This window comes from Anoplopoma fimbria, chromosome 22, assembly GCF_027596085.1.
Source record: "Anoplopoma fimbria isolate UVic2021 breed Golden Eagle Sablefish chromosome 22, Afim_UVic_2022, whole genome shotgun sequence".
Taxonomy (NCBI): Eukaryota; Metazoa; Chordata; class Actinopteri; order Perciformes; family Anoplopomatidae; genus Anoplopoma; species Anoplopoma fimbria.
The window spans coordinates 5,476,322-5,620,500 of NC_072470.1; the positions used below are offsets into that span (position 1 = coordinate 5,476,322).

Here is a 144,179-nt window from a genome sequence, read left to right on the forward strand (position 1 = left end):
CTGCCACCACCATGTTTCACTGTTGGGATTGTATTGGGCAGGTGATGAGCAGTGCCTGGTTTTCTCCACACATACCGCTTAGAATTAACGCCAAAAAGTTCAATCTTGGTCTCATCAGACCAGAGAATCTTATTTCTCATAGTTTGGGAGTCCTCCATGTGTTTTTTGGCAAACTCTATGCGGGCTTTCATATGTCTTGCACTGTGGAGAGGCTTCCGTCGGGCCACTCTGCCATAAAGCCCCGACTGGTGGAGGGCTGCAGTGATAGTTGACTTTGTGGAACTTTCTCCCATCTCCCTACTGCATCTCTGGAGCTCAGCCACAGTGATCTTTGGGTTCTTCTTTACCTCTCTCACCAAGGCTCTTCTCCCACGATTGCTCAGTTTGGCTGGACGGCCAGGTCTAGGAAGAGTTCTGGTCATCCCATACTTCTTCCATTTAAGGATTATGGAGGCCACTGTGCTCTTAGGAACCTTGAGTGCTGCAGAAATTCTTTTGTAACCTTGGCCAGATCTGTGCCTTGCCACAATTCTGTCTCTGAGCTCCTTGGGCAGTTCCTTCGACCTCATGATTCTGTTCTGACATGCACTGTGAGCTGTAAGGTCTTATATAGACAGGTGTGTGCCTTTCCTAATCAAGTCCAATCAGTTTAATTAAACACAGCTGGACTCCAATGAAGGAGTAGAACCATCTCAAGGAGGATCAGAAGAAATGGACAGCATGTGAGTTAAATATGAGTGTCCCAGCAAAGGGTCTGAATACTTATGACCATGTGATATTTCAGTTTTTCTTTTTTAATAAATTTGCAAAAATTTCTGTCAAGATGGGTTGCTGAGTGTACATTAATGCGAAAAAAAATGAACTTTTTCGATTTCAGCAAATGGCTGCAATGAAACAAAGAGTGAAAAATGTAAAGGGGTCTGAATACTTTTCGTACCCACTGTACTATGACTTTTTTCAACTTCTTGACATGCTATGCTATGTCAAAAAGCATAGCATAGCACATACTATGACTTTATTGACAAACTATATTTTGACTTTTTTCACTTTTTTTCACATACTATATATACTATGACTTTTTTCAATTTTTTTCCCACATACTATACTATGACTTTTTTCCACATGACTTTCCCACTTTTTTAGACATACTATACTATGACTATTTTGTCAGATTTTTTTCCACATACTATACTGACTTTTTTCCACATGACTTTCCCACTTATTTCGACATACTATACTATGACTATTTTCACTTTTCTTCGACATACTTACATACATACATTTTTTTTGACATACTATAACTTTTAAATAACTTATTTTTATGACATATTGTGATTTTTTTATAAGTAACTATAACTTTTACAACTTTTTTCAGGACTACTACTACAACACTAACAAGAACTACTACTAGAACAATAATTATAATTTGACTGCTACCACTTCAACAACTACCAAAACTAATAATAATAATATACTTGATAATTACCAAATGTTTGTTCCAGGCGTTCCCATTCTCTTCTCTAGAATGAAGTTAAAAGTACATGACATAATGAAGAGATTCAACTGTAAGACAAGATTCCTTAAATATGACATAGTATCTTAATGGCCTCATTTTCCCCAGATTTGTTGCCTCAAGTTTTGAGTATTTGTACAACAAATGTGTCTTTATAATACAATTTCAAGGAATTAATTAAAAAACTCTAATCTATAAAACAGGGTCAAAATTCAACTAATTGTATGTGGCATTATTTTTATGGGTAAATCAAAAGTGTGCCAAGATGTTTTTCTTCCATTTCACAGTATTGGTCACCTTGATTACCTAATTACCGTAGGGCTAATGTATGATGTAAAGTCTAAGGCCACTATGTACATCGACACAGGGAGTAATACCTCTGAGATCCAATTATAGCTTCTCAACCACCAGCAAAACAAGTAGCGATTAATGTCTGAGAGGCTCCTCATTAGAGCTCACCTCCTTTAAGATGACTCTTTAAAGAGACACCTCTAAACCACCGAGGCACCAGGCCAATCTGAGGTGTTAAAAAAACAAATGGTAGATGTGAAAACAGGTAAACAAGTAAACAAGTCACTGTTCATGTCTCAAAAAGTTTTGAGTTCTGTGTTTGACATGACCTTTTGATCCCAGATGTGGTAGAACATGGTGGTTTGATGGTCCTGTGCCTTCAAAGAGATGTAGAGCTCGGCCCTCCGTGACATCATGATGGATGATGAAGCCGAGTTTGGCTCCTTCTGTGGCCTCTCATCTGGACATCATGTGAGGGGGTCTAGATGTTAAAAAGAAGTTATTCAACATATTTAAAAAAGCAATGCATAGGAGTTCAACAAGAATATTTACTAAGGGTTATCACAAGTACATGTGGAAGTCTTTGCACTCTTGAAACACAGATTTTCAGGAAATTGTGTCAGGTGGGCATAAACCTAAAAGCTTGTTTAAGGGAACAATTTGTGAAGCGTTTCAAGACTTTCACAGTTTTTAGATAGCAATTAGTGCTGCTTTATAATACATTTAAAAAATACATAATATCTCACTTTTTATTCAATATGGGACCTTTAATTGACAACTAGGACCAAGTAGCTAGTAATAAAGGGTTCTGTTGAATTCTCAGTAACTTATTTTGGTCAGGATGTCGCTGGTAAAACTTTATAAAGTTGGTCTTATCTGAAAGTGGTAGATGGACACACAATGTGTGAGGGGAAAAAACTAAAGATAAGTGTGAAAAGATAAAGTAGAGAGGGGGTTAATGACGTTAAAGCTTACGATGAGGGACAGAAGTTGCATCATTTCTTTGACTGGAAAAGTGGGAGGGAGATTAGGAGGATAAATGTACGTCTGGTAGAGACTTTATCCATTTCCCTCCTCCCTGATGGACATCACCGAGGGTCCTCTGCTCTGCTTCCCCAACCTCAACTCCTCCTGCAGGCGGCTGCCTAAACCCCGCTCTGAGACTGCTCTGCTCTACACCCTGCTGGCCTCCGTCTCTCTGCTCACCGTGACCCTCAACCTGCTCGTCATCATCTCCATCTCCCACTTCCGGCAGCTCCACACCCGGACCAACTCCCTGCTCCTGTCTCTGGCCGTGTCCGACCTGGTGGTGGGGCTGCTGGTGATGCCTGTCGAAGGCCTGCGCTACATGGAGACGTGCTGGCTGCTGGGAGAGCTGATGTGTGCTCTGACTCCTTATGTTTCTTACTGTCTGCTCTCTGCCTCCGTGGGCAACATGGTGCTCATATCCATAGACCGTTATGTGGCCATCTGTGACCCAATGCTCTACGCCTCTAAGATCACCCTGAGCAGAGTTAAAACATCAATCTGTTTATGTTGGGCCTGTTCTCTTCTCTACAACGGTTGTATTCTGAGGGGACACTTAGGGCAGCCGGACAGGTTCAGCTCCTGCCGTGGGGAGTGTGTGGTGGTCATCAGCCACATCGCAGGAGTTGTTGACCTCTTTGTCACATTTGTTGGGCCCTGTACTGTCATGGTTGTTCTCTATATGAGGGTGTTTGTTGTTGCCATTTCCCACATGCGTGTCATTGGGTTGCAGACTGCTGCTGTGACTGTTAGGTTAGCTCCAACCGCTAAAAGATCAGAGACGAAGGCAGCCAGGACTCTTGGGATTGTGATAGCTGTGTTTCTAATGTGCTTCTGCCCGTATTACTATCCCTCTATAGCAGGCGAGGAAACCTCAAACAGCTTGTCATACTTTGCAGTGTTGTCTTGGATCATGCTGTTGAACTCCTGTTTCAACCCTCTGATTTATGCTCTGTTCTACCCCTGGTTTAGAAAAGCTATCAAACTCATCATCACACTGAAAATACTGCATCCTCACTCCAAGGAGAACAGGATCCTGTAGACTAAATATATCTGTGTTTAGTGACATTTCAGTTTTAATGAAGCATCCTGTCTGCATCACCTGTATATGTGTGTTTCAGCTGCAGACATTCATCTTCTGTGACACACTGCACCACTCTGCTCATCCACAGGTGGCGTGATTAAGGTTAACCTTACATCTGACAATAACAGTTTAAAAACACATAACCAAACCAATACAAAAGGCAATGTTCCTTCTAAAAAATAATGTTTAATTTTAATTTGACATCTAGCAGTTAGATTAGTTTGTTTATTTGTCCCAACCAGCCAAAGTAACTAACTAAGCAATGGACGCTGCAACACGTGTTTTTCCAATATCTTTATTGAGACATTTGTTCAAACATATAAAACACAGACACATACAAACACAAATGTAATGGCCTTTAAGCCCTTGACTGACGTGATAACTCACATGTAACGTTGGCCTGAGTCTCAGTCTCTCTGGTTCCTTCATTGCTTTTTATTAAGCAGGTTCACAAACAGTCGAAAAGCGTGGAAGTCACCTCTCAGGTGTCTGTCGGCCATCTTTGATACGTCATCGGGTCACATGGTGAACCTGAGCTTTATGGCGTCTTCCATTAAGGGGGGGTCATTCATTGCAACAACATGGGAAATAATCATAAAGTGTGACATCATTAACAGGATTTGTAATGATGTAATGTAATTTTTAATACTGTTACTGACTTCTCCACAGTTAGAAATGAACATACAGCTGAAAACCATTGTAAACAATATCCATTTATTTAGATATTCCAGAAATATTCTGATATACTTTATTCTAGCTTTGCACAAAGAAGACATAGTTTGACAGACACATAACATTTAAAGGGAACTCAAGTCAAGTCTTCGTACTGCTTTAAAGACTTAAAACCTTGAAATGTGTGGTACAGTGTGTTTTTATGGATTTGAGATAGATATGTTTTACATTGTGCAAACATTTAAAACAGATTCTTAGGTTGATATGAATACAGAGGACAAGACAAGAACTCATAACAGAAACATTTTACTCACTGCATTTCCTTTGTGGTAACGTCAAACATTTTGGGTCTTAAATAAGGTAGAAACAGGGGAGTAATGTGTGCTTTTATTAAGAATACACTTTGAATATTTGTTGAATAAACTGCATTAAGACACCTCCATAGAGGCTGCAATATTTCCACTCTATCCCCACTGCATAAGAAAATCTCTATGTACCCGAATGACAATATTTTCACACAAAAGAAAGCATGTTAAATACGGCACTGACATATAACAGAGAGAAGCAGCCAATAACAACACACTGTGCGTTTATGTGACTTATGGCACATATTAATCCTGTATTATGTGATTTAACATCATCATTCTTACTATTGATGAAAGGGATAAAGCAGTAAAATATGTTTTACATACAAAAATGTGTTTAAAATAAATATATTGAGATATTATTGGATATCGAGATCTTTTTGCCACAACATGTCCACAAACTATGTGATCTCTGTAAAAGTGGACATTTAGGAGGTACGAGGTTTTTTTTAGCAGACACAATAAACGCGGTTAAACAGACAGTCGTGTTAATATTTCTCTGTTAAGGCATGGAATAAGCAACGATGTAACAGCTGTCCACTGCATCACGGTTGCAATATAAGAAGTCTCGCTGCCTCGCTTTGATGAGCGTAAGACAGCAACACAGACACAAGAAAACAAACATGACCAGCTCTGAAACATCAGGATACGTTTTTTAAACGTGTTTTTACAGAATTTATATTTTAAGCTGATAAAATACCGTCTTTGGTCACAAATAAAATCTTCTGCTGAGACACTGAGCAGCACATTACACACTGTAGAAACAGAGTTATTGGGGCATATGTTTGACATTATGATTAGAATGAGAGCTGAAACAACAGGACTTTTCTCAATTACCAGGACAGTGAAGAAACATTTCTAATTTCTTCCATATTATCACATACAATGTTTAAAATACATATACTGTATTGTATAATTACTATATATCACTTGCTTCATTTAATATAAAGGCCCTCATTTCACCCCCCGCTTTAGAATGGCTCTTATAGATATACTGTCTATACAAGTTCTGCATTGCCTTCCTTTATAGCCTTTGTAACACTTTGTACAAGATACAACGTCTCCTTTTTTCAATTTGATATAGATCTCCGCAATATAGACATTCAAATCTGCAGCATAACAAGTATTCATTTGTTAAATATCGATTCTTTGACATTTCTGATCTTTTATAATTCATCTAAAATTGAATTTAAAAAAATTAACCTTTTATCTCAGGATAGGTCGACTTAAAAATAAAGCATGATTTCACGTTGCTATGATGAAGGAGACAAGCAGTAAGGTAGATTGCTGCTAGAATATACATTCAACCCTCAGGGTATGTAGCCATAAGAACAGACAAAGGACGATGATGTTGATATTCAACACTTTAAAGATTAAATAAGAGCCCCACAGAGAGAGGAGGGAATGGGAATGTTTTTGTAAATGGGAACACTTTTGTCAAAACTAAACAACTGAGGAGACAGCAGTTTAGTTTCAGGGGAAAAACAAAAATGTCTTTCACGATTCGGGGCTACAGACGAGATAGAAAACAAGTCGGTGGCTTATAGACACACTTGAGGCCGGGGCTCAGTGTGGAAACAGAAGAAGCCTCACTTCTCTGTACATTCTTTTCCTTTCAAACTACGTATTTTTCAATCAATCAGTCAATAAAATCACACTTTACTTTTTGTTTGTGAAATGTTTGCAGCACAGCCTCCCTGTTATCCGTACCCTGCAGGTATTTGTATGGCATTTGGCTACAGATAGAAAAACACAGTACGCCTGTCAGCCCTCTCAAACGTGGGACTCGTCCAGGTCCAGGTCGACGGGGGAGAGGGGCAGGGGCCGCCGACGGGGCGACCGGCGGGGTGAGGGATGGGACAGCAGCGGGGTGAGGAGGGGGTTCTCTGTGCCTTCATCCTCGCTGAGCTGCAGCAGGGTGTCGCTGCGTGGCAGGAGGGCAGTCGTGTCCGCGTCCCCGGGGCTCTCTCTGATCCTGGGCGGGGCTGGCGGTGGTGGAGGCAGGAGGGGCGCCGACGGCAGAGGCGGAGCGGGCGGTGGGCCGGGGGCCGGCGCCGTGCCGAGCACCGGGAGCGGCGGAGGGAGAGGAGAGGAGGTGCGGGACAAAGGGAGAGGGGAGCATGTACGGGTGAGGGTCAGCGGGGAGCAGGTTCGGGATGGGGGTGTTGGGGTGGAGGGGCGGGAGATGGAGGGGGAGGGGAGAGGCTGCTGCGGAGGCCCCACTGCTCTCGCTTCTCCTTGCTGCTTATGATGTTAGGAACCTGGAGAGAGAACACTTTGTTCCTGTAACAAGGTCTTAAATTTAAGTGGACTTTGGATTTAACACATTTGGAAATAAAAAGTACCTGCAGTAAAGATAATAAAACATTTATAATAATTATGATCCTAGCTTTTCACAAAAAGTATTCCTCATCCAAACAATTATTTATTTAATTATGGTCTTTTATATTTTTTTATATTGACCTCTTCAGGTCTCCATATGAGGACAACAGTTGCAATAAACGTATGGATGAATGGTTTTCAGCAGGTAATGAGAATTTGCCAAGATGGATGTTTCAACATCCACCCCGGCTCCAGTCTTCTCTCTGCTGGTCCTACCTGTGTCTTAGCAGGACTGTGCAGGTCGGCAGTCACCGTGGACGAGGAGACAGAGGGCACTTCCAGTGTCGGGGACTTTGAAAAGGCAGGACTGGCCTTCCTGCCCTCAGCTGGAGGGTCCGTAGTGCCGGGAGTCGGGGGTTTGCTGGCCCCCGGCTGGCCTTGATTCTCTGTAAAGGTCACTGACCTCTTTTGGTCTCCATGCGCTGTGGGAACACATGCATGCGCACGTTGTCAAAACAAGAGACAGCAGCGCCAGCTAGCGACTCGCTAACACATCAGCACCACCAAAAAAAGAGTGGAGGCAGGGATGGAACAGGAAGGGGAGGCAGGGACTGGGAGGGGATGCAAGACAGACATGCAGAGCGCCCTATCGGGTGAGGTTGCAGATAAAAAAAGGGGCGGGCCGTTGCAGGGTGGAGAAGAAGGGTTAAGGGTTGTGTCTCACCTTCACAGTCCAATAAAGTTTCTTTATTTCGAAACATAAGGCATGAGACAGAACAGAGTGAGAAGAGTCAGTCTGGGGACAGTTGGTACAACAAACAGCATTGGAACAAAGACGGAGGTCGTGGATGGGGAGGATGGGCCAGTTCAAGTCAGCACACAGACATTAAACATCACATTTTAATGGGATGATTCTGTTTTAACACTATTCAACAGTCTAGATTTGGCTTGTTGTGTGTTGATCTGAAGTGCAGGGAAAGTCTGGCTTTTAGTTTTTCAGTGACTCACTCATTATCTTCAAAGATTCTACGACAAACATATCCTACCATTCAGTCAGCAGCACTAACACACACACACACACACACACACACACACACACACACACACACACACACACACACACACACACACACACACACACACACACACACACACACAGGCACATGTGCTGTTACCCAGAGGTTTGTTCTTGGGCTGGATGCTCCTGCGGGTTGTGGAAAGCCTCGCTCCAGATCGACCTCGTGGTTCATTCTTTGGAATGGACAGCAGGGGGCGACGCAGCTGCAGGATGAGACTTTAGAATTAGAATCTTTCAGAGTTCAGGCAATATGACAAATGTTTTTTTTTTTTTAAAATGTGCTTCATACAATAAGTATACATTTATGCACTTGTCTATTCGTTGATAAAGCAAGGACAATGACAAGTTAACCAAAATCAAAACTCTTATTTATTCAATTTATTAATGATAACTTGTTTCCTTAGAAGAGCAATTTATGAGATGTTTCCCCCCACTATGTATAAAACTGCACCAGTTTCATGTAACATCTTGATTCGATCTGTACTTACATATCATATATATTCCAGTTATTTAGATTTTACATTTTTCATTAGAACACAATGAGGGATATTTCGATTTTTTAACTCAATATTTTATTGCTGTTTCAGTTGGAGGTGTAGTGCTTTCCTATAAAGTGCTAAATCATATTTCAATCAATCATATATCCAGTTTCCCCCTACCCCTTTTTTGAATAAAAATCACTTCTTCAGCACTGCCCATGTATTTTGCATAATTTCATTAAAAATGAGGGATAAAGTTAATTTCCACACCTGTCTGAGGCCTCTTTTTCTTCCTAAAGGAGGCTGGATCAGAAGGTTCTGCTGGCCCGGTTCACTCTGCACACTGGCAACCCTACAATCACACACACACACACACACACACACACACACATGTACAAAAGACACAGAAATGCATCAACATGAAGAGACCAAAAAAGCCACGCAATCCCGAGCTGGGCTCGTTTACTAACCACATCTTTGACCACTATAAGATGTTACTGCTATTCTATCTATTCACGCACTACACCACACACACAATAAGTTACAAGACACCCAATCACAGTGCAGATAATAACTATGCTGCAATGATTCATACACTGAAAACACAACAAGGGGTAGTAGGGGCTGGAGTAGCAACGCTCATACTTTAAAAAAGATTCCCCCCTTTCTTAAAGTGTGACACTGTTAAATCAAATTGTAATAGGGCTCGATCAGATTTGAAGTTCTCAAAAGCATTATTGGACAAAAGTGGACAAAGAAAACAAAAGTGTCCTTATGTAATGGTTGCCACCCCAGTTCCCTCTTGCCCCTACAGATTGGTATCCAGAGAAGGACGCCCAATTTGATCAGTGCGAAGCCTGATAGACACGTAAACAGTATGAAACACCATGGCACCAATGGGAGAGAGGCTGACTTTAGTGATGGCACATCAACTGTAGAGACCCACAGCTAGAAGAGGTGAAACAGAGGCAGAGCTCCCTGGACCCGGGGCTGAGGGGGCCCTCTATAGTTGCTTTTTTTAGGGGGGTAACTGCCTGGTTAAGATAGCGCAGCAGATGAGCTGAGAAGATGAGGGTCAGTGTGGAGCTCAAGAGGAAGGGGAGGGGGGGGGACAGAGACAAGGCACACTGGACCCACACAGACAGAGATAGAGACAGGTAAGTGGTGGGTGAGGGGAGGTGTGGTGGGCCGAGGCGATTTGATTGGATGTGGATGAGTGATCAACGGCGAGGCGGCCAATAGAGGGGGCCGTCCCGAGGCGGTGCCCCTCCCACTGGCGGACAGATGCAAGAACGCACCAATGGGACAGACACAGAGAGAGGGCCACTGTACCTAGAGAGGTTACCCTCCTGCAGAAGGCCCTGGGACTCATCTAGCACATTGGGTTCACTGTAAAAAGGGAGGGCGGAGGGGAAGAGGGGGAGTTTAGGGAGTGTAGTTCGAGATCCGTTACCACCCGAGTCCCTGAGCCCAGACAGCGGGGTGGGAAGCCAGAGCTCTGAGAACAACAGTCTTACCAAGATAGTCTTAGTTCTGAGATTGTTGAACAAAAACATTGTAGATCAACAGAGATATACACAGAAAAATGGCTGAGGTTGTGGGATATGACTGGTTGATTGATTTCAAAATATTAATTCTAAATAATACATAAATAGGCCAAGATCTGAATTGTACATAAGTGTTTGTTGAAGGCAATTGTGAAAGCATAAATTAGTTAATTTGAACCTAACAGAGTGTTGGATCTTTTATTTTTTATACACTATGCTTGCTTTTATAACCAAACTAAAACTGGAACTAAAACTTCATTCAGTTGTGATCATACCCAAAACTCTTCCCGTCTTTTAACAGAAACTACACTACAAAAGTTAAACATTGTGCTTGTTTGTACTTGTGTGTTTCAGTGTGTATTGGTGTGCGTGTACCTGTGGCTGGGCAGCATGGTGGTGCGGGGGACCTCGGGCTGCGAGGCCGCTGAGCCGGTGGCGTGGCTGGAGAAACGGCGCTGTGCTATCATCCGAGGTAAAAAGGCTTCGTGCTCGCTCACCACGCTGGGAATACTCATGGAGTCGTCTGGAGGGAGAAGGGTGGATGCGGTGAGTTCAGTTCAAATTTCTACGAACGTCATGTGAAAGAAATGAGAATGTTTTCTGACTCTCTTCATCGTCCTCGTCCGTGCGGCTGAGCGTGTCCTGGGAGGGTTGGCGCGACGGTTGGCTGTCCTGCTCCCAAACTGTGCCGGTGCCCGTGTTGGAGCGCGACATCGTGGCCAAACTGAGGCGATATGCTGACGTAGAGGTGCCCACGGTGCTGATGGACGTCTTGCCCTGGTAAGCTGTTGGGTGGGGGCAGGTCGAACACAAGTTAAGATATAAAAATATATGTACAGATTTCCACAACTTTTAAAATTCAACAAATGGCAGTTTTTGCTTCAGTGTCTGACCGGAGCCGCTGTGCACAGCCTCCTTGAGGATCTTGAGTTCATTGTTGAACTCTGCAAACAGGGAGCTCTTGCAGAGAGGTCGCGGGATGAATCGTCGCTCCAGCTGGTCAGCGATGTGGTGACGTGCTGTAATCTCCTCCTGGGAGTCGGCAGGCTGCGTCAACAACTAGGTGAACATGAGCATGCGTGGACCAGTGAGGAAGACGAAGAGGCAAATTGTACAAAAGTGCATGCACAGTCAAAGTGAATGAACAAATAAACTGAAAGGAGTTCACTGGTTCTTTACCTTGCACTGTATGAAGGGTCTCAGCAGGACAAAGATAGGAATACGGGTGCGGACGATGAAGTCAATGAAGTCCCAGAAGGCCAAGCCGCCCACTTTTCTCAGAGCCATCTCTTTCACCTGCAGGCTTAGCCGGTACCATTGGTTTCCCAACGAGCGCTCAAAGCAAACCAACACCACCTTCAGAGCTGACAGAGGGACGGAAGGAGGGAAGAGGATGAGAAGGGACCAAAACAAGCTATAAAATGCCGTCACTTTTCATTCATACCCAGATACGCAGCCTGGCTGGTGGACTCTGCTAATCCCTCTCTGCGCAGATCCTTCCCCGTGTCGCCCGGGGTGGAGCAGTGAGCCGGGGAAGCGTCCAGCATGAAGTTCTTGGTGCGGGAGGTGGAGATGATTCGGGGAGGCAGGAGGATATTGATGACCGTCTGGAGGAGCAGGAAGATCTCGGGCTGCTCCAGGTGGGGGCTATCTGCAAGGGGGAAACAGACGGACATTAGATTCAAGACATTTGTACAATTTGATTTATGTGTAGTTATGTTGTCAACACTGAGTTGCATACCAAAGAGCTGTCCCATACAACAAATAAGGCCTGTGAGCTTTTACCTTTGCTTCCAGAGCCCACAGTGAGCACAAAGGGAATGAGCAGGTTGAGCAGCATCCCCTCTCGCCTCTCCTGATTGGTGAAAGGTGAGATCACATGGCTGAGAGGAAAGTCCTCCTTCAAGGCCTAGGATGGAAAACAAAAAATGATAAAAAAATGGACAATTAGTGCTGCTGATGAATGGATGTCCAATGAAGAGCCAGATAGGTTAAACGGACGGCTACCTGGATCTGCAGGGCAACCAGTCGCACCACTGCTGTGCTGAAGGGCAGCGGAGGGGAGAGGTAGGGGCTGAGGTGGAGGAGAGGAAGCCCATCTGCCACGCTGGAGGGACCGACCACACCCATCACCTGACAACGCACACCAAGGTATTGCAAAAACTCCAACCGTTATACTGAATGATTTGTGCAGGTATTGGTCGCCTGTGTGTTTCCATACCAGGTTGACACAGACGTTGATCAACGAGCGAAGGTGTGGCAGGAAGGAGATGATTGGCTGTCGCTGCAGTGTCAGGCAGATCCCCTCGATCAGGTTGCTGGCTGCCTCCCACTCCACCTGTCTCCTGGAGAACACCCACCCATACAACACCACCCCGCACCCAAATAGAAGCAAATTTTTCATGAATTTAAAAATACAGTAAAGTTAAAATGCCACATACGTGTCACGTTGCATGAATTCAAGAGGTTCTCTTCTTTTGCTATGAATGTGGCATGATATTAAATGTAAAAGCAGAGAAAAAGAACTTTAACATAAAACACTTACCACTCTGTTCACATTTCCCTCCATATATCATCACCTTAATGACTGTGGTAAAGACCATACTGACAACAAATAGTGCAAAGCTCACAAACATAGCCAGCTGAACACTGCAGCAACAGATCCTGGTGTGAAGCACACATCTGTGACCAGCGGTCCCTCTGAGCCAGCGGCGCTCAGGCTCATTTCATGGAAGAGGACGCAGGTGTGCAGGTGTTTCTTTGATTTTGATAAAAATGAGGCTGTATTTGTGGTAAACTTTTATGTATTGTAACTCACCTTCTGTATTCTACAAAATATTACAGCATTAAAAATATAAAAAGTTTGTATTGAGAAGCAGCTATAGACCTGTGGAATACCCATTTAGTCTGATAGCCTTTCTTACTTTTAGTGAATCTTATTGAATAGGATCATTTATTACATTTTTAGTTGATTTGTTTAAATGTAAATTTTATTTCCATTGTTTGAATAAAAATAAATGGGTTTTTTTCTTTGCAATTTGAGTTGCTTTTATGTATGTAATATGCAATACAAATATTTATTTTTACTATTATTATTAATGGTTCAATATTACACTAGATTGGATATTATTGTAAGGAACATGTTGCATCAGTGCCATTTCAATCAATCAATATTTCATCTTTGACAAAATTTATTTTTAATTACTGTTTTTTATTGCTTATTTGCTTATTTATAATACTTGTTTTTTTTACTATGTCTTTTGTTTGCACTTTACTCTACGCTGCTGTAAGTCCTGTAAACTTCCCCGCTGCGGGACTAATAAAGGATTATCTTATCTCATCTTATCTTATCTTGTTGCTATACATTGCAACAATGACATTTGGTAAAGCAAGCATTAAAAGAACGTAAGTATGTAGTATGACTTTCAACATCTCTGAATGAGTGATAATGTAAAATGATATTGTTGTTTATTTATGTGTTACATACCACCTAGAACAATGATCCTAATTATTTCCACATGGTGAGGTAGACAGATTAAAACGAAACAACATCTGCATGCAGACAAACAGTCACATCTGCCACTGTTTTTCTGAAATTCAAATCTGCATCATCTTTCATGACATAAGGCTGGACTCTGGCTTAGAGGGGACACTTCCTGTTGTCCATTCCTGGTACACACTTACTCAGGCACCCAGTAATGCATTTAACTCCTCTCGCGCACGCACGCCCACAAGATCACACGCCACAGCAGCACTTACGGTACAGCAACCACGAAGGCAGCGTTACAGAGGACAGTGCCAAGAAGCCGTCTATCTACTGTACACACCACGGCACCGGCACAGCACGATACATCCACAGGGAGACAGAGATAGAAGAGGGATTGTATTCAACAGACCTGGTGCATAATGCCTGTGGGCGAGCGCACCTGAGCGTAGGCATCTTGTGTATTTTGTTGAACATGCGGTCCAGCCTCTTGAGGATCAGGATGAGGGCGGGGCGGACGGCCTCGGACGACCAGTCGGTGATGGGCAGCATCTCCATGATGTAGCGCCGCAGCCCTCGGCTCTCCATGGTCAGGGTGTCGTAGGGCGCCAGCTTCAGCAGGGCGTGGGCGATCTCCGCCAGCCTGGGAAAAAGGAACACACAGATACACTTCAGTGTTACCTAATTGGACTATAGTCCAAACAACAACAGAATAAATAACCTTTTGTCAGATATATCCAAGAATCTGTAAAATTAGATCTAATAAAATGCTTTAAAGGTTGAGAGTACCAGAAGCACCATTCCTACATTTGTTATTCAATTCTACTGTTGCTATTTTGACTCACTACGTTTGAAAATGTTACTTAATCCAGTAAAATTGCATTAAGGAAAAGGAATATAAAACAATTCTTATGTAGTACTATTCTATTCACACATCAGGACCTGTTTCATTGTAAAATCTTCATTAATGAGTCACACTTCTTCCCTCAATTGACCAACTTGAAGGAGAAGAACAATCAACTTACAAACTTTTATCAAGAAATCTAGAGTAATTTGCGAGTAAACCTCATCACCTCATGTGGGACTTGATGTCCAGCAGCTCCAGGGCCGTGACCCTCGGCTCACCGGCGACGTTCTGCAGGATTTTTAGTCGCGGCCCGCAATGTTTGTAAAACTCGGTGCAGATGTTTAACAGCGACTCGCGGGGCCGGCGGAACTCCTCCCTGGCGTTGCGCTCATCCAGCTCCTCCCTCGGCATGCCCTGGCCCTCCTCCAACAGGTGGAGGTTGTCTCTGGACACATGCATACAAACGGGACATTAGTCTTGTCTGTCTGACTCTAGAACTGCACTCTAGCCATCTATCCTGGGACTGTCACAAGGTGAGTTATTCAAAGTTATAGTCCTGACCTGGTGTTGACCCCTCCTGACATGGCGTGGTTAGCTGTAGTGCCTCCTTTATGGCCCTGATCACAGCGGGACATCTGGGGGGCTGTCATGGGCCTGTGGGAAAAGTTATGTGGATTGTAAGCAGATAAAAGGACATCAGATCCTTATGCACAAATAAAACAGACTTGTTTTGTTGATTCCTGGGGGAGAGTCAGACCTTGTGAGGGTCTCTGAGCTGTAGAGGAGGGCCTGCAGGGATGTGGCCAGAGCAGCGATGGCTGCAATCTCATCCCTGGCAGCCGAGGCCGACTCCATTGTAATCGTGTTGCTCTTCAGCTTCTGGAGGTGGCAGGGGACCAACGCCTCCAGCACCATCAGCATCTGGAGACTGGAGAGATGCATGCAGACCATTAGAGGACAAAAAAACCAACTGCTATGGAAAAGAAGGAGATGCAAGAAGAGAGGATGAATCATTGACGCCTCTTCGATATGTTTCCATACCTCCTGAAGGATTCAGGGGCGTAGGCTACCACGGTGACACACAGCTTGATGGCCTCGCTGATGGAAAAGGCCAAGTCCTCATTACCATAACAAAAATCTGCAACAAAAAAGTACAGCTCTCTATTTGTTTATGTTTGTATAAACTCAAACACAAATACAAAAAGGTATTAGCAGGAGTTTTCCAGAAATGATGAAGGATTCATTTAAATAAATGTGACAGTTTACCGAGAGAGCGTAGAGGTTTTTCAGCTTTAACAAGCTCCAGCGCATCCAGGGCGTCCCGGGTCTCACCCTCCAGAGAGACCAGCAGGTCAAACAGACACTGAGCTGACACTCCTTTAGAAAGACCAGTACTAGTGCTGGTCTGGAATCGCATATGAAGAAAGAGACATTAAAAAAACAAAAGCTATGTGTGTATTAACTATCCCATTGATTTGAATATGTGTGTACACTCAGCAGTCTTACGGTGAATTCCAGCAGCGGAGCCACACTGGCAAACAGCTGCATGATGAAGGGTTTGCGGTGGAGGATGTAGAACTGCCGGCAGCAGAACTCGATGCCCTGCCTCAGTAAAGGGTCGCTCTCATAGTCAGCATAGACCTGTCATAACAATACAGAGAGGACACATTGTAAGGAAGGTATGATAAAATGGTGTGAAATGAGGCCAGTTGAAGGAATGTAATTGCATTTTTTTTTTGTTGTTTTGTTTGCTTTTGGGTGTGCAATCTCTTTTTCTTTTTTTAATCAATATCAATTTCTGCAGGACACTTGTATCCGTACCTGCAGCATGGTTGGCAGGATCCACTGGTAACCGCTCAGGGAGAAAAGGTGGTTGAAGTGAACGGCAGTGTTGATGGCGGTGGCTGTGTACTGCCTGAGGAGGGCGCTGTCCTCCGGGTGCAGCAGCAGAGCCCCGTTGAAGACGTTGAGGAACAGCATCATCTCGTCGCCCCACGGGTACTCACTGGGCATGCCCAGAAACATTTCCTCCAGCAGCTTGATCCAGAGCACTTTGTGGAGGGTGTCCAACCCGAACAGCTCCTTACCTGGGAGAGGTGGGGAGGAGGAGATGGTGGCAAGTATATAAACTGGAATGATTTTTATTCAAATACAGTGTGAATCGGTCTCACCTTGTGGCTCATTGACCAGCGAGAACTCTGCGTCGATGGCGGTGCGTGGGAAGGATGGCAGGCGGAGGAGGTCTTCCTGCAGCAGGGACACGTGGGATTGCTTGTGCACAGCTGGCATGTTTTGTGTGAGGGAGATGAGGAAGAGGACCCGACCAACTTCCTCTAGTTTACGGGAAAACACCTAGAAGAAGAACAGAGATGGAAAAGGAAAAAAGTAGACACTTAATACACCATGTTTTTACCCTGTTACCATTCTGTTGACTATTTCTTTACGGTGTCTTAAGTGTCAAATTTTAAATCTTCCATACCTGTTTCTGGATTAGCTCCTGTCCTTTCTCAGGCAGCATGTGGACCAGGTTGAGCTGTGGAGAGACTGATCTCCGGAATGGGTAGATGTCTCTTACATATGTCTGGAGGAGGTAAACAGCAATATTGTATTGGAACGTACACAGAAAATGTTCAAATATTGCCTCAAAAAAACAAGTCCGCCAAGTTCCTCCTTTGTGTATCAAGAATGACCTTGGTTCTCATAGTAATATACATCTTCTCTGACCTAATGTATCTACAGTACCTTGCTATAATGGATGAGGTTCCATCGTTTGTCCATGAGGAAGTAGTGTGCAGATCTGGCCTCGGGAATGTTGAAGAATTCCAGGCACTCCTGTTTTGAGGGGAGAAAATAGTTTTTACAATAAAAAGCTTATAAATTACAATGCATAGCTAAACATCAAACTAGTGCTTACACATACAGGGCTAATTTTTGTGAAGAACAAATTATTCTACTTTTGAAACTTTAAGTACATTTAGCTGAAAATGTAGCTGTTTTTTTACATTGCTGCACTGCTACTTTAACTTAAGGGTACCTTACCTTGAGTAGGGCTTCAAACTGGGTGTCTTCATGGACTGGAAGCTGTGTTGGAATATCACATTCGTTCTGCCCGTGCACCACCAGTGTTTTGGTTCCTGCATCCACAATGCACGAGAAACCATTCAAATATACTGACATGTTATTGACGTCATCCTGTTTAAATCAAATTTGAAGGTTCTTTAGGTCATCAGTCTCAGCTAAGTCTCCATTGTAAATGAGACCTGGAGTCTTAATGGGATGTAAAATGAATCAAAGTATCAATAGGTTCACCTGGCATGGAGGCAGTGACCAGCAGCTTGACCTCACACTGCTCCTTCTTCATGGTCTGCTTGAGGTCCTTGAAGAAGAGCCCCTCCACATAGCCGACCACCTCCCACAGGAAGGTCAACGTGGCCGAGATGGCGTCCATTCCCCACTCACACGGAGTCCGCACAAAATACATGATCAGTCCCACCTAGCAGGGGGAGATTCAATTTGGAGAATTGATGATTAACTGAGAGTTTATAGAGTTTTGTGACACCGGCAGACCCGCCCCAGCCCCACGGAGATGCGGAGACCCGCCCGGATGTACCCCGTGCCCAGGGTACCCCCCATAAAAAAAAACAAAGAAAAGGTAAGGTATTATCTGTTGCTTCACCAGGTAGTTGAAGAGGATGTGAGAGGTCTGGGCCGGCAGATCTCCAATGTTGAGCAGGAGCTTCCTCAGCATGTACATCAGCTCATCCTGACATGACAAAGGATACAAGTCATGTCACATTTCACCTTTCCCATTTTAAGCCTTTAGCTTGTGCACTTATCCCTATTGACATACAGTAACTGGCCCTTTCAGGTTCTGATGTATCATATCTGAGGCTTTGTTTCTTCTTTAGATGTTCACCTACCTGTCTATTGCTCACTGTTAGTTTTTCCAGAAAGTGGCGGAGAACCAGGGCCGGATCTTCAATCAGGCAGTTCCACAGGATTTGTTGGGCAACAGCACTCACTGAAGAAACAGCAAAGGGAATATTTGGTGACCATGAACAGTAATATTTTTGGGAGATGAGTACCGCACTTTCTCTCCATTTTCTATTTCAACATCAGATCTAAAGACAATGACACCTACCAGCCACACCATCCTCTCGGACCTCCCCATCCTCCATCAGGTGCACTATCGGTAGGACTGCAGCACAGATGCATGCTGGGAAGACGGCTTGGGGTGGCTGTAACATGTGGTGGGTAGGAGTGTGTTCTGTTGTGTTCTCTTCATCTGGTAAAGAAAAGAACCAAAAAAAAACATCTCAGTGGGAAGAGAAGTTTTCTTTTATTATTAACGAGCAAACAATAACGGTTTTATAAAAGTTCTTAGGGATTTCTTTTGTTTTCATACCTTCAGCACTGGCCAATGAGCGGACGGACCACACAGAGCCGCGACGGAAGGAGTAGTTCCTGTGGGAGTTACTGGAGGTGCAGGATGGACTGACAGACAGACGGCGTGATGCCAGGTTCACCACTTCTTCTGCTGGCGGGATCAACGCCCGACATGACCGGAACAGATACAGGAGGAATAACATGCTATAAGGGCACAGCAGCCTACCAATACCCATCAAACTTTTGTATTTCTTTGTTATATATGCTTGTGTCACTGGTGGCCCCACCTTCTTCCTCCTGCTCAGGCGGGGGGCTGCACGTGGGCTCGTAGCAGGCCTCCTGAGCCACGGGGATGGCCGTGATGATGCTGGCCTCACGCCCCAGACGCCGCTTCTCCTCCTCCTGCTGCAGGTTCTTCAGGATGTGCTCGGCTCGCTGGTGGGAGCGCGACACCGCCCGGGCTGAGAAGGATTTCTGAAAAAAGGGTGGCATGGAGGGTGGCGTTGGATCAACACGGCACAGAGGTAGAACAGCGGGTGCAGACATACGGAAGGTTCAGAATGAGGGAGTGCACAAATAAATACAAATTTTGACAGTTTAACTCTTTCAGGAACGTGTGTGCACAGCTATTCTAGGCTCACTGTTACATCTGAGGAGCATTTGGTAATGTAAAATGACCGGACAACACATTAATACAGTAACTCTCCTCCAGCACATTGATCTCATGCTCTAATGCTATCCCGAGCATCATGAAGAACACTGTTGAATATTGAATAGAGGATTTCAATCACGCAAATTGTGACACAAATAAATGTATTCAGACTAGAATTTGGAGAATTTACTGTATCTTGTGTACATCTTGTGTACAGTAAATGCCTCACAGCATTCGCACGAGTGCTCGTACACATACATATCCAAATAGGCTGAACGCATGATATGGAAAACATACACAGCAAAGTCATTCTCATCCAATGACCATGCATCAACAGCACGACACACACAAAATGTCTGAATGTCTGATGCATGCTGTTATTTTCTTTTCTTACAATCAGAGCAAGAGCTAGAAAACGTTTTGAGTGTGGTGTGTATCACTGATCAAGATGCAACTATCTGAAATGACCTATGAAACTGCCCCCGCTTCTGATCCATGATGAAATCCTACAGCTCCCAATGGGCTAAACACACTCAATGGAGAAAATTTTTCCCTTTCTGTCAGTAATGATCTGAGGTAACAAGATGCATCAGCACAAACATCCGGACAGAAATACCAACTTACTATGGCATGGACTGACTGAATTAATGTAGAGTACTAAAAACAAAGACAGTCGATAGATAAATTATAGAACAGGTGCTCGCAGGTCGTCATCAAAATCTATAAACATATTTTGATATCCATGCTTTTTAACAAAAAAACACAAGAAAGTAAAAAAGGAAACACCAAGAAATCTGTTTTTCTACTTTAAATGGCCTTCAACATGTATTACATATATTGTTCTTGAACTAGCAGATTTCTTGGTGCAGTTGTTCACATTACACTTGCAGCAATAACAAATGTATTAAAGCGGTCTAAAGTGCATTGTAGCTGCTTTTGGTACGTTGTCGGGATAAGCAGGACTCAATCCATAAAAACTGACTTTACAGGCTATGGGATTTTAAGGGTCAGTTCACCTAAATTGTGAAAAGAAAAAAACATTTCTCACTTACTCTTAGTTGTATCTAACCAGCTGATAGTTTTGATTTAGTTTGACAACTTTTTGCGATATCCGTCTGTGATATGTTTGCCTCCACCCCAATACAATGGAGCTGGTTTGAATCTAATTAGTGTTGTACACAGAATTTAAATCAGTTTAAAAGTCCACAGTCATGCAAATGGCTATGTGAAGGCTGATGAGAAAGTAATTTGTTTTTCAGGGATTTGACCATAAAACGAAGTATAAATTGAACCATCATGTGGTCAAACTTTTTAACTATGCAATAGTTGAGGAGACATTTTATTTAAAATTGCAAATGTCAACCTTATGGTTTCAATAGAGCAAAAAGTCAGTAGGGTTCATCTTCTGGAAACCATGGATGTCTGTACAAAAATTGCACAGCAATTGATTAAATCCATAAAAACAAAAACGGATAATTTGGATATCTCAAAATCTGGACAAATCAAATTAAAGAAATCTGCATGGCTAGATGGCACTATAGGGAAGTGAGAAAACGTGTTTTGGGTGAACAGACCCTTTATTTACATTGAATATAAAGCAACGTAACTAGGTCAGTTTGTTTGTGATGTCACATTCACAGGTGCATTTCAAAATCAGTATGATTTACCTCAAACGAATCCACTACATATTAAATGTGATTAACACTACTACTGCCAAAGAAAACATTTTTAACGCAATTTCTCTGTAAATAAATGCATATCAGACAACCCACTTGATCAAGGGCTCAGACTTACAGACTGGTCTTCATTGATCGGGTCCTGGACGCTGCCTGTGTTCTGGGGCACCCAGGGAGGGTCAAATATGGGGACACAGGGCATGCCCAGTATAGGAGATGGCAGAGTGAAGTTGATGCTGGGTGGAGGGATCTGAAACAGATAAATATAGTACAAATTAGGTCAAAGTAGCTTAGTCTTTTGAGACGGTTTGTTCTAAATTAATTATTTAGCCCTTTATCAGCAAAACTGTGCTAGCATTGAGATTAAAAAACAATTATTGACCTTTCTGGACAACCTTTTGAAGTGGACAAATATCACTTTGGGGGATGAATATCAACAAGACACCATTATCATGTGTACCTTAAAGATCTGCTGGGCTCCTTCCTCCATGCGAGGCCACACCTGGTAGCGAAAACGCCACAGTGTGTAAAACTTCAGGACGGAGTTGATGCGCTGGCAGGCCTCCTGGTGCTGGAACTCCGCCATCATCATTTCGGTCACCGCGTCGGGGACCTTTACCGCACACAGGAGGAACATGGCAGCTGGAGGGGATTCAGAGAGGGTGGAGGGGGGAGGAATGAGGAGAGGAATGAATTAAAAAAAAAGGGAGTGAAGAGGTCAAGAGAGAGGACAAGAAAAAGAGGTAGAGACGGAAAGGGCAGGAAAGAGGAAAGGAAAAAAAAGGTTGAAGCCAAAGGAAAGGAGGTCAAAGAAAGGTGGAAAGGGGATGAAGAGAGGTACATTATTAAAGAGAACAAAGCTGACCTAAACCTAATGAAATGAAGTACTTCATGTATGCTTTCACAATCTAAAATCATGAACATTAATACACTTAATACACAACAGATCACTGATTCCCAGCCTGATGGCCGACTCACCAGCAGCAGCTGCCATATGTTCATCCACACTGAGCAAGAGCTCCCAGGCTGCAGGCTGGATGTCTCCATACATGTCGTCGGTCAGGATGTGAGCTGCCTTGATCAGCAGTGAGAGAGGAGCTGGTGACAGGCTCATCACCTGAGAATCACAAACCAATAACAAAGAACATCTGATTAACAGCAGTTTGGTTATAGATAGTGTATTTGGTAATATTCTTGTCATTTCGTCTTCTGAATAAGTAAAAAAATAGTTCACCTGGTTGCGGATGTATTTGAGCATGCCGGTATCCTTCTTCCCCTCTGTGTTGGGGTCATTGGGTCTTCTCTTCATAGACGGGGTCCTCAGGCAAGACTTGTCTGAACACTGAAGGCCCAGAAATGTTCATTAACCATCACAGAACAGAAATTTAAAAACAGGACAGGCAGTTTGTAAAACCTACCTCTTTACTCTTCTTGGCACGTGCCCCAATAAAACCAGAGGAGGCGCTGTCCTCTCTCAGGCTGTCCACCGTCTCACCGTACACAAGCTTGATGGCGCGGACCAGACGGGCACAGGAGCGGCTGTGGTGCTGGTAGCAGCGTGGGTGGCAGAAGTCTACATGGGTACAGATGAAACTCTGCTGGTTGCACAGCAGGATCATGATCTGTGCCATGAGAGAAGAGAGGAGAGGAGAGGGGAGGAGAGGGGAAGTCAGTGTGTATGTAGGAAGGAACACACCATATGCACTCATGCACATATTAAAGGACCATACATGGAGCCAGGACATGTTGCTATGGTAGTTGTCCTCTGCTCCTCCAGAGCCCTGACCCTCTGGTTCTATGCTGGGTTCACTGGTGCTGAAGGGACTGCCTGCAACAGGAAACAAGCACATGAACATTTTTAAAATCATACAATTGTATCTCTTATAGGATAGCAATATAAATATTTAAATTACAAATGGCAAAGGTGAATGAAACTAAAGATTAATGTCATCCAGACTTGTTTTGTCCGTGTCTCACCTATGTCAGTTACAGTATCCCTGCTGTGTGTTTGTGATAGCAGCCCTTCATCGTTCTCTGACTCGGAGTCCTGACGGGGCATCTTGGTGCTCTTGAGGCTCCCGGCCCGGCGTATGGAGGACAGAGAGCCACCTTTCTTAATGCGGAAACTGCGAGCCCCTTTGATCTGAAGCAGCCGGGAGCCTCCGATGCGAATCTTTCGTATTGGTGCTGGAGGTGAGGGAAGTGGGGCGAGATTATCTAAATTATTTTCGATGGTAAGCAGACAGAGCATTAATAAACCCGAATGGCCTAGTCTGTACGACACCTGATCTCACCTTGAACTTCCTGTTGCTTCTTGTCATCACAGGTGGTGTCAGACTTCAGCGTATGGCTGCTGCTGTTGAGCGAATCGTGTCCGTCCTCGTCGTCAAGGATGCCTGCAAAGCTGATCTTCCTCTCGTAGCGCTGGCGGCCGAGATCCGGGTCCAGGCGCAGGCGGCAGCTGTCCAGATCCTACAGACAACGTGTGAGCAGGAATGACACATTTTCTTTTAATGTAAGGTGCATGTTTATGAATAAAAACACATTTATTCCAGATATAATTACCAAACTTTCATCAAATCTCTAGATGCCATGATACAATAATCTGTCTTGTTTTTTGTAATGATTATCAAAGAGAAAATGCACACATTGAAATGCATATAGTTATGATTTGACTACTGACCACCAGTGGTTCGGTGCGTGGGCGTGGTAAGCAGGGAAAGGTCTCTCGCAGGAAAGTGGTGATTTCCAACAACAGCTGGCAGGCAGCCATCTTCAGAGCAAAGGGGCAGCCACATTTCGTAGGATTGACTGTGTCTTAAAAATAAAACGATGTGGTTAGAACATTGAAATGTTTGTTAGTAAAAAAAAAATTAACTCAAAGTCCAGCTTTCTACTGTGACACCACAATAAGTTAAGTAAGAATGATTTTGATGATATTTTACTGTAATTCTTCAAAAAATGTATATTTTATTAAACCAACAATCCACCAAAGATGTGCTGTTAAGGCATTAAACTCTCCTCTGACTCACTGTCATCCAAATAGTCCTCTTCCTCGTCTTCTTTTCTCATCCTCCGTTTGGTCTCTTCGTCAAAAATGTAACCCAGGATGTTTGCAGGGCTCTCGCTGTCAGAGTGACAGAGTTCACTGAGCCTTGTGCCGATTGCCTGAGTGGTTAAACAACAGGGAAAAACTCACATAAACATATTCATATTATGAATTCATACCCTGGATAACTGACGCCAGAAATCTTGAACTCACGTCTCCCCACTGGCAGAAATGTTTGGCAGCGTTCCACTGGAGCTTCTGGTTTCTTTTGTTGCCCACAATAGGTGAACGACCTCTGGAGAGCCCTCTCTTGGTAATGTTTACGTGGTGGCCCTTCATCCACTCCGGCCAGTTGCCACGGTTACAGCGGTGCACGAATCGGGCACATTCGAGGAAGAGGGAGGCTCGGGCCACGACTGGAGCTTCCTAGAATAACCAGAATGTAAATAAGAGATGTTAATGTCAGCGGTTACAAAATAGAAGTGAATACGTGTGTTCTTGAACATACCAGGTCCAGAGCAGCAGCAAGGATGGAGGCGTCAGGTATGGTTCCCGGCTCGCAGCAGTTCAGCAGGAACTGGAAGCGTTTCATGCCCTGCCGAATGGCGCCCAGATTCACCACATTCTTGTTCTTCATGGCCTCCTGACTGGCTGCTAGACGCTCTTGAAAACCGTGTGGTCCTGAAGAAAAGTAAGAAGGAAAGAGAAGACGAAAGGGGAGAAGAGGAGAGGAGAGGAAAAGAGAGGAGAATAGAATAGAATAGAGTATAATAGAACAAAGTGAAGAGATTTTATTTTTTATTTTTAGAAAAAGCATATTTGGATGCAATGGTTTGTAAAGACTGCACTGAAGATTATATTTAGACATTGCATGAAGCAACATCACCATCCAGGACATTTGACAAAAAGCACTGAAGAGCCACCAACAAATGAAGCTGAGTGAGAAATGGACACACAGCCATCGGCGGTGGTTACACTTGGATTTGATTTTAACGTCATCTCAGAGACACAAAAACAATTACATAGAGAGTAATGGGAAAAAAGACCCTCTTCAGGTCTCTTGTATAATAGGTTTTCCATTAAGGGATCTAATAAATCACGCTGAAATGACAAGTGTAACCAAAGCCGTACAGAGGAAAGCTCTCTGTGGACCATTCTATTTGATCACTTCACTGAAACTCAGGCATTGGAAAATACCACCAGACATCACCACAGAAGAGACGGATAGAGCACTGACAGCGTCATGCTTGACACAGTAGCACAGAGATACGCTCGACACTAGAAAGATGGTTTCATAGATATAAGAGTTGATCCCACACCTCGGTTCCTCTCTTTCCACCAGTGAGTGAAAGAAAGAGGGAGGGGGTCATTGTTGAAGAGAACAGGACGTGCATAGTTGGAAAGAAGGGGATGTAAAGTCGGTGATATAACACATTTGTGCCAATCAGTCTGAAAAACAAGGTGTATTTTTACAAACTAGACACTGATGGGTTGAAAGTACAACATTTAGGCCAACAGAGTGTAGCAGGCAGCCGTCCGGCCGAGCTGACATGGAGAATGGCGGAGGGAGGAACTGGCAGAAGAGAAAAAGACCACGACTTGTGAGGAAAGACACGACACCACACGGACAAACAGAGGCAGGGACACGAAGAGAGAGAGAGAGAGAGAGAAATAGACAAAGGACGATGGGGCGTGGGTGGGCAAGGGGCACCCCGGGGTGGGGGAGGTCTACCATCTTTCTCTTCTGTGTGGTGAAGCTTGGATGGATTCCTCCTGCCAGACCTCCATTTACCGAGCCGCTTGAAGAAATTCTCCTCCTCGTCCCTGGCGAACTCCGGCCCCACCGCGCCCCCTTCAGTCAGCTTCACCGCGCTGGTGAACTTCACCTAAGACACATAAACACACCTGATATTGGATCTGTACATTTGTTTCTTTCATATCAGTTATCTTCAAATAACTCTTCAGTTTTAGTCTATGTTATTTCATCTTTCAAAATAAAAGTCTAAATGCTGTTTTAGAGCCTTTTCCATTTCATTTCTTTATTTATGTAGACACATTTAGTCAAATGTAAATGGATAATGTGTCTGAATAATAATGTAATCAGCCATAAATATATCCATTATTAACCCATATTTATTATTTTTATCTAATAATATTTAGGTTTTTTTTACATAATAATGCTAACTTATGGGTGTGCCTGATTCCGACAGCGGCTACCCACTATGTTACCCCCACTGACCTTTGAACTCTGACGTATGAAGGAGAGTCGATCCACTGAGCTGATGTCCAGCAGGTCCTCAACACCGTCCGTCAGTCCAGAAAGAGAGGAACGCTTCAGCCAGTTGCCTGGAGACACGTGAATTAAAAAGAAAGAAAATGTACAAGAACAAATTACACTGCAGAATAAAGGAATGTATAACGTATTGCACACACTGGGTTATGAAGGCTAGTACACATGCACACACACACACACACACACACACACACAAAGGGTTGAAGAAGAGTAGAGGAAGAAAAGGGTCGAGCATTCCCTGATCGTTATTTTACAGTCACATAGATTCACAGACTGAGGGTTCATTCAAAAATTATACAAAAACTTTTTATTAGACAATTTAAAAATAAGACCCTGGTCCAGTGGTATTTGCAAATACACAATAAGACTCATTATGAAAAACCAATGTAACACATTAATCTACAATTTCAATATGTGAATTAAAGGTTACAAAACTAACACTAACTACACTAGTTACTGCAACTCTGCTGAGCCCATTCAGGTTAATATTTACATATCTGAATGCTTTAATTTGTGATAATTGCTTGTTAGTAATTTTGTAGCTTTAGCTGAGTCTCACCTGGTAGCCTTCACTTGGTATAACACTAGTTTCTTGCTATAGGTTATCTGTGCAGTTGGCTCTAACAGTGTTTGAATTAATAGAGCAGCATATTGCAGAGAAAAGTCTGTACCCTACATCCATCTGATACAATTTGCAAATGCAGTTTGACCCGGGCCTTTAACATTCTACACATTGGGAGAGATGACCAACACAAACAGACATGAAACAAATACTGTATGAAGATGGTTCCACATCCACATACGTAAGACAGAGAGAGTGAGTGGTAGGCGAACTGTCCCACGGCATGCTAAGGCACAAAAAGGAACAACAAACAGACCAAAGAGATGAAGTGAATCGGCCTCACGGCAGGTAATGTTCCAATGTTTGACATACAAAACACAGCATGTTAGAGTGAAATTCAAGGTGACTCCTGGGACAGCAAATGCGATGAGGTATGGTCATGGGAATACACACGTTTAGTAGAGCTGAGTGATTTGGAAGCTTTGTTTGCCACTGTCGATATGGTTAGCATGCACAATGCAAATAAGAAAAGTATGCTGTCTTTGACTAAATCCGCACACTCTTTGACATGAAGTGTTTTATGTTGTTTTTCAAGTGGGCTTGTATTCACATCACTTCTTAGGTGGGGACTTTATTTATTTATTTAAGGCTTATGTTGCATTAAGTGGAAAAATTTGAGGGGGATTAAAAGATTTAATAGATAAAAAGAGTGTTTATTTAAAAGTGTTTATTTAGATTCTACACTATGACATTTCTAAATTTCCCAAAAATCTATTAGACATAATCCTGGTCTTCAACATGATAAATGCTCTTACCTATTGGCAGCTTCAGTTTCTTGCGAAGTGAAATGCGACGCGACCTGGAACGAGAGCGCCGGTCGGTGGTGGTGCCAGAGTGCGCCGTGGTGCACTCCGAGGTGTCCTGCTCTGATTGGCTGCTGGTGTCACTGGCGGCACTCTGCGACTTAAACATCTTCCTCCAAAAGTCCTTCCTGCCCAGCAGAGCACCCGGGATCTGCTCTTCACTGGAGGTACAAGGAGGAAGCAAAGGAAGGTCGGATTTAAATGTTTACACGAGGATTAAAAACTTCAGCTTACACAAATTTGTATATCTTTTAGTGTACATACAACATTTAACACTGTGACCTGTTGTTTTTTTTTTTTGAAGGGGGGAGGGGGGGAGGAGAGAGAAGCAACAGGAAGAGTTTGAAATGTTTTTCCTTTTTTGAGCAGAGAAATGGCAGCTGGGCTCGACATAGATGGTGCTATATGGAGATGCTGTGAGGTGGACACTCACTGTTCGGGTGTCTGGGGGGGTCTACTGGAGATGTAGCTGCGACACTCATCTGCAGCACTGGACACCTGACCCTTCTCCCCGGACACACCCGCCTCTGACCTGCGCACACACACACATACCCCGACACACAGACAGAGCACTCAGGCCACCTGGTTCAGACGCCGAGTGAACTCTCCTGATGCAGGAAACCCTCCTCATGTGATTTTCCATGGAACGTTTTTCATTCAGTGAAATTAGGTTTATTAATTCCAATTATTTTGTTTGAAAAGAGGTTTCCATTTTAGATGTTTGGCAAGCTGAGCTAACTTATTGTGTTTTCCAAATACTTTACTCATCCCTGTGGGTGCAAATCATCGACTACACGAAAAACCTAAAACTAAAAGGAAAGAAAACTATATAACAGGTTGACTGATCATCCATATTAAAAATTTAATTAGTTCGACATTTAAATATTAAATCCATGACATCTCCATTTTATCTATTCTTAGTACCAGATTATATGCTTTATTTCTTTCCAGAATGTTTCCTCCGTAATTAATACTCATTTATGGACCTATGCCACTAATATGCAAACCCTCCATGCACATATGCCCAAGTGCACTTATTTATTTTTCTATGCCATTTTATAATCTAACTCAATTCAAACCATTTATTTCTTCATTTTTTTGAATACTGTAGGTTATTACTTAAATTCCTAAAAATGAATGTAAAGGTAAGTTCCATTTCTAAAAGCTGAAATTAGATACGGCACAGGAAGATTCTTAACACCTGTCATGCAGGTCTTTTGGGGAGGAAACCAGAGCTCCTGGAAGAAACTCAGGATAAACATGCAAACTTCCGATATAAGGCTCCAGCCAGGGGGGAAACCATGCTGCCAATTGCAAATCATGTAAATCTTGCAATCATGTTTGGCTCTGAACTATAATGTGGTTTCTTAAACTGGCTCCTCACTTTCTACAGGGTGCAAGGTGCTTTAATGCTGTCATGTGACTTCCATTTCTAGTTTGGTGGTCACACGATGAGGCATAAATATAGGAGGGGCCTCCTGGCAGGGCTGCCTCTTGGCCACCAGCCACATCATTTTGAAGATAACATCAAATCAGTCACTCAAGCAAGAAAAACAGATGCAGACAGGACAGAAAAAAAAAATAAAGAAAATAAAAACAGCCAGCAGGGATGAGAAGCGTAGCTCTGATTTTGACATAAAAGGAGATAGTAAGACCTCACGCAACCAATCGCTGTGATTGGATGAGAAATATTATGTTACCACTATAAGGGGAGGGGCGTTTAAGGTCTATGCTCAAGGACACTTCAACATTAATCAGCAAATGATCAGTAAAAGACATTTTTTGTTGCTTTAACTTAAAAATATGATGTCATTGAGACCATTTCTGGCCGCTGATTGGCCAGTACCTCCTGAGTCCGGGCTGTTTGGTCTCTTCCTTCTCTTCAGGTTTCTTGGTGGTGGCGACCTTCTCGGCGCTGTCAAGGAGCGCGCTCAGTGCCACCCTGCGGAATACATTTCCATGGGCCTCCTTAATGAACTGCACCAGCTGGCGGATGTCACAGTACAGACCCTGGGAAGGAAGAGGGTGGCAAACAAGTGAGAGAAAGAGAGGGATGTGCGAGTGGAATGGAGTGTGAACGACAAGGCATGTCAGAGCAAGAAAATTGACTGGTAGGACCTAGAATCAGGCTGATACTGTACTGTACTGTGCAGTCAGCATCAAACAATGTGCATGTTTACATATGCATATATGCATAAATGGCTGATGTACTGTATATGAGGGCGCTCAAGTTTTTTAAGACAACAGCTCCAGCTTGTGAGTGGGTGGCCTCTGATCCTGTGCCATAATCAAGCCTGCCTTGAAAAGTGTGTCATCTTCCGCCAACGTGCAGCAGCCATGCCAGCCTCGAGGCTTTCTAGGCAACACGAGTGGTCATGGTACCTCAGTACTCTTACAAAAAAAAAAAAAAAAAAAAAAAAAAAAACTTAGACAAATACGAAGACAGGGTTATTATCAACCAACTATTGAATATAATACAGGTCATTGATTGCTGCACTATAACCGCTCTGAAATTGTTCATTTAGAGTTTTCGTCTCCTCTTCCTTGTGTTTGAAATGTTTTTTTGCTGTACAGAATGAGCTTGCCTTTGCCTTCAATACAAAAATAAAAGTCTGAGAAGAAACACTCTAAGACACTCTGCAGACATCATGTGAGACAAAAAAGGCAAGTTATCATTAGTCTGTGAAACAAGTAGAAGGTGCTAGCATCCGTTGGAGCACAAGTATTAAGTAGGTTGTCTGCCCAAGTCCCGATATTATAGGGATCAGTTGATGCCTTTTTCAATTAATATATTCTTCCTGTATTTGTAAAAAAAGAGCAGAAAACTCTAGTTAGTGTCTTTATTCACACAGTGAGATTAAGTACCTCTCATGTCCAATTCATCATGTATGACAAGACATTAACAAAGGCGGCATAAGTGATTGTTCGTCTTTAGGCTCAGTACAAAATGAGCCATTAATAATTCAACTACAGCATCCTGCCAAAGGAAATATACGAGTTTGTGAATCTAGCGGGAGTACAACTGATATGTGAAGCACGGCCTGCATCGAGGTAGAGCCACAGAGGCTGCTGAAATGAAAACACAGAGAGAGCCAGATGGACAGATGATTTTTCGCACACCGCTCACCAGGTTCTCGGGGCTATGCAGCTCGTGTGTGGTCGAGGCGCAGCGGGTGATGAGAGACTTGAACATGCAGCCCACCACCACCGCCTCCATATTCTGGGCCACGGACTTGTTGTCCCCCGTGGTGAAGTTGTTCCCGAAGCCTGCCTTGTCTGGAAGCAAGAGGGAGGCGGGAGAGACCACGGATCACACACAGGGGGTGGTTTAGTCAGCGCGGGGACAACATTATTGACGGCTGACCAACTTGAGTATAAAACAGTGAGCCAGTACAAGAGGGAGGGAAAGGGGGGGCAAAGGAAAAGGGTCCATTAAGCATATGGGGGAGAAGCAAACTGAAAAGGATTCTGGGTAGGGGATAAGGGATACATGCAAGTGACTAAGGCCTGCTCTACAAACATGTATATATATAAAAACGAGTATGGGGCTTATTCTCTTGGTCCAGTTAAACTAGCTATGCATATATATATATATATAAGCTCTATAAATACCAGATTTATTCATACAAATTTTGTTGCAGGCGAGTTTTGTCACTTTCGGAGAGAGTGAGGGGTGCAGCAATGGAAGCGGTGCCTAGGGAAGGGTCTGATCAGGTGAATATATTCATCTTATTGCTATTATTATTGACTGTTATTGATTATTGATCATGGGTATCTACCGATGTTTCTTTTTTTCGCCCTCCTGGACCTCTCACCTGCACTGCCGTACTCTGCAAGAGAAAAGAGGCGGGGCACAAGTTGATTGACATCAGGCCAGCACAGACATGTATGCGGCGTCAGAAAGGACGTGGCACCCCACCTCTGGGAGGTGAACCTCGAGACGCACACACACAGATTGCCACTCGCAAAAATAAAATAAAAAACACACACCAAAGAACTTAACAAGGTACTCTTTTCTCTTTGAGAATTAAAACACTCATCGGTTCAGTAACTTGCCAATTGCACGGTATTTTTTTTATGCTATGGTTGTGCTGATTGTATTTACCGTGTTCAAAACTGAATTGGCATGTACAATGTGTCTCAATGCTCAGCAATAAAGCCACTGATTGAGCAGAGATGTAATGGGCAAAGCTTTGGATTGGCAAGTGTACAGAATGGATGAGTGAGTAAGGAAGGTAGGATTCAGCTCAAGTGGATGAAGTAAAAGAGGGGAGATGGAAGCAGGAGGACGAGGACGTAAGGGACGAGCAGAGACAAGTGGAAGGAGGAAGGGAAAAAACAGATACATAAACAGTGATAGCGCTGGAATGCAAAGTCGAAGTGCAGGGTGAGACAGCGGCACTACTAATTCAGCTTTGTCGACCACATTGGAACGGGACTACTAACTTTTTTATTTTATACTACTATGTAATGTTGCACCCACACTAAATATTTGAATGCGATATAGATTTGAATGGTTGTGAAATATTTGTATAATAAACATAACTGAGTTTGCTTGAGCGTAAACATCTGCACACGATTAGTAATTTAACTACTTTGAAAATGGATTATTGGGAATGTTGACAGCTTAGCAGGTATTTGATAATGACATAAGTGATAATAAGCAAATGTTTGCATGCTAACACAGTATACTAATATGATGAATGTGCTCAAATTATACCTTTTAAACATGTAAGCATGGTCACTGTGCATGTCAGCATTCTGACTTTTGCATTTGTCCTAACAGAGCTGCTAGCATGGCCGTAGACTCTAAAATAATCACCACCATATTAATCCGTAATAGAATACTGACTTCTTTCAGCATCAACCTAACCTGAATCATATCGGTATTCAAAACCAATGTCGGTCAATCCCCGATGCACCTACATTTGCCATCAGCGCATATGCATATTTTTGTGTGTCAGGATCTGCATCTGGTCCCACTCACACACACCACCATACTTACTGTCAGTGATGGGCTCCATGCAGAAGCCCAGCAGTGCATGCAGGAAGTCCACAATGTTATTGAGAGAGTCTTTGTTGACGTACTCGTGCATTGTCTGTCGAAACTGCACCTTGTCCAGCTTGTAAAGGCTGGTCAGGCAGTTCTGGGCCTGAAAGGAAAGAATTGGAAAAGGATGTATTCAGGAATTCAGGAATAAAGTTTCCTTGTTTGCAGGATGTGCTATTTTCAGCATTTTTTAAAATTGATTCACATGAAAGGTATCAGCTGTCTAGACAGATTTGTATTTCTCCAATACGACTTAATATAATAACAAACATATTGATCTGCATCGAAATAGAACGGCAGCTGCTTCTCACTGAAGTTTGAACCCATCGCCCTTGCAGCATTCATATTGGTTTCATTAATCTTTTATCGCACCAAACGAGCAATACGGTTACTCCCAGTAGAAAATGAATACATGTCGGCCAGTCACAAATTGTGCTGATTTGTGGAAACTGCACAGAGGCACCAAAGAGGTTCAGCAAAGCAAGAGAAAAATGTCTGACCTGCATCCTGAGGCGATCCCCAGACAGTCCGCGATGTCCTTCGCCACAGCCGTAGGCACAGCCCAGAGACTTGACTATCTTTATCAGCATGGTCAGAGCCAGGCGGTGGGTGCTGAAGCCGGAGCCCTCTTCCTGTTTTCATGATGAAGGAGTGAAGAACACAAACATGAACCCTTTTATGTAAATATATTTAGGTGTTTAAGTTTATAACCTCTGTGACACACTTCCAAAAACACAGCTGGAACACACCTTTTTATCATTATCCTTGTTATTCTTCACATCATCTTTGCTCCCTTGCCCACTCCCTCCACCACTTCCCCCTCCTCCCCCTCCTCCTCCTCCTCCTCCACCACCACCACCACCACCATCGCCCCCTCCGCCTGCTCCTGCCCCGGGGACTGCCCCGCCACCCTGGGCGCCTCCACCGAGGCCCTGACCGGCCGTGTCTTTGGCCCGAGCCTCCTGGTTCTCCTTGTTGTCGGGCTTGGACAGCTTCTTGCCCATGCCGGGCACCACGCCCAGCTGCAGCAGGCAGTCGATGATGTTGAGAGCCACGTCGCAGATCCTGGAACTGATGTCGTGGCTGAGGACGGCATAGAGAGCCCGCAAGACAGCCTGAAATACAAGAAGGAATTGCTTGTTTTGTCCAACCAATGGTGCAAAACCGTAAGACAGATAACTATAAATTGGATCAGCAATGTGTTAATGTGCTAAATAAATCAGCAAACTTGACATTTTCTACAATTTGCAGGACCACTGGTGTCATTGTTGGTTAGTAGAGCAACAGAAGGTCAATACCCACCATCATATGTATTTGCCCACAGGGATCATTTACCGTAGGTTTCATTTAATGACCGAACACTCACAGTGAGGTCCAGCATGCCGTTCTTCAGCACAAAGTTATTGGTCCCCTCGATGTTCTCCCCTTCCTCCAGACAGGAGTAGTTGATGCAGGAGTCGGTGAAGCTGCGCGGCAGGTTGGCGCAGGCCAGAGGCTCCACGGGGATCTCAGGGACAGTGACAGGGTTACAGAGTTTCTTCATGTGCTCCGTGAAGAAGTCGGCGTAGCCAACGTTGAAGGAGGCCACCGTGGTGTTGAACGCAGCCATAGTAATGGTGGAGATCTGAGATCGAACTGTTGGCACCGAAAGCAGGCAGTGAGAGGATGGAACAACTGGATAAATGTTGTGATGAGGGAAGCAACAGCGACAGTGGGTGGGATAACTCATGGTTATTGCTCTATTTTGTCTATTTTCAACATAAACTCTCAAACTCTCAAATTCTCTTTTATAAATATTACGCAGAGAAATGAACCCTATAGAGTAAATCATGTCAGAATCAACTCTCTTCTATGAATAATATCTTTCTTTCTCAGTAAACCTAATAGCCAACTTGTGATGCAGTGTGGAGGAGAGCCTGAAGCCTGAACAGGACTGTTATTTGTATGTAAATTAGCATTGTGACAGGAATAATGCTGTTATATAATCCTGTCCTATTTCTGCACTGCAAGTCTCAGTGGAGCCGAGCGGATCGTCTGGCATTCATTGTAGCTGATGGACAGTAATATGATTGTAGTGTTCATCAAACAGCACTTTGTTGTTTGTGGTTATATTTTCAGTGTATGGTTGATAGCACTTAGCTCAAACATTTAGATTTTTCCGTTTTCGACTTCACCTACCACTACCACATGAGAGCATTAAAGCTGTGTGAATAACATCCTCAATTTTCTTTTCAATGTGTTGGATATTTGTAGTTGTATTTTGAAATCTGGCTTTATCTTGCCTTAACATCTATTCCCCTAACCGCAGCTCTTCTCCTTACCCTCTTTGACGGTGTTGTCGCTGTGGCTGTTGGAGTGGTCGGGCATGTCTCTGAGAAGTGAGTGGTGGGAATGGGAGTGTTTGGCGCTCAGGCTGTCGGCGTCTGCAGCTGTGTCTGTGCTCCCCCTCCGCGTGAATTTGCCTAGGAGAGTGACACAGATACGGATGGATTTATCAAGTTGAATCTGACACACATATAGATACAAAAACACACTTAAATAATTAGCCGCTGACTGTTGCAGAAGTCCCCCTTCGTGCATTTTTCCTGCATCTACTGAGTATTTTTTAGAAAATGTCATCCTGGGAATGGAGCTAATTTGAAGCAGCAGCTAAGCCAAGTAGACATATAACAGTATGGTGACAGTATGGGGTTCATGGAAAGGAGCCTTTTAAAAGTCACTAACTCTGAATAGTGTCTTTGTGCCTTGAGCAAATTTTAATCACATTTCTTAAAGAAGAGAGCTAATAAGACATACATAATGTTAATGAACTGCCCTAATTCACTGGCTGACAGCCGGATCCAGACACAATCCTCTGACTCACCAACTGGGAGCTTAGGGAAGAGGAAGCACGACTGCAAACTGGTGACATGCAATCTATTCTGATTATGAGCAGCACCCTGCCTACCCATGATGGTGGCCTGCCAGCCCCCGCGGTCCAGAGCCCGCCGGTCGTCACCGAGGCCAGAGAAGCTTCCAAAGGAGAAGGTGCTGCGTGTTGGCGAGACGTCCAGGTGGTCCTCGTGGAGCAGGAAAGGAACGCCCATTCGCCGCTGACGCTTCTTCCCCGTATGATGGAAGGGGATGGAGCCCTTCCTCTCACGGTCCTCACGCCGGTTCTTAAACTAAAACAGAAAAGGAGGACAAGGGCTTCCCAGTGAGAACCACAATCCTCTCAGTTCTGCAAAATGATGGAAATCTTTAGTTATTTTTTTGTCCACATCTGAACAGCTCACTCTGACCTTCTTGAAAATATTCATGCCCAGGTCGGCGGAGAGGTCAGGGATGGCCTGTCGACGGAGGCTGGTCAGAGAAACCTTCGTAAACGTCTCTGTGCTCAGAGATTTTCCCTCTTCATTGCATTTTAGACTCATGTCCTGCAAAACACAGCAGAGCATACAGATGACGTCATGGTCAGTGCAGCATGGACATCTGAAGGACTAAATTGCATCGTTAAAAGTTCTCATTTACACCACAAACATACAGTTACAAAAAGATAACTATGTTAATATTTAAATTAAGACCTCTTCCATGAAATCGTCCCTTGTCCTCCTGCCGTTACCTGAGTCTTGTGGGTGTTGACCAGTGAGGGTGTTGCAGCCACCATGGAGCTGCTGCGTGGACGTGGCAGAGGCGTGACCAAAGGTTCGGGGGTGCGTTCAGGTCTCTCCTCCAGGATCTGCCTCAGGCGCTGCAGGTAGAACATCAGGGCCCAGTGCACGCCCTCCTCCGTCCAGTGTGGCTGCAGCAGGCAGCGCAGCACCGCCACGTCAAAGTAAGTGGCGTAACGCGCCCGTTGGGCCAGGGAGGTCGGCAGGCCGCCGGGGGCTGATGTCCTTAAAGAAGAGGGAAGACACAAGTTTGTTTCTACTGGTCACGAGACAGTTTGAATCATCAGCACTACTCCGATAACAAACGTAGCCCACAGCTAAGTCAATGAGTTCGTGTGACACTTTGCCTTTACCGAAAGCATGATGGGAAATGAAGTGCCAAACATATTCATCCCAGATGTGTATTGAAAAAAATGAAAAACACTGGGGGAAGATTATTACTTCTTTTATTGTATGAAATGATTAATGTATTTCACATTACGCTAACTAACTGCCTAATCAATGGTCAAATTAGGGATCATACAAAAAAACCCAGTTCTGAGCGCCTTGCATTCATTTTTAGCTTTACCAGTAATGTCACACAACTAACTACATACACAATAATTATTCTATGTCATGGCCTTTCCTTTTTTATTAGCCTGTCATCAACTCCTGCCACACTGATTCATTAATAATTCATCAAAGCAGGATGGTAAACAAGGGCAGAGCCCCCCTCTAGCTTCAACGGGAGAGCATCGTGGAGAGAGGCAGCCTAAGCATACGTGAGTCCACTATAAATAAGCCGGAATGAAGGTCAGGGGTTGGTGAGCTGCAGAGCGTCTAGAGCGCCGCACATTGTGGAGAAACATATTGATATACCATGAGAGGAGGGGAGAGCGACAGAGGAGGGCATTTAATCTTTGCCGTTGTAATAAATGGAGCAGGAAGAGAGGGTCGATATCTACATGAATCACTTTGAGACAGCAGAGGGAGGCTGTATCATGTTACACTGTCTAGCCGACACGCACACTGCCAACTGCTGTTGTGTCAGGTCGCCAAGGAGACCGAGTGACGACAGCCACCTCAGGCCCTCTGAGAGGCAGCAGGCCCAGCCCCCGACTCCATGCGGTGGGAGAGATGCAGCAGCCGGGGGGTTGCTATGGAAACTGCCTCAGCATCAGCAGTGCTCTCGGAGAGGAGAGTGATGCGGCGTCGGATGAGTAAGCTGCATTAATCACAGGACCAGGAATTATTTTATCTGGGCAGTACGGCGCAGAGGTGTGTGAACAAGAGGGTGAGATAAGAATATAAACTCTGACATCGCCTCTGAGCTGAGAGGGGAGGGTATTCTCATTAGATCCTTGGATTGAAATCTGCTGATGTGCGCCAACTGCACCACCCCACCCCTTCGTGGAGCCATACAGCAGGACTCCAACAACTTGAAAGCGTGAAATAAATTCCTACTTACAGTCAAATCCCCTTAAATGTCTAAATTCTCTCTAAATGTGCATCTAATTTACATTCAACTCACATTCCTCCCCAACCTTGCTCTCGTCCTATGCGGCGTTTCACATGCAGCAGCTTAAAATTCCCACCACCGACACTTAGTGAAAGCAATTAATCGTTCATTGTTGAGTGTGTGCTGCGAAAACAATAGGGATAAATCTCCCCCTTCCTGCATTACCATGTGACTGCTCAAAACCCCTTTGGTGTTTGAGTGTATGAGGATATAACTAGCTTGGGGGAGGGGTGTTAGGGCTTATTTTGATTTGCAGTCAGTTGCTGGCTGTCAGAGTGATCATAAGAAGCATTGGAGTGACTTATTTGGTTGTCAGAATGAATTGAGCATTGGATGGCTTATCAACCTCTCCTCTTTTTTTCTCCCACATCACCCTCTCAGCCTACTGTTTGGGTGAGTCAGGATGATGACAGAGCAGAAAACACCCACATAGGATGTGCAAAATGTTTGAAGTGTTTATCTAAAGACTCTCTGCATAGAATAATTGGTGTTTTCTGGTCACACAGTGGATCATATTCATTCCATTACGCCGAAATACAATTCAGCAATCATGAAACGCAAACACTGGATGTAGCTATTAAATGTCTGAATAATTATTATTTGTAGAATTTCTTTATTTCTTTATTTGTAAATTGGCTAATCGGTTGTTTTGGTCCAAGTTGTTTTTATGCTTTTTCACACTGACTGTCTTATTTCCAAGAAACTAATGAGCACATTTCTGGTAAACAAAAGATTTGAAGTGGTGCTTCTGTGTGATTCTTTGTGGAGAAACTCAGTTCTACAGATCTTTCGATTAAATTACCTAAATAGTTAGCGCACAAAATTGCATGAGTCATTACATTACATTACATTACAGTCATTTAGCAGACGCTTTTATCCAAAGCGACTTACAGGAAGTGTATTCAACATAGGTATTCAAGAGAACTACTAGTCACCAGAAGTCATAAGTGCATCTCCTTTCTTAAACAAGCATCTTAAAGCATAAACCAGAGCAAAAGTATAGTGCAGAGGCAAATTACTACGAAAACAATAATTGCAACAGACTAATACGAATACAATAAGTGCTACAAACTACTACGAATAGGATAAGTGCAGTAAACGAATACGAATTCAATAAGTCAGTCAATGAGTCAGCTAAGCATGTTGAGAACAGGCCAGCTTTTGCAAAACAAAATAGTTTGTGAAACAAAATAAGAACCTCATTATAGTGAGTTACCGTTTCCTGGTCAAACCTGACTCATCTGAGCCAAAGTGAGCACAGATTGAGCCTTAGTCTGGCAGTGGAGACCGAACAATGCCAGACTGGCCGTGTACAGATCAAATGAAGCCAGGCCATGTCATGCCAGGCCAGAGACACCGCCAGCATAAGACAAGTAGCACATTACTTCAGCATAATTACCCTGGTTGTGGGGACAAATGTCAGATGGGTGCGCTAATGCTCAAGAAAGACAAGGCTCTGTGTGTGTGTGTGGACTGAGGAGACAGTGCTGCTTAGAGCAACACTTTACACAGGGGAAGGAGGAGCTATTCATATACGCTAGCTCTCACTAGCTAGTGGAGCGAGCTGTGCTGTGCCGTGTGTGCGACAGACGCCGCCGCAGGGCTAAATGTTTTGCCATCAACAGGATGATGGCACCAGCTCCGTGTCAGCGTGGGTCACTGCACCGCTTCAACACACAACTGGCTTCTCGGGTACAGCATGTACATTATTCATCTATGAAAGCTTTTGTGACAGCAGTGTTGGCCATTTAATCAAATATTGATCATTATGAATCGACACTAATGATTAAGGTGGTTCCCCTGCATGATCATGTTGCATGAGCCACCACAATGTGTCTCATATGTGTGTACATTAATAACACACATTTTGGGTGCAGCTTATTCAAACTGTGTGAAGAAGAATCAGGTCTCGCCCTCTTTTGTGCGAACTGCAAGCGCTTATTGTCAAACAGCCACAGAGCCACCAAAGCAAAACCACAATTTCATTGGGTTTAATGCAAGTGTGTTAAAATCAAAATATATATCCAGATATATTTTATGCATTACTGTCTCTGTACTATTTGGGAGTTATGTACTTTTAAATAAGGTTCATTGTCTTGTGTAGCTCTGTAACAATTTGTTCGTCTTCCTAGAATGATGAAGCATTTTTCGCTACTGTTGCTCTTGCTGAGGTTTATTCCATGTATGCATCTATCTGAGGTTAGATGTTGTCCTATTCTCCACGATTGTAAAGTCCAAGTCCAATACAAACTTGTGATTTTGGACTGTTAGGATTTGTTTTTAAACTGTACAGTTTATAATTACAGTTTGCCAAAACCCCCAAAAAGACAAGCTTTATTAAAAGCCTTTTTAAGTTTTCTCTTATTGTTCCAATCACAGAAAAACTGACATCTCTACCTCCTCCTGCTTAACAGAAAGCCTGAATGGGCATTGAACATAAGTCGTGATAAAAAAATCAATACCGCACATATGACCAAGTGCTACCTGTCTCACTGCTTCTTGAGGTTAAATTGATTAACGGTGCTCACTTTTTCTTGGAAGGGCCTTTCACCGGTGGGGGTTGGTGGGAGGGGCCACCTTTCTCGACCGAGTTACCACGACGACAGCTCCGCTCTCCAGCCGCGGGGGAGGAGGAATCTGATTGGCCGGCTTCGCAAACCACCTGGAAGCCCTGTGGGTGAGAGGCAGAGATGGACGGATACTGCAGATGGGTGGATAAACAGGAAGGACGGACTAACTGATAATTAAAGGCTCTGAGGTTGGAAGGAGGTTTCTGTCATGACCCTGGATAGCCACGCTAATGCTCCCGGATGGCTGGTGCTAATGAACATTAGCAGCCAGCCTCTGGGGGCTGTTGAAAGGGGGAAGGGAAGAAACCTCAGACTCCTTCCTGAACACATTCAATCAACATGAGACTCCGAATCAGACAAGATCTGAGCTTTAAACGCTCACTCACCATGGGACCCGGGTTGCCAGATCCACAGGGGCTGCACTGGTTGTTGACTGGGGAGTTCCTCTTTGCTGTTGAGAGACAGGCGAAGCAGATTACACGTCTTAATTATGAGCAGACAACATAGATTAACTCTTACAAGGGATCTTTATGGCCGTGAGTAAGGATTCTTTCTCCACCTGTCACAATGTTTCTGACTGGTTTGATGAGTGCAGTAAAGGCGGGGATGTCAGGCTGGCGGTGCTCCCACATTGGCTGCCATATTACCAGACCGCTCGCCAATCGAAAGGTCAGGTCCGACTCCTTTAAAAAAAAAAAAAAAGTGACACATTTAGATTCTCATTTATGGAGGAGGCAGTTTTTGCACATTAAGCCCTTCTTCATCCAATCATCGTCCAATAAATGTAAGAGGAAACTTGTAAATGTTACAAGTTTTATGACTCTTGTTGGATGGTTTCAAATTGCACTGCTATTATGATATGACCACTGACATAAGTGACAAGGTCATAATTGATTGTTCAGTTGGGAAACACAGTGCAATCCCAAGAGTATTGTTACCCAACCCCTTGTATCAGTTTGTACACAGATCAATAGCCAGAGGGTGACACTGAGTATGTGTGTGTTGGAGGGTTTGATAGGCTGTACACATTTGTATCACCAGGCACAGACCTTTATCCGATGAATAAGCGGAGCATACAGGAACACAAACAGCTCCACTGTGGCCATGCTCTTGTGGAACAGCTTGGTACGAGCATGCTCGTCCTCCTCCAGCAGGGAGCCGCTGTGCTGGGGGCCGGACCCCCCCAAGGCAGAGCCGGAGCACGAGCCGGGAGCCCCTGGGGACGATCCCTGGTTGCCCACCGGCTGGAGGAAAGCGCTGCTGCTGCTGCCCCCCGACCAGCCGTGGCTCAGGCTGGGCTCGTGGTTGCACTCCTGGGCAGCGTCCAGCAGCATCCAGTGCAGCGTGTGGAGCAGCTTGGTCTCGGCTACGCCCAGCTTGTCCTGGTGGCCTGTGGGAGGTCAGAGGTCAGGGGTGAGGAATCGAATGGGCAGCATGAAGGTCTATTGTTTGTGTGGTTGAGTTTTAGTGCATATGGTACTTTATGACTTCTGGTGATTTTGTAGACCCTTTTATTGTCACAATGCATTGTCATATTTTTAGCTGACATTGTGAAGGCTTATAGCCATGATCCAACAGATATAACACAGAGCGACAGACAATTGATGGATAGCGGGAGTCATTTTCAAGCAAATATCAAAAACATTACCTAGTTCAAGCTTTCTAAATGTGAGGTTTTTATGCTTTTCTTTGTCTTCTTTGCTTGTAAACTGGATATGTTTTCGTTTTAGACTGTCTGAAAACACAATATGAAGACATCAACCTGGGCCTTTTCATTGAAGAAGTCATCTTCAAATATTTTTTTCACATCATCAATGCTCTTGTCTATTTTTTTATCTGCTCTATACATTTTGATGCTTTAAATATTTTAATGTCTGTGTATTTTGTTGCTTTCATCTGGGTAAAAAACATGTTACTTATGTTCGTCTTTGATTCTGATAATCCAGACCCGTGATGTACTGTAAGTCAGGCTGTTCTGTCACGGCCCTGCGGCTGAAAGAACATCAGTTTTGTGTTTTGGTGAAAGAGGATAACCTGGATAAGGCTGTCACCTCAATACCGAAAGCGCTGCTCATGTGTGTGTTGCGTGTCCTCACCCAGCCTGTTCCTGTTCGACAGCAGGATGGAGGTGCAGTGGAGTACATGAGGCAGGGCTGCCTGGACGAGCTCCCAGCGGGAGATGCTCTGGATGGCCTCTGACAGGGCCGGCGACAGCCCGTGGAGCTTATTCTCCACCAGCACCCGCTCAAAGGACTGGGGAGGCCGCCAGAGAAAAGGAGAGAAAGAGACATCAGCCAGGAACTAAAGCCTCTTTCTTTGACTATCTAAATGCCCCATATGGCCCCAAGCAAGGCAATGCCCGTGGGAAAGACAGTGGCAGCTCTGTTTAGATCCAAAGGGATCTGGAGAAGCGTCATTATGGATATGAGTTTGTAAAGGTCTGGCTTCTGGGTAATAGGAGGAAGCAAGTGGAAAAACCAATTTGCTAAATGTAAAATCAAGAGCCCACTTGATTTGCAGGTGCATTAAGGTAAAACAAACAAAAAAAGGATTACTGGGAAGGGAGTGATTCAATTTACCACACCAGGCACATTGCATTGTGAAATAACTTACCACACAAGACGCTTCATACTGCTTTCCCAACTTCGGACGCAGAAACGCACTGAGAAACACAAACACCATTGTAAAAATGACAAATGTAGGTCACATCAATAAATCTCAAATGTCTCAATTGAATTTTTTTCGAAACAAAATATATATATATGTCACGTGACATTTTTGAACAAACAGGAGCAGTGCTTTGACAGCAGCTTATCCACAGACCACTTGTTTTTCTCTGGCCCACTTTCTACATTTTTCTCTTTACAGGTGTGAAATCATGCAATCTGCACCCTCCTCTATTCACAGTTAACACCTTTAAAAAAAACCTCAACATTCAAATGAAAGCAGTGAACTGACACACTCATGGGGTTGAATTATATTGGGAAGCTTAACAGGATAGGCTTTTTTTTTTCTATGTGTTATGACACGGCTGCTGTCAAATCCTTGATCCTCCTTGATTCTCGGCAATGGCAAACACCTGTTATCAATTTTCCCTCTGAAGCACACACACACACACACACACACACACACACACACACACACACACACACACACACACACACAACCTGGTTTGCCTCCATAGGAAGGTCTGGATGGGGAACGGTATTCCTTTCCCGCACTCCGGCTCGCTCTCATCCAGGCTTTTCCTCTTCACCATTTTGGCCGGACCGTGTGCGACCACCGGGACACACACACACACACACACACGCACACACACACACACACACACACACACACACAGCTGCTGGCTCTGCCCAGGTGACCGGCGAGCTCAACTCACGACATGATTGGGTTCTTCCTGCGTAAAATGGCTGCAAGTGTCGGTCTGTCTGTGGCAATAGAGAGAGAGAGAGAGAGAGAGTCAGAGAGAGAGAGAGAGAGACATAGACAGAGAGTGAGAGAGAGAGAGAGAGGTGGGTGGGTGGGTGTAGAAGGAGAGCGCTCTGATTTCAGCACCTCCCTTTGCTGGACAGCGACAGTTAATCGGCGTGCTAATTTATCTGCGGCGGCGGCGCTTAAAGACGCAGTTTGTGTGTGTGTGTGTGTGTGTGTGTGTGTGTGTGTGTGTGTGTGTGTGTGTGTGTGTGTGTGTGTGTGTGCTGCGCCAGATGTTTTTTCTCCTTAAACACCCCCCCTCCCCAAAATCATCATTATATTATAGGAAATGACACACGCCTTTGACTAAAAGCTTCCACATCATGGTCCTTAAATTGATTATCAACAGGTGCGTTAATGACACTTTAAAAGACAATTAATGCGACACTTCAAGTGTAAAAGGAGCAAAAGCACATTTTTTTCTTTAAAACAAAGTAAATTATCATTATACAGGAATGGCTCGTTATAATATGTATATATATTCTTATGTATATATAAGGCATTTGAGCTACTTTAGGGTTACATCACTGGGTAGTCTGATTTATAGTAGCCTATAGTAGCAAGTTTATCATATATGTGAAATCTTTTTCTAATATCTAACAATAACAGTAAGAAGAAGTGTAGTGGAGTAGAATTACAGTAGCATAAAAGAAAATAACGTTTTACTCAAGTAAATTAAAAGTAACGCAACTTAGTTCAGCACAAAAGGTTAACTAAACTCTCCTACCGGTTCCTCTGGACCCCACTGACATCTTGTTCCCTTAATTAAAGTACAAACACCGTGTAAAAGAAAGGCTAAGTCCAGGCTTAGTTTAAGGCCTATGTGCGGTCAAATATGCTACATTGTAGCCACTCGTAACGTGAAAGTCGTAAAGCGTGACACGAGGGGGCGCTGTTGCACGTAACTTCCAAAAATAAAATAAAAAAAACATAAAACACAACTATTACATCAGGTTCCCCCTAGTTATCGCAATAGTGCAGAAGTATGCAAAAATATTTCTGCTAATAAAAATAAATCAAAATGTTTGCCCCGCCCCCCTCCTACTTATGTACACAAAAACATAATTTTCAGCATAATAAAAGCCATGAATCAAAATACATATTTTAACATTTTACACCCCCACCGTGCACACCAATACAGTACCAGTCAAAAGTTTGGACACACCTTCTCATTTAATGTTTTTTCTTTATTTTATTTTTATTTTTTTCTACATTGTAGATTAATATTGAAGACATCCAAACTATGTGGAATTATGTGGTAAACAAACAAATGCTCAACAAACCAGAATATGTTTTATATTTTAAGATTCTTCAAAGTAGTTGAATGAGAAGGTGTGTCCAAACTTTTGACTGGTTACTGTATATCTGCTTTTCTCTCTGCTGGATTAAAACATGCATTCTAGAGAAAAATTGATCATAATAATAGTTTTGGAGAATTAATACAAAAACTAGACCATATCTGTTTTTATTTTCTTTATTTCTGTTGTCATCATCCTGTAGGAGCATTTGTCATCAGTACGTCTCAAACATCGGAAAGAGTGCACACATCTACATGGTCTTTTTAAATACACTTACACAGGCAAAGAGGGGCTGGGGAGGAGGGAAGCAAGAGTATAGGGAGCACAGAAAAACACTGGAGGGGTAACCGACACCGGGGGGAGGAGGAAAAGGGGGGCAGAGGAGTTTCACAATGGTTAGCAGAGAATATGCTAGAACAGTTTTGTTTTTTATTCTTTTTTTTTTTTATGATCATTTCTAACAGCTGCAAGTTGGGGGTTACTCCCATTATTCATTTCTCCTCCGTTTTCGGCTTTCATTTCCTGTGAAGTTACTGGATCAATCGCACAATAAGGGCAAGGTAGCTGCTCTTTTAATGGAATGTTTTCATATAAAGCTTCATTTTTTCTACTTTTTTAACACTCTTTTCCCATTCAAATACAGTGTACAACCCAGTCTCTGCAAAGAAAGATCACAGGAGCATGGGGGGCTGTTTCCAGATCTGAGGATCTGACCGTTAAGTATAGACACTAGAATGCATCCTGGCCGTGTACGCTCACACTGAAAGGTTTAAATTACTCCAAATAGATCTAATTTATTCATCATGTATTTGCCATGCCAGCATAACAGCATTGTTGTAGCCTAATAAAATCACAGAGCTTATGTAAAATCAAACAAAAAGAGCAGCCCATTGGTTTGCAAAAAAAAAGAAAAAAGAATCTATTGGAAAGCTTAGCCTTTTAGCGTTTGACTCGACATAACTGCAGTGGTTATCCACATTTAAGTGCTAATAAGCCAGTGCAGCCGCAGGGAACATACAAAACTGGAACAACTTCGACTACAGTGACATATATAAAAAGAAAACATAATAAGAGATTTTTCTCTAACAGTTCAGCACATTTCAGGAAATCATGAGATTTAAAAACCAACCAACCAACGAACAAAAATGTCACATCTTAGCAGACATGCTCTTCAGCCATTCTTCTGCAGGTTCAGTTACAAGCCATGTTTCTGGAAGTTAAGCCTCTCACACAGTTTTATCTTTAAGACTAGCGTCTAGTATCAAGTAGCTATTTTCTTGCATTCAGTACCATTTTAATTCTGAACAAACATTATGCAACAGTTCACCTTACATTTATCCCCGTATGAGTGGAATGTGATGCTTTTCACGCTTAAAATCACTGTACAATCTTAAAACCGTCAATGCCTTCTTAGACAAACACATCCACTCAAACCTTAGCCTTCGGTCTATCTAGAACAAAACAGAAAAGTCCATATTTGAGTGATAGGGAACAAACGAAAAACAAATAAAGAGTGACGGAGTGTGTACCCTTTAAGGGTGTGAATGAAAAATAATCCTTGAGTTTTTTTTAAAATCCCACTGGAAGGGGTCGGAAGGGTGCTTGATGGACGAGACAGTCGATCAGCTACAACTGTAGAACCTGTGGGGTCAAGTGGGGGGGGGTCATGTTGCAGTGAAGGACCATGGGAAAACACTGGATGCTTATGAGTGAAAGAGATCGATGGGGAGAGGAGTGATTGTGTGGATTCTGGAGGTTATCCTAGGCGGAGGCAGCCCGCTCATAAGCCCTGCTTGGCCAGGGCAGCGGTGACATCCTGGGCCAGCGTGGAGAGCTGGGGCGAATCCAGGATGTTGATGCTGCCGGAGGAGGACATGCGAGGGGAAGTGCCCCCCGTCTCGATCCCGGCGGTGTGCGTGACGACGATTTCCGCGCCGTGATCCACCCGAGCTTTGGCCGTTTCCCGGAAGGACAGCTTGTGGCTCTCGATCTGGCGGGGGGGCAGGAAAAAAAAACCAAAACATGTCATGTGTCTTTTCTCTTCTTTATTTCTGCAGAAACCATATTTAGTGTGCTTCTTTTTTATTACCATAACATTCCCCCCTCCAGGAGTGTGGCTGGTGTTGCCCAGAGAGCCGACCTTGGGAGCGGCCTTGTCTTTAAAGTCCAGCTTCACGTTCTCGATGCGCACATTTCCTCCCCCTGGGAACAGGACAGAAGGAGAAGAAAAAGTGTCAAACCCACAGGGCATCACTCGCCCTCCAGGCTTCTCCTGAGCAACACTGAGCAAAGAATCTAAGTGTGCACGCTGGAGTGCACGGGAAGGACACAGTGCTTCACAAAATCTTTGGTTTTAAACACCCTTTCAGATGTCTTACGGGTCAAATTGCCATCTTTGAAGTACCAAATGATTTCTTTGTATCCTTGTCAAAGTGATATTATTGCATATTGTACATGTTTCCCTAATCAAAGCTAAATAAGTGCTGTACCTGGTCTGTGACGGATGTTGGACATGGAGTTACATTTGGCGGTGATGTGGCTCATGTCGACCTTCTTGGTCTGGATTTGGACCTGTGTACGGCATCAGCAAAAAGCACAAGTTAACATATCTTTACCTGAAAAAGTGCTTTGGAGGGATGGGAGCTACAGGTAACTGACATAAAAGGCAGTGAGGAGAAAGCTGATGTATATTTTGTGAAAAATAAATGTATGATTAAGTCAATCAAGAGACACAGTGATGCCGATGTCGCTTCCCTGGAGAGAGGTTAACATGAAAGTGAGCAGCGCAGACATCAAACACAACACAGGCACTGTGTGACGCTACAGGGAGCAGGTGCTTCAATTAAACTTTATTGTCCAATTAGTGCAAACACTGCTAAAAAGATACAGAGACAACCCTGCGTGCTTTAAAGGGGTGTTTACATTACGTATTCTGTGTGTAGCAGATATTTTTGGTGCAAATGCTCATAGAAAATGACACTCAGAGGCACAAAACGTAGTTGAAAACAACCATAAATCACCAAAACGTTCATGCCTAAATGTATATGTTGAATGTGTGTGTTTCTTTTTGCAGAGGCACTCACATTTCCGCCGCCTGCTGCGTGCTGGATTTTGTCCAGGGAGCCACATTTAGCCTGAACGTGGCTAAAGTCCAGTTTAACACTTGGAATCATGACCTGGGAATGACAAAGCGACCTTTTTCTTATAAAAACAGCAAACACTGAGGGCATAACTGGAATTGGGGGGGGGAGCTTAAAAACACACACCCGCCCCCTTTTGCTGCTCACAATAATCCTGTAAAAGTGTCCCAATTTTAAATCCACGACCTATCAACCTGCCGGCAGTCACTTCAGCGCTGGGGAATTTGAGTGTCAGCTGATGTAAAGCACCAAAAACAAACCGAAGCCTTTTTTTCTTTTATGGATGGAGTTTCGTTTTTATGCAGGGATAAAGATATTTTTTTTTAGAGAGCATGAAGCTGCACTTTCAGCGATGTAATCCATCAAGTGCTGAACTTGTCCCTGCTGTGAATAGAGGTCTTACAGCATATCTGAAACAGTTTGAATCCCAAGTGCAAAATCCACTATACTACACAAGTACTGAGGGCAAGAAATGGCACCAAATACAATCAAAAATACCACTTGGGAAGTTTGGAACTTTACTTCTTGGTCGACAAAGAAGTAACATGGATGTATGTCACTTTCAATATAAACCCCTCTTGATTGAAGCACACAAACATATGGGTAGACAGATGCACACATAAAAAGCAGCAGAGAGTGCTACATTAGCAGCAGCTGAAAAAGAGGAAGAAAGAGAAGAGCAAAAAGAGAAAGAAAAAGAGAAAGGCGTACATACATTGCCTCCTTTGGGCGAGTGCTTCAGATTATCCTTGGAGCCGCACTTTGACTGAACACGACTGAAGTCCAGCGTCTTGTGTGAAATTTTAACCTAAAACAAAATCCAATTCAGAAAAAAGAAAAAAACACTATATGTGCCTCATTTCGATCAGTGTGGGATGAGTGGTCCTTGTGCCTTCACATGCACTTACATTACTCGTGTTAAAAAACTGAGCTCTGAGAATAGAAGTGATTTTATTCCCATTCAGGAGGTAGAAATATTGTCATTGGCCAGTTAAACCTAAGAGCTAAAAAAAGACTGATGCTAAATGAAAAATGCAAAAGGTAACATCATAAAGCCTAAACCTACAAACTAAAAACAAACAAATAAATAAACAGGCATACTGATATATATATATATATATATATATATATATATTAACCAAAGCTCCTTTGTGGTTCAATACAACCAATGACAGTATTTCTGCTTTGTGCACCATTCTGTGTTGTGTGTAATATAAAAATAATTAAAAAAAAAAGGCCTACTCTGTTATTCAAGGAGCCAAAGGTGAACATAGGGAGAGGGGGAAAATAAAGGAGAAAGAGGTTCAGGAAAAACTAAAAGAGAGAGACGCCGACAGCAAACCTCTGTCTCCGGTCGACACCGACCTGACCTGGATTCTCTTGACAGCTCTTCCTTTAACACACGCACATTTACACATATCTAACACACACACACACACACACACACACACACACACACACACACACACACACACACACACTATTCCTTCCATCTATTTCTGTTTGTTTCCTGCACTTCCTGATCCCTCCGACAGCTGTTGCAGCACAGACGGCTGCAAGGTCGACCAAGGACAACGCACCTGCACTAAAGCCATGACGACCTCGTCAAACTAAGGACATGTGTATTTAAAAATCTATAATACTGGAGCTGAAGTAATTAGTCGATTTATAGATAAGCTATTTTGATGATGGATGATCTTTAATGTTCCAGGCTCTGAAATGAGCATATTTTGTTTTCTTTATAAAAGCAATACGAGTTAACTTGATGGTGACGGGCATTTTACGGAAAACTTAATAAATAATAAACAGATGTTTCCATACCGAAAATATCATTAAAAACCATTTGTGTTTGCCCTACAATATGCATTATGCAACAGCTTTGTTTAATTATTTATATCTCCGTGTTAAGGTAGCGGACAAAAATCATCCAAAATGATAAAAATATTACCAAAACACGGAGGCGAAAGTCTCATTTTCACACATAACAGCCTCTAACGTGCAAATGCACTGTTTTATTTTGAAAAGGGTCATTTAATGTCAAAATGAAATGACATTTTAATCGCATTAAATCACTATAAATATGTATTTTTTTATTATTATTTATTTTATTTATGTTTTTTTCTTATCTATTTAAAAAAAAGTCAAACATCATCTCTTTGGTCTGACATGATTGGTGAGATACCAGTATATCACACTCCATCAAGGCTGCTCTGCTGCTCATCCCAGCCTCATTAAAAATGTCTCCCCGAAGAGGAAAGAAGAAGTGGCTTCTTCCTCCATACATCACTGGGGTTAATGAAAAGTCTCACCTCTGCAGTTCTCCGGGAACCTTGAGAAGAGGTCGCCTTATCTGTTGCCTTGGTTATGGGGACCTATTAGTCGACCACACATCTGTTACACATGTGTGAGCTTGCACTTCTTATCATTTTTATCCAGGGTATTAAATTATTATTATTATTACAGGAAAAGAACATTAAATGTAATACGTAATAATATTCTAAGGTGACATTATTCAGTGGTGATGCAAGGGAACTTCAACTTCTCCTCTATATACATATTTTTATCCTGTTTATTTCAATAGAATCAGAAGTCAAACTCTTTTTCCGAAATCTAGCAGGAGACTGTTGTGAAGAAGAAGAAGAAGTGATGCGAGGTGATATTTTCATTCTGTCCTTGATGCAACTTCTCAATAAGTAATTCCTTCCGCTTGCAATTATTAATACCGAGAGCCGGAGGGAAAATCCTCCACAGCGATGACGGAGGCAGATCCCCGGGGCAAATGATTCTGCAGGTTGACTGCTCCTCAGAGGCAGTAATGGGAATATTCTTAAGAGAATATAGCTGTTTAAAAAAAAATCTGCTCCTCAGACTAACGGCTCAAGCTGACTGGCGTCCTTCTTCAGTGAGGAGACATTTGAGAGAGGTGAGGGGGAGGAGGAAGACAAAGGGAGAGACGGCTGAGGAGGCCGGAGGCAGCTGGTGACGGAGAGGACGGCAGACAGGGAGAGGACAGACAGAGGAAGTGACGGCAGGGGTTTAGAGGCAGTGAGTGAGAGTGGAGATGTGAAGAGAGATATTTCACCACATTTCTACAACTCAGACAGAGACAGAGAAGGAGAGGGTTGTTACAAATGTCCCTATACTCTGATAATAGACACTTTGCAGTGGATTCACAAGTTAAACATCCAGCATCTTATCACCTAAGATTAAGTAAAATTAAATTAAATTTCTAATAATAAGTAAAAGTTTGATTAAATAATTCATTTTGCTTTGTTTTTAATGTCCATATTTTATGTCTAAGTCTTTTTACGTGTATTATTCTTTTCTTATAATAGCCCAGTAATTTTAACAGTATGTTTGAATAGAAGTATATGATATTCATGTTGCATAGCTACATTGAACACAGGTGTAAATATTCTTGTAATATATATAAACTCCAAATTAATAACCCATACTATTAGAAGAGACATGTAATAAAAATAAAATGAAATCTTGCTTGATTTGCAGTAAATAATCTGTTTCTATTTGGATATGTACAATCTAACTTTGTCCTTTACTGCCCCCATGTGGCAGAAACATGTAAATGCATTGCATTTGAAAGTCTGAATGACTTCATTACTCATAAATCATGAACTTTGATGTCAGATTAATACATATCTCTGTAAATCTATATCTCTCTACCTGCTGTTTATAGACTATTTTTACTATAGATTAATGAATCTGTCTCTTTCTATGTGCTGTAAAGATGTTCGGTTTAAAATCTTTACAGAGTGCAGATTTGACACATTGGACCTTAACACGGCCGGTTACCTGTCCGCCTTTCGGCTGGTGCTTGAGGTTGGAGGTGGAGCCGATCTTGGACTTTACATTCTTCAGGTCAGGCAGGGGCTGATTGAGAACCTTCAGCTGCCTTTGGGCGGAGGAGGGCGACTTGGGCGGGGTTCGGATCACCGCCACCTTCTTCTCCTGGAGGACGCTGAAGGACTTTGGCGTGTGGCTGCCGGGCGTGCGAGAGCCGGGGGTGCGGCAGGAGTAGGTGGGGGGTGTGCCGGGCGTGACGGCGGTGGAGCCGGGGGTGGAGGCCCCGCTGCGCACTGATCGGGAACGTGCAGAATCTGTACCTTGAGGGAAGAAGAGATATGTCTGGATTACAATGATGAAGAGGAGAAAGAGGGATGGGGGAGAGATATGAAATGGGCAGAAACACTTTGGACTAAGAGAAAAAGGGAGGAAGAAAGACAATGGAGCAACAGGTGGATTTGGGTGTATGATCCTTCATCTGGTTCTCATGGAACTGGCAGCACTGCCCTGCTGTTGGTGCCAAATTTGCTCAGTTTCCACAAAACAAACAACCCAGGTCAAACAAGAATGTTTGACAAGGAAGTTGTGAAAGCACACAAAGGCCACTGAATTAATTAAATGGCGGTGGCTTGTTGCCATAAGAACAAGAAGTAGCAACCTGTTGTTATGGATCCCACCTGTTCCACTGATAAAGTTACTGCAGGGTTTACAAAGCCACATTTAGCACATCAAAAAAAAATATTGACTCAAGACAAATTTGGAAATGAAGGTCTTTTAGCTGTAAATGTGCAGAAAATAAAATGTTTGAGATATTGCAAATCAGGCCCGCTTTGCATACTGCAACCCTGTTATGTATTAAGTGTGGAATGCAAATGTAAGGAGATTTAAATAATAATTAATTTTAGGACTTTATGAAAACTGCAGACACCTTTCAGAATAAGTGTGACCAAGATGAATGAATGAATGAATGAATGCTTAGACAATGGGTGCTGCTCGCTTCTATACATAATATAACCACTCATTTTGGAGTCTAAAAAAATACAAAACCACAATAAAACAGCTTTACACTAATAACCAGGAGTCACATGTCAATAAGGAGGGTGTGATGGGTCTAACAGGAGCTACTAGGTGGTCTACCTGCCATACCAAGGGCTCTTCCAGACCTGCTGTCCCCTCTGGACTGGATCGCTTTTGGGAGGGGAGCGGAAAAAAGGACAAGCAGGTGAAAAGGGGAAGAGTAAACAAGGAGGGGAAGGGAAACATGGGGAAGATAAGAGCAGGGACGGAAGTGCAACGTGGTTGGAGTTAGAATTAAATAAAGTAATTCAAAATAAAGGGGTCGAGGAAAGTCACAATATTAGTGCAAGAGGTTAAAAAGGCAAATCTGCTGTGTAAGAGATGAGTTAATTTGGGAGGCAAACATGCTGGAAGGGTCTGTTTTGAACATGTGTGTGTGGTGTGTGTGTGTGTGTGTGTGTGTGTGTGTGTGTGTGTGTGTGTGTGTGTGTGTGTGTGTGTGTGTGTGTGTGTGTGTCTTCTTACAGGTTGGCCTGGAGGGGGTGTTGTCTTCCTGTTCAGCAGCAGGGATGTGGCGTGTCAGAGATTTGGCCGGCCTGGGCAGAGACGACCTCTTCTCTGGGCTGCGGTACGCTCTCTCCTGAACGAACACACACACACACACACACACACACACACACACACACACTGAAGAGTCAAAAACCGAGCTCACTCATTGGTTAACGCTACCTACCGATCCCTGTTTTCATTTTACCTTCTCCGCCCGTTTTTTTGGCAGAGTTGACGAATGGGAGCATGCAGAGGAGGGGCGGGCCTCATTGAGCTCCGCCCGCACCAGAGGGCTCAGTTTAAGGCTACAGGCAGAGTTGGGCCGGGGGGGCAGGATATCGGCTCCCCGGCGCTGAGCTGCCATCTTTAACAGAACGGCCCTCGTGGGGCTCTGGACCGAAGCCACAGAGAGGCAGGAAAGCATGCAGGATGTGAGGCAGAGGTGAAAAGCAGATGGAGAGATGAAGAAGTGAGATTGGGATGAAGTGGAGATGAAATGTACGTATTTATGGTTTACAAGGACAGACACACTACATGCAAGTGGACTGTATGTCTATCATTCAGAACACTGACAGCAAAACAATTTGCACAGCACAAAAGAAAAACCTTGAATGATGTTTATACAAAAGATGTGACACATAATGAAACAGAAAAATGTTTTTTTTTGCAAGAGTGTTTAGAGGTGAAAAATGAAAGACGAAGTTCAAGATATTTTCAAGAGCCCTTGTACTGCACATTATATGCGTTGGTAAAAAATAGTAAAACATGCCCATGACTGTCTGCCTACTCTCATTTGATTTCTATACTCACAGGTTTTCTCTGCCGAGACTGGCACAAGGACAGAGGCAGGCATGCAAGACAAAATGAACGTGCACATAGAGAGAAATAACAAAGACATGCAGACATTTAAACAAGAAAAAAGGAAGAAAACATACAGTTTATCATGCAAACAACAACGCCGATTACACAGAGTTATGTTGTGAAATATACTGAGAGACAGACCCGACACGACTTATATTGCAACAATATTGAACTGATGTGTGTGAGAGATAATGAACAAAGAACCGCTGGGAATAACCTCATCCCATTAACTGTTAGCAGTGTGTGTGTACTGCATGGGGCTTGTATTTTCTCCTATATGCTTTCAGATGATATATCCACTAATGCATTCATATTTACATAACAAAAGAGCAAAATAGTAATAACCATTCATAATTAATACGATGCATTTAAAATGCTTGTGTGTAATGATAGTGTTGATAGTACTCACAGTGGTCCTCTCCCTGGACTGGTGGGCCACACTGAGGGGCTGATGGCTTTCCATACCTGCAAATAAAGAGTTCATCTTTAATGATCAATGTAAAACCAACAAGGTAGGCAAATTTCAGAATGTGAATTTTCACACACAACACACACACACACACACATCCATAAATGTACTCTGAATACAGTAGAAGCGTAAATGTCGGAAAAAACATTTTAGTCACTCTCCATTCAGAGACCTTTTTTCACAGCAGCTGACCAAACACACAACCTCCGACATGCAGCCGCTTCCCAGCAAACATATACAAGTGTCAATTAACTTTGAGAAAAAAAGAATGAAACCAGAGCTGCTATGATCAATCATTAAATACCAATCACAAATAACAGCAGCATCAGTGAGCAGAAATCAACATGAAAATGAGGCCAAGCAGGAGTAAAAACTGCTTTTTTTTGACAAAATGAGAACAAAACAAAACAAAGACAAAGCAGTTGAGCTGATTTAAAAAAAAAGACCGCAGCACATGATGTTTGCCAGCTACATTGCACCTGCGTGATTCTTCAGACAGCCATCAATAGAGAGAGAGTAAAGTCAATAAAACACCTGTCATTGTACGTTTGTAGCAACAATTTAAACCCTGAATGGTTCCAGCTTTGACTCAGAGAATAGAGAAATCATAATTTGTCAGGTCTAGTGAAAAGCTAGTAATTCTTGTTTCTGTTATTTATTTATTTTACATACATGTTCCTATGAAGCCAGTATATCTACATTAGAATGTGTTTACACTCTCTCTATCCACGGCACTGATTCCCGGTGAAGACTGTTCACCTGAGGCCTTGCGTCTAGCAGAGCCGTGAAGCAGAGCGGGCCTAGGGTGTCTGGCTGCCGCTCTGGCTACACTCTTTCGAGATGGAGAACGACTTTGGAGGGCTGACACCTTTATCTGGTCAGCCCTCCTCGCGGATACTAGCAAAGAGGAGAGACAGGATTATACCAACATGCAAACCTCGGTTAAAAGTACTGCAGAGAGGCTGAAACTGTGCTTAACATCAATATACACAACTATTGAATTTGCACAAAAAGTGTAAATACAAAAAAGGTACAGCATTTGTTCTTGAATACAGAATTCGGAACCTTTTTTCTTCTTTATCTCCTCTCTTGGTGGATGGTGGCTGGGTATTTTGCGGGACCCTTTACTCTCAGTGGGGCCAGGGTGGCCCCTTCCTCTGCCAGGGGCCCGTTTAGCGGGTCTGTCCACCACAGGTGTACTGGTAGGACTCTGGACCTGAGGAAGGGCTTCGATTTGCTCGGTCATGATACTTTTGTCATCATCTGCAGTGGAGAGGGATTAAAAGAGGACTATTTCTCCACATTGCTAGCTAGCTGGGAGCTAGCTTAGCACAGAAGACACATTTAGATTTGCTAGCAAACAAGCTTCATGGTGTAAGCTAGTTTTCAGTATTAATAAAATACATTAAGTGTCTTAAACATTTATTTAACATGTGACTCATTTTTTGGATTTTACAAACTCGGGGTACCTTGTGAGTCCATCCAGCCACTGTCTGTATCTAGGATGGAGACGTCCATGGTGGTTTCATCGTTCGCTGGCTGACTGGTCTGGCCGAGCACAGCGGACGTCTCTTCCACCTCCTGACCAATCTCGACGTCTTTCTCCTCCTCACCCACCTCACTCTTCTTTTCCTCATCCTCCGTTGTTTTCATCTCTTTCTTTTCGCCAACCCCATCAGAACCAACGTCTTCCACTTGCTCCTCCACTGTTGTTTGGTCTGTCTTTAACCCCTCGCCCTCCTCTTTCGTCCCTTCCTCCATACTTTTATGTGCGTCTTCTCCTTCTTTATCCTCCCCTGTCCAATCGTCTTTGCCACATTCATCCGGGTGCAGTGGTAGATCATGTTCAGAGCATGGAGACAAGTGTGAACTGTCTGTTGCCGGGTCCCCTTCACTGTTTTGCACACTGTGACTCCAGTCTTCTGTGCCAGACTTTGGATCATCATCCACCATCCGATCGCCAACCGTCAGCCTCACCTTGATTAGACTCTCAGGCACTTCAGCTCCGTCCATTACCTCTTGAGGCTCTTCAGCAATCTCTATATCATCCTCTTCATCTGCTTCCTCTACTTGTGCTTGAGGTATAATGATGATTGGGGAGGATATTTGTGGTTTTGGTGCGCCTTTAGCCACCTCATGGATTTGATCATCTTTCTCATCTAATGGCTTTTCAGTGCTTAAATCCTGACCAGCTTTTGAGATATCCTGCCTTTCTATTCCTTCTAATGTTGTAGGAGTTCCACATTCACTTCGAATCTTCTTGTCATCTTTTTCTGTGGTCTCCCCTAAACACTGAGATGATGCTGAAGGTATGTTTGCCATTTCTGGTTCATCCCTTCTTTCTTCTGATTCCTCCTGCTCAGATTTCTGCATTTCTTCGTCCAACTCTGTCTGTTTATCATCAATCCTCTCAGACTCTGGTTCGTCCTCTGCTTTGACCTCTGGTTGGACACCTTTCGCTTCCTTCTCTCCAGTGACTTGCGTTTCTGAGGGTGTATCATCTGGGGTTTTGGGGGTGGTTGGAGTTGGGGGAACCTTGCTTCCAGTTTCAATCGGAGTGAAAGTAAAGGAGCGGTCTGGTGGGATGGGAGAAGCCTCTCTGGAGGGGTCCTTTTCAATGTCTACCTCAGGAATTGCTTGTATCTTTATGTCACCAGGCAGGCCAGTCTCCAAACGAAACTCATTCAGTCTGTCTTTTGAGGGAGTCGATGGGATTCTTAAGCGATCAGCTTTTACTCCACTTGTCACGGCCTTCTCAAGAATCAGGGTACTCTTTACTGGTGCATCTTTCTTTTCTGACACAGTTTTTGGAGAAATCTCAGGGATAATCCCTTTACAATCTTCTTGTTGAGTTCCTTTCTGAACGCCTTCAACTTCTGTGGCCCCGAGCTCCTCCTCAACTTCACTTTCCATTGAAGGGAAGTGCTGGTGCGGAGAGTCTCCAGGACTGGGTACATCGGCAGGAGAAGGCATGGGTCCCGAGTACTCATTGAAGACACAGTAGCCCAGTTCCTCCAGCTGGGTCTCCCCTCCTACAACTCTTGAGGTTTGATCGACCAAATCAAGCTTGGCCAAAGAACTCCCCACTAGAGCCGATACATTAGCGGGCACGGACTTTCTCCTCATGTGGTCAAGCTTCCTCCTCTCTAATGACGGCTGAGGTAGGTCTCCAGCCAGGTCCAACATTTCAGAGAGACTACCTGAATGTTCAAGACATTTGTGCTTGTCAGAAGGTAAAGGTGGGTCTGGCTTTGTTGGGGTCTCTTGAGGTGATTCAGGGTCAGTTGGGGTAATGGAGACGGCTGGAGGAAACTGGTGTTGGCTCTCCACAGATGGTGTTGAAGGGTAAACCTCGGATTCATCAAAGCTGCCACTGATCGGACACAAGGTCCTTAGATTCTCTCCCTTCCCCATCTGTCCTGTTGAAGACCCAACAGTGATGTTTAGGGAGAGGCTTCTTTGTTCCAGTGACATCTTACCAGGAGATATTTTGGCTTTCCTCTCCTCCTGTTCACCGAGCTGCTGCACAATGCTTTTAGTGTCCTCACTTAGCTTTTCCTCGGCTGCTGTGCTGAGTTCGTAATAGCTTTGGGTTTGTGAGGTTGTCTCAAAGTAGGTTTTTGCTCCGGACTCGTGTAAAATATCTGATGTCTCTTTCAACTCTGTGCCAGGTTCTGGACTTGACCCGACTGCTTCTTGCCTTTGGTCCCCTTTTTGAATGTCAGTCACCGGCAACTCAATGTCATTGCCACTATCTTGGCCCTCCTTATTTATCCCCTCATCCTTCTCTTGTTTGTCCTTGCTTTCATTCATAGGGGCTCCTGATTCGCTTGGTAAGATAACTCCCTCTTTGTCGTCCTCCGGAAGATTTGATAACTCTTCTGTCAGTAGAGATTGTTTTGCTTCTTTTTCTTTGGACTCTACAAGCAGGTTGCTCTCAGCAGCCTCTTCTATTACTTCCTTTTTCTCTTGGTCACCGAGCTCAACTGAGGAGACGTCAGAGAGCTCTTTCTCTTTCACAGGGGAAGGTGGAGGTTCAACCGAGGAGACGTCAGAGAGCTCTTTCTCTTTCACAGGGGAAGGTGGGGGTTCAACCGAGGAGACGTCAGAGAGCTCTTTCTCTTTCACAGGGGAAGGTGGAGGTTCAACCGAGGAGACGTCAGAGAGCTCTTTCTCTTTCACAGGGGAAGGTGGAGGTTCAACCGAGGAGACGTCAGAGAGCTCTTTCTCTTTCACAGGGGAAGGTGGAGGTTCAACCGAGGAGACGTCAGAGAGCTCTTTCTCTTTCACAGGGGAAGGTGGAGGTTCAACCGAGGAGACGTCAGAGAGCTCTTTCTCTTTCACAGGGGAAGGTGGAGGTTCAACCGAGGAGACGTCAGAGAGCTCTTTCTCTTTCACAGGGGAAGGTGGAGGTTCAACCGAGGAGACGTCAGAGAGCTCTTTCTCTTTCACAGGGGAAGGTGGAGGTTCAACCGAGGAGACGTCAGAGAGCTCTTTCTCTTTCACAGGGGAAGGTGGAGGTTCAACCGAGGAGACGTCAGAGAGCTCTTTCTCTTTCACAGGGGAAGGTGGAGGTTCAACCGAGGAGACGTCAGAGAGCTCTTTCTCTTTCACAGGGGAAGGTGGAGGTTCAACCGAGGAGACGTCAGAGAGCTCTTTCTCTTTCACAGGGGAAGGTGGAGGTTCAACCGAGGAGACGTCAGAGAGCTCTTTCTCTTTCACAGGGGAAGGTGGAGGTTCAACCGAGGAGACGTCAGAGAGCTCTTTCTCTTTCACAGGGGAAGGTGGAGGTTCAACCGAGGAGACGTCAGAGAGCTCTTTCTCTTTCACAGGGGAAGGTGGAGGTTCAACCGAGGAGACGTCAGAGAGCTCTTTCTCTTTCACAGGGGAAGGTGGAGGTTCAACTGAGGCGAGCTCTGCACCTTCAGGTGTTGCTCTTTCAACAGCCGACTGTGTCTCTTGTAGCGACGCCGCTTGAGGTTCATCTCCTTTCATGGCAGACTCACAAGATTCCTTACTGATACATTCTTCTGGCTGGGCTGTGAGTTTGAAGGATACTGTACAACTTTGTGCAAAGTCCTACAAGCTAAAAGCTTTGCTTGAAGCATCCACAAAAGCTAGCCAATACAGTCAAGCCCAGGCCTTCTGCACATAGATAGAGTAGCTCTCCATCAAGCAAAACACACAGCACAGTGTATTTTGCAGCAGGCCACAACAGCACAGAGGGAGTCACAGCACCTAAGACAGCGTGCAGAACTGGAATGAAGGAATGAGTTGCATGATGTTAGATGGCAAGAAATAAATCTACACAAACATATTGAGTTCCTATTGCAATACACAAGGATTGACAAAAAATGGTCAACCTGATGATAATGATTTTGTCTTTATACTGCTTGGAAGTACATTTATTAAGGGTGTGTTCTTAATTCAATTAAACTTAGAGATAATAAGGATGGTGGTACATGTCCAATGAGGGTGTTATGTTATGCTCAAAGTGTTCTAATTAACAATAGGAAAACAGAATTATCCTTTGCCTTGGGATGAAATGAAAACAACATTGAAACTCAAAGAAAGTAATATACAATAGACTTCAAATACATTCAAGACCGATTCATGAAGCTCCCATACAGGTGGGTGTACTCAGAAACACCTTCTTGCACACAATATTCCAGCAAAACCCACATAGAAATATACAGACAACTAGTACTAGCCACACTTGACAGCATTGACAGTGATATTTGCATTTGCAATGTAGCTGGCAATAGAAAAGTGCAGGACTGATCAACAACAATATGGTTGATCAGGTGCTCTAATGTCACTCCAATGAAAAGCAAATGGTTATGTTTTGCATGAAAAAGCACAAAATCAAAATGCTAGGTCACATCATTTTGCACATGGCAACTTCAGATACTGAAGCAGAAGCTTAAGGATTTAAGAGCAACAAAGCTGCAGGAAGGTTGGCGGCAAAGCCTGAGTCGCATCACAAGTTATAAATCAAGACTGGAAAATCTTGAGTACCCGTTAACAGAGCACAAGAGGATCATGCAACTGAGGTAAGAGGTCAAAGACATTCACTCCAATAGAGTTGCTCACACACAAAGTACACTCACTCAAACTGTAGGCACGCGAACAAAACCCGATACAAACCACACACACCTTTTTGTGACGGGCTGTGTTCACCCTGATGACTCCCTCCATTGAGGACCTCAGGTGTCTGGGCTTGCTGGCAGCCCAAAGCCTGGGGCTCTGTTAAATAATCTGTCTGCTCTAAGGGCAAATCTCCAGGCTGCTTACATGCCACTTCCTCCTGGTAACTGTGGGGCTCCTCTGGAGCCTCCTCCTCCTCCTCATCATCATCCTGCTGCTGACTGACAACTTCTACTTTATCTTCTTTGAGCAGGGGAGGGGGACACATAGATGAGACATGGAGGACAACAAAGATGGGGTTACATGGGTTACTTTCAGCTCTGATGGAGACGCATGGGATGCAATTAACACACCTTCTATCTTAGTCTTGATATATTTATATTTAACATGAATTTTGAAAATATACTCTTCAGAGTTTGCACATTTGGCTTAGAAATAATAGTTGTAACATCTTATTACAGTTGTGAATAACAGATTTTTTTTTGCAGAATATATTTCATTTTATAGAAAAAAATCTTTAAAAGTATGAGAAAAATATTCTTAGGGTGCTTTCACAAGCCATAATCTGTTTGGCTTCTCCGAATCCTAGTGATATTCATACTTATGGTTCGTCACCAGAGTTTGTTTAAAAGAGATTGAATGTTTGCTTGTGAAAGCGCCCTTATAATTAGTTCTGTTAGTTAATGAATAATTGGCATTAGTCATAAAAATTAACTATAGTGGGACTGCGCTTTTGTGATTGCATGCCACATGCAAGAAGGAAGTGATCAGAAGGCAGACTGTGCTGTTTTCTGTGTGTAAAGAGCTGAAAGCCGATCTGTGATTTACTCTGTGAGAAAATCAACAGACACAACGGGCAACAGAGGAGATGTTTTGAGGAGAAAGCAGACTAGTGAGATGAAGGGCTCCAGTGGCAGGTTATGAACTACAGCGTAAAGGGAGGAAGGATGCTTGTGTTGTCGAGTCCTAGCACGGGGGCCAATAAGATACTGGCTTATGTTAGAAAACTAATATCAAACTAATATTGGTTAAACGGACCAAAGTGTGAAGAGGACAGGACAGCGTGGCACATGCTGCAGACTTCTAAAAAGTGATCTAAGCATCAGCTGACATGCAAGGCGACAGAGGACCCTGATATTAAAGGGGCCAGAAGAAAGAGGAGGAGTTTTTTTCTAAATCATGCCAGTGGCTGCAACGAGAACTTGAAATCCTGGAGGTGTTAGCTGTCTTCTTTTTAGATTAGTTTTTTTAACCACTCTCACAACCGTTCACACTCTCACCCTGAGTGGTCTGAGTGGTTATAAGTGTGAGTGGGTGTACCTTGTGCCACGGGCCCAATCTGCTCAGCGGATGGAGAGGGGGGAGGGGAGGGAGGCAAATTGGCTGAGTCATCCACTGTGAAGGGAGAGAGAGAGAAAGAGAGAGAGAGAGAGAGAGAGAGAGAGAGAGAGAGAGAGAGAGACAGACAGACAGACGACACCGGGAAGACAAGACATGGATGGGAGGAAGGAAATGAAAAACTAATAACTCTGCCGACCTTATCGCTGTGGGTGGCCTCCCTTTGAGTTTGGAACAATGCTTGGTGGTGTGTGTGTGTGTGTGTGTGTGTGTTGATGTGTGTGTGTGTGTGTGTGTGTGTGTGTGTGTGTGTGTGTGTGTGTGTTTGATGAATCTCATGTTCCTCTATGATCTGATCAGTGGCCAGTCGGGCCGTGCAGACAGATGCATCTCGAGCACCAACTTACCTCAAGTAATGTATATTGGCAAAAAACAAATCAGATAATGTGTCAGATCGATAATCAGATTCAACAATAAAATATCAAAAGACATTGACAAACTTTCTACATTTACTATACAAAAAGAGGAAATGATTTGTCCCCCCAGACGTACACATGCACAAGGACATGGCATGCTACAGCAGCTCGTTCATGTTCAGTCCTCATTTAAATGTGGAACACGTGCCTCTTTTTGTGGATTGACTGCTGAACCAATCCCATTTACCCCGGCCCATCTGGCAGTATGTGAAGGCGGTCTAATCAATGTTATCGACCCGGTGCTGTAGTCACATGCTTGCACACACACACACACACACACACACACACACATACTCAAAAACCCACCGTGTGTGCGTTCCTACCTGTCGCTCCAGGATGTGCGGCTGCCCCACCGTGGTATCCGTTCTCCCTGTAGGCAGAGCTGTAGGCGGAGTAGCCATTCTCGCCGTTCTCCTGGCCGTTTGAGGCCCAGTGCTCGTCTGGCTGCCGACCGTCTGCCATGCCTGCCTGCTGGGACGCCGGGGAGGGGACAGGTCACCTGCTGGAGCAAGTGATGGGGAGATGGAGAGAGAGAGAGAGAGAGAGAGGGGGAGGATAGAATAAGAGAGGAGTCAAAAATTGTGTGGTACAGGATTTATACTGCATGGTGAAGTTAACAGATCAGCCACCAGAGGGAGTGAGGTACCACACTGTTAGCACGCCGGCTGCTCTTTGTCTCAGCATCCACGTGCTGAGACAGAAACGAAGGAATGACAAAATAGCTGTTCCTACTCTATTCTATTCTATTTCATTTTTATTTTATTTTACTTTAACAGCGGATGTGACTCCCAAAGCCTTCCTAAAAGGGGGCTTCCAAATGTCCGTTTCTATTAACAGGTGGAGCATGACACCATCACCTGCGTGTGCTTTCGATTTGATTCATGCTAGACACTACACACACACACACACACACACACACACACACACACACACACACACACACACACACACACACACACACACACACACACACACACACACACACACACACACACACGCGCGTTTAACAGGTGAGCTTCATTCCAAAACACACAAAAAAAACACCATCTTAAATAAAATGCAACAAAGACACAGATGTAAAAGGTGCACTGCAGCAGGAAGCTCATGAAATGGTCGGGGAGAAAAAAAAAAAAAAAAAAAAAGCATGTGAACACACCCTTCATATAGCCTCATCCACAGTAAGGAGGCTGTTACCATGGCAACCAGAACAGGTCTTGCAGGGGGTCCGGCAGATGGGTTTGACAGGGTTGCCCCTTTCAGACAAAGTAGTGCTTCACACACACACACACACACACACACACACACACACACACACACACACACACACACACACACACACACACACACACACACACACACACAGACCACGGCAGACCACGTTAGCTCCCACTGCCTTTAATACAGTGCCCTTTAATTCCCACTAATTATTATAACAAAAAGGTTTGGCCCCTATCACGTATGCACTGCTAAAGTATCCACACTCAAATGCAGCATGTTCCCTAATAAAAGCACCCTTTATTCCCTTAAGAGGAAACACATAATGTTGCTTTTTAAATAAGATTAGCAGGGGGCCCTCCCTTGCCCGGCAGCTTCGCTAAATTGCATCATTATCCTCAGCTGCAGCTAATTCCATCATAACAAATCATCACTGAGAATCCTTTCTTCCTCCTCCCTTCATCTAATGTCTCATGTCCTTTTCTTTCTCTCTGACCAAGTCCATTAGCTGCTTTTTGTCTTGGCTTGAGCTCTATTCTTTTTTTCTATTCCCTTCTTTTTCATACCACTTCCGTCTCGGTCTACATTTTTCTTTCTTTAATCCTGAATCTCTTTCTGTCTTCGTCTCCTCCCAAAACCTCATGCATTTCCAGTTTTCTGGTAGCACTGATTCATTTGCAAACATGTTTGTCAAAATTGGTTCCCTGTTTCCATGTCTTTATGCTAAGCTAAGCTAAGCTAACCAGCTGGCATGCTACATATTTAGCAGGCAGAGAGTGGTATCAATCTTCTCATGGCAAGAAAGCCTATTTTTCAAAACACTATTCTTTGAAAATTGAGAGAAATTGAAGATCTCATTGAGGTTTCCCACCATGCTGAGAAAATAAATAATTTATCTTCGATTCTTTGTGAGAGACATCACACATTCTTGGCAGCTTCAGTCCTAAAATAAGAGTTAAACTTTGTGAAAATAGTGTCTCCTGCTCTCATTGGTCTCCATCCCTCTTCCCTCCTCTCCTCTCCTCTCCTTCCCTGCAGCGCTGCATGACGACAGGCTCTCAGTGACCGGGGCTAATGTCTGCTGCAGACGTGAGGATCAGAACAGAGAGAAAAGAAGAAAAGAGGAGAGGAGAGGAGAAGAAAGACCGACTGACACTTAAAGATATCGGGCCAAAGTGTCTGAGACAGAAAATCTCCGCCCAGGGCTCAAAGGACGAGAGTCTGGTCCCAGCTGTTGCTAAGGAAGAAAACTGGTGCCAGGCAGTGCTGATGGTGGTTTAGAGCTGCATTGACCTGCTTTCAGCTGCTGCTTTGGCAATGTTACGCATTGGCACATTGTCCCTACTAAAGGATGGTATAAACCTTGGCTGCTTACATGAATCCTTTGTTTTAGCATTTAATAAAAAGGCACTTTATTGCTGAGAAAACCACAAACACCTTTTCTCACAAATTCAAATGCATTACACTCTAAATCTACTGCAAACACCTCTTTTATTACTTGATGGCTTGTTGTCTATGTTGATGTTTTTGTATTTGAATATGAATACATCACAATGCAGAGAAAAGTTTGGAGTTTTAATTCAACTTACAGTACTTGTCCTTTACCAACTCTAAAATGCATTCACAGCTCCTGACCAAGGTCAATGATAGAAACCAAGTCTAAGACCTTGTTATCTAGTTGATACTGAACGAATGTCAAACTATTCATTTGTCTCCCGATGTCTGGGTTTGGCCACCCTCAGGACCGTGCTCTCCAGCCGCACCTTGTCATCCTCGCGCGATTAACGTGATCCGACATCGCCCTCTCTCATCGCTTCCTGTTAGCTGTTAACCAGTCTTAATGTGTTAGACAGAAAAGGATAATGTGTATAATGGGCCTCTTTCCAAATATAACACCACCAAAGAAGCAGACGTTTTTCACTGATGGAAAATTGTGCTTTCCCCCCCCCTCTCTCATCTCATCTGAAGACACAACACAATTTACTAATAGGGTCAATCTGCAATCTGCTTTGTGGCCAGCTGAAAAAGTACGTAAACATTAGAGCTTTTATGGGCAGGACAACCTTATTAAAAAACTGATGTGGCGATAGCCTGAAGACAAGAACTGATCAACTGATGCCATTAAGAGTGACACCAAGTAAACAACCTCCTCTTTGCCCTAAAATAACAAACAACACCTACACTTAAAGCTGTGGCACTTAATAGAAGTCAGGACACATTATGTTTTTCCTGGATATTCCAAAAGCACGTAATCATGTTTGACTTTCCGAAAGGCTAAATCTCAGCACAACTGCACAGCATGTGAACCATCACAGCGTTCTAATCTTCAAAGGGTTAAATCAGCAGCACTGGGAGTCAAAAGGAGGACTGTCAAATCCTGTTACGTCTTGGGATTGATGTCTGGAATTGAACACGCCAGCGTGAGACAAGAAGAGAAGGTTTGGCGGCGGGCCTGAGGCTCGTCTGACATCTCTTCTTCTTCTTCTTCTTCTTCCCCCTCCTGCCGCACTTTGCTCTACCTTCCAGCCCCGCGTCCCTCTTCTCTACCGACTCCACCCCATCCCCGTCCCTAATCCGACCCCCCTTCTCCACCAACCGCACCCCCAATCTGGGTCACTCATCACGCCTCCGTGGAGAGCCGCTCACATCGGAATGTCACCATCCATTTAGGAGGGAGGATGGAATCTCTGGCAGCCAGTCTCCGTAGGCCAACCTGGCCTTAATCCTCTGTGTGAGCGCCAGTGTGTCTGTCTGCAAGTGTGTGTGTGTGTGTGTGTGTGTGTGTGTGTGTGTGTGTGTGTGTGTGTGTGTGTGTGTGTGTGTGTGTGTGTGTGTGTGTGTGTGTGTGTGTGAGCTTGGGCTCTGATTTAAGGTATGATTTTCTACATCCTAATCATCCATGGAACCTTAAAGAGTACAATTTCAGCTCTAAATATTATTCATGCAATCTAAATGTGGATGCTATGTTAGAGAAAATTGTCCTAAGAAATGCTGTTTTTTTATCATTTTGAATTTATTTTTGTTATTTAATCCTTCATTCGTCTTTCTCTCCTGTATCCTATCATTTCTATTATAATTATTTATTACATTTCAAGGGGAGATAGCAGTTTTAGAGACAAGAACAAGGTCAAGGTTTGTCGACAAAACTATTTACTTAAGAGGACTTCAGTTCTAGTACCCAGATCCAGATCTCAATGAAGAAAATTATATGATAAGAAATAAGGATAAGGCCAAAGTTATCATTCAAACATATGCTGCACTATTATAAGGGCATTCAAAGCTTTATCAAAGCACTACATTAATTAGAACATTGGGTCAAAAGCCATGTAAATACAGTGGATGATGGGTAACTGTCACACTCAACAGTAGGCCCCGATGAGGAAAGTAGGACACTCAAGGTTGCCGTGACCTGTAATCAACCCAGAATCCGGCGACTTCCTCCTGAGCAGCAGCAGACGGGCGGATTATGTTTCGTTGACTCAGCAAGGCATGTTGGGGGATTGACGCGTAACGAACGCAACGCTCATCGAAGTGTGAATGAACCGTGTATACGGCCTAACAGCAGCAAACACACGCCCCTGTATAATAATCTGAGGTGTGGGGCTGATTCCACTCCTTAGAGATTAAGTACCGTAATAACAGCAGTATAGGGGCACTGGGAACTGACAAGGCTTCAGTACTCCTCAGAAACATCTCGTCATGCCAAAACATCTGAAATAAGCAACGATGACACTGTGACAATAACAAGTTGGCTTCTGAAACAGACTTAATATTTACTTTTATTTATGCTAATGCAGCTTGCATTGTCTTTGGTCACTTGTCAAGTTTACCCCTTTACCATATTTTATTGTATATTTTCATATTTCCAAAAATTTTACTGTATGCACCAAATTCCTTGAATGTGTAACGTACTTGGCAATAAACAGCTTCTGATTCTGATTCTTTTGAAGTGTTAAAGTAAAAAAACATGACATGTAGTAGGAAAATATTTAAATAAGGCTAATCTTAAAAAATGCAGTATCTACATTCCTATCAAATAAGCACTTCAAGGGGTTCTTTCCCCTTCTTTGATCACAGTCTTTGGATCTGAACATGAATCTACTTGCTGAACCACATTTGCAGGAGGAGAAAACATCCGGTCCTTTATCCATTAGGATGGAGAAAGCGTGATTAACATCCACTTTTATTTACACAGTGTGACCTAAAGTGTCGGTTCACACAGATTGCAACATTCTTTCTTCTCTGATGGATGAATATGTAAGAAAACTGCGGCAAACTTCAAAATGATCATGAAATAATGACTGCTCTTCTTCACATCCAATCAGCTGTTTGCAAAAATGACTGTAGTTTCTTACTCTGAACTACTTCTGTATAACTCATAATAAAATAGTAGCGGCAATGATAATCCGGCATCATCAATATATCATTTATTCATAGAAACTACTGTTATTTCACTCCAGGAAAAGATAATTAATGGACTGAGTAAATTACAGGAAATATTGATTTCGGATGGACCCTGCAGTAACAGTCAATACAATGCTTTTTTAAACTATTGGCATCCTGCTAATCATCTTGTGCTTGTGGTTTTAATATAATAATTGATTGGTATTATTGGATTTGAGATGTTTTTAGTGAGTCTTCACCCTGCAAACTGAATTTCCGTCCTCCCAGACGGCTTAAGATTGAATTTAAATCAAACTGCCTGCTCACATTTATTCCCTCCTCACTCTGCCTGCATGCTTGCTTTCCCATCTCTTTAGTCTCAGCCTCCAATCTCATCAGAGGGAGGAGATGCTGCCTGGCACACATCAGCCCCACCCCGCGCTGATGTCATTGTTCCCATGGTGATGCGAGCCCCGGGGTGGGAGGGGCTGGTGGTGGTCAGGAGAGGACGGCGGCTGCAGATAGAGTGGACTTTGTCCACGTTATGGATCCTGAAATAGGTCATCAGATCCTGCAGGCGAAGCCCCCCGGGGGAGGTCCTCCCTAACTGCACCGACACACACGTCAGGCGAGCCTTTTAAATTCATCAATACGCTGATAGCTCGTTGCTGGTTGGGCTGTTGATGTAATTTTAGACTTTTAGGCGGGTGCTGATGGGGGTGCTGTCTTAGTGTATCACAGTTATGCAACAGCAGTTTGTTGTATAAGTAAAAGAGTGTAATTTTAGGATGTCAGGATAAGAGGATGTCTTGGTACCACCCATGATTTGGAGCGAAAAACACTTCAGGAATGCAGAGTTATTGTGTTTGGGTCAAAGCAAAGGGGACCAATTTAAAAAGTCAGATCTACCAGATAATTCTGCAGAATAATTCCTGCTTATTGACCCAAACCAAAAATATAAAGAAAGAAAAGTTACATTTACACACAGCGCTGAACTCTCTGCTGTGTTTCTGAACAAAACTTCCCGTCCGTCCGTCTCCTCAGCAGCCAGTCGCTCCCTCCTTCAAGGCTGAGAGGATTATGACTGTCGACAGCCCACGCCCTGCACGCCCACACACACCACACACACACACACACACACACACACACACACACACACACGACACACACACACACACACACACACACACACACACACACACACACACACACACACACACACACACACGACTCCCTGCCCAAAACACCCAATTTCATCTCATTGACGCCCCCGAACGCATCCACAGAGCTAAACCAACCCACAGCTCTCTGGCTGGGAGCAAACACATTGTTAACACGAGCTAAGTATAGACGCACACACAAACACAAGTCCTCTCTGAATCTACCACCAATTCTACATTTAGCCACTCGCTCTGTCATTTCACTCCGCGGCATTATAACTCACATTTACGCACCGAAAGATGAAAACACGAGTTTCAAGTTAATGACTGCTTTTCGGGGGGGTTTATCTTGCATGACATCAACCCAAACAATGGCCCCTGTTCCCTTCCAACATGTTTGCTGAACATAATTCCCCCTCTATTACATTTCCACGGACAGCCAAGCTAATCATCTGGCTGAGTGCAGCCACTTACATCTGACTCCCGGGGCCCCATGAGTCATGGGAAAAGTGAGTGTGAAATGTCATAAGGGGGGATATGAGTAGAAGTAGTGCATAGTATACCATCTGGCAGCAGTCCAGACTTCTGTGTTTTCGCCTTTTCTTTTAGTTATTTAGATGTGAGATGATTCTAAACTTGGGTTTATCCACATTAATGTTTTTCCGTTAGCTTACCTAACTCAAGCTGTCTTCACTGATGGATGGAACAGACGAGTGCTGAGTCGAAGCGTCTGCTCAGGCCTGCAAGGAAAAAGATGGAGGAAGAGAAGAGGGGATACATGTCAGGGCTTCAGTAAACTGCAACACTGAAGTTTAACACATCCCTTTGAAAAAGGACAAAAGCTTTTTAATTCATTGACAGCTTCAATCTTTAGCCTCTGAATCCAGCCTGGCAACTCCAGAATCCCATTGAGGGACTTTATATAAAACAGCGCTCATCTCAGCCGTGCACGAGCCGTGCATGCACACAGCAGCTTACTTCCGTCACCTGGAGTCTGCCAGCAACATTAATCCGAACCTCAGTGCGGCCTTGTGTCTCTTCTAAGCTTTTGCTGATGGGCTGCACACAACAACAAAGCCAAAGACAATCTATTCACGATTTAGATGATGAAGTACGGTAAATACGTAGCTGGACATTTGTGCATCAACAAAATATACAACTCTACCATTAATCTTCTCATCTAACTCTCGGCAAGAAAGCGATTAAGCGTATTTCCCAAAATGTCCAACTTGAAACAAAATGGAAAGCTGAGATAAGAACATAAGGTAAAAAAACAGACCAGTGTTCAAGTTAAAAAGTGAGAGAAAAAGAGAAAAAAAGAGGTTAGTAGGATTGTTTCCAAGGCAACTGCAAGGATAATGATAATGATAATAATCCAAACAGAAATTGATTATTTTTAAGTGATTACAAGTAAACGTTGCATCTGTGTGCCAACAGACTCCACTCAGATTTGTCAAATTCTTGGATTGGTCCGTTGGGGGCTGAGCCAGAGGATGAGTTAAGGTTTAAGACCGCCATGGAGATAAAAAAAATAAAAAAAAAGATTTGCACATTCACTCTGCTTTTGGATTGTCAGGAGGTAGAAAACAGAGCATCCTGTTAACATTGAAACAGTGTGAAAGGACCGTCGGGGGGGGTTGTGGCGCCAAAACAGGCAGTTGGACGGAGAAAGAAAGAGACAGGGGATGAAGTAGAGGGACGCTGAAGAGAGCTGAGCAGAGATCCTCCAAACAGGAAGGAGAGTGATTTATTGGAGAGGAGAGAGAAGGAGGCCTGGAGTGAAGAAGAAGGAAACAGAATTCACAGAGGAAACACGAGTATTTCTCCTAAAGGACGGTTATGGATTATTGCAATTTAGTGGAAAGTTAGGGTAATCATTTAATCATCCACCTTTCTTTATCTCCCAAAACTAGTTTGGCAAACATGTTTGTTTGTTAAAAAAAACTGTCTGATCATCTTACTAAATATGTGGCTTTCCCCTCTGGACTGAAAGTATGAAAAAGCAGATAGAGGGACAGAAAAATAATAGAATTCACAGAGTACGCTTTTACTGAAACTAGGATGTTTATTATGGGCAAGCAAAATTTGCTGGTGAGCATTTAATGTTTTGCAGCAGAAATGTGAATTTCCTTATTTGTTTGGGCTGATGTCACTTCAGGGCCACCATACATTCTGTGTGAACATTTTGGCAAAAACTAAACATGCAAAACTAAGGTTTGTATGGTCTTTTACTTTGAAGGAATCGGACATCTGCATCGTTTCCTTAAATTTGTTATTGTCTGCAGATAGAGAGAAAGAAAAAAAAATCATAAATCACTCGCTATCAGAGAGGAATGGAAGCGAGTAGGAGAGAAAGAGAGTGAGAGACAGTGAGTGGAGAGGGAAGAAAAGGAGACAGTAAGGTCACGCAGGAAGTAATGTCTCTTCTGGGGGAAGGCTGGCCAGCCGGCGAAGCTAAGCCAGAAGAAGAACGGGACGAGGAGAGAGGAAGATATAGAGGGATGTGTGGTTACCGCCCGACACGAGAATATCAAGAGTGTGACAGAAATAGAAGCCACCTTTTTAACTGCCACAGTAAATGATCCCTCTCTCACACAGCAGTTGACCTGAGTGTTATACAACCATAATCTCCCTCAACACAATTGTCTTTAGAGTGCACCCATGTTTTAAATAAAGGATAACAGTCACAATTAGGGCTTGTGATCTTGAACAGAAACAAAATGAAGTTTACTGTCAATTATTGAGGGAATGCCTGAAAAACAAGTGACTTCTTTTTAATCATTTGTTAACAAATCACTTCATATTCTCCTCTTCTTTTTATTTATTTTTTTACTGCACAAGCAACTGCCACCACCCTCCGATCTCTAAACTCATTAATTACGGCTTTTACCGGAACAAATGCTGACAATTCAATTCTTTCCATAATGTTATCAGCCGCCCGCGATGACCATCGACCTCCACTGGCGCGTGCTGCGGGTCGATATTTAATGGAGGGGCACAAATAAGTGAGCGTGTGACTGCAAGGTCGAACAAACAAGCGATTTGCCTCGAGTCTCTGGAAAAAAAGGAAGAAAACAGGACAACAGGAGACGACTTGACCTGCAGGTTCCTCCCGGGAGGAGGGAGGCCGAATGTGAGAAGAGACGGAGGAAGGGAACACTCAAGGAGAGAGGAAGGAGGTCAGCGGCTGACCTAATCCACAGATTTGACTTCATCATCAGAGACGAGGCAAACAGGAAATGAATCCTAATCTGTGCGCTGCGCTAAAAGGCCTGATAAACCTCGCTGGACTTTGCTGAAATGAGGAGGAGATAACGGGGAACATCACAGGAAGATATTTCCGCAATTATGTGGTTCAGGTTTATTTTTGAGCGTTGCTTTCTGCATTACAGGACTCTCTCAACCTGCAGGATCTTCGTTACCCGAAAGCAACAGACAGAAACCCTGCATCAATCATCAAATTATGCAAGAAAAGCGCAGATAAATCTTCATATATAAGAATACAATTCAAACTAGTGCCATGGAAATGACATCATGCATGCTAATAATGCTGCAGTGGTTTGTCCCTGTCTGTGTTTGTGTTGTCTTTTGGTCCAGCCACTACACTTGACAGAGCCTCCCCTCTGAGGTCTCCCCTTCCTCCCCCTTTTAACTTGGCCACCCCCCCCCCACCTCCTCATCTATAATTCACAAAGACCTCCTTCTCCCCAAAGACAAACACGCACGCAACACACGCACGCATGCATGTTTAATGGATATCAAAGGTGAGGAGTATTCACATCATAGAAGAAATATGTCAAAATAAAACATTATTTCATTCATTTTTCTTGCAATTAAGAAAACGATCCCCTCCTGAAAACTTTCTCGCTATTCTTCCACATCTGATATCTATTTCAAAATATGGCGTTAAACGTTAATGGCTTCTCTCATTATCTTTTCCATCAGCGACTTCTCTCGATGTGAGCCGGCGAGTAATTGCATCTATGATTCAACGCGACTTTTTCTAATCACAACTCTGCGTGTAGTCCTCAACTCCTTCATTCAGTAGAGGCTTAGTGCAACGTCACAGGTACGAAGAGACGGGAGGTGGAGGGGCTGTTTTCTACACCTCCACACTTTGCACCGAGTACAGAGGGGCCTGTGTGGCTAATGAGCCGGGGAAAGAGGGCTCGTTAATTAATCCAAAAGGAAAGAATAGAGAAGAGAAGAGAGGAGCGTGATTGCAGCAGCAGTTTGAAGAAAAAAATCTGGTTCGTATAATGATGCAATATGGAAATGACTCACAATTTGAGCCATCGTGAGTTAGCCATCTTAACTCTTAATGCTCTTACTCTACGAGTCCAAAAGAACATGGAAGCCTCATGAACAATTTTCACTCTTTTTAGATCACAAGTAATATACATGTTGGCTTAATACTCTTGTGTAATTATAATTATTATTAAGCCTTTATTAGTCCCACAATGGGGAAATTATTTCTCTGCATTTAACCCATCCCAGAGGAGCAGTGGGCTGCAATGAAGCGCCCGGGGATCTTTAACACATCTTTAACACATCTTTAACACATCTGTTGCAGTAGAGTAATGAATTGGAATTTACTGATTTCTCTACTTGCCCTTGAAGTATCTTATTGGACAAAAACAAGACACACACAGGATGTGACATCACTCTGAAAACAATGAAGAAGACCTTGGATCCACATATTAAACACACATGCATCACATACTGTGCTGCAGATGCAAAAACCCAAACACACTCTGAGCCCGTCGAACATGATCGACAGGCTCAAACACATGCGAGCGGCACTTCTCCTCGCCGCTGGTATGTAGAACCATGCAGGACCAGGTGCAGGTCTTTGTGCCCCCCCCCTGAGGCGACAGCTGCACTTAAGAGTCCATGTTCATAGACATGGAGGTTTTCTGAGTGGCCTGAGAGCATCACGCACATTCATCAGTCAACGTGACGGAGCCTGCTGGCTGCGAGTTTACTACTCTGGAAAGCTTTCACCCTCAAGAATGTAAAGACACTGAAAATGTGTAAAATATTCAACATTTTAAGAGACGAGTGCAGCTGTTAAGTGTTGATTTTACTTTTGAATTGTGTCTACAGTTGCTTCCTGTGATAGTAATGTGCAGCTAATACGTTGACAAGCGTCTCATGTGACATTCAAGCTCAACTTTGCCAACTTCTGCCTGAAACAACACGTCTGTACACTGTCAACCAGCTGCATACCCATCACTTGTCAACAGACACCTAAGGGCGTTCTGGTACAGTCGAGGGTGGTGTTGACGCGACCGCAATGTCCCTTTCTCCTTCAGTTTGCCTCTGAAAATAACCCGCACCATATTTTATTCTCTGACGGGGTTTAGACGCCTTGAAGGCTCAAAAGCGCTGCAGCAAGGGAGGTTGATGTTGAAAAAATACTTTTCAACTACTGGATGACCTAAGGAGCTCGTAGTGCAGCCGGAAAATCAACTAGATGGTTGGGTTTAGAAATTGGGAATCAACGTATCCAACAGCAATGTTTTACTGCACTTTTATAAAGGGGGCTTACTCTCAGGGGAGCAGGTTTTTATAACAATCCCCAAAAACACTGGATCCTTCATTTCCCATAATGCAACCTGATAACATTTGTGCATTCCAGGATTAAACTCCAATTCAACCTTCTTTTTCAAATGTGTTTCTAACTGACAGTTGGAGAAGTGACGGAGGCAAAGCCATAGGAACAATGCCCTTCTCTTTCACACTCGCCATCTCTGTAACACCTACGTTTAGCTCCGTTACATTTCAAAAGCCTCGCTGACAAACAGCAGTTGGAATCAGGGGCGATGTTGACTCTGAAACAATGTCCCCATCTCCCACTCTTTCAACCCTGCGACCGCGGCAACAGTTGGTTAACCAACTGCACCAGCCGCCTCTCTGCCAGACGACGACCTCGCTCCGAGGGCGGAAGAGGGATTGGAGGACAAATGGGGAGAGGAGGAGGATGATTGTGGGGGACAGGACTCCATTTGTGACCCCGAAAACGAGGACAAGGGGGCGCGTTTGTCCTCCCCTCCCACGCCATGGTGCGTCATTCGAAGTTGGTTCCCAGGAAAGGACAGCTCGCCTCAGAGCTGCCAATCTCTGTCTGTCTGTCTGTCTGTCTGTCTGTCTGTCTGTCTGTCTGTCTGATCCACACAGGCAGACAAGGAGACACACAATATAAAATAAAATGTCCTGACAAAACAAGAGGGACATGCAGAGTGGGAGGGAAGAAGAAATGAAATATTGGGAGAAAAAGGGCAAAAGCAGGGAATCAGAGCTGCCGTCTCATTGCTCCATCATCCACCTGCTCATATCAGAAAACGCCCGTCGGTCCCAAAACTCCTCCCGACCGAGCCGTCAGCAAACTTGTGACAGCCAGAGAAATTTGTCCCGCGGTCTCACTCGTCTCGGTGTCACTCCCACGAATAAACCACCAGCAATCTGTCGGCCATGAGTCGCTAACCGCTAACCGCCAACGGCCACATGCCATCGCGGCCTCCAAACATATCACAATCACAATTATTCCTACGTGTTTTCTCCATAAGAGATGATGGTTTTATACGTCTCTTGGTAAACATTTACTTTCTGCATACAGAAGAAGCAGCAGCAGCAGCAGCAGCAGCAGCAGCAGCAGCACACTCGGGATGAACTGTCCTGCTGGCTGAATAATCAGTGATGTCTAGACTAGACTGGGTACGGCACAAAAGACTAATGGGTCACCAAAACACAGAAACAGCCCTTGGCTTATCACAACATCAGCTCTTTGACTCTGTTGTTTTCGAATATGTCAGCTGCAAATATCCTGAATAATTAGAATCCATGCAAACAAAGGGGAGATGATGCAAAGGGAGGCATTGATTAGAGATCATAAGGCATGCTCGGGGGGTGGGGGCTGGAGAGAGGAAGACACTGAAAGGACAGATTTCATTTTTTTATTTTTTTTATCTCTAGCTGCTTTTCTAGTGATTTTCCAAGCAATAAAGCAAATGCATGAAAAGATTCCCCCGCAAAAAAAGGAAAGATAGAAGGTCTTACCTGGCTTTTATTTGTCTGCAGAGAGGTCTTAAGGTGGGGTGTGTAGGGGAGGGGGGAGGCAAGGCAGCGGCTTCTGCAGAGAGCGGAGACAAAAAAGACAGTGGGGGGGGGGGGGAAGACGAGATGAGAGACAGCAAAAAGGAGCGAACAGGAGTCATAGGAGCAGCGCCACGCTGACAAGAGATGGCTGATGCTTTTTCGCCGGCGAGAGGAGCCGGCAAGCAGTCTGCTGCAGCTCTCACACACACACACACACACACACACACACACACACACACACACACACACACACACACACACACACACACACACACACACACACACACACACACACACACACACACACAACACAGCCAACAAGCATGCAAACTCACGTAGCCCCCCCCCCCCCCCTGACTTCCCCTACACCAGCACACATTCTGCAACAAAACCAGTGTCCCATAGCATTTGGAAAGGGGTGGATGAAAGGGGGGATGGGCACAAGAACTGTGTGTGTTTGTGTGCGTTTGTGTGCGTTTGTGTGCGTTTGTGTGCACGTGTCTGCCACATTAATTCATGTTTGAAAGAGATATGAAGCTCATCCTTCCCCAGAGGGAATTGAGCTCCAAGATGAACCCTCTATCCGATTCATTTCCAGCAGCATTTTTCATTCTCCTCTCAGAGTGTGGGTTCAATTTCTGCACAAAGACGTCCATATTATGAATGCATGAAACATCTAAACATGACAGCGAGTGCGGCACGAGTAAAAAAAAAAAAGAAAAAAAAAAAAAGAGGGGGTGCGGAGACTTGCCCCGTGCTGAATAATTGCTCTGTCCTGGTGCTCATTTGCAGGCATGGCCGACTGCAGCGGCAGCACTGAGACAAAGGCAGAGAGGGGGAGAAGAGGAGGGGGAGAAGAGGGTCTGAGAGAGAGACTGCAGAGGGCCAGAGCAAAAATAATACAACTCAGAAACACTGAGTGCTGACTGCTGAAAGCCTAATTCCCTGTTCATTACACCAACCTCAAAACCACATGAAATGAACCATATTTATAGTCCGAGGGCTCACAATGGTCCCAGTCTTTAGCCATCCATCACACCGCAGTAGGATTGATGTCAAAGTTGTCAATATACACACAGAAAATATGAGCTAAAGAGTACAAATGTGGACAACTGGATAAAGAAAGAAAAATTTAAACATGTAAATACCTGTGTCATATGATTTATGAGGTGAAGGCATCATCAATTGCCCATTTTTTATTTATTTTTTACATTTTCAATTTCTGTCATACTTCAAAGTGGCTGAAATCATCTTTGACATATCGATAACAAATCACATGAAAGTTTTTGCGTCTCTCCTTTCATCGATGTGGTTTCACAGCCTGCAACTTCACTGTTTTGGTTCACTCTCGTAGCTCCTGATCCTGGTAAAGCTAGTGTTGATACTCAAAACAAGACACAAGTATTAAGACAGACTTCTGAGCCTATACTATAAGAAGGACATAAATGAACCCACTCTAGAAAAAACCAGTAGGACCAGACCGATGTCGTGGGACACTCCCTGACATGACGGCCAAACCACGCAGAGACCACTGAGGTTGACGTGAGGCTGCATCATGAAGGACTCGTCTTAATACGGTTCTCAAAAACCACTTACAAAGAAATCAGAGGATGAGGGCGAATAAAGCGAGCCAGCCATGCTGCTTCCATCCCACATCACACCCTCCCTCAGCCCCATTATTAGCTTGTCTTCATCAAGGAGGGGGCAGAAAGAGACATCAGTGTAGGACTGTAATCAACCTGTCACCGTCTGGGACTGGATCAAGTTTAAAAAAAAAAAAAAAAAAAAAACAACAACAACAGATGAGATATTTCAAATGGTAAGACGTAAAATAAACAGATTTATGTGATCATTTTAACATTTCTTGAGAGGGTTCAGCGCTCAACGACGAACCGAGCGGCATGGCGTCGCTTTTGGGAGGTTCGGGTGAAAGGGAAAAAAAAGCGAGGGGGAGATAAGAGATAAGGAGGAAGGGGAATGAAGGGAAGGTTGGGTGGCATTGGGGGAGGAGAGAGAGTGGGAATAAAAGCTGGGAGAGCCGCAGACGGCCCTGTCAACGCCAGCCGCCTTTAGGGAGGCCTTTTGCCAGCGTTGATTACAGAGCGAGGACTGGAACCGGAGCAGCAGAGCCAGCTAGCATAGCCACTAACATCTAATCTCTCATCAGCCTGGGCGGCCAGAAAGCAGATGCTAGTCGCACTAACGCCAATCCTCCGCTACCGACTGTCAACAGACACAGCGGCAGGCTGAAATCGCCGTCAACCAGATTACACATTTTGTTTACCCTGTGTTTAAGCGGGACATATGGACAGTTAAACATCAGACACACACACACTTACTAAATAGGTTCACTGAGTTTTAGGAATATTTGAAGAAGGAACAATGGCGTCATTGTAGGATATTCTACACAGTTTTGAACATGACCAAAAAATGTCCATCTGAAGTTCCTTCTCCTCCTTAAAACAAATATGTAGAGGTTATTCCACTTTCACAGGTTTGTGAAGTTGAAAGAATTCAAATAAATAAGCATTAATCATTTCTACGTAGCGTAGTCCTCTGGTTTCAGAATATTTACTTGCCAAAAAGCCAATTTTCACTGGACACAAGTGAAATTCGTAATTTTTTTGTGCATATGGTAATGGCAGGATCACAAATAAAACCTGATAATCCAAATAATCCCAAATTAAAAGGTCGGTCAATCGCATTGCCGTATTGGAAGTGGGGGGGATGCGGGTTGATCGCTGATTCCCCAGCAGTGAGATTGGGGGAACAGCCAACTCACTATGATCAGGATTAGCTGAATGGATCATTGTAGGTTTGGGCGTAATCTGACTGAACCCTTTCATCCAGATTTGGATGGGCGATTTCATAGAAGAGTCTGGAGACGGACAACAAATCCAGAATAAAGACCGCCTCAACATGGAGGTCTTGCATTCATTTTTACTCCAAGATAGTAGCCCCAAAAGCATACGTTATCCAGGACCCTGAATCAATCACAACCAAAAGAATGAGGCCAATAAGAAGCCTGTATGATGTGTTTTTTAGTGCTATTCATCCTGTTTCTTCTGCATTGTGAAGGTCAACAAATTAAACATAATCTGTTTCTCCTGAAAAACAAACACATGCTGAATTTATTCAGCCGATATGGATTCCAGATCTGCTGCCCGCCCTCTGGAAGCATGACTCAAGCTTTTCTTTTTTTTTTTTTTTTTTTTATGCAGCAGCATTAGCACAAGCTGGATTTCCCCGAGTGGGTAAATTTATTGCAGGAGCTTGAGAACACAACGGCAGTGGCTTCAGTGGTTCTGCGTCACCGAACACAAGTGTCATTAAAAGATGCAATTCCAGCTCTGTCTTAGTGAGCCACCATATAACTTGAACGGCTGTGGTTTTACGAGAGAGCGGAGAGCAGTTGTCTTTAATATGCAGATATCGATAAAGGATTAGGGTTATTGCTTTGGGAGGCAGAGGAAAGTTGAGACAAAGGGGAATGAGGAGGGATAATCAAAACACTTGCATCTAAAAATAAAGCATGGCATCAGAGCAATAAAATGGATCAACAACAATTTGGATAATGATATTGACTGATTTTCTTTCTTCATCTCTGGGTTCAATGCAGCATGATGTTCATTTAGTAAATTATGTTCACATTTAAGGGTTAATAAACCATAAAGCAGGGTATGCTTTAGGGCGGTGCTACCTTCTGATTGGCAGGTCGCTACCACGTCGTTGTCCTTTGTTTTTGTCTTCCAAGTTTAATGCTTTCACAGAGTGTTTTCAGTTCATAAAAAGTTACAACATGTCTTGTTCAGTGTTCGGTTGTACTCTGTACTCTTGTCACTTCTTGTTTGCAAAATTTCCAAAAAGGGCGACAGGCCAAAATGCCAAACTAGTGGCCCCAAATTCAAGATAACCCTGATGACATCCCCGTGGCATCATCAGGGTTGTTTTTCTCAGACTTGACGACGCTCCCCTCGAGCCACAACAGACATTATAAAACTGTTTTCACGGGCTGAGCAGCATTTTTTACGACTATTAAACTGAACTTCATCAGTAAAATCGGGGGTTCAGGCTTTTGAACTGATAATAAAAATAAAAAAGAGGATCTACTCAAAAGTCTTGCAGTTTTGCTACTTGAAATAAAAAAGGAAAACTAACAGAAATACTCTAATACCATGCTTTTTCTCTGTAAGCCTTACAGTCAATGCCATGTTCATACTTTCCCCCAGACATGGACGTTGTAATCGCAGACCCTGGCAGACGCATGTTAATGACTGAGGATCAGATCACATCTACAGCGGCAGCAGGATCACAAGAGCAATCTCTTTTTCCAGCATAATGTCCATTTTCCACAACAACTGCTCCGTTTGGCTTGAAATGGTAAAAAAAAACCACAGTGACATCTGCTTTGTTTTGTTGTTTGCTTTAAACAAATAGTAATTAGATTTAAGACCATAGGAAATCTAATTACCCAAATCCGTGGTGATCTGGCTGTCAGTTTAAAGGTTAGCAGGCACTCGTGTGTCTCAGGCTCAGTCAGCCTGGTCAATCATATAGCATCATATTTATGATTATTAGATTAAGTAAAGTTTGTTATGAGATCAATTTGATCGTCAAAAGCTCCTTTGTTCTGCATTTCATTTTTATTTCCAGACTTTTGTAATTCACTCGATAATATCAATGTTTTCACAGATATATGATGCCGTCCAACTCTTTCACTACTGTCGTTGTTTGATCCAAAAACAGGTCAAAGGTGAGTTTGTTCAGAGCGGCTAGACGAGAGTCAGAAGCTGATCCTCTCCATCCCCTGAGAGCCCTCTGCATATAGACACAAAGCAGTACTCACTCAAACTAAAGCCAAAGTCCTACACTTTGTTCAGGCCCATGTCATGTCAGCCTGTCGCTGGTTCAATCAGTGTAGTTCAGTTCAAAACGAGGCCTTTATAAGCCCAGTTCACACAGTACGGTCAACCACGTACCTGTATCAGAATTTGCGTATCATAATGGTTTCGGTGGTCTTTCAGTTTTTAACCAAGGGCTGTGCAATTTATTGATAATATATCAATATCATGACATGAGACAAGATATTGTCTTCGATTTTTGGATTTCAAAATATGGCGTAGGTTTTTTCTTTTCCCTGGTTTTAAAGGCTACATTATGGTAAAGTGATGACATTTTCTGAACATGCCAGTCTGTTCTGTATTATTTGTCTTTACCCACTTTTTATCTATATAATTCATGTTTATTGAACAAAAATCTCATTGTGTAAATATTGAAAGCACCAATCAGCCTTATAATGTCGCAAAAATCAAAATAAAGGTATTTGGTCATACAATATAGTGATAATTGGATTTCTCCATATCGCCCACCCTTATTCTAACCTGGATGCCACATACTGTATAACACGGCACTGACAATTGTGTTTTCACAGCTTCAATGCTAAAAACTACTGATTCTGCCAGTTGTCCTTTGCTTCTGTCAAACTTGAGCCACATTGCAAACTTAAACATGTCTTTGTATAAAGATTACTCTCCAGACACTACAGTTGAGTATTTATTTACCGTTGCACTAGAATCACACACCAGACGACACATCAACTCCATTCATCTTTTTGGGAGAAAGAACCTCCATCATATTGACACAATTATCCGACAACACAGCAGCCGCTCGTCATTATTGAGAGAGCGCGACTGAATTAAGGCTCGTGAAAAGCACTTCTTCAGTGCATTAAAACATAAGTGGTTTGTGAAAGTGCAGCTTTCCTCGCCTGCAATCGCCAAGAGCAAATAGCGGGCTGCTCATTTGCCAAGAGTGAGCGTCACACCATCTCAATGACCAGCTTGCAAATCACAAACACAACCGATCACATATGCACACACACACACTGGGAATATGTCAAATACGCTTCTCATGCAAACAGCTGGACCACCACTGGATAAAATATTAACTGTGATGGACAGAAACTGGTCCTTCCTCTCTACCACCAAGCAGGATGGCCTCTTGGTGGGGGGGGTTCATATTTTCTCGTCTCTCACATTCATATGCACGTATATAACGTTGAGGCGTATACACACTCACAGCCTCCCACGCTGACAGGCTAAAGATGGCCTGTGTGAGTGGACTGTCATTCCTCTCTGATAAAAAGCCGAACACAGGAAATTCCTCAGATGTGAAATATGCCCCGAAGAGGCCCTTATAAAACAGAGACGCCATTCGAGGAGAAAGAAATAGACAGGAAGTGGAGGGACCGTGCGTGCATGTGTGTTTTGTGTGTGTTCGTGGGGGAATTTGAGGGGTGAGAACGCAGTCAACTGTTTTTATTGACTTAAATAAATTTGTGCCCGTCTGAGGGCGTGTGTTTCTTGGCGTATGTATCAACTCTCTGGCAGGTTGTGTGTGTGTGTGTGTGTGTGAGTGTGTGTGTGTGTCTGCATGAACGCTCCAGCTCGCGTGTGCCTGGCTTTACACTAACCACAGGGTGTAGTCGTGGGCTTTGAAGTCGTCCGTGCACCATGGGCTGAACTGAAACACAGGCTACTGTACAAGAAACCCATATTACTCCATGGAAAAATCACAACACTGAACACAGCCCTCTATATTCCCCCAGTGGAACTTCAGTGGGTTGCAAAAGAAGGAAAAAAACTGCACAGAAGGGCTGCAGCTAACCAGTATTTTCATTATAGAATAGTCATTTAGTGTAGAAATGAGACACAATTCATTGATTATAAGATTAGGAATGGTCATAATGACACACACACACACAATGCAGTTCCTATGATTCTTTTTCGGATGCATATTTCTAAATGTTATGGTTACGACTTAAGCCCTCTTTTCTTGCTTGTATTGGCCAATTGTCATAATTAATAGTATTAAAAGAATTATCTATCAGCAGTCCTTATATGTAATGTACCCATGGATGTATATACAAGTATACACTGATACTGAAGGAAACTTAAAAACGCAATGATTCTCAAGCAAGTTCTGGAGTTATTGGTGTCATTTTCTTTTCTGATTTCAAAAAAAATTTGAACAAAATTTGCTGAAATCAGGCCCTTATAGCCAACTTCAACTGATAAACTAAACTACAATCGGCATTCAGCCATCCTCTTGTAGTATTTTTGCACCCACCACCTCCCTCTTACAGTCTGAAAGCCTCTGTTGAAGAACCTTGGCCTCAGGTACTCATTCTCTAATTCAGAAGCTGGATCTTGCTCTTCTGTTTGGGTTGTGTGATCCTCGTCTATATCTGCGGGCTGAATGCAGCAAAGCAAACAAAATAATTCATTCAAGTAGAATCGAGACTCCAAATGTCAGAGACGATGGGCTCACGCCTACAGAGTGCACAGAGACACAGCGAGCCAAATTAAAAAGGAGGATAAATGTTTGATCCAAAATGCTTAAAAAAGTTAAAGATAATTGGCTGGAGTGTTCCTCTCTACTGTGGATCTTCAGAGGGCAGGTTACAAGCGAGGAAAAGGTAAACGGCTGTAATTTGTAGCAGGGATGTCCCTGTTTCTAAGCCATTTCCTGTTGATGGGAGTTCTGAGCCTTGGCGTCCCGCGTGCCATCTGCTCTAAATTAGCACCTACACAGGGAGCACCGAGATCCGGACTTCCGGTGGTCAGACGCTGGGGGTTTGGAGTCATGAAGCTCCAGCAGGAGGACAGTTAGAGCTCAAAACCAACCAAAAACAGTCCTTGACTAAGGTGAAAAGTAGATGCGGAGAGCTCCGGCATTAAGATATTAATACACCTAAAATCAATACAATTTCACAACACCAATACAGATGTCAGTAGACTATTAGCGACTATTCAGTACAGATGTTGGACTGCTACCCCAGAGAGAAGCAGCAGATAAGCACCGTAGAGTTGCCGTGGTGATCAGGCGTGGAGGAGAGAGGACACACGTGTCACTGAGACGGAATGAAGAGTTTCTGGAAGTCATCAGAGACGGACAGGGAGGAGGTGGTGGAGGAGGAGGTGGTGGAGGAGGAGGAGGAGGGGGGGTAGGCAGCTGCAGAGGACTTTTACTGCAGCAGAGGATGATGTCACAACTCGCATGCACACACGCGGCCACACACACACACACACACACACTCGGAGACGTCCAACAGATACAGTGTGCATTCAAATATAGCAAACCAACACACGCAGATGCAGAATACCACTTGGCGGCAAACACAACACGCAAAAAAAAAGAAAAAAAAAAGACGTCAGCAAAAACCCACATTCGCACGCAGTTCCACGCTGGAAAGTGTAAACACCAATAAATGACAAACAAACACAGACAAACACATCCCCGAGTTGGAGTCAACAGCTGTCAAGTCTCATGGGGCAACTCTGTCATTCAGGCAAGGCATGGGAAACCGCCCTGTCAGTGAAGCATCCAAAACAAGCAAGCCGGCGCTTTTTCCTCCTCCTCCTCCTCCTCCTCCTCCTCCTCCCATCTCCCAAAAAAAGAATGAGTCATGACAGGAAGCTCGGGAATAGAGACGATGTTGATTTTTTGGCCGCTCAGAATGGGGAAAAACTGCAGCAGCTACCCTCGTGAGGAATGAATAGCAATGTGTTGGGATTTGACATCTTATTTTTTTAACTTGAAAACAAATTCTCAGCTCCTCAAGGACTGTGCAAATAGTTCTGCATGTTATAGTCCGTTTACTACTTTTTACACTTTCACACTTTTGCAAAGCACATTTCTTTCCAGGATGATTCCTCCAAAAGTTTCCAAAAAAAAAAGATGCTCTCAAACGTCCACTTCACAATCCAAGTCCAGCCACTTATTTCATTGTGCACAGAATCTAATAGTAAACAATGGCTGCTTTGAATCATAGGAATTACACATCTAAAACTGTGCAGCATTCATTTTGTGCAGTTTCAAGTTAACGAGATAAAACTCGGCAAAAACACCGGGATGCTCCTTTAAAAAAGAGGAACCGCAACATAGCAGGCGAGGAATAAAAAGCATCGAGCGCCAAAGAGACCGGTCCAGCTGACAGCTGAGTGATAATCTAGTGTTCATACATACAGAAGTATTCAATAAAGTCAAACAGGCTTTTTAAACTGCGCTTTGACAGCAAACACAACGTGCAACACCACCGCATCTTTCCTCCGCCGACAGGAAGCATCTCGGCAGCGCTTTCACCTTCAGGTACTCTAAGTGCTATTAGTGTAAGTGATACAGCAATATTGTGGTTGGAGCGAGAGGAGGGACTGCATGGCATGAAGGTGGGGGGAGGCAATAATAAGAGCAGGCTCTTAAGGCAGATGAGAGAGGGTGGGTGGGGTGGAGGGTGGAGGGTGGAGGGTCTTGTTGCCGTGGAAGCTCTGGCTACTTTCCATTAACAAAAGAGGAAGGAGTGAAGAATGAAGCCGGAGTTATTAAAGAGCATCCTTAGGTGTAATGCGCTGACACGGGGGTTCGGTGTGGTGAGGCGATAATGACTTTGAGCACTTGAGGGACTCCAGGCTGAGGCCATCCTTCATTAACTTCCTGGACATTTACATGCTCGGAGCCAACTGCAGCTCAGGCTATGTCTCTCTGATTATTTCTGTGGCCCCTCATTTGGTCCCATAATAAAAAAAATGAAAGCCCAGCCAGGGTGTATTTGTCAGGATCACTGTCTGAAGCCAAATGTGTTGCTTCGGGGCTTCTGGGATTAAATCACGACTGAAACTTCTCTCTGCTTAGTTCTTCGTCAATGTCGCATAGAAATACTCAACAACAAAAAAAAATGGGGACCCAAAATGGTTCAATCCGGGTCAACATTTAGTTGGTGTCGCCGTGTGGGCTACAGGTTTCTGTTTGGGGTTGCTGGGGGATGCTGTTATTGCTGCAGCAATATTGCTTTGTTTCCATGACACTGAGATGAGTCACTATGGTTACGGCTCCATCGGGTAACAAAGTTTAATGAAAGAGGAAGACCCAACGAGTGCGATGGCGGAGAGGTGATGTAGTGGGAAATAAAAGATTACGATAAAACAGGAAGTCATAGAAAAACACTTTTAAAAGCAGTTCATCATTTTAAAAAGGGAACTAGTTTTTCTGAACCTGCATGAATCTGATTTCTGACGGAGAGATCATAATTATTAAAGGGATGTGATCAACTGACGTTAAATCTAGTTACATGAATGAAGACTACTGAAATATTAAACTAAACTAAATATTCAGAGTCCTCACTTCCTGTTTTTAACTTGACACACTTGACATTTCAAGACATTTCTTTTCAGATTCCACTAATGCTTTCATTTTGACGTCTAAAGGTGAAGTACACAGAAACAATGAATGGAAGGTCCTGCAAATAGACTGAACTAAACGAAATAGGAAAAAGTGAAACCTTAATAAATGAAGAGAAGAGGAGAGGGTGAAATCAAAAGTGCGGAATATGAAACCTTTTTGCCTCAAATTGGGCTGAAGTCTGACTTTCTATCCTGAGTCGTTTGTTATTCAAGCCCTCTGGAAGTGATGACACAGCCGGAGTGGCAGAGAGACAAAGTGAACCCGAGCTCAGGTGAGTTCATCATCATCATCAGAAAGGGGACACCTAGCAGCGTTGGTGTCATCGGCATTCAGGACGCCGCCATCACCGCGCTCTGCAGCAGAGAGTGACACCGTCTGCAATGCAACTGACTGAGTGTCACTTCGGCTTTGGACGCCATACATACGCACACACACACACGGAGGCAGGAGTTCACACACTAAACAGAAACACATGCAGACTCAGGAGACTGCAGAGTGATGCAGTGCAGGCCCGAAACCAGACGGAGCTTTGTGTTTTCATTACTCAGATGTGGATGCAGATTAAAGCATCTTGAATGTGAAGCTCCGTCCCTTTGTGGTTTAGATCGCGACTGGTTCACATCTCTGCAGAGGGGGAATGCCGCCCGGAGCAGGAAATAGCTGGGCTTGGAAACATACGAGCTACTGAAGATAGCATGAATTCTGTGTCTTCTTGTTTGAAATGTGCTTAATATGGGAGATAAAGGCTGTTTGCTCATTTCGTCTGATCTGCGGTGGGAAAATGGTGCGTGAACTTTTGGGGACGTTTGTCACAGCTATCACGGGGCGCAGTAGTGTTTTCATTCCAGAGTTATTACACTCTTTTCTCATTATCATCTGTGGCTGAAGCTGGTGATCAGCCTTATTGCATTTTTTTCTTGGCTGTACATTTCACTCCGGGAGAGAATGCAGATCTTTCTCAGATTTGTATTGTAGTTAATTGGAAATTACATTTACTACATCCCCATGATGAAATAAGAAAAAACAGCCTTGACTTAAGCTTCCCGACGATACATTTTTGTATTTAATCCAATGGGCTTTTGGAGGGGTTTACTGTTTTCTCCTTAAGGGCTCAGTAAACTTGTTGGATCCACAAACAGCCTCTTAACTACATCATACAAAAACATCTACTTCATCCATGAGAGAGGTCGATCTACACACATATATGATATTCAGGAAATAATTGCTTTCTAAAAAAAGGCTAAAAGCATAAAGAGGAACTCTATTATATCATCTCAATCCCACACACACACACACACACGTACACAAACACCAGTCGACGTGCAACCACTCGGAAAAACAATCCTAAGAAGCGTTCCCACTCAAAAGAGTAGGAGCGAAACTCCAACAATTCCGAAGTTGCGTGTAAATCACGTCTGCTTCACTTTGATTAGCCAGAAGGGATCCGGTTTTGAACAGTTTGCACCGACAGGGATTGACTCATCCGCCCGGAAGTCTCTTTGACCGATCGCCGCGTGGGGTCACGCAGGAAAACAGGTCTATTATTCTAAGGTCCATTAACCCTGAATAAAGGAGGGGACTTCTTTAGAGTCTTGCTTATCCTTCTGTATGGATGATCCCTGTTGGGTGAGGGTGAGAACAGGGGGGGCTTAAAGTGGGGGTGTCGTGTGCATTGATTAGGGTGAAAAAAGGTGGCGACCAGCCTGGCAAACCCTCGGGGCACAAGGAGCTCAGGGATTTTCCTCCCTACCCCGTAGAGACCGTGGATGGGGAGGCGTCACGTGAATCCTCCTCTCCTCCCCCCGCGGTGGAAAGCAGATGGCGGCGGATTAGCATCTGAATGTGTGCATGTAGATCCACGGGGGGGGTCTCCCTGTTCCTCCTGCTGCCCAACAGGGGACAGGTGAGCTGGGGAAAAGGAAGCTCGGGGAGGGACAAAATCAATAATTGGCGACCAACGGAGCGCAGACAAAAGAGCTGGCAGAAAGCTGGTGGCCTTTTTAAAAGCGGTGATTTTACAGTTGCAAACGGCTAATCACCGACTCAAAATATTCTTTCAATACAGATTTCTGTCCATTTTTTTTTTTTTATCAGCACTGAAAATAGTTGCATGCAAAATTAGAAACCTAATACATAAGAGCAACATGCCTGCACAGACTGTTAGTAGGAGACAGAAATCAGGCCTGGGCAGAGATAACATCAGGACACATACGTTTCCGTCTGTATTGTTTGGACTACACAGTCAGAAGAAAAGATGCTGGTATCAACAATGAGCTGGAGCCCAGACTTCAGTTTAAAAAAAAAAAAAAAAAAAAAAAATGTGAGGCAGTAACGATTCAGAGGTGAAACACAGCAGACAGGTTTTGTTGTTCCTAAGAGACCGAGACGCTGAGCGGATTTGACTGTACCATCCATAAAAACCTATACAAATAACACTGAATATAAAAGTTTATAAGGAAACCAGGGGAACAGTTGGCGTATGTTGTAGACGCCAAGATATATGGCATGAATAAAAATAATAAAGAGCATGGGGAATGTAAAAGATTAATTTTCTATGAGAAAGTTTCCCAATAAAAGAAGTACTTTGCATTAATGACTTCAAACACACGCTACAATATTGAGTGAATTATCAGTCACTGTTTTTACTCAGATTTTACAGTAAGCCAATTGAGTGTACTCTATTTTTTTCATTGTTTATACCTCAATATTTACACTTTTTCCGCTTTATAAAATGCTAAATGAAAGCTAGCCAGCTCTGCACGTATCTATGGATAGAAAACTTTGACCTCTGAGCTCAAGTTCTTCAGTTCATCCCCAGTTCATCACCTAGCTATTGTCAGCATTAACAAGAGGGACTTGCCTTCCCCCAGAGGCCATTCACAAGCATCTGTTGACGCCCCAAAGTAAAGCCTTCTCTACCAGGATTTATGCTCTCTGATTTAATGAGGTGACCTGAGGCAGTGAGGTCCCCCACCCCCCCCTGCCTCCGCTGAACAGCGCCTTGGGGATACATGGCCCGTCGTACATGTGCGTCAACTCTGTTTTTCCGCCATTGACGCAACATGATGATCGGTCCATTGGATGCTGCAAAAGGAGGAATGAGAAAACAAGGAGAGATTCAACATGATGGTTGGTTCTCTAACCTTCTGCGGTAGGGTCAGATGTAGCGCCCCCCAAAAAGAGGAATCACAGGTGAAAAGGAAAAAAAAGAAAGGAAACAAGATGGAGAACAGAAAAAACGTGTGAACGCCGTTTTCCAGGCCTCTTACTACGGAGCGAGCTGGAGCCACACAGAGGGTCTCCACACACTGCTACTCAAAAGGCTCATTCCTTTGAGGGGACTGGTTTCCATGGCAGGGGTTGCCGTGGTGAAGGGGGCCCTTGGTGGTCCCAACGGGGGCAGTGGGCACAGTCAACACTTGAAAAACAACACAGCCAGTCCAGATAGGGAGACACTTGTGAATGAGAAACCCACTACAGTGCAGTGTGAGGGTGCAGGAAGTGCGTGTGTTTTATATATTTTGCATTCTCAAATAATGTAAAATGATTTAGGAATGAATTGGTTATTCCAACATTTCCAGGGAAAAAACACAACTCTGCAAAGTGTATTTGTGGATTTGCCCTGAAATACTTCCTTCCTCTCTTTTCATCTCCCTCTGTCTTACATATCTAAGAGAGGATGTTAGATGTTAGCGGGTAAGTCCCTCTTCACACAGTTGCAGTGGCGGTCGCAGTAAAAAACCCTTCCTGGAAGCCGGCCAGGAGGTCCACTACACAAACCACGCACTCAGCTGCTGTGTTCCTGCAGTCCAGTTAAAGACAAGACTTACAGGAACGTGATGTTCCATCGCTGTCCATCTGTTTCTACGTTTCACACTGGATCTACAGAGACGTTGTGTGTGAAGGTTCCTATGAATCATTCCATTCAGGAACAGAGATGGACACACTGACACAGTAACAGACATGTTCTGGTTTCATTAAGGAAGCTCCAGGGCTTCAATCCTTGGAGACTTATTTCCATGACGAAAAAAAACTCCTCAATGAATCAAGTGAAAAACACACAGTTGAGATGCATTGGAGAAGAGAAATGTTCATAAAAGCATAAGTAAACCCGAGTGTGTACGTTCTAACAATAAATAGGATTTCTAACAATGAGGCTCTTTGATTCCTCCGGCACACTGCGGCCGATGTTTCAGCCAACAACCGCGGCCAGTCCGCTGTTTGCAAAAAAAAAAAAAAAAAGATGGGGAGAACACAATCTAGCTGTTTAGCTTGAACATCTGGAAACCATAAAGGCTCGGCGCTACACAGCTTAGCCGCTACGCCTGGCTAAGTGGAGGTCCCTGTACCCGTTCAGGAAGACGCTGGGGCTCATTAATGGTTTCTTCCCCGGGTCCCGAAAAAAAAACCCACACCGGCCTCCGATGTAACTGCTGTGTGTTCTGCTGCTTCTAGTACATCATTTAGGCTGCCATTACATTTTTACTATTGACGGATGGATCTTTAACAGCCTAAAAACCTGCCAAAAACACATTGTTTGTTGTCCATCACTCAAAAATATAAAATCCTGCCAAGTCGTGGTGCGATATCAACATTAAAACAGATTCGGGGCCCAGCTACATATAGAAAACAGACACAGCCATAATATTATCGGCCCAGTTGCCTGCATTCTCGTGTGCCAATTAGGGGTGTGAAACCGTTAACATTAAGTTAAAGCTGCACTATACCATGTCGTAACTCCGCCGAGACAGAGACGCATTGAACTTCTCTGCAGCAGCTCCGTGTGAACGTCCAGCACACACTTCTTTTTTCTTTTTCTTTTTCCTTGGGAATGTGCTTTTGGGGCACTTGTGCACACAAACTGATCTAAATAAAGAAAAGCTTTCCAGAGGAGGAGGATAAGTTTGAGGCACATGGATCAACATGGCCTGGATTTCGCTGTACTCGAGCCAAGTCCACCTGTACAAAGCGTGGTAGGCGGCGTTCTGTGTTCTCCGTCTCTCAGAAATACACTCACATCCCGGTCTCCTGCAGCCTCTCATGGACAAACCCGCCATTATCTCGCTGACCTCGCGGATTAGCTAACGCTGGTTTGCGACACAGCGTCAAAGAGAATATTACAGATGCCAATACGTGAGGGGAGTTTGCTCAGAATGCCCTGAATGAGTGTCCTCTCTGTGGAGGGTTCATCGGCCCGTGAGGAATGAAATGTGACGCCCGCTGTCAGGGTTCGTTTGGGAGACTGGGTGCTAGTCAGCCGATGTAGATGGAGAGAGCTACAAGGGGCGGATGAATGGTTGGAGACCGGGGAGGATCTGAGCGCCAGATAAACAGTGTTTATCCGACTCAATAAACCTCGACACCTGCAGCCTCCACGATTAACTTCCAAGAAGGTTTATCAAGGCCGCACAGGTCTGCTTTTTAAACAGCTGTTTCAACAACATCTGGACAGCAGATTGTATGTGCTGTGCTGTGCTGTGCTCTTTTTTTTCTCCGAGATTTTTGCCCAACAGCTTTCTCTGCTGGCGAGTACATGTCCGTCTGTCCTCTGTGGTTACAGAATAGTAGTTTGCCCAAAAAGTCCCGTTAAGAGACAGATTTATTTACAAAGAGCAAGTGAAGTGGCGAACTGAATTCATTCTTGGAAAATGGGTGATGTTGGTGTATAAATGATGGCAACACAACACCTCAAACTGTCCGTTTTTTTGTTCCAAATTCTCAAAAAGCCAGCCAGCCTGAGTGTACCTGTGGGTCTGATCCACATGCAGGTCTGACGTATGTGAATTAGATAAATTCCCTCTCACGGTCAAGACTTAATCGTGTGCTAAAGCATGAGTCCTCCATCACCTGTGACCCGAACTACAACCGCACTAACCTACTTCACACGCTGAACCAGAACTCATGAGAACACGTCACCACTACAAACACAGACGCATTAAACTTGAGCCGGACCCTCAATCCCACAAACAAATCCAGAATCTGATCCTCACTCCAAACATTGTTACCGATACAGTTCCTCCCCAGGAGAACGACGGACGCAGCGACCAATACGACGCGTCTTCATTTCAGTGGAGCGCAGAGCGGTTCTGTGGTTTTCAGGATTTTTGACGGCGCACCTAACCAGAATTGACGTTGGGAAATATACTTAATGTTTCCCGCGTGGTGCAGGGAGGCGGATAGGGTTTCCTCGTGGTTGGAAAAGCAAGAAGTGGGCTAAATGTATGGCTCACACACACACACACACACACACACACATAATTCACATGAGCACAGAAGGAGCACGGAAATACATTCGAGATTTAAAATAAGTCGTGTTTTCGTAGCTTATGTGGGTAAACGCACAGACACAACCTGTTGTTTCGTGGGTGATTAAGGTCATTTCAATTACTCCATCTGTGATTAGACTCAGCACAATCTGGCCTGATGGAGGTTCGTCCCTGAACGGGGGTGTGTGTGTGTGTGTGTGTGTGTGTGAAACCTGACACACACACCACACACACCTCGACTGTAACACGCTCCGTCAACCTCCATTTGGGCCCCGAGCCAAGAAACACATAACCTACGTTTATATGCCACACTGGAATATGACATATGTATAGCTTTTTTACCCATTAATTGCATCGTATGAGAGGTTAATGGACACCCACAAAACCACCGAGGTTTGCCTTAAATCAATGATCAATAAAAAAAAAAGGACAGGAAAGGGAATGTTTATACACCTCCTAACTCTTACAGGAAACGCTTTGGGAGAACGTTGGCACTTTAGGAGAAAAAAGTGAATGTATTATTCACTCGTGCCAGTAAAACAAACTGTACATTTATTGCACGTTGTTATTAAACAAGCAAACAGGGTCTATTACGCTTCAATTGTACAGCGTGTCAGGTTACTACGACCTCAAACCAATAAGAGATCTGACTGAGCTGCAAAGATACCCGTTCTCAAGAGGAATCTGAATCTTGAATCTCCTTTACTTTGAGTCCAAAAACCGACCGCATCGTGAACCAAGAGCGTTGGTGTTCATAGTCCTACATCATCAGCGCGTGAGGGGGTTTTCATTAAATATCCTCCGTATACCTGGGGTCTTATGGGACAGCAATAGGAATGTGCAAGAACGAAAAACCGTAGAGAGTGCAGTCTCATGCGAGCGTTAATTCCTTTTCATAAAAAAAAAAAGGAATGTTTTCACATCCAGACACACGGGGGGAAGTCTGTGGCCCCTGCTTCTCCTCAGCATGTTGGAAGCTGAGGGGACTCTGAAAGGAGGCGGAGGGGGGGTTGGAACAGATCCATAGCTTTAAATGGGAGGTCTGGACATTTCTAGATCATGATCTTTGGGCTGAATATGATGTTAAAAGACATTACAACCCATCAGGGTGCGTTAACGGCCTGCACACAGGAGGGAACCAGGGGTTTGGTTTCTGTCATTACAGAATTACTGGTAATAAATGTGACTTAATTATACTATAAATAAACACGAATGATGATTACAATGCGTGTGTTTTGAATATGCATCCAATGCAATCCAATGCTGCCCCTTTCCGCTGGTGCAAGCTGGCAATGACTGCAAGGGGGCAACTGGCTGTGGCAGACGAGATGCAGGGCTACTCCCATATCTCCACCAGCCAAAGACATGACATTACAATTTAAAAAAAAAAAATTTAAATTTAAAAAAAAAAATCAACACATCTATATGTTGAATCCTCTGCTTTTCATCACAGGTTGGTTGGTCACAGCTCTCCTGTATGCTGCAGTGAGTAGCTTGAGGGTGGGGGTGTGGTGGTGGTGGTGGTGGTGGGGGGGGGGCAGAGCCTGTTTCAGCACCATACAGGCGTGGACCAGAACAAAAGGCGCAGACTGCTGCTGCTGCTGCTGCAGCGGTGAGAGGCGCACCGGGACAAGCGACACAAATAATGAAAAAAAATAATAATAATCCCATTTCTTCACATGCATGCATTACATCTAAACGTCCCTAAAACATATTCAATGGAAAGCGACGTTAAGTTAACAAACTCACATTGCATACATTTTGCATCCCTACATCCCCCATACATAACTGTACATCCGACCATGACACACACACACACAACAGCTGAGGATTAGTGGAATGCCAACATAAATAACCAATAAGACCTTATTCTAAACTTTTACTGCTGCATTAAAAAAAAACAAAAATAAAAAAAACACAATCTATAATATTCTGAGTTATTAATAAAAGCCTGATCTGATGGGTAAATGATGATCCCCGGCTCTTACCTGTATGTTCGGGCTGCTGAGCGGCACTAATACCCCTGTGAGTGAGGAGAGCCGGAGTGACAATGAGGAGCTACTGGGGCCCTCTGGTCCCTCCCATCGCAGCAAATTAAGCTACCGTAAATGCAGCAGTGGAGGCGCAACGGGATTATGTGGCCGCAACATGCATGACAGGCAATCCCTCATTGATGTCTTTTTTTTATTTTTTTTCTCATTTTTTATAAAACACATGTGCAACATCTTTGGAGTGTAAATATGCAACACATGCACGCACCACAGAGTTGGTCACAGATACACATTGACATGGAGCCAGGTGCAAAAAAAAAAAAAAAAAAAAAAAGGGAGTGAAATGTTGAGTCATTGTTTTAAAAAAAGGCTTTCTGGGCAGCTTTACCGAGAGGAGGGAGACTGGAGCTGTCCGCAGTGGAAATGAGTGCAGAGCTGGAGCAACACGGGGTGTGGCTGTTGCTGAGGAAACATGGAGAAGGAAAAAAAAAAAAGGGGAGAGGAGGAGGAGGAGGAGGAGGAGGAGGGGGGATAATGTGGATGTGATGCTGAGGGGGAGAGAGGGAAGGATGCAGAGGGGAGAGGAAGAGGAGGGGAGGAAGGATGCAGCAGTGAGCAGTAGCTACACTTCTGCCCCCCCTCACAGGAATACTGTCTGCCTCCCAAACTGGATGGGGGGGGGGGGGCATCAGAGTCAGACTGGCCTGAAAATCCACAAGGATGCAAATACATGGTGATATAAAGTATATATATATATATAAAAAAAAAAAAAAGATATTTATTCAAAGATATTGGTATTTTATGCTGTACAGTTGAATCTATAAAACAAAGAGAGATGCTCTGAGTCACATTCAACAGTCTGCAGTCGTGTCTGTGCCAGCTTTGTCTGTGCATTTGCTGCCACCTACTGGTGGAAATAAGACAATGCACAGAGTTTTAATATAATTCAATGAACCTTTTATTTACAATATTTCATCCCTGAATCCCCTCATCGCATGCCCTCAGCTCAATTCACACCATTCTCTAAAGATTATAGAATGATAAGAGCTCATTTGTGAAGAACAGCTACTGGATTTATTGATCAGGAGGATCATTTCATTGTTGGCATTTACATCTAAAATTCAAATCTACTCTGTAACAACATATTGCACACACAAGCAACTCATAACAATTACAAAAATACCTTTTCCTTGGAAACTATTATTATTATCAATCCAATATATCCACACACAGCTAAGAAACATAAGCAATGGTCATTAGTTTACCAAAGCTGTTAAATGTAACTCCTGTTTGAATGTTAATGGAGGCTTTGTTGTGAAATGATCGAGCCATTAGTCCAATTTTTTTAATTTTTTTTGTTAACGTCTAAATCATTCATTTGAACTTTTCATTTGTTGGAGGGAGGTCATTTGTTATTTCTTCTTATAAAAGTCATATAGTGTTGGTATGACTTCTCACAACGGTTCATCACACTTTAACAGCGATTGAGGTAAAATAAAATAAAAAAAAGTGCTGTTTGATTTAACGTTTAACCATTTAACCATTGTGCAGACAAAGTGTCAACTAAGCAAAAAAAGCATCTGTGCAAACCACCCCTTCCTTTTCCCCAGTGCTCATCCGCCGCGAAAAACATCCAAGTTCCTCACTTGCGGCTGACGATGGTGCGGGCGATGAGCTCCTTCATGATCTCATTGGTGCCTCCGTAGATGGTCTGAACACGGGCGTCCACAAACGCCCTGGAGAGACAGACAGCGGGGTGAGCAACGTGAGGATGGACTGGAATACAAACAATGTGGTCCTCCCAACCTTCCCTGTCGCCAAGGTTACGTGACACTTACTTGGCGATGGGGTATTCCCACATGTAGCCCCAGCCTCCGTGGAGCTGCAGGCACTGAGTGGCCACCTTGTTCTGAAGGTCAGAAGCCCTGGAGAGAAGACAAAGAGACATCAGGAAATGGCAGCAACATGGCCTTTTCTTATTTTTTATTTTATTAAAAGCTGGTTAATAAAAATAAAAAAACCACACACTCTCACCAGAACTTGGCCATGGAAGCCGTGGCCGCATCGAGGCGTTTCTCAGCGTGGAGCTGGAGGCAGTTATCTACGAAGACTCGGCCCACACAGATCTCCGTCTTCAGCTCTGCCAGCTTGTGTTGCACAGTCTGAGGAGTCAAAATGAAATTTATTTTTAGAAAGAAATAATCTGATTCTAAAGTCAGCACATGTTGTTTTAAAGTGTTATGAAATGGAATACAGTAGCTGAGTAATACATTAAATTAAAACATAAGCAAGAAGACATGAAATTTTCATGTAATACAGACCTGAAGATGAGAGATGGTCTTGCCGAAAGCCTTCCTCTGCATCACATAGTTCCTGGTTTCCTCAAACATGAACTCACAAGCAGCTATGGCCATGCCAGCGATCAGCAGACGCTCCTTCGCCGCAAAATGATGAGACGGTTTACGATCAACCGAACCGAACCGAAAAACAATGAATAGGCAACCCCGGAGGACGGAGTACATTGTGAAATCTTAAAAAACGTGAAGATTCTCAGGCAAGTTCTGGTGTTATGAGGAAAATCTCCTTTTTTCTATTATTTCCAAGCGACGTTATGGACGTTTATTCGCATTGAACATCCAAAATAATGATATCTTAAGAAACGTTTAGGATCACACAGGATCTAAAACTGGACCCAGTTTGATAACCTTTTACTAAAACATATTAGAATGCAAAACAGCTCTTAAGTAACCGAGTTCAACGTTTTCCCCGTGTTCTTTTCACCTGAGGCAGCTCGTTCATCAGGTAGTAGAAGCCCTTGTTGGGTTCCCCCAGGAGGGCGTTGGCCGGGAGCCGAACGTCCTCAAAAAACAGCTCAGCCGTGTCCTAGAACATAGTGAGTGGACAGAATCAGCTTTTTGCATTGAGGGTAGAAGGAATGATGGAAGCACCCTCTCCCAAAACCACTGAGCTCCGGTACCTGGGCCTTCACACCGATCTTCTCCAACTTGCGTCCCTTCTGAAAGCCCTTCATGCCGTCCTCCACCAGGAACAGGCTGATGCCGTGTGCGGCCGACTTCGCCTCGCGGTCCGTCACGGCCACGACCACCACCAGGTCGGCCATCCAGCCGTTAGAGATGAAGACCTAGAGAGGCGAGAGACAGAACGGAGCTCAAAGTGATGCTGAGATGCAACGAAATTGTCTTTTTTGACCCGTTACCTTGTTGCCGTTGAGGATCCAGTCGCTGCCATCTCGCTTAGCGTACGTCCTCACACCTTGAAGATCACTGAAAAGATAAAAAAAAAAGATGCAGGGTCAAAGCTGCTTTGCAATGCTGACGTTACATCTTCCCCTTGACTCCTGACCTGCCGGCTCCTGGCTCTGTCATGGCAATGGCGCTGATGCATTTCCCAGCGGTCATATCTGGGATGAAGCGTTGAATCTGTTCCTTGCTACCGTAGTTGGAGATGTAGGGCATGATGATGTCGGAGTGCAGGCTGAAGCCCGGGCCGGAGCAGTTGGAGTACATTCTGCAGGAGAGAAACAAAGTCAAAAAAAGAAAAAAAAAAAGCTAGTGTTGGACTTCAGATATGAACAATTTTTTATTTTATTTTAACTCACTGCTCCTCCCATGTGACGGCCGCAGACAACAGGTCTGCTCCTACACCACCGAGCTCCGCCGGTGTCATGACTCCCAGAATGCCTTGCTCTCCAGCCTTCTCCCACACCTCCCTGCTCACCTGACCTGCCTTCTCCCACCTGGAATCGGAAAAAAAAAAAAGGGACTGTAGTGAGGTTTGGAAAGACATTTTGCATCACTTTGTGTTTTGTCTGATTAACTTTGCAACAAGAGATGCTGACAGTGCATCTCTTGAGCTCTGGGCCCGTGCCACGCCTCTACCTACTCCTTGTGGTACGGGATCACTTCCTCTCGATAGAAACGCCGCACGCTTTGCCTGAAGATGTCGTGGTCCTCGTTGAAGATGCGGCGGGTCCCGATGTCCATCAGGGTCATGGCGCTGGAGGTCTCAGGACGGGTCGAGGGGACAGGCTGCCCAAGCCCCTGGGCCTGACTGTGTAGCCTGGGAAGAATTAGAGGAATTCAACCAATCACACTCCTCATGAGAGACAGGAAGTCGCTGATTTGGCAAACTCGAGGAAAAATTCAATTCACTTTGGTAAAGCAGCAGGGGATTATGGGAAGATGCTACAATAAGAATGAGGGTAAGGCTGAAACTGAGGGTCATGAAAAACCAAAACATGATGAAAAGAAATATAGAATTAAATCATATATAGTTTGTTTACAAATGATAATGATGCACATTGACATGGTGTCTTGATTTGTCCAACCAACCAGTCAAAACCCTGAAGATATGCAGGTTATTAGCAGCAAATCCTCGCAGCTGGAACCTTAAAAACGTTTTGCATTTAAAATTGTATTTATGAAAATAATTGAAACGATTAATTGATTATTAAAAGAGAGTAAACTGATTATTTTTTTTCTGTTGATCCCCCTTAATTGACTAATCAATTAACCGTGACAGCTCTACATGAAAATTGTTTATTTGATGTGATTGTACAAGAATAATAACCACATGTGGGAAAAAAAAAAAAAATCTACAAAATAAAATAACATGTTATAACGTTGAATAAAACTACAAAATGTGCTTTTACTTTCTTATGCAGTTTTACAAAAAAAAACACTTAATTTCCACCCATTGATATGCATGTTCAAATGAAAGCTGCAGCTCTCTGAAGGCTTTGCATGAGCAGTGTGTCAAAGGTTGTTGTGACTCATTCCTACAGATTAAGCACAGGAGACTCGATTACACATTGACATTGTATTTTCCAAGAGCACAGTTACCTGCAAAGTCTGAATTTAACTCATTAAAGTACACTTGATTGTCTGTTTCAGCCATTATTGAAAAAATACGTGCACCTAAAAAGTTACATATTGGTGTTAAATACTTCACCTGGCTGCAGCAGAGAACGCCTGTCCTCGTCCGGAGACATTTCTGAGCCCTAAAAGAAACATTTTGCGCAATTTTGTAGCAAACAAGATCACACGGGGAGAAGCGAAAGTTCAAGGAAACGTAACAAAGATCGTCTGAGTGAGAACGTTCTGGAGAGGAGGATCACTCTGTCGCCATTCACTGGCTCCGGACTACAAAAATACGTTTTTAACTGTCAACGTATGCTCTGTGTAGATAAATAAACGTGTGTTTAGTTCGGTGTGTGGATACTAACTAGCATTTGTGCGTGACGTGGTGAAATAAACTTAAAATGTGATTTTGAAGCAAGATTTCGCCAGTCTGGGAGAAGGTTTCGTCCATGGAAACAGCAGCAGAGTAACACCTCTTTGTTTTCTTCTCCACTAAACCTCTGACGTTTATAAATCTGAATAACATTGTTGCAGAAATAAATATAAAACACTTGTAGTGTTACAGTTATTATTATCGTTTATGCGCTGCCACGTTTTTGACAGAAAATAAAACATGTGCACAGTGAGTGCCGTTCATCTCATATCCATATTAAACAAATGTTTAACTCAAGTTTTCTTGCTGCTGTTTCCATTCTTTAGGATGCAAATTCAAAAACATGTTTATTATGTGTTTGTGTTGTGTTACAAATGGGCTACAACTGAATTACGTTATGTAAACACTTTGTTATCATGTTATGTAAACACTTTGTTATCATTTTTTGTTGTATAGTATGTGTATATCAACATGTGTATTTATTGTCTTTGTTATCAGTATGTGTATTTATTGTCTGTGTCTTGTATAGTATGTAACTGCTAGTGTAGTTGTATAGGTATGTGTATTTATTGTCTGTGTAGTTGTATAGTATGTGTATTTATTGTCTGTGTAGTTGTATAGTATGTGTATTTATTGTCTGTGTAGTTGTATAGTATGTGTAGTTGTATAGTATGTGTATTTATTGTCTGTGTATGTGTAGTTGTATAGTATGTGTATTTATTGTCTGTGTATGTGTAGTTGTATAGTATGTGTATTTATTGTCTGTGTAGTTGTATAGTATGTGTATTTATTGTCTGTGTAGTTGTATAGTATGTGTATTTATTGTCTGTGTAGTTGTATATCATGATACAATAATAATAATAATAATAATAAGACATTATAAATGAAAATAAATATGCATACATTTTTAGGTGCAGAAATAGAAGTATTTTATCCAGCTAAAATAATCGTTTTAATATTAGGATTCTTGTTATTTTTTGCCATATGCAGCAGTTTAAAAGAGTCGAAAACGAAATAGAATAAAAAAAAATGTAAAGATAATATTAAAAAAGGAAACTGCCAAATTCCTCATAAGTCCACAAGGGGGCAGACTCTCTTACGGTTGCTCCTGTATTTACTCCACAAGACCACAGGTAAGTTATAGTTACACTGTTGGGGAAAAGTACACATACCAATATCAAAAGCTTATGGAGGATGCTAAAAATACATAGCAGTAAGTGACACCAAACCTGCAGAGTTGGTTGGCAGTTTTATACTTGAACATATGTCCCTAAATAATTTGATAAATCTCTACACACCGAGGAGAAGCTCTTTAAAAATGTCGCTTATACCAAGAAACAAACTGCACAAAGTTAAGTTTATTCTTTTAATTATATGTTTTTATAATTGTATTCATGTAATTTATCATTTTAAATGCTTGTTGTGATGGAACTATCCAAATGCACATCAGATTAATATGAAGTTAATTATAAGAGCATTTGCAGAGGCAGCCCTATTGCCGTGTTAGATGTCAAAGGTCAAATTCTGTTGTCCTATGTGTCAAGAAGATTTGACTGATAGATAGCTAATAGTCTAAGGTTTATTATGATATATGACTTTATAAAAATAAGAAATGATAGCAAATAGAAATCTACCACTGCTGCAATGTTATCATGCATATGAAAAAGACTATTTTAAAAGAAAACCCCCTTGCTCATGGACTATGATAGCCTATACTAAAAGCATATCTACAACTGCATGTTGGCAATAAAAGATCAGGAATCAACCCAAGTGGGATGTACGTTGGAAAAGTTTATTCTGAAACGGAGTGACAATAAATACAACTTTTCAGGGAAGTGGGAGACGTTTTGGCGGCCTGTCCACGACCATTCTCCAGCACCTTTGGCATTGCTGGGCCAGTGGTGGAGTGACTGTATGAGGTGGTCGGTGGGAAGGTAGGGATCTACCCTCACTTAATGAGCGGTCATCCCTTCTCCCCCGTTCCTCACCCCATGCGGCGAGTGGAGACGCGCCCCTGGGTGGAGTAGAGGCCAAGTGATGGTGGTTTACGATGGCGAAGGTGGTGACCCCCGAGAGGGAGGAGGGTTTGAGACGAAAATGGTAAAGAAAAACAAAAATAAACAACAAGATGGGTTTGCTTCAACATCCCTTGTACATAGTCCTTGTCTTTCCTTGGTTGGTCTTTGATGTAGTGTAGATGTCCTGAACACCGTGCGGCTGTCTGTAGGTGAGTACAGCTCCTACTGCCGGCCTCTTACACAGACAGGATGTGCTTGACGAAAGCTGGAGAGAGACAAACACATGTTTTTAAATCTCTAGCATTATATATATTGAAAGAAAGAAAGAAAAAAAACAAGACGAGGGCATGCTGGGAAATCAAAACTCACCCTCATAGTGCACACTGCCGTTCTCGTCCTCCTGGCCGGTCATGAGGGCTTCAATCTCGTTCTCGGTCATCTTCTCTCCTGTAGGGTTGCGCACAAGGATCCACGTCAGGGACACAATCTCCATTTCACACACGTGCTCGCCCATACAGCGCAGACTCTTATTCGGGCACTTCTATATTTGGGTCGAACTGGAGACTCACCCAGGGTGGACAGCACGATGCGCAGCTCAGCGCCCATGACTGTGCCGTTGCCCTCCTTGTCGAAGACGCGGAGACCCTCAATGTAGTCGTCAACGGTGCCCTTTGGCTGGGCGTCGACCTCCTTCAGCATGGGGAGGAAAGCCTCGAAGTTGATCCTCTTGTTGGCCATGTCTGTTGAGAAAATGTCACAATCATCTGTGTGATCACACCGCTTCCTGTCACATTTTTGGGGGTCATAAAAAGCCATTTTGAGCTTGTTCACTAGCTTGAAAACTTTCTTTCTTGCTCTACTATTACGCTATGTTTTAGCATTTTTTTTTTCTTCATTTACTTTAAATACACACTGGTCACTTTAATAGCATACTTGTCGTGTTGTAAATTTTCTTTTTCTTTTTAAAAAGGGTCTTTTACTATTGCACTACGTTTATTGCCACGCACCGATCACCACCAAGCCAAATTCCAAGAACGTGTAACGTACTTGGCAATAAAATTGTTTTTGGATTCTGATTCTGATTCAACTCGTCCTTTTCTTTTCTCACCATCAGCGTTGGGGCTGCCCAGGATCTTTGTGACGTCCTTGTTGGTGGGGTTCTGGCCCAGAGCGCGCATGATGTCGGCCACCTGGTTGAAGGCCACCTGGCTGTCACCGACTCTGTCGAAGAGGCCGAAAGCCTCCTTGAAGTCTGGAGAGCGAGGGGGAGAACGTTGAGTCACACAAGTAAAAACACATGATGTCCTCAGAGACAGCACTCATAAATACATAAATACCATATACTACATAAATATATGGTGAAACATTTTTTCAAGGCCATTTGGTCATGATGAAGAATCATTTTAATGTTCCCGTTAAAGCTTTACATCTGATCCATCGCCTTTGGATTGTCTATTCTTAAATTGAATGCCTTCTTATCGGGCTATGGCAGCTATGCAGGGCCACACTGTGTTGGAGGATCAGACGCTATACGAGGCCGCATACTTCCGTCATTGTTCCCAGATAATTGTAGGCGACAGCTGAAGAGGATAGCAAGGTTGGCTATTTGTATGAATGCTGCCGGGGAGCCAAGTCAAAGTGACCTTTTTTTGGCAGATTAATGCTCCGAACAGCAGCAGCAGGAACAGCTGTACCTGCCTCCCCCTAGACCCCCACCCAACCCCCCCCACCCCCTTCTGGCCCCTTCTCCATTCCTGCCTCCTCTTGCATTTGGGAGGCATTTGGGGGAGCAAACTGATACACCCTGACAGAGGAACCCAGGTCCTTATAGGGGCATGGCGAGTTAAACACGAGAACGCTGACTGCGTCGTAAATCGAACCCTCGTCTCTTGCATGTTTTTACGCTGTAGTATAAATGTACCAGAATGTGCAGAGGCAGCACTTTCACCTGCCTAGTTTTTTTACCTGTATCACTACTTGATGGTGTTTAACATACTAGAAGCTGTTCCCCTTCCACCAAACACAGAGTGATGTTTGTGGACACATATTCATCTTTCAGCGTTGGGGATCACAGTTTGGATTCGTAGTGTAACAGGAAACCCTGCCGAGCCTGCGTCTTAAACCTTGACGTGGGGATTAGCGCCTCTGCTGTGTTAAGGCCACAAGACAAGGCTAGGTCGGCTTGGAATAGACATATCTCAAATTCTCCTCGACAACTGGACGTGTCCGATGAGTAACATACGGCAGTAACAGACGGCAGTAACTACGGTGGTCTGAAATATGGGACTTTCTTTATCATAACTTTCTCCTTTTAGGAGTTAATTTAGAGGTTTGACTGAGAAACTCCTACTTGGAGTTTGTACTGAATGCCTGAAAGATAATTTGGGGGACATAATCCCCTTAAAAGTAAAATAACACTAAGCAAGGAAGGGAAATTCTGACAGTTTTCTAAGCATGCCAAAGTTATTTTTTTCAGGGAGTTAAGATGAATCTCCTCGTTTCTTCACTTACCCTCAATCTGGTCCGCTGAGAACTCGGCCTGTCACGTGGAAATACACAAAAAACGCACAAACAAAAAGGTACATTTACGAATACATACACAAAGACAACACAGAGAGATGAATAAAAACTTATGAGTTTATGAGTTCAGAACACGCACAGTCAAAATCAAGTTCATGTCAGATTTCCTAACGATTCTAAATGTAAGAATTTATTGCTGTTAACTGTCCAAAATGGCACCAAATACATTTGATGGATGCTTCCTTGCATTTAGGTATAAGCTTAATAGAAATGTGGATGTTTTTCAAGGCGTTAGTCCTGGGCCAAAACTAATAAATCTCAACCTTGAACTGAGATCATAATTTATATTTGGCAGCCGTCCTAATTTCTCCTCCCTATCAGGATTTCAGTGATGCCAATCAAGTCCAAATTTTGATCTGATTTTTTGTTGAGTTTGGTATCCAAACCCATGCCACAAACAGTTGTTCCCTAGTAGAAAAATAAAAAAAAGTAACTCCAATCGGCACCGCCCCCACCCACAAGGTCCGAAACACAATTATGTACACACCATTTTGCAGAGAAGGAGCTGGAGGAGCGGAAAGAAAAGAAGAGGTGAAGCCGAAGTCCTAAGACAGAGTGGTCCTGAGCCATGGTCATAGCCCCTCTTATTTAACCCGGGCACGTGATGTCACATATGCTAATGAGGCAGATCAGATGACACGCTGGAACATCTTTAACTTTCTTAGGGCAAACGGAAAGGAGAGCTGTGGGAGTACGCCTTTAGAAGGGGACAGGGGTATTTTTAGAAGGCCAAATAACCGTGGCAAGCATCCACGTCTTGTGTCTCTGGGTTGTTTTTTTAAATCTATTTATTTCTTAGAAGAAATGAACTTTTATTTGCTTGGATTTGTTTTCTTTTTTTTTTTTTTGGGAGGAGCACACAGTTGTGGACCGTGTCAGTGAAAATGCAGGAAAGTCAATTACCCAGTGGCCCACTTCAGAGGGGCTCCGTTTACAAGGTGGTATTTTTAAACAAGTCAGTGTGTTCCTCCTCTTATGGTTAAATAACAGAGGGGCGAAAAACGTTTGAAAAGCTGATTCCGTTCAGGCAACCTTGAGTGACATTTAACTTAAGACCTGCACTTCATTTACTTTCATTACACTACTGCATGAGCCTTATGGACATTACATTCCCTTAAAAACTCTGATATAAGAGGATCAATGCATCAGATTACCTGTAACATAGTATAACAGTTATAAAGACATCTCAAGTTAATGCATTCTGTCACTATGATGCATTGGAGTGAAATTGAGGCTATGAAAGGATGATAATAGGTTGAGTTAGCCAGAAGTAAAGACTTGATTGCACCGTCTATGCAGTTTAAATGATCCGAACACAGAGTGGAGATTCATCTTAGCCAGAGCTCCCCACGGCGCTGATGGCAACATTAAAAGGAATGTATAAATGCAGAAGATGCATAAGACACTAGAATATGCTATAAGAAAAACATCATAGGGTAAAAATGAAAAGGATTTCATCTTGATAACAGTCCAATGCATACAGAAGAGTTTAAGTGACATACATAAGGACAAAACTTATATAAGGAAGACTGTTTTTGTATTTGAATTTTGACAATTAGGTCAAAATGTCGAGGAAAAAGTTGAAATGTCCAATATAAAGTCAACATTTTTTTTTTTAAAGTAAATGCACTTCCAGTTTGATTTATTCTGAAAACACTTAAGACTTTAGACATACTTTTATACATACAATACAAAAATAATCCTCCTCGGATTTATTTTGTCACATGCCTGGATACAAACACTGAAAGATTATTCAACTTTATTCTGAAAATGCTAAATAAAAAAATTTAAAAATCCTATTTTCCCAATGCCTGGGCCAAAATACTCTTCCATACAAACAATATTTAGAAAATAGGAAACATTTACAAAATAGTCATATTTACTCTGCTGGGAGCAAATAAAAGGTTGATGAAAGTACTGAAGAACTTTCTTTCTTACTCTATTCACTCTTACAAAAAACTTATATTCTTGAATATGGAAACAGCATTTTGATTTAACGATCCTAAATCAAGGTCCATCTTCTAAACCTTCTGTTAGAAAACCCTAGCTTGTTCCCAAATGTGTGTTATGAATAGAAATGTATTGCATTTGGAATCTGCAATACATTTATGCTCAGCTTCTTCTTGCTATATTTTCAGATTATTTGATACAACTGCAAAACATTTGATCACAAAACAGTGCATTTCTTTTAATCTGTGCACAGATTCCTAAACTGACCCCCAAACATATTCACTGCATTGAAGGTTAATATATGGATTAATAGACACAATCATACCATTATTAACATATAGAGCAATAATTAATGAGGATTTTCTGCAGTGAATCTCCAGCTTATTTTGTTTGTCTTGCAGCTAAAGATCAGAAGTAAAAAAAAAAAAAAGTTGTTGCCACTTGTGACTCTTGAGTGAAGCTCAGTCAGAGACAAGTCCCTTTAGGCCACGCCCCCATGGACAGATGAGCTCTATTTTTACTCCCATTCCTAGTTGAGGTGCTCGGTTTCTCCTACGCTGGCGCACAAATAAATGAACCCCCTCTCAAGACTCCCTGTTACAGTAACCACCCCACCCCCAAACCCCCCACCCCCCTGCAGCCAACCCTCCTCCCCTTTAGCCCTCGAGGACCCCGGCTGGCTTCAGGTCATTCAGAAGCCTGACGCAGTGGGCTTTAAAAAAAGAGCGGTGGCATTGTGTCGTCGCTTGGGTTTCTGGAGTTGTTACGTGATCCTTATTTGGGAAAAAAAAAGAGACCAGACCAGTTGAGCTAAGTAGCCCATGAAGGAATGGACACTGTGATATGTGGTTTCTTTTGAAAGATATACATCTTTAAACTTGAGTCAAATGTGTATTTCTTCTTCACTTTTGTTTTATTTCAAGGGTTAAATTCTTTCTACAAATGAAGTCAGAGCAGATTGGGCACATGGGTATTTTTTAAGTATCCATATCTCCAATGAATATGGAACAAATCAACCTGACTAGCACAACAAACTGTCACATAACCCATTCATGACGTGACCAAGGTGAATGTACTCCATTTGCCAGGTGGAGGTCAAAACACGAATTCGCAAGTCTAGCTGCTGCCCCCTTGTGGCGTTTCCTTGCAGCCACATAGTCGCACAAGAAACAAGAGCAAGAAGTACTGAAATGCACGAGGACGACAGCTGTAAAAAGACACATGGTTTATTGCTCAGACAGTGCAAAGGACAGGCAACAGTTTACACTCCGGGGTTAATCCCTTAACACATGGCACAGCTTGGACTGCATTATATTTAGTGCGTTGTTACTAGCTTTGCTGTTGACTCTGAAAAAGAAAACCAAAACCAAACTAAAGCACCCATTTCTGTGTTTCACATATCAAGCTTACAGATTAGCAAATGTACAGTTGCTGAGTGTTAACTTAACACCAATATTTTGTTGTTTTTTTTATTTATGGTTTTTTTTTTTTGTTGACAGCAAGAAAACTAGTTTCTGTCCTTTTTGCTGAAACCCCTCAAAAAGAAAATCACAATCTGAGCAACAGCCACAGAATTTAATCATTTTATACACAAAAGAGGAACGAAAAAAAAAAAAAAAAAAAAAAAAAAAAAACGAGGCAAGCTCTCACCTTTGACATATCTTTGAGACAATGATGTAGTTGAGATGAGAGTATAGGATTAATCCCGTTAATAACATGTAAAGTTCCCGAAAGAGTAGAGCAGGAAAAAACATGGCACAATGTCGATTGTTGTGAATGTGGTGCTTTCATGCATGAGTGTGACAGAGAGCCAAAAAGTGGGGGGGGGGGGGGATAGGGGGGGGTCTTCTCCTTGTTATAATTTCCCCACAGTGTGGAGTGGGGTGGGGTAGGGGGGGGGGGGGTGGGGGGGTGGGGGACACTACTCTTGTGGAAACCTTTACACCTCAAAGGCGGGGAACCTCGCTTTCATTGGCTGCAGGATGTCAGCCAAGAAGTAGATGGTGCCGGCCATGCCTGTAAACAGGAAGTGATGCGGTGAGTTTACAGGTACAGCACAACACAATATTATAGGCATGAAAAAGATATTAATACAGGCCGTTATATCGGTTTTACCTCCTTTTTGATGCTGAAGTTTTTTTTATAAAACATTTTTTGCAATTTATTTTTTTCTTCCTATGAACAACTTCAACGTGTCGTCTATACAGGAACAAGCTACAAGTATGGTCTTGTTAAGATGGATGAGATTTTTGTATCGCAACACAAGATTAACATCATAATCAAACTGTTAATCATGACAGGGAAGTTGTGGTTTTTTGTTTCCTACTAGATATGGTATTTTTGTTTTTACTTGCGTAGGTCATAAAGAGGCATCAGTATTAAATTGAGACTTTTTCATAACCAGTTTAAAGCTCCTCGTAGTATCTTTGATTCAAAAAGATTGTTACGATTAGATCTAAATCATAATAATAAAGATGCGTGGGTCACGTCGTCACATATTACCTTCAAAAAGGGAGAAGGGAGTGTCTGGTGTTCGGCATCCATGTTTGCCATAGTTCATGCACCAGTCAGCAAACTGGAGAGAAACAGGGAGGGAGAGAAACAGTGTCACAATAACATTCCCATTCTATCCCAACAGTGGACTGCAGCCGAATCGTCGCTCCTCTCAGTTGAAACCCTGGCGTCTGGGTATCATTGTGACCACAATGTCAGTCTGATGCGCCGCGAGCTCGTAGCAGAGCTCAGGCAAGACATCTGAAGAGTCTATTTCCATCCTCTATGAATAGATCCATCTTAATGATGGTACACGTGGGACTCGTGCCACCTGGAGTGCATCCAGAGAGCGCCTCGCTAGCAGCCGCTCGCTTTGACGCCGACAGCTACCAACCTATTGTCAATAAACATAAAAGGGCCCTGCCTCTCACGTGGCCCCCCCCCCCCCACCCCCCACTGGAATAATATTCGATTGGAAGGCTGGGCGAGGGGCCAACCGCGCTGTGATTGGTTGTCCTTTGAGCCGAGTTTGCTTTCATATCGTGCATCAAAGTCAGAGAAAGACAAGGACACAGTATCTATAAGGCCTCAAAACAAAGAGATACAAAATTACTTTTAATCACCAGACCAGTAAAAGAATATTATCTGATCATTCACTTTACAGAGAGGTTAATTAATCTATATTTCTATTGTATTTGGACACTTATTCAGATTGATCCACTGCAGGAGTGTCATAATTCACATTGACAGTTGTTTGATCACTCCAATGGCGGCTCCCTGTGTGTGAATAATGCACACTGATCACATGATAACGTCTCTTGTACGTGCTCTCACCATGCAGGCTCTATAAAGGTGCTTGGGGTCCTGCGTTAGCCGGTAGAGGGCCAAGAAGGTGTAGGCGTTCCCCGCCGCACCGTGACACAGGCCGTAGCCCTTCTTCAGCAGGCCACAGTGCCACACCACCTCTCCGCACTGCAGGGCGTCCTCCAGGTACTGGGGGACTCCGAACGCCTGGAATGGAGGAGGAAAAAGAAGAGTGACCAGTCGGTTCTGACTCTTTCCTTCTAAAGACTTAGATTTACAGCCTACAGAAACATGTTGTAACTTTTCTTTCATGGTAAATTGAAGTTCAATGTGTATGTTCATAATAGAACATTGTCTATTAAATAACTTCTCCCAAACTGGAGCAAGTTAAAAAGGACCTTTACCCTCTAACTTTAACAAATTTCAAAATAAAAGTTCTCCAGGTGCCATACATTTTTAAATTTTTTTTAAACGGAATGCTTTTTCTTGTAAGAATGAAATATTGGAAACATAAACAAATTAGTTGTCTGTAAAGCAAAATAATTTCTTAACACTAAAATAATATGAATCCCTCGCCATTACAGGCAGCACTAAATACATTTTAAGACTAAATCAGATGAGATTAAAGCAGAAATGTCACCACAAGATGGCTCTACATTACATTACATTACATTACAGTCATTTAGCAGACGCTTTTATCCAAAGCGACTTACAGGAAGTGTATTCAACATAGGTATTCAAGAGAACTACTAGTCACCAGAAGTCATAAGTGCATCTCCTTTCTTAAACAAGCATCTTAAAGCATAAACCAGAGCAAAAGTATAGTGCAGAGGCAAATTACTACGAAACTCTACAACTCTCTAAAGGACTAGACGACACTAATGGCTCACCACTGACATGAAAAACAAAAACATTACTCATCGCTCCCTCAGTGTTTACCCTGTATGCCTGCAGGAGCATGTAGACCACTCCCGGGGACCCGTGGCACCAGTGCACCAGCAGGTCCCGGTCGTCCCCGATGCAGGGAGGGTAGTTTCCCGTGGGGAACTTGAGGCGGCAGACATGGTCGACGCTGGGCTTCACCAGCCTGTGAACGTACTCCTCCACGTGGACGAAGCCCGGCTGTGAGGGAGAGAGCAGACCGGGTTCACAGAGGAAGGAGGAGGAACAGGTGGGGACTTTGGGAGACGGAATCAGTTTGAATACAAATAGACGGCAGCAGGGTGCTTATAAGAGGGTCGGAGAGCAAGTTTGCGCTCATCTGACAGAGGCTGGTCGGAAATGAAAAGCATAAATAGGCACACAAGCGCTGAATTACATTCTGTTATTTAGTCAATTTGTGTTTTAATCAATTTTTAAACAAAAGTTTTAGAGCATTTTCAAGCAAAAATACCAAAAATTAATTGGTTATGGCTTCTCAAAGTGATAATTTGCTTCTTTTCCTTGTTTGATAACATTTTAAATTGAATATATTTAACTTCTGGAGTGTTGGTTGGATGAATTAGCAATTTTAAAATGTCACCTTGGGCTCTGGCATTTTGAATTTCAATAAATTCAGCGATTAATCATTTATTGGAAATATAAAAGTCAGATTTAACATGAATGAAAGCAATTGTTAGTTGGAGATAATACACCCACCAATTTGTGGATGGCTCATATGTTAATTGTAAGCGAATAAGTGTATGTACTCTTTCTTTATTGGCTATTTTCTGTTTTATTGCCTTAAATTCCGCTCCTTACTAGATTTATGCAGCTATTCAGAAGAAGTAAAATACTACTACTAATGAAAAATATATAGAAACAACATTAGTGCACATATAATAGCTCCACAAACTAGACATAGGAGGCCCGTTTTACCTGCATGAGGTAGTAGTAGATGCCAGCCAGGCCGTGGGCAGCACCAACGTACTGCTCCTGGTACCACTCGTACATCAGAGGGCTGTGGTTCTGGACCCGGAACTTCCTGCTGAGGTGCTCGCCTGACACCAGCACGGACTCGCTGATCTGAGGAGGCAAATAACACATCCCGCCTCACAAACACACCTAATCTGTACAATTGAAAGAGATCAATGGAGATAAATTAAGAGAATTTGACATCAATGTGAGCAAATTAGCTAAATCAAAATAGCTCGGGAGGGGCATTATTTTATTTTATTCCACATTCAATTAGATTTTTCATGTCAAGTTAACGCTTTCTTCTCTTTTTCTTTAGTTATTCACAACCATTTGTCCAATCAGGGTTCAATTCCCCTCTTCTTCTATCGTTACTACATAAGAGCTTTGAATGTACCTTTAAGGAGAGGAGGTCATGGAGGATCAGTCAGCCTGTCCTGGCTATAAAAAGTCCTTCTAACAGGGTGATTTCTTTGTTCTTTCCTACCTGCTGGATGTACTGCAGTGGGATCCTGTCCTGCCCCAGCTGCTGGTTGACGAAGACGAGGGAGTAGAGGTAACCCATCCGCCCGTAAAGCAGCTCATCCGGCAGCCCGCCTGCACCTTTCACCACGTTCTGGTGAAACTGCAGCAGTCTGGGAGAGTAGCACAGGAAATACGGAAATCGTGAATCCGGGTGACGTTTTGTCGGGACCCACTATTGCACCAATGAACTATCCATGATGACCCATATCTGTGCGTACAATTAATAGTAAAACAATCCTACCTTTGGCAGATAATTAAACAGGATCAGGAAACGATATTCACCCATTGTGATTGGAGTAATGCTCCGGTTCGTCCAATCAAAGTGGTCACAGATAAACAGTCTGGCCAATCACAAGCATTTAGTTTAAGAAGCATGTTCCCAAACACTGTTGCAGCTACACGCGAGTGCATTTCTCTTGACCTATTGTTCTCCAACTGCAGAAGATTCAAGTGCAACTATCTTCAAGTAAAGACACTGGTGCTGCAAAGATTATGTTGCATTATATATTTGATAGCTATATAAAATTGTCGCTAAAAAATTGTGCAGCTGTAAATGTTCATATTTAGCCGAGCAAACTAGTACAACCTATAAAATAATGCATATACCTTTGAAAACTACATAAACTGAATATTCTAAGTAGTTTAGAGTACATTACCACCAAATTTGATATATTTAAGGTACAAAGCTGTTGCAGCGTACGTTTTTGAGTTGAAGTTTTTGACCCGGATCAATTAATCATAAGCCTATAATACGGAACATAAGAAGCAATATGAAATGTTATATGTGACAATCGAAACCCGATAGGCGTAAAAACGTGTTCCGGACTGACCTGTTGATGCACTCATCAGTCTCTTGCACCCTCTGCAGGCGATGGTAGACCACAGCAGCTACAGCCAGAGGGCCTGTGTCCCCGCACAGGAAGGTGACATCATGGCGTCGGGTCAAACACTTCAGGCTGCGGTTGACGTACTCCAGAGCTCTCTGGAGCAAGGAGTCGTCCCTAAACACGTTGTGGAGGTGCAGGTAGAGCAGAGCAATGCCTGTGGACAGACGCATACATGTTAGCGGTGTTTAACTTTGAAAGGGAACCAGAAATGTTTCCCGTTAAAACTTTACTTATTCTGTCATTTTATTAAATTAAAGTAGTGCTGAAACTATTACGCGATTTATAATTTAACAAAAATGTAAGTATTTTGACTGTGGATTAATCAAATCATTAATTAATTAAAAAAATATCTGTAAATTTGAATATTTTGTGGATTTATTGGTCGTCTATGATTATAAACTAAATATCGGAATGAATAACCACAGAATAAGATAAATAATAATATTAAAGCAATACGCTTTTAACCAGATGGGAAACAGTTTCAGATGCCTCATTGATTCATGTTTTCTAATATTGATTATGATCTTAAATTTGTAAAAAATTAAAATAAATAAAAGGCAATAAAAACTGAATCATCAAAACATTTTCATGCAAAGAAAAAAATAAATAAAATCAAAGTACAAAAATATACATAAAAAAGTGTCAGCAGCCAGCATCACAACCACGCGTGACCTCTTGTCAGTCACGTGTGTGTGTGTGTGTGTGTGTGTGTGTGTGTGTGTGTGTGTGTGTGTGTGTGTGTGTGTGTGTGTGTAACGGTGTCATCATCATCATCATCATCATCCTGCCCAGCCGGTGTAACTGGTGCAGTCTCTCGGGTCGGCGGATTTGAGCCCGTTCTCCATCACAGCCAACAGCTCGCTGATCTTGCTGCTCAGCCGCTGGGCAAACTCTGCTGTGAGCTGCAGGAAAAAAAAAAAAGTTCAATTAATGAGTGTTTTCTGTGCACCAATCACGTGCATACACATATCATTCATATATATATATATATATATATATATATATATATATATATATATATATATATATATATATATATATATATATATATATATATATATATATATATATATATATATATATATATCATATATATATATATATATATACACATATCTTATATATATATATATATATATATATATATATATATATATATATATATATCTTATATATATATATATATTGTATATATATATATATATATATATTTATATATATATATATATATATATATATATATATATATATATATATTATATATATATATATGTGTGTGTGTGTGTGTGTGTGCATCACCTTCCCCTGGCAGTCAAACAGCGCCTGTGTGGACGCGGGGTTTCCATCATAGTCGTGATACGGATTCCTCCAGGCTCTCGTGTCCATTTTCAAAGCTTTGTCACTGCTGCACTGCTAAATATGTGGGCCAGAAAACGACAATCTGCAAAGAGATGAGGCAATATGAGCCAATACGAGACACACGACTATAAACAGCGAGCTATTGATGTTTATGGTAGATTACAAAGCCGCATAACGGAATAAACCTCCCCCCCTGCAGCGTGCAAACACCCACATATACGCATAGAATAATGACAGATTAGCACGCTGCAGCCTCCGCTAAGCTACACTGCTAAAGCTAACAGCTAGCATTGGCCTGAGCCACTAGTGTGGTAATAGCATCGAACGACACGTTAAATGTTTGCAATATGTCGACTCTATTTCAATTGGAGAATAAAGATTGAATTGTGCAGGTCAAACATTGATGGGGGGAACGTTACCTCTGCTAGTCTCGCACTGTTGATGCTAAGTCTTCTTCGTCGTTATATTTTCCTGAGGGGCGCGAGTAGCGGGAGAGTGCGCGACACCGCCGCCCTGGTGGTGCGGCGGTGTAACTGCAGGTGATTAAAAAAAAAAAGTAGTAAATAAATAAATAAATACATAGCTTCAGTAAAAATGACTTCCATTTACATTACATTACATTGCAGTCATTTAGCAGACGCTTTTATCCAAAGCGACTTACAATCAGTAGTATATTACATATCATTCACCCATTCACACACTGATGACAGGCTACCATGCAAGGTGCCACCATCAGACTCTAACTAACATTCATCATCCAGTCCACACCGATGGCAAGCCTTCAGGAGCAACTTGGGGTTAAGTGTCTTGCCCAAGGACACATCAACTGCCGAAGCCGGGTATCGAACCACCGACCCTCTGATTGGAGAACTACCTTACTCTCCACTACGCCATTTATGTTCTTTTGGGCTGGATGTTTATGAAAAACTCGAGTTGTGTTTTAGGAAAGGAACCTTCTTTGTAGTAGATTTTATTTGCCAGGCCTGGGAGAGAAGGCAGAATGGTGAAGCAACCTGTTATTTTGTAATCAAATGTGACCTGATGAGATGTGGATCCACTGCAGCTGTATTGTTGGTGTCTTGTAAACCCATGAGGGTTGGGCACGTTTTTGTGCATGACACGAAAATAAAAAAATATCTATCTATCTATCTATCTATCTATCTATCTATCTATCTATCTATCTATCTATCTATCTATCTATCTATCTATCTATCTATCTATCTATCTATCTATATAAATACAACAACCACCCCCATTGGACCAAAAGGGTTAAAGCAAAAATACTTAGAATTAATACTAAAGGGAGAAATTAAAACAAGTGATGGGTAAAAGATAGAAAACTAAATAAAAGTCTCTCGTATTGCACCCTAGTCCACTCCACTAGAACTTTGTGTAGCTTTCAGTTTTATCAGATTCAACAGGAGTTTGGTAAATTATCATGAATGGAGCTGTTTGAGAAAGAGTTTGTTGACGTGTGCAGCTGGGCATTACATTTTTTAAATTGGACCCAAAGAAACACAAACCCCAAGAAAGATATTGCTGAGTTAGATCTTTGTTGCAAGAAGAGTAATCTCACACCCTTGAAAGAATGCATTAATTGAATGAAAGAATTGTCCATAACTCCCAAGAATCCCTAGCAAAATATGCATAAAATCTTGAGGGAGTGTGTGCAATAAAAATATTGTAAAATATTGTAAAAGCATAAGCATAACACTCTGCTCATATGGTCTGACTACTTCATACACTGCTGGGTAGTTTTAACTAACAATAGCATGTTTTATCATGTATGATGTGTATTATGTAAAACTGTATTTTGCAGAGTAATGTCAGAGACTACGCACAAAGCCTACAATATCATTATTTGGAGGATAAGCATGAAGGAAAAGTATAAAGGGCCTGCAATTTCATTTCTCAAGTGCTACTGTTAAGTTGTGTTGCCATCATGTAAATTATTAGAATAATAACGGAGTCGAAGAAGGAAATGAAAAAGATTACTCTGATCAAAGGTTGAGCTGGAGTGACTCCTTTTAACCAATCCTGGACAAAATGAAATGGGGATCTGTTCTCATATGTATAACTATTTTTATACTGCTACACATGGAGGTTTTGTATGCAAACAAATTAGACCTTGACCTGCAACGATAGCGGTGTTCAGTTCACAATGTTCCCCTCTGTGCCCTGAACGACTCTGTCACACAGGTGTCTAATCTCAGACATTAGTGCCTCAACATGAATGTTTTCAAAGATTGCGTAATCAATCAGGCTATTTCCGCTGTGGCCTCTGTGTTCTAACCCAACACCCAATTAATTTACACGTGCATGTACTGCAGCAACACACTTATGGCTCTGTGGTTTGGTTTATGTGGGACAAACTAAAAAAAAACTAAAATGATTCTCATATTAGAAATCAAAAGATGGATTATGCAATTGCTTGACGTTATACAAAGGGTGACCATGGCTGGGAAACAAAACATATTTCTCCCTCTCATAGAGGTGGGGTTGTTATTAACCCACAGCTTTGCAGAGAGGCGCATTGTATTCATGCTTTTAACCCAGTTGAGCCTTTTGGCCTAAATGGAGAACTGGATTTGTCCTATTTCCTCTGATTAATAAATGCAACATGCCTTTTTTGTACTTACATATCTTAATATATCTGTGTTTCAGTGCGACATTGGCTCCGACAGCTAATGCCATTCTAATGACTTCCAAACAAATACACAAGCCTAAATCCACGATCCAAAGGTGGAACACAGTTTACACACTCTGGCGCCATGGAAACGTCATGTGCCTCCAATCTGCTCTTGAACTTCTGCCAAGCTGCAGACAACATGTCATTCCTGTGGATGGTGACGATAATTACGGTAGTCATGGAGAACATGGGGCCGATATTGACTGACACAAGCCGCCGAGTCACACTGCTGGTGTTCCACATTCTCACTTATTGCAAAGACGGAAGCTGCAGCAGCCGTGTAATCTCCCCTTTTCAATGTTCAGCCCTGTGAACGGCACAATGGAGGGGAAAGACGACATTGTTGTGGCAGCAAGACGATGCGCGTTCAAATAAGAGAGTGAAATGGGATCCGTCCTCTGAAGAGCCGTGATTACTGTTCTCTCTTTTATTAATATGACTCAATCGCTTCCCCTTCTTCCGATGTTTCATCCTAATTCTTCATGCTTTTAGATGTCTTTCTGCTCCAGACTGAATGAAAATCATCAAAACAGAGTCCTAATTAAACTTTCCTATGGACCAAATATGGGACTCTCACTTAAATAGGCTCCCACAAGTGTGCAGGCATTAATCTTCTGTGACTCACTGGATGAAAGCTAAAGAAACATATTAATCATTTAAATCTTTATTATTTATCCATCCTTTTTTACATTGCATAGCCTGTTCAAAAGAACTTTTGCCTACTCTAAGTTTTCTAAACCTTGGACATTCAACTTGATTTTATGCAAAAAAATATTGAGTTGCTTAGCTTATATGCAGCATTTTTTCACTCCCCATATTGATGACTTGGGTAACCTTGTCTGTAAAAAGTGCAAATGAAGCTGACAATTACATTGACCAAAGCACCAGATTTGCTACAGTCATCACTGTCACTCTTTGGTCTACCTCTCTGCTTTTTTCTGTGTGTGTCTAGACTCCATTATTTCCCTTCAGTTAGAAGAACTTGGCTCGTCATTTCCATATCAATTGACCAGGCTGCAGTTGAAGGCTAGCCATGCGGCACAAAGTCTAGAGCCTTTGCTCAAACTGTACACCTTGGGACTGTTTTACCTTGCCTTGAGGGATGGGGAATGGAAATAAGGCTGAGAATGCAACAAGATTCAGAAGGAGACCTTCAGGCTTGATTAGAGGTTCTTGATGAAAGACACATTATGTATTGACCTGAATCTCCCTCCCACTGCGGCGCTGGGAAAACCAGCTTCATGGAGGAAAAAATATATATCAATTAGTAGAAAACTTTGATCATTGTTTGTTACTAGCACAGGACTACGTCCACGCTCAGACTACATCTTCTAGATCCCTGTCAAATCATACATTTTCACTTTACTTTTTGTCTCGTATTGTCAACAAATAAGAAACACCAAAACTACAAACTACAAACGTAAGTATTGTCCGTGTAACCATAGACCTCCATTGATCTAACATGCTTTGAACTAAATTCTAACATGCTCACAATGACAGAGGTTCATTTTGAGTCAATCCCACATATGTCGCTTGTTTACAAAATGTGTATTAATCCACGGTTTAAAATAGTCCCCAACAAATGCAGCATATACTCCTGTTTGAGTACTGTTTGTAAAAAAAAAAACTACAATGCCCAGCTGTTTTGGGGAATAAATTGCCCTTTAAAAAAAATGAAACTATAGTTGTGAGCCGTTTTAAAAAGCCTTAGGAACCAATGGGCTTGAGAGACGGATAAATGCATTGTTGTTTTTTGTCTTTTCATGAGATTTGTTGATAAGAAAATATGGACTTATGCTAACATACTTAGAAATGTTTAATGTGACCAGTATTGAGTACACGGTGTATGTGAACTAGAGCCATAGAAAACACTTCTCATAAGTGTGTATTTGTCATGGTAATGGAGACATAGGTAAAGAAAACCTCATACACACCTGATGAATCTGATCTCCTGAACCCAATCCGACAACCTGACAAACCGAACTTGGGATCATTTCTGACTTCTTCGCCCCACAGACCATCTCCCTTTTCTCCCTCTCCCACCTCTCCCTCCTCCCTGTCAGCCTCCCCTCCCGTCTCTCTCCCGCCCCTCCTTGATATTCACGTGGACAGCCGGTTTTGCTGCTCGAGTGTGCGAACGTTGCCAGAGGATAGTCTCTGCAGACTCCAGACTGTGATGCACAAAGTCGACCACTTGACCCCCAAGTCGTAGCCTGCAGCATATTTTTTTTAACTCCCGCTGCAGGTAAAGAGAAACACGCCTCCTGGTCTCTGCTGTCCAACACTTTGTTTGGAGGTTGTGAGGGAATCTAATGGATACTCCCTAGTGGTGCATGGTCAGTGTTTTACCAGGGGGGGATCTTGAGCGTAGGGGTGCACAGACCTGCTTTAGGCCATGGCTGAAGCCTGCGTCAGTCACAACACAGGACAAAGCTGTTATTTCAACACATATATGAGCAAACTGGGTCTTCTTCCCGCTAGAAAATGTGGTATGCTAGAAAATGTATCTTATTTTATGACTAGCCTGGTAATATGGACTGATATCTGCTGTGCTCGCTCCTTTCAGGGGGCTTGCTTTGGAGATAAATCTTTTTTTCTTTCCCGTCGAGGCACCGGCCTGCAATTTCACCTCAGCTTGCTCGTAGGTTTGGACACAGCTCCCACGGAGGAGCTGACACAGCAACTGTGAGCATTTCCTCCCGCCACAATTCATTTGCACCCTCAACAGTTATTCAGCCTCGTTGAAAGACACAATTAAAACCTCGTTTTGAAGAGTGGGAGACAAGGGGGAGGGAAGAAAAAAAGCTTCCCCGCCTTCCCTCCACTCCCAAGTGGACGTGATCCATTTTGGTCCCGAGGAGCTGACAGCTGAGATAAAGAACATTCTGGTCTCTGACATGCTGCCACGGCCCCATCTGTGATGGCGCTAAAAATACCAGCAGTCTGGAGTCGCCATATAGTCAACTGTCTGGGAGAGTGAGGGAGGAAAGAGAGGTGACAGACATGTAGATACAACCTGAAGCGTTCGAGACTCAGCAGAAGGAGAGGGAGGTAAGACTGAAACAAGGAGGACGGAGACAGAGAGGATGAATGAAGGTAATGGAGGAGAAATAGAAGAGGGAGCACATAACAGGGGGGGAGAGAGGGGAGGGTGCTACTCTCACTGTAACACTGTTATCACAGGAAGGGGATATGAAAAGTGTAAAAGAGTAACACCAAAACCTTCTCAGCTCAGCCAGGACATGACAGGCAAACACTGAGTGGTGCACGGAGAAATATGTGTGTAATCTGATCCCATTTAGAAGCACTATAGATGGAAAGGAGAAGCCTGTAAATGCACATTAGTACGCATCAAAATAAATACAATTACACCTTAAAGGAGGCATGTGCACAGCTTAAGATGATTACTGTTTGAATAGACTACGATGTAAGGATGAAACAGCCAGCATGGCTCATTATGGTATACAACACATGGCATTTATACTGTAACATGCACTTTTTTTTCACAGGTTTTTATTGCATCAAAATATTGGAAAACACCTGGTTGTAATTTTTATCACTACATCTCAAATACAACATCACATATTCTTCTTCTTGTATTATTATTCTATTCAGATGTATATGGTGCAGATATGGGACATATTAAAGGGGAACTAAGCCCATTTTTCAAAATTCATACATGTTATTTCTATTATTTAACATGAATAACTTTGTACCAAATACAAAAAACAGAAAAGTATTGATTGAACTTGGAAATAACATATTGGAATTCTTCATTTCAGTGGCTTTTCCCTTTAAAGAGGCAATATTTTTCACAAAAATTCTGAACAAAAGGTCCACTTACTGGAAGATCTCCACATTTTACAGATTTCATCAGCAGAGGGAGTTGTTTTTTTTCAGTTGTCTTGGAGAATATTGATGTTATCACGAGACATGTATGCATGGATGAAGGCCATGAGGTATGGCTGAAAGCTCCGGAAGGTTTCCAGAAAGAGGGACACACACACAGGCCTATTGTTTGATACTTCCACATAAAATAACCAATCTTTTCAAGGTTTGCTATTAAAAAGAGCATGATATAAAAAAACGATCACTACAGCAGCAATTGTTGGCAACTTTAAAAACAAAACTAAACATGAAGGTCAGCTTTGGCTTTATCAAATCGGCACAATTATTTGAAAACATGAACGCTATCATCAATGACACAGTTTTAACTCGGAGTGAAATGAATGCAGACAAAGAAAGCTGATTACAGGCAACACACAAACACACACAAACACACCCGTTCCTTCTCATTGCAATCCCTCTCTCCCTGAAATTGAGTTATAAAAATTTGATCAGGGTCTTAATCTTAAAAGCGCTCGTCTCTTCTTGCACTTTAACAGCAGTCTGGGTGACAGGGAGCTGGGTAATCATGGAGGCACTTATTGTGTGGATGAAAGGAGCTGTGGAAGAATGGCGTTGTTTCCCCCTGACAACATCCTCTTCACGGCTCTGGAAACATGTTTTCCTCCCACACACACACACACACCACCTTCACTTGTACTAGTTGGTGGTTGTGACCACACCGTTTTGCAAATTGCATAGAATGATGACGATGAAAACGGTCAACACCTTCACTGTTTCAGCTGCTATTCAGACAATTAAAAGTGTTTTTTGCTGCATTTCTTTTGAAGGCCACTAGGTGGACTCCTTGCAATGACTTGGCCATGCTTGATGAGTTCCCCCTCACATATTGTCGTACCTGCCGACACGCTGTTTGATAGGTTTCTTCATCATCGCTATGACTGATTAAATCGATTCTCGTCTTGCAAAATAATGCGAGCCTATTGTTTGCGATGACAATAACTCTACATTAGATTGTTTCTTTATTTTCTCCCTCCCCCTCCCCACCTCCTTCCTCCAGTGTTTGGCCCGGCAATCTGCACCCCGTGCACAGCCGCACCGAGTGCCTCCTCTCCCCCCTAATGGTTGATCCTCAGCAATAGGGACTGTTTAGCTTTCCTAATTAGAGAGCAAATGCTAAGCACTTGCACAGCCTCCCTGAGTGGATTTAACAAACAGGCTCCTCATTAAAACCAGGCATCGCTCTGATTGTGCAGAGCCGGAGACCCCCGCCTCCCACCCTTCTTACCTACCACCACCGCCATCACCATGCCACCCGTCCTCCATCCTTTTCCCCCTCGCTCACTCAGCGCCCCCAGGAAGATCTCCGGCGTAGAGGGAGGCCCGGATAAGCTCCTACAAAAAAAAAAAAAAAATTAAGATTCTGTTCTGTCCGGTGGACTCCCACTGCTCCAAACAAACAACCAACACACACACACACACACACACACACACACACACACACACACACACACACACACACACACACACACACACACACACACACACACACACACACACACACACACACACACACACACACACAAAGCCAGGTTATAAAGCCACTGGAGATGAAAAAAGAGAAAGGTGAAATCTAGAAATCACGCAGAGATATGGAGGATAAATTGTCCACGGGAAAAACAAGACGGGTAGGGAGAGGGGAAGGAGGTTACAGAGTAGAGGAGGGGGCTGAGGGGGTGTGAAGCCGACCTGCTGACCGGAGTTTAGAGATGGAAAGATAAGAGAAGGTATGAAATCAAATTTATCAGGAAAAATTCATAATTCATGACTAAATATGCAACAATCGCAGTCAAAAAAACAAACCATTCAACAATGATAAACTTCCCCTCAAAGCTGGCAAAAATCAGTATGCTAACTAGTAGTGAGAAAAGCTAAAAAATCTTAGTACGGTGAAGGCCATAGGTCTGGTAACCACAGCAACCAACAGCTCTGAATTAGCCTCCAACAGCTTAGCTTCTGAAGTGCGAGGAGATGACCGAATGAAAAGCTATTCCGTGTTAGTCACATAAAAAATATGTGTTAAACCTGGTTTTCCTTCGTTATAGTTAGTTGACATTTTTGAAATAAAAGAAAACTAGAATGACTGCATCACGGCTGCATGCCTCCTTCAAACAGTCAAGTTGCCGTTCACATCCATGTCTTTTCAAAATGCCATCACTTTGTGGTCAATTGTCAAAATTAGCATATCAATTCTTGAGTTATGGCCAAAAACCTGTTTTGGCAGGTCACAGTGACCTTGACCTTGGACCAACAAATTCTAGGTGAATTCCCTCCATGCATTCCCGGAGCCCCGGCGTCGGCCATCAGACCTCTGGAGCTTGTCCAGAAAGCTGCAGCACGTCTGGTGTTCAATCGCCCCAAGTTCTCTCACACAACTTCCCTTCTCCGTTCTCTACACTGGCTCCCTGTAAGAGCTCACATCCAGTTACAGACTCTGGTGCTAGCCTACAGGGCAGTGAAAGGAACAGCTCCTTCCTATCTCCAGGCCTTGGTCAAGCCCTACACCCCCGCCCGACCACTTCGCTCTGCTGCCTCGGGGCGATTGGTTGCCCCGTCGCTCAGAGGTCCCTGCGGCCGATCCACCCGGTCACAGCTTTTTTCTGTCCTGGCCCCTCAGTGGTGGAATGAACTCCCCACTGACGTCAGGACAGCAGAGTCGCTGCCCATCTTTAGGCGCAGGCTGAAAACTCACCTCTTCATGAAGTACTACCCTGAGCCTTCCTCGTAGCACTTATTGCATTCATATTAGTTGTTGCACTTACTATATTCGTATCAGTTTGCTGCACTTATTGAATTCGTATTCGTTTACTGCACTTATCCTATTCGTAGTAGTTTGTAGCACTTATTGTATTCGTATTAGTCTGTTGCAATTATTGTTTTCGTAGTAATTTGCCTCTGCACTATACTTTTGCTCTGGTTTATGCTTTAAGATGCTTGTTTAAGAAAGGAGATGCACTTATGACTTCTGGTGACTAGTAGTTCTCTTGAATACCTATGTTGAATACACTTCCTGTAAGTCGCTTTGGATAAAAGCGTCTGCTAAATGACTGTAATGTAATGTAATATCGCATTCACAGGAATCCACAAAACTATTGTTTTCAAGAAATATCTGCATTCAAAAGCCAGCGTCAACACCTTTTATCTCCAATGACACGCACAATTGCCTCACCAGCTTACAAATGTAAGGTATGTCGCTATACTCGCTAACAAACTTCACTCATCTCAAAAGATTGATGATGTGACTGAGACGAGGCACACGATTCTAATCGCCCTCCACCGTCTTCCTGTCTCCTCCCCCGCCGAGCTGAAGTTCTTGCCTCGCGGCGGGGAGGCCCGCTCAGACACTTAGGCTAACCGTCGGTTAACGGGGAGAACTACCTGAATCCCCTCTGTGAGTTAGAAGACAAGCTGCGCTCGTCTCATCGTTCAAAATCACATTAGCCCATCTGAAAACATCACAGTGAAAGAAGAAATCAAAGGCTATTTTAAATTACATGCACAACCTATTGCAAACAGTTTTTTTTCACTGGGAATAAGAATGCAGCTTTGATTCTTGTTCAGCTTCTAACCAAATACATGATTCACAGCTTTGGAGCTGAGCAGTCGTTGTCGGACTGCCTCTCCCATAAGATTACCTGTCAAACACACACTTGTCAGCAGCGTGTTCACGTGTTATTAAAGTTAATTGCCTGTAATTTTCTGGAAATGTCACTTGTTTGTCTGTTCAGCCGCAGTGACAGCACATGGAGGGAGCGCTTGTTCTGTGAGAGAAAGTAAAAGTAGGGTCTAGTAGATTTAACTTTGAAAAGTATGTATTTTAATGTATTTTGTTTGTATTTACGTATTTGTGTAGTCTTTTCTGATTATACGTCCATATCAGCTTCCATCACTCCTTTTATCCATCTATCATCTAACATACATACATCTGTCTATCCATCCATTTATCCATCCATCCATCCATCCATCCATCCATCTATGCATCGTCCATCCACCTGACGTCTATCTGTCCCCCAACATCCATCCATCAATCTACCCATCCATCTATTTATGAATCTGTTAAATCATGAATCGATCCATCTGTCCATCCATCTTATAGAGGGCATTTATTTATCTAACATCCATCCATTTAGTCATAAAAACAATTATTCAACCATCAAACTATGACTATGTCTGCAGGATCTACTAGACACAATTGTTGAAAACAGGAAAGGCCAATGTTTTTATGAAGCTGACGTACTGTGCTGGAGCTTGAATCTCTATTTTGGTTTTCGTCAGCAGACCAGCAACAAAGCCAAAGTAACAAAAGTGTGTTTTTTGAAAAAAAAAAAAGCCTGAGTCCTGTTGCAGGCACATGAATCATGCTGACTGCCCTTTGCCTCCCCCTCTCTCTCTCTCTCTCTCTCCTCTCTGGTCCATCTCGCCCTGCATCCCCTCTCCCCCCTCTCCCCCCTCTCCTCCATCCACGCTTAAATCTTTTGAAGTGCATATGTGGGCTGACAGCGGTTGTTTCTCATCACGCCACGACAGCTTTATGTGTCGCAAGCGCTCAATACACATCGGATAGAAGCGTACAGGGTCATTATGAATCCCAACAGCTCAGGGTGGGGGGCGAGGCAGGGCCATCCCGGGACCTGTCGATACTGTCATGTTTTATACTCGCCCCCCTCCAGCCAGAGTTTGTGTGTACATTTGTGTGTGCGTGTGTGTGTCCGAGGGAGGGTTCACGGGGGTTACATCCACCAGCTAGCCAGGCCTAGCACTTTGCACTCTGCATAGCTTGGCATAAACAGCACAAAAGGGCCACGGCACAGTGCATAAAGAGAGCACGGCCCGTGAGCTTCCAAGATTTTTTTTTGGGGCCAACTGCACAACTGAAATCACAGAGAGTGAATCCTAATAGGAGATAGTTACTGGATGTAATGTTGACCGCTATACAAGGAACTTTGCAGCAGCGTAAAAGTGCAACCGTACTGGTAAATACAACAAAAACAACACTAGAAAAAATTTGACTTGGAAGAATATGATGCAAATTTTGCTGACCTATTGAGACACACTGCTCTGTAAAAAAAAAAAAAACAGCAACCACAGCAGGCTGCACCTCACAAATGAGCATTCAGTGTCTGGGAGAAAGAAATACGATGAAACACTTTCCGGGCTGATCCACTCAGGGAAGTATTTAGCATTACAAACAGTGTTTACTCTTGCTTCTGTGCTTAAACCAGGACACAGACACCCTTTACATATATAACTAAGAACGAGGATTGTTCAAGGGGAAGTTTGGTTTTGGAAAGTCAAATCTTACACAGTAGATACACTATGGTCTGTATGGGACGATGCATTTTGCCTTTTACATAATTCAAATGCTGAATGCTTCAGTTGTAAATTATTTATTTTTTTGCTAAAACTGCTCATAAACTGAGAATTCTGTAAATTCAGTTTATGGGGAAAAAGCATCTGCAACACATTCCAGCTTTATGTCCTCTTCAGGTAACATGAACTCACACTCACATGCAAATAACTGAGGACAGGCATATATCCAAGTGCACATAAGGTCGAGGTAATCCCAACACACACACACACACACACACACACACACACACACACACACACACACACACACCTACCACTCCACGTTAAGCACACTATTCCTCCCGAGTAAAAAAACACAATCTCGCCACTAAGCCATATACCCAACGGCGGGCACAGAAGTGCACTCAAGGCCCCGATGCCAATTTGGAGCCGCTTCTGCACACAAAGAGACTCTGCTTATGATACATGTCGGCCTCGCCGGCTGTGGAGATCTAATATCCACCGTGAGTCATCATCGGCGGAGGGAAAAACAGCAGCCGTTTTCTTTCTATTTGGCTGCAGGTACATTGAAGTGCATTAAATTCCCATTAGGGGACCTTAGGTCTGTGTTTTCACCCGTGGTGGCTGACTAATGGGAGAAGCAGGCCAGGATGAATCTGTCATGGTTTAGCTGCACCAATGGCCACCGTAGCTTAGCCCCGGTGAATGCAGTCACAATAGGGCCTCTGCTTTGCTCAAAGGCCGCTATTGATCCGCGAGTGGCTGGGAATCAGAGGAACGTGGGGGGAATCATAAGGCTGGAAGGGCGATCTCTGCCTTAGCTCCCCACAAAGTCTCCCCTGCAGAGAGAGAGAGGGACCCCTGCTAGTAGTCCAGGAGTCCTGGAGGCCTGGGACCCTCTTTAAACCCTTTAAACTAGACTCTGCAGATGGCCACAGTGGTCTGGTGTTAATAGGAGCAGTTGTTTGGAAAATTATTAATCATGTTATTCCAAGTTTTTGTTTTTAAGTGTATTCAAGGTTATTTTCTGAAAAATACACTTTGCAACACAGTCCGGATTTTAAGCCAGTGGAGGGACATTCAGACCAGATGATGAAGAGAACTTTCCTTCTTCAGCTGTAGGGGTCATATCAAGCATATCAGTTAGTTTGGCGAGAGAGGACATGTAAAAGGTTAATAATTCAAAACTGCAAAATGCTTTTAAATGTCAAGTCCTGTAAAAGGAGTGTAGAGAAGTACAACGCAAGTATTTGAGAGACATGGTTTAGCTGAAACCCCTTTTTTCAATTGCAAAAGCTTGAACTAAAAACAAGATAAGTACATTCATAATATAGAGAGCCAGGCTCTATGTGAGGTTTCCTTTCTTCACAAGCACTAACTAACAACCCAATTATTCATTTTTCAAGCAGCTTGACCAAACTCATATCTCAGCGTGGGAAACAGCATCCCGCTTCACCCGGTCTGTCAGTTGTCTTTTTTCTTTTAATTCACATCATGTCTCTCTCTCCGTGTCTTGCTTAGCGTTCGTGTCTAACCTGACCCCTTCATTAATAATGAGCGAGGATGTGGTGTGGTCCTGTCCTTCTCTCACTACTGTCTGCGTGTGTGTGTGTGTGTGTGTGTGTGTGTGTGTGTGTGTGTGTGTGTGTGTGTGTGTGTGTGTGTGTGTTTCAGAAATAGATCCCGAGGATGTCTACCGACTCAGACAGAAAGTGGAGGTCCAGCATTGTTAGAGGAGCATGTAAAAGGATTAAAAAGAGGTAAAAAAAGGTGTTTGGGGGCCAAATGAGCCTCAGATTCAACACAGTGTTCTTTGAAGAGGCCTTATAATCAGAAGAAACGGATAAAAATAACAAATGGAAAACATGCTTATTTGCTTTTTTGTTGAGGGTTAAATGAGAGGATGATTTGTAAACTTTATATGTAATATTAGCTAGAGCAGACCAGTTAGTTTAGCTATCTGGGAACAGGGGAAACAGCTAACCTAGCTCTGACAAAAGGCAACAAAATGAGCCTACCAGCATCCCTGAAGCTCACTATTTAGCAAGTTATATCTTGTTTGTTTAATAAGACGATAATGGAAGTGTAAAAGAAGAAATGGCATCCGATAAGCTAATTAACGTTCGTCCCCCGACGCAAAGCACTTTACTACAACCAAAGTAAAGAATACAAAGAATGCAGAGTGGAATTTAAAGATAGATTGTGGCAGATCGTAATCTAATCATTGTCATTTATTTGAATAATTATTTAAGTGTAGTATCACGTTGCTAAAAACATACAGTAAAAGAATACATTGGTTTGCAGAGTATAACCGCCGAGGGGATTGTAGCCCTCACCCCAGTCTCTGCTCACGTCTTTGTCCAGATGGAGCGGTTGGATATCTCGTCTCCCCTGTGAGAACACAGCCCGTGAAGTGCTGCTGAAAGTGATGCACACTGATACAAAAGCAACTCGAAGAGCCTTATCTCTGCTGTCAGACGGAGCCATTGTCCACCAATGTACTTCACCGAGAGGCAGCATGGGTGACGGTATACATCACAACAAAAGAACTTGAAATAAGAAGCAGGGGTTTATGTTCCAAGATGATATTTAGGTGGAGAAAATGACACTGAAAAAGTTGAACAAAAGGACATTGTATGACATTTGCAGTCAAGACTTACTAAGAGGTTTGTGGAATGGATAACGGCAGGATGAACTGAGCCGAAGTCATTAAATGTATCATTTAGTTTGGCAGATAGAAATTCAGACAGCGATTGTTTTTCCACCAAATTGCACATATTCAGAGCAGGACCAGCATGTCATAACTCATAGATCTCATGCAAGGACTCGCTTTCAGCAGTTATCCTTCATCTCCTGCTTTTTCCTAATCACTTTTCATTTCCGGGTTTGAGTGAGTAATGTTGCATGAATCAAATCAGCCTGTGAAATGTTGCTTGGATGTTGCTTAAATATGTCTGCACCAACTTAAAAAGAAAAATGTTGTTTGTTTTCTGAAGAATGGAAGATAAACTAAACACGACATCAACTGATTACTAGAAGTTTGAGCTGTGTAGTCATTGAATCCTAAAAAACCAGGAGATTTGGGTTCGACAACAATAAGAAACATATTTTTGTCTTTGTAGAACACACTCAGTGACTATTGTTGTTTGTTACTTAGACATATTGATGCTTCCAGACAGGATAACAATATTTTTTTTGTGGAAAACTTAAAATCCACTTATTTGCCAGAAGGTACAACAACAACAACAAAAAAAAAGACATTGCTGCTGAAGAGAATACTTCTGCTGGTGGATGTGGAGTCTGGAACAAACACACTCACACAGATAAAGAGCTCACAATAAGAAATATCCTCTGATTGACAGATGCACAAAACATCCTTTATTATATTTGTTATCACCGTCTTTATTTATTTTTTGTGTTCAATTTATTTAATTGAACACATTTCTGTCCATCTTTCTTCAACTTTCAAAGCCTTAATTTCTTCTTTCAGACACATCTTTCATGAGAGGCTCACAGCCACTGATGCTTCAGTGAGCTCAACAATAAAATCCAGAAAACAGAACCACCTTCCTCTATACCTGCTCTAAGACTGGTGCTCAATTATATTTCAGCTCACAGCACTGCAATATTTCCCAAAGTCGACTAAATCCTACAGGTGTTTTGATTTGTTCTTTAAGTTATTCAGGAACAGTTGAAAGAATAAAAAAAACAGACTTCTCGTCACCACAGGAACTGCACTGAAAACAGCCGAGAGTAAAAAATCCAGAGTCCTCTCATAAGTGAGATAATAGCGTTAAAGCTGCATGGAGTCAACTAGCAATTACAGTCTGGAGGAGGCGAGTATGTGGCACACAATCAGTTCCTGAGACAGGCAGGCGACACAAATGAGAAGCTTTCAGAAAGTAATTCTTACTCACTGCAGATAAACTATGTCAGGATTATTGTACCTGCAACAGAGTCCTGACAGCATGGAGAAAAGTGAAGCAGAACAATGGAAAGATAGTGCCAGACTTTATTAGAATTTGAGGAGACACGTCAATTTTTTGCGAAAGTTCGAAAGCACGTAAGTGTCCATAAGTGTGTGGACAAACAAATATTACACTCATGGGTGGATTATGAGACAATGGGCCCCACCTCCTCTCCTACAATGGAGCACGACACAGACTTTATAGTTGTTTAGCCTCTTTATGTTGTTGTTTTGTGTCTCTCTGTAGTCGTTATGCATCTCTCTGGTCTGACACGTAGGGCCCCTGTTCATTAATCCACCCATGATCTCACTCACATGTTTTAGTTGAACAGTTTGTCTTCCCCTAAATGTGATTCCTCATATTTAATCATGTAAAGACAAGCAACATTTTAAGATTTGAAGTATCCATGCAGCCACTGATGAAAACACCACAGTAACACACACACACACACACACACACACACACACACACACACACACACACACACACACACACACACACACACACACACACACACACACACACTTTAGACACGCATATCACGTCTCCCAGCACCACCCTCCTTCCACACATACAGTAATACTCAACTATTCTTCTACCAGAGCATGCCAGTGCACTAAATTACTTTCTCTTTCAGTGATTAAACTCGATACGAAGCGTGTTGACAATGGCTGCCATCTTCTGCTGAATTAAAGTGTGATTTGAAATGACCCCCACCCTTCCCTGCTTGGTCACCCCTGAGATAGAAACACCTTACCTCCATCTCTTCTGTAAAAAAAACTACTAAAGACTTCATTGTGTTTCCGTGACAATCAATGAGCGACTGTCTGTAATTTTGTCTCGTGTATTCGGTCCGTCTCTTTTGTGCCTCTGCGTTCTTTTCAAGAGGATGTTAATGGGACTTGTAATTGTACGTTTTGCCAGTTATCTAAACAAAAACGCTCATGTTGAGTGCATTCATCTGTGAAGAGCAATGCAATCAGGTACACTTAATGAAAAAAAAAAAAGTGCTTGTGTTAATGATCCCAATGCATATCTGAACAAGAAATCTAACATTTGGTATGGAAAAAGGGAGAATACCAAGCATTACTTTTATTATTATTATAGTTTTTATTTATTTAGTCATATCTTTCAGCCAAACACATGTGCCCTGTCTCTATCAAGTCCAACAACTGCTACCAAATTTGCCAATTTATCTAATATTGATGACCTTGGGGTTCTTTATACTGGAAACATTGTTCTTTTTTTGTTAACTTCATCTGTTTTTAATGTAGAATAACTTCCAACTTTCACTTTCTGTCCTCTGCTTCAAAACAAAATTTCACTTACATGCTGATTCAAGTACCAGGAGCTTGCAGCTCACTCAGTAACTCTTCATTTTTTTACACTCTCACCCCAAAACTGTTTCTGTCCGACTGCTGTGTCTTTTTGTTTCTCCCTTTCTGATGGGCCTCCCTCTCCGTGATTGCACTCAATAATGGCTGATTAGCGGGCCGGTTTGGGGCCCGTGCTGGGTTGGTGATTGTCCCGTCACCCGCTGGGCCTGATGATGGCGGGAGAACCCCCCCCCCCCTCCTACCCAGAATCCCTGTCACCTTGCTCGCTCACAGCCTACAGCCCCAGCGCTACCCAGCCCCGCCTTAATCCCGGCCACGGCTCCAGACTGATTATCCCACACCGAGTCGCGGCTGGTGAGGGCCACCGTCCCGCTGAGGCCTCGGCGTCGGGCGGCGAGGACAGTGCGAGGAATAGCTCTACCTGGTTACGTTTCTGTGCTCACGTGGAGTGTTTCGAAGCGGGCGTGTGCCTCTGAGGTTCTATCCCTGATTACACCGTGATCCGACTTCCATGTCGGGAAAGTTGTTTGGCTTGGCTTGCAGACACGGCCTCACATGGGAAGGAGGGAGGCTGAAATAAAGATATGGTGTTCAGCAGTTGCACCAATCCGAGGGAAGGTTAAAAGGAGACGGGCGTGATGTTTGGAGTGAGCACAACGGAGGACTATTCAGAAAAATGGCAAATTGGAGCTGAAAGTGGGCTCCACGTGAAGTACGGCAAAATTGCAGCCTGAAAATTCTTCCTCAGTTTATCCAAATTCAAGCACGAATTGTCCTCAGCTGGACCCCGTTCATGGCATTCAAAGCATGAATCTAGTCTTTACGGTCAACTATTGTACACTCAAACCAAATCTGAAAATAACATTAAATTCTAATGCATCTCCACAAAGTTTATGCCACAAAGAAAAACAAGCAATTATTAAATTACTCTGCTTGCCTTACTGAGGCATTTGTTTGGCATCTTGTTTTTGCATACCTTCCCATTCCGATCAACAGAATAAGCTTCCTGGTCCATGATAAAAACATTTTCTGTACGGTTATAACTCAATTATAAAAAGTCCATGCTATCAAAAACTAAAAAAAGCAACATTTTGATATTTTTGGCTATCAAGTCACTCCTCCCGTAAGCTATAAAGTGAACTTGCATTACATTCAGCCTAAGAGCATAAATCTGCAACCTGTGGCTGACAAAATGCTGTTTTTAAATAAAAGTCTTAAGAGGAAGAAGAGACAAAATAAACAAAAACGAATAAAGTGAGTTTGTTGAGTGAGTGGGAGCCCTAAAGGCAGTGTGCTTCTCCCCGCGGCGGTGACACCAGTATTAGGCAGACAGAGTGGAGGCTTGCCGCCCGACTGGGCCCATATGACAGGGCTCTAACTCCTCCATCCCATTCCGGGCGGACCCTACTGTCTAGGCATCCTAATGGAATCCCAGCACAGACAGCACAAGGCCCTATACATTAGACTTTTGTCAGCAAGGCCTGGGATAGTGGCGGCGCCGCATCACTGCCGTATAATAGGCCGGTTACCCATACCGGCCAGATGTGTGCGCATGCATGTGCGGAAGATGCTTACAAGCAAGACAAAGACTTATGAATGCCCACGCATGGAGTGGAATGAAAAATATACGTACTGTACATCGACACACACGCACCATTTTCCTTTTTTCCTATCTTCATTGCTTGTTTTTCTATTATTTCACATCATTGCTCGCTCTCTCTGCTTGGATCCACACTGTTCTTGCACCACACACACACACACACACACACACACAAATAACACAGGGAGCAAGGCCCCGTTTTGATTCTGGGGAAATGATTACGTCTTATTTCCTTCTCTATTACACGTTTTGAAAGGCAGTTCCAATCATTGTTGCTTAGGCGCACACACACGCCCGCGGGGTGATATCACTTCCAAACCTGTAGAGGCGGCAAATTCCAGAGTCACACCGAGGGGGTCTGAGGGGTATTTCAGAGTGCAGAGGCATGTATTTAAATTCAGACATGGCTTTTAATTATTTCGTCGCAGTGTAATTTCCTAGCTGAGGGCAGTCAATTCCTTGCTGAGGTTGCATTTCCATAACTCCCCCGGCATCTCCGAGACGGCACAGTTTCAAAGTCCTCGGATGATGCGCAGCATATATTAATTGAAATTGAAATGTCAGCTTTAAAGGTGCCACCTGTGTTCCCAGTGTGATGCACAGCACGGTCACCATTTTTTTTTTCCCCATTCGAAAAAAGCAACACATTAAATCCAAATAATGTTTGAACATCCAATAAACATAAAAGCTTATGGCTCCAGGCGGTAAGCAGTCCACAGTTGGATTTGATTGGATCCGAACCGTCAAAATGTCTGCATTATTATGCACAGTGATTGTACTATTGTGTTTTTTCTAAGGGGCTGCAGCCTGAAGGTATTTCCCACTCCCTGTCTTCAGGGTGCTAAGGAGAAGCATGTGTTCCTTTCAGGAGTCTGAATAGAGAAGTTGGAAGCCCCAGGGTCCTCCTTAATCCACCTCCATTGATTTCAGATGCTCTTCTACTTATCTCTCCTCCCCAGTTAAGTAAAAGACATTATTAGTCATGCTCACAAGCAATGACTCCAAATTAAGACAGCTTGAGAGAGAAGAAAAAAAAATGGAAGCGGGTCAGAAAAAGTCGATGGTGCTCAACGTCTTTCTCAAAGGAAGTCAGGATTTTACAGCAAATGGAATTCTACCTACAGGGACGGGGGAGAAAAGTATCTTGACATTAGGGCTACTAAAGGGTTTGGGGCATGAATAACGCGTGGTAGTTAAAGTTTCTGTGTGGTTAAATCAAGTGCACCCTTCAAGTGGCTCAAATATAGGACATTCATTTTCAGAGCCATAGATTTTTTTGGCCAGGTCTGAGCCTTTACCTCATCATTTTCCGTGAATCACAAGCCTGACCGAGCGTGCTGGCAGTAAACTACGGCTTTGAAATGCAGGGGAAAGAGCCGGCGAGATGCTGGCTAATGGGGCATATATGAAGATGGAGAGTAAAAATGAAACAAAAAAGAAAGACATTGCCTTTATGTTGCAAGAGAACAAATGGAAGGAAACTGCGTACATTCAATATATTTTACATTATCACGCTGCAAGAGCTTTTTTCCTGATGTTCTCACATAATTGAATATGTACTTTGCATTTTAAAGAGCAATGCATTTTAAAGAGCAATGTACTTCCCAGGTTCTGGGAAGATGGGAAGAGCAACTTAAGAAGGTAACTACCATAAAGCATGTATTTAACAGACAGGCGTGCCTCTTTACAACAAAGAGATTACCAGTTACACCATGTATGTCTACTGGTTGTGGAAAAAAGAGCTATAATGATCCAGTAAGTCACAAGGAAATCTGCTGAAATAAGAAGAATGTTTGACAAAAACACAGCAGACATGTGTGCATTTTCTGATTTCTTAACTTGTTCATAATTTTGCGACCCTTCAAATTTGTCTTGCAGCCCCGTGTAGGGGTCCCAACCCTTACTTAACGTGACATCATCTCCAAAATCTGTAATATCCAAAAGTTATACACTGCACTTAGAAAAAAATGCTTTAAAAGCAACTTTGTAACCTCATTACATTATATTTTACTTTGGATTAAATAGACTAATAAAAGACAATTAAAACCAGACCTGAGAGAGCAGTATAGTTTAATATCTTAAATATTGAATATGATTGAATTCAATATAGTGCGCTCTGCTCTCTGAGCCCGTACATTCTGTCCCAAATACAGAAAACCAATTGAGTTTCTATGATTTTAACAGTGAGACTAAAGCATCAACTAACAGACTCTCTCACCATTCTGCTGACAAAAGAGAACCCCCCCCCCCCCCTGCAGTCCTCTAATCTATTGTAGAACGTAATCTAGGGATGTGTGTTGAAACAGATCAATTTGGCGGAGAGATTTCACCTTCTGATAGGATCCAATAGACTGTGTGAGCTCCGAGCTGCATTCTAATGCCGGTCCGTTTTCACTGCCGTCGGTTGCTCTCTCCACGGTGGCTTGGTTCATGAGCAGAAGGTAATCATCCAAATAATGGATTTCCTAAGGCGAGCGGAGACTTCTAGAGATATGTATGCTTTAAGTCTATCTAGAGTCCATCTTGTTTCCCACATGATATCCTCTCTGTGTTCACTATCTTATCATAATCCACCTTTTACAATGATTTGATGACGGGGGGGCTTGTAGGAGTGATAATAAAAAGAAAAAGAGGTGAGACAGTTGTGTCAGTGCAGCAGTGAGTAAATATAAGTATTAAGAGAGGTTATTTAACATGAATGTATGGATGATACATATTTACTTGGTCACTCCTTAGTCTAACCCTTCAAAAATTTGATTTAAATAAATATTCCTGATAATAAATAAATATTCCTAAATGTCAATATGATACACTGCCGTTATCTTTTTGCATGGATAATGTACCAAACATCAGAGGTTTAGAGGGTTTATGGAAGCTCATTAACACCAAGAAAAGGAAAAATGGGAATGAAATGTTGAGGAATACAAATGACAGGTTAAAATGTTCATGGTACATTTAAATATTGAGATACTACATCATAAATAAAAGGGTCAAGCGACATGCTAGTGGCTTTGAGCTAAATTCTAATGTTTGTATCATGTTTACCATGTTTTCCAGCTTATTTTGCATGATTGCACGCTAACTTTTGCTAATCAGCACCAAACATGCAGATGAGGCTATTAGGAAGGTCAGGAATATAATTGTATATAAGTATTTCTTCTTTAAAGGAAACAGTTTTGGATACATAAAAAATATATTTTACAGGATTAGTAACATTTTGATCCACTGGTGGAGCAATAGATGAAAAGTCAGATGATCCCCAATGTTATTAGGATTCATATTGAATATTTAGACTAAATTTTATGACATCCAGTAGTTGAGATATTTAAGTCTGAACCAAAGTTGCCATCCATAGAGCACTCAAAAGTTACCATGAATACTTTGATTTTTATCATTCCTGACATTTCATTTGATTTTCTCGTTTTCCTGGTTGAAGTGGGCTTCTTTATAGCACATACACAGCAGCATATAAGTCATGTCAGCCTTCATTCAGATAAAGATTATTCTGGACGTACTATTTATTTTCAGTTTTTTTTCTGCTTTCCCTCTCACACTGCTGCTGTGACTTCCCTACATGTCCGCCAGCCTTCACTCTGATGGCCACAATCAAGCTCACAATAGAAATGGCAACAAGAATCGGTGTGCCCCCCCCCCCCCCCTCCCCACCCCAAATGGCCTGGAGATAAGTGAATGGAGAGGCGGATAGGGACAGAGGAAGCCAGTGACAGTCGGCCGTAGAGCGACCTGCTTCCACGGGGAGGATATGAGGAAGGTGAAGAGCCGCTCTGATCGTGTTTAATTCCATTTTTTTTTAATTGTCCCTGCGACTGAAGGAAGCCATTGTTACACACAGGCTGGTAATCATCACATGGGCCAGAGAAAAGCTGTGCACACAACAGACAGGGACAGTAAATGAGAAATACTACCAGACTCAGGCTCAGCTGCATCTCTACCTCCCTCGGTTCTTCTCTCTGTTTACCTGACAAGCTATTTAAATAAACTTTATACGTTCAAACTCGGGTGGACAAACAAACAGGCGTGCATTTAAGTTTTTGGTTTGATTGAGTTTGGTTTTTGGGAAAAGCACACAGCACAAAAGCCTCCGCGGCAGTATGACACGCTCTGCCTTGAAAAAGGTATATTTTAGTCTTAAGTACTTTACATTACAGCAATAATCCAAAGATTATAACTGTGTTCGAAACTGTCAATTTGTTCTCAGTACTTCCCCGTTGGCTGCTGGTTTCTTTTTTGATTTGCATATTGTGTTGAAATGTACTTGTGCGACTCTGGGAATTGATTTTAGAGACATGAATTGAAACCAGTGGCTGTTTGGAAAGCAGAACAATCAGAAACACACATTCAAAAATATCTAAATACCTTCTTTGGAAATGTTCAATAGTAAAGAAAGGTGTGTGATGTTGAGTAAAAGGGCTATAAATACGCAAAATATTGGTATCATATAAAGCAAATACTCAGTCTAGCTTCTAGCAATAGTGAAATAAAAAACAAATCAATGTCCCCTCATGGGCCTGTTTTAGCAGCTGATTGGAACATTTATGACCTTAAAGTGTCTCCTTTAACAACGGTCATCCAAACATCTAAATCATAATGTCAATTTGTACGGATGAAGATCATGTGATATGATCAAAAGCCCCAAAATGGTTACCATCTGGATCTTGAGGTGAGATCCAAGGTCAAAAATAAACTCTTGTTGCCTTTTTCCTCTTGCTGCATCACATTGCAGTGATATACAGCTGATACACCAGAGCAGCATTCAGTGCGTAAGGTGTCTCTCCTTTTCCCACACACTGTGCTTCTCTCTCCCTCCTCTCCAGTCTGGTCACGACTTCATCCCGCCTTGGGCTCACATTGTGTATTCATTACCATTAAAGAGTCTCTGGCTTGTCTCGCCATTAGGCCGCATTACTCCGCTCCGCGCTTCTTGACATTGGTCACGCTCTGATCGGTAATCTGGTCGCCCTACTGATGCAGGATTTCCTTTTCTTTTTTTTTTTTTTTTTTTTTGCACGGGACTCTCCTCGACTCACCGGAGAGGTAGAACAGACACACGCTCTTGTAAAAAAAACCAAAAAAAAACCTGCGCACACAAACAGAGATTACATTCCGGTGGATGTCCACGCCTCGGAGAGATGCGTCCGGAACCAATGGCTGCTGGGTTCTGATGATTTTCCAAACCGTGGCTGAGACCAATCCGAGCAGACCAGATTTGCTCTCAATACATGGCTGGGGGATTGGGGGAGGACATGGGGAAACACAGGGGTGATATAGAATGGCGTTGCTGCGCTTATGATGAGGAGTACAAACACAAAACTCAAGAAAGTTGTCTTTAGTAACTGTGCCTCTCTGTATATTTGCTTAAACAAGGCCTACAGTTTGGTTTTGTACGCTGAAGATGAAGTTACACAGTGAGGCTGCGTCAGTTATACCAAAGAAGACGTAGAAGAGAAAGGTCTGAAATCCTGGAACCTTAAAAATGTTTGGCATTCTGGCTTGAAAAATTACTCAAATGATTAAACCTTTCAGCTATAGATGGAATCAAAAGTGAATTACTGCACCCCGGGAGGCTCAATATCACCAAATCTTCAGTAGGTGATCAAATAATAAGCGCATTTCTTTGACCAATGCTTTTCACAACGAGTGCATAAGGTTCAGCTTGAGGCTACTCACTGCTCAAGCATGTTGATATGAGCTGAAATGTGCTCAATACATTTTTTATTTGTTGTCAAGTCATTCTTTAGAATCCTGTACGCTTAAGTTATTTGAAAAAGTAAAAAGATATTACAGAAAGAAAAAGAGGAAGAGCAAATGTCATCTGGACCTACAACAGACTAAATATGAATACATTTCAGCTTTTTCTTGCATCTTAACCCTGTCATCTAGTACTACTGTATATGTGAGAAAGAAGGTTGCAAAAATACATCTCACTGTGACACATTTAAATTCAAAGACTTCCATCAAAATCTTCTTTATTTGATCTGCTGCATGTGACTTAACTTCCACTCTAATCCGCCTTTTTACACCCCAAAAACATATTCGCCTTAAACCGATCTCCTCATGGCTCAATAGGAAATCCCCCCTGCCAACGTATTCATTGTCCACCGGCGACATTATCTCCTCCATCATCCCATTACAGTGTATGCGACTAGATGCTGCGTGCCGATTCATTATGAGGGCTATGAGCTGACATTTCCCCTCCAGAATGGATCATTTATTTGGAGCACCTTGATGGCGGCGGCAGCAGCAGCCGTTAAAACCGGCGAGGCAATTCACAGACGGGGAGCAAGTTATTGTGACAGCCAGCCGCCTAATTGTTCATTTGAGGTAATCACCCGACAAGTCAGAGCAATTTCGAGCACAATGCCAGAGACTAATGGAGGCGGACGTGCTCGCTTGATGAGATCAGAAGCGCGGGGCCGCACGCCTGCAGAGTGTCAGGGGCCCCTGAGAGGGCATCTTCCTTGATACTCAGGAAATTATCTGCACCTCTGTGGCATGACTGAGTACTCACTGGGGGGGGGGGGGGTTATTAGCAGGGGAAAGCGTACGATAGTGATAATATTGGTCTTTTTCAGAACAGAAGAAAAAAAAAAAAAAAAAAAAAAAAGCCATAGATTAAGGAGAGAGAGGCATATTGTTGTTTTTATCTCGGAGGAAAATCCACTCATGGCTGAACATTTATTTTCACACCCCCAATGAAGATGCTTTGTTGGAGCTGCCGGCATAACATGCATACCTCCCTCTTAGCATGCAGGAAGACACTCCTACCTCTCTCTCTCTCTCTCTCTCTCTCTCTGTCTTTGTGTGTTTGGGGGTTGGGGCGGGGGTGCACATGTGATGGATGACCGTGGAGTACCAGGGAACTTCTCGGTTTAATTGTGATGTCAGCTCATGTCTGTGGCAACCCTGGCGGTGAGCGGTGACAGGCAGGAGTGTGCAGATGTGTGTCTGTAGATATATATATGTGTGTGTGTGTGTGTGTGTGTGTGTGTGTGTGTGTGTGTGTGTGTGTGTGTGTGTGTGTGTGTGTGTGTACATGCATGTCTCTAGTGCACGGGAGGAGACCACAGAGGAACTCTTGACGTGATGTTGCTGGGGTGATTTTTCTTTTCAAGGCCCAGCTACCGGCTGAGCGAGGGGTGGACATGAGCCAGACTGCTTCCTCGCTGTGTGTTTTTGTGTCTTCTTCCTCCTGGAAACGTATAATATTCAACTCATACTCTCTAGTGAGTGCATCATTATCTTACAGAGCCAAAGCTCGGCAGTAAACTGTCAAAAACACCTCCAACATCCCAGAACATTTGAATAATACAGGCTGTAATATCTTAGCTTTTTTTGATCTTGACAGACAAGCCAAAGCCTTCACACTCACCACATTCAATTATCACTAATATTTCTGATGCTTACACATATCCTGGATGCATAATTTGGTTTATGAGTCATACACGGAGACTGGAGACCAGCTGCAGTTCCTCCTGGCGGTCAGAGGGTGGTGCTGTTGGACCTGAGCTTCCCAACCTACCCGTCCGTTCCTCACCAGCAAATAGATAATGCATATTGCATTACATCCAGACAGCACAGATTTCACTGTGAGCCAAACAGAGGCATGTGGGGAAATCATTATTTACTCTGAGGCTTATTGGGTGGGAAATGCTGTATAATTTGAGAAAAATATCCCATTTTGGTCAATCTGCTCGTGGAGGTGAGGCTGTAACAACTTCTTATATCTGATGTGTGTTTGTTAGATTTGTTTGCAAATCTCGACTTCCCAAAAAACCTTCTTATCAACATTTACAATAAATACAGGATGCTCTCAAATCTGAACGATAAAGTAGAAACTAAACCACCATATTCTATCATGTGTATCTCCTCCCTTCTTGCTATTCTGCTCAGGTTTTGGGAATCCAGGAGTCATGTTGTTTGTAAGAGAGCGAGAGTCAGTTAGTCTGTCTCGGGAGCCAGAGTTTTCAGTGAACATAGTGTGGAGTTCTTCAGGGGGAATATGTAATAAGGAACATAGCTGCAGCTCCTCTCGCTTTCTGGGGACTAAGTTGTTCTCGACGATCGGATAAACAGGCGGGCAGACCGACTGGACGGAAATAGAGCTGACCAACTGTGCACATCCTGTGCCAATTTGAGATTATGAACATGAAAAAAAAAAACAGCAGACGATGCCAGATGTGGAGGGGAGGAAGTGTCTCTGATTCCTGCCAGACAGCGAAAAAAATGAATCGTGGCATCTTTATGAGCTTACTTTTTAATGCAACTTGGAGTCGGTTCAAACAGGAGCTGAGATTTTCTCCAAGAACGTTCTCTGACCTGCAACGTTCTTTTTCTGTTGCATCAGAGAGCTGTAAAAAGGTCATTTAGATACACAAGAACTGCAATGACTTCACTGCTGCTACTACTAGTCCATTCCAGTTCAAAGTCTTGATGCTCCAAAAGGGCCAATGGACTCTAATGTGATTTGTATATAAAAAAAAAGAAAAGCCAAACATGAGAGGCCGAGATGCGGCCCAGCAACCAGGTTATCCGACCGTGAATTGTTTGCCTCAATCCATTTACCGCCGCCCACAGTCCACACGCTGTGACAGAATGAGGTGTTTGAAAAATCCCTCGTGAAGGACTGTGTCTTCTCTATGGATTTGTTTTGGTGTGTGTAGCGACAAAGGGTGTTTACACACAGTCGGTTTAGCTCAAGGTAGTTTCATTTCCCGAATCAGTGACTCGCGCTCGTGCATCTTCGCCACAACACTAGTTCTGATCCATCACTGGTGGGGGGTGGGGGGGTTTGGCACCGGCAGCAACAACTCGGGTGACGAACTAGAAAAAGGAAAACGACACAGGAAACGTCGGGTCGGAGTCCTCGTGGTTTCAGACCTCCTCGCTGCCAGCCTGATCCCGCTAATGAATTCTGCCTCACAGTGTCTGAGGCCCGGAGTGGCGGCATGGCACTGGTCACTGAGTGGGCTCGGGGGGGATAGTGAGGGTGGGAGGTTCCATCTGTCATGGCACTGTGCTCTCTCCATTTCCCTTTGCTCGCACTCAACAGGAGAGAAGAACAACAATGAAAGATGTTAACGTGCTAAGGCCACCGTTAAGACCTCCATTGCTTTTCATTGAGCCAGAAAAAGGAGCTAGCACATCTGAAAACTATTAGCACAGATTTCAGCTGTCAATTCCACTCAAATACTTTCTGTGTGGGATCAATACGAGCTGCGGACATCTAGTGATTTGTCATAATTGCAGAGACCGCTGGCGATTGTAATTTTGGCTCAGTCTGTCACGTTGTGTTGTTCGTAAAGCCTCCAGCACAAATGACCTGTTTGTGCATTCTTGTGAAGACGGAGTTCTCCCTAAAATATTAATCCTGCTTGAGTCAAGCTTTATTTTGTTTTGGGTAATTCCTTTTTCCTTTTTCTAAACAGGCAATTTTCATCTTCATCCTGTCATGACGAATACAACTCATCGGGCATTTCTCACAGCACTTTTTAAAATGAATTTTTAATGAAAACCTCAACTTTTCTCATCCGAGTCAGAAACCAAAAGAAAAGGAAAAACCAGGAGCTAACTTATTGGTATTTGTCATGCGCCAGATCTTATAGCTTATATTTTTACCTTTAATTAAAAAAAAAATATTATCATTAGTATTATTTTGTTTGTGGCGTAGTCCGCCATTCCTGTATGGGATTAAAATTGCACGTGGG

At 43.1% G+C, this 144,179-nt stretch overlaps 6 protein-coding genes across 6 annotated transcripts; 1 reads left to right on the top strand and 5 right to left on the bottom strand.

Annotated features, from left to right (window-relative positions):
• Nucleotides 1–2,885: 2,885 nt before the first annotated feature.
• On the top strand, nucleotides 2,886–3,872 carry LOC129111561 (trace amine-associated receptor 13c-like). The gene has a single exon (XM_054623553.1). The coding sequence runs from the start codon at nucleotides 2,886–2,888 to the stop codon at nucleotides 3,870–3,872; it is 987 nt and encodes a 328-aa protein (XP_054479528.1).
• A 766-nt stretch (nucleotides 3,873–4,638) lies between these two features.
• LOC129112017 (protein unc-80 homolog) lies at nucleotides 4,639–44,216 on the bottom strand. The gene is given in 66 exon segments (XM_054624189.1): nucleotides 4,639–7,099; nucleotides 7,132–7,212; nucleotides 7,550–7,755; nucleotides 8,449–8,554; nucleotides 9,101–9,182; nucleotides 10,163–10,219; nucleotides 10,753–10,900; nucleotides 10,983–11,162; nucleotides 11,271–11,436; nucleotides 11,557–11,741; nucleotides 11,822–12,028; nucleotides 12,163–12,286; nucleotides 12,385–12,510; nucleotides 12,599–12,722; nucleotides 14,304–14,504; nucleotides 14,935–15,189; nucleotides 15,270–15,362; nucleotides 15,466–15,636; nucleotides 15,750–15,846; nucleotides 15,975–16,113; nucleotides 16,215–16,349; nucleotides 16,530–16,795; nucleotides 16,880–17,060; nucleotides 17,188–17,289; nucleotides 17,451–17,540; nucleotides 17,748–17,842; nucleotides 18,018–18,201; nucleotides 18,385–18,471; nucleotides 18,629–18,729; nucleotides 18,850–18,993; nucleotides 19,114–19,245; nucleotides 19,382–19,568; nucleotides 21,541–21,672; nucleotides 21,883–22,064; nucleotides 22,401–22,539; nucleotides 22,657–22,764; nucleotides 22,841–23,044; nucleotides 23,153–23,250; nucleotides 23,400–23,609; nucleotides 23,717–23,894; nucleotides 24,106–24,239; nucleotides 24,455–24,590; nucleotides 24,685–24,897; nucleotides 24,980–25,152; nucleotides 26,264–26,357; nucleotides 26,711–26,817; nucleotides 28,142–28,350; nucleotides 28,623–28,721; nucleotides 30,036–30,199; nucleotides 31,317–31,465; nucleotides 33,195–33,342; nucleotides 33,695–33,871; nucleotides 33,989–34,354; nucleotides 34,606–34,874; nucleotides 35,561–35,701; nucleotides 36,187–36,403; nucleotides 36,521–36,655; nucleotides 36,841–37,114; nucleotides 40,916–41,058; nucleotides 41,344–41,408; nucleotides 41,517–41,640; nucleotides 42,007–42,118; nucleotides 42,161–42,347; nucleotides 43,054–43,210; nucleotides 43,571–43,619; nucleotides 44,125–44,216. Coding segments are annotated over 66 exon segments (10,212 nt in total). The 3' UTR covers nucleotides 4,639–6,724.
• A 1,710-nt stretch (nucleotides 44,217–45,926) lies between these two features.
• On the bottom strand, nucleotides 45,927–95,926 carry LOC129111562 (microtubule-associated protein 2-like). The gene is made up of 17 exons (XM_054623554.1): nucleotides 95,880–95,926; nucleotides 77,348–77,420; nucleotides 70,963–71,028; nucleotides 63,854–64,029; nucleotides 63,037–63,111; nucleotides 60,430–60,608; nucleotides 57,039–59,574; nucleotides 56,635–56,832; nucleotides 56,329–56,466; nucleotides 55,510–55,565; nucleotides 54,216–54,330; nucleotides 53,811–53,861; nucleotides 52,683–52,993; nucleotides 48,816–48,908; nucleotides 48,222–48,303; nucleotides 47,822–47,934; nucleotides 45,927–47,722 (listed from the first exon to the last, which is right to left on the bottom strand). The coding sequence occupies exons 4-17, from the start codon at nucleotides 63,990–63,992 to the stop codon at nucleotides 47,513–47,515; spliced, it is 4,296 nt and encodes a 1,431-aa protein (XP_054479529.1). The 5' UTR covers nucleotides 63,993–64,029; nucleotides 70,963–71,028; nucleotides 77,348–77,420; nucleotides 95,880–95,926; the 3' UTR covers nucleotides 45,927–47,512.
• An 890-nt stretch (nucleotides 95,927–96,816) lies between these two features.
• On the bottom strand, nucleotides 96,817–100,977 carry acadl (acyl-CoA dehydrogenase long chain). The gene is made up of 11 exons (XM_054623555.1): nucleotides 100,854–100,977; nucleotides 99,786–99,962; nucleotides 99,502–99,639; nucleotides 99,246–99,410; nucleotides 99,100–99,166; nucleotides 98,860–99,024; nucleotides 98,664–98,765; nucleotides 98,204–98,317; nucleotides 97,917–98,044; nucleotides 97,721–97,807; nucleotides 96,817–97,618 (listed from the first exon to the last, which is right to left on the bottom strand). Exons 1-11 carry the CDS (start codon nucleotides 100,913–100,915, stop codon nucleotides 97,525–97,527), a joined length of 1,299 nt encoding a protein of 432 aa, XP_054479530.1. The 5' UTR covers nucleotides 100,916–100,977; the 3' UTR covers nucleotides 96,817–97,524.
• Nucleotides 100,978–102,907: 1,930 nt separating this feature from the next.
• On the bottom strand, nucleotides 102,908–106,303 carry LOC129111565 (myosin light chain 3, skeletal muscle isoform-like). The gene is given in 7 exon segments (XM_054623556.1): nucleotides 102,908–103,418; nucleotides 103,523–103,600; nucleotides 103,723–103,893; nucleotides 104,262–104,405; nucleotides 105,665–105,692; nucleotides 106,221–106,265; nucleotides 106,268–106,303. Coding segments are annotated over 7 exon segments (531 nt in total). The 3' UTR covers nucleotides 102,908–103,389.
• A 3,279-nt stretch (nucleotides 106,304–109,582) lies between these two features.
• lancl1 (LanC antibiotic synthetase component C-like 1 (bacterial)) lies at nucleotides 109,583–116,153 on the bottom strand. The gene is made up of 10 exons (XM_054623557.1): nucleotides 116,064–116,153; nucleotides 115,585–115,726; nucleotides 115,069–115,187; nucleotides 114,229–114,438; nucleotides 113,361–113,508; nucleotides 112,838–112,984; nucleotides 111,920–112,102; nucleotides 111,011–111,187; nucleotides 110,186–110,258; nucleotides 109,583–109,699 (listed from the first exon to the last, which is right to left on the bottom strand). Exons 2-10 carry the CDS (start codon nucleotides 115,669–115,671, stop codon nucleotides 109,623–109,625), a joined length of 1,221 nt encoding a protein of 406 aa, XP_054479532.1. The 5' UTR covers nucleotides 115,672–115,726; nucleotides 116,064–116,153; the 3' UTR covers nucleotides 109,583–109,622.
• Nucleotides 116,154–144,179: the final 28,026 nt, after the last annotated feature.

Coding starts and splice junctions, on each gene's coding strand:
- LOC129111561 (XM_054623553.1), top strand. CDS start 2,886: ATGGACATCACCGAGGGTCCTCTGCTCTGCTTCCCCAACCTCAACTCC.
- LOC129111562 (XM_054623554.1), bottom strand. CDS start 63,992: ATGGCAGACGGTCGGCAGCCAGACGAGCACTGGGCCTCAAACGGCCAG. Junction 60,609..63,036: donor GATTGGGCCCGTGGCACAAG/GTACACCCACTC, acceptor TCAAACTCACAG/CCCAGCCAGAAGAATGTATC. Junction 54,331..55,509: donor AGTCCAGGGAGAGGACCACT/GTGAGTACTATC, acceptor GTGTTCGTTCAG/GAGAGAGCGTACCGCAGCCC.
- acadl (XM_054623555.1), bottom strand. CDS start 100,915: ATGTTTCTTTTAGGGCTCAGAAATGTCTCCGGACGAGGACAGGCGTTC. Junction 98,045..98,203: donor AGACCATCTCTCATCTTCAG/GTCTGTATTACA, acceptor TTGACTCCTCAG/ACTGTGCAACACAAGCTGGC. Junction 97,808..97,916: donor GCTTCCATGGCCAAGTTCTG/GTGAGAGTGTGT, acceptor TCTTCTCTCCAG/GGCTTCTGACCTTCAGAACA.
- lancl1 (XM_054623557.1), bottom strand. CDS start 115,671: ATGGACACGAGAGCCTGGAGGAATCCGTATCACGACTATGATGGAAAC. Junction 113,509..114,228: donor ACTGATGAGTGCATCAACAG/GTCAGTCCGGAA, acceptor CTACTCTCCCAG/ACTGCTGCAGTTTCACCAGA. Junction 109,700..110,185: donor TCCCTTCTCCCTTTTTGAAG/GTAATATGTGAC, acceptor TCCTGTTTACAG/GCATGGCCGGCACCATCTAC.